The sequence below is a fragment of the Mastigoproctus giganteus genome, chromosome 3, assembly GCF_048544385.1.
Source record: "Mastigoproctus giganteus isolate SK-2022 chromosome 3, ASM4854438v1, whole genome shotgun sequence".
Taxonomy (NCBI): domain Eukaryota; kingdom Metazoa; phylum Arthropoda; class Arachnida; order Uropygi; family Thelyphonidae; genus Mastigoproctus; species Mastigoproctus giganteus.
In genome coordinates this window covers 10,373,944-10,518,122 of record NC_143577.1, presented here as the reverse complement: position 1 = coordinate 10,518,122, position 144,179 = coordinate 10,373,944, and the positions used below count along the sequence as shown (strand labels likewise).

General features: G+C 37.9%; 25 non-coding genes across 25 annotated transcripts; 14 read left to right on the top strand and 11 right to left on the bottom strand.

Moving 5' to 3' along the window:
• Positions 1 to 3,984: 3,984 nt before the first annotated feature.
• Positions 3,985 to 4,098, bottom strand: TRNAL-CAA (transfer RNA leucine (anticodon CAA)). Its single transcript has 2 exons — positions 4,061 to 4,098; positions 3,985 to 4,030 (listed from the first exon to the last, which is right to left on the bottom strand). It is a non-coding gene; the product is annotated as a tRNA-Leu (tRNA).
• Positions 4,099 to 28,805: 24,707 nt separating this feature from the next.
• Positions 28,806 to 28,920, bottom strand: TRNAL-CAA (transfer RNA leucine (anticodon CAA)). Its single transcript has 2 exons — positions 28,883 to 28,920; positions 28,806 to 28,851 (listed from the first exon to the last, which is right to left on the bottom strand). It is a non-coding gene; the product is annotated as a tRNA-Leu (tRNA).
• A 5,443-nt stretch (positions 28,921 to 34,363) lies between these two features.
• Positions 34,364 to 34,445, bottom strand: TRNAS-GCU (transfer RNA serine (anticodon GCU)). Its single transcript has one exon. It is a non-coding gene; the product is annotated as a tRNA-Ser (tRNA).
• Positions 34,446 to 41,312: 6,867 nt separating this feature from the next.
• Positions 41,313 to 41,427, bottom strand: TRNAL-CAA (transfer RNA leucine (anticodon CAA)). Its single transcript has 2 exons — positions 41,390 to 41,427; positions 41,313 to 41,358 (listed from the first exon to the last, which is right to left on the bottom strand). It is a non-coding gene; the product is annotated as a tRNA-Leu (tRNA).
• Positions 41,428 to 42,229: 802 nt separating this feature from the next.
• Positions 42,230 to 42,311, bottom strand: TRNAS-GCU (transfer RNA serine (anticodon GCU)). The gene has a single exon. It is a non-coding gene; the product is annotated as a tRNA-Ser (tRNA).
• A 10,277-nt stretch (positions 42,312 to 52,588) lies between these two features.
• Positions 52,589 to 52,670, bottom strand: TRNAS-GCU (transfer RNA serine (anticodon GCU)). Its single transcript has one exon. It is a non-coding gene; the product is annotated as a tRNA-Ser (tRNA).
• An 11,755-nt stretch (positions 52,671 to 64,425) lies between these two features.
• TRNAS-GCU (transfer RNA serine (anticodon GCU)) lies at positions 64,426 to 64,507 on the top strand. Its single transcript has one exon. It is a non-coding gene; the product is annotated as a tRNA-Ser (tRNA).
• A 4,932-nt stretch (positions 64,508 to 69,439) lies between these two features.
• Positions 69,440 to 69,521, top strand: TRNAS-GCU (transfer RNA serine (anticodon GCU)). The gene has a single exon. It is a non-coding gene; the product is annotated as a tRNA-Ser (tRNA).
• An 800-nt stretch (positions 69,522 to 70,321) lies between these two features.
• TRNAL-CAA (transfer RNA leucine (anticodon CAA)) lies at positions 70,322 to 70,436 on the top strand. Its single transcript has 2 exons — positions 70,322 to 70,359; positions 70,391 to 70,436. It is a non-coding gene; the product is annotated as a tRNA-Leu (tRNA).
• Positions 70,437 to 75,862: 5,426 nt separating this feature from the next.
• TRNAS-GCU (transfer RNA serine (anticodon GCU)) lies at positions 75,863 to 75,943 on the top strand. Its single transcript has one exon. It is a non-coding gene; the product is annotated as a tRNA-Ser (tRNA).
• A 4,305-nt stretch (positions 75,944 to 80,248) lies between these two features.
• Positions 80,249 to 80,321, bottom strand: TRNAT-UGU (transfer RNA threonine (anticodon UGU)). Its single transcript has one exon. It is a non-coding gene; the product is annotated as a tRNA-Thr (tRNA).
• Positions 80,322 to 86,313: 5,992 nt separating this feature from the next.
• TRNAS-GCU (transfer RNA serine (anticodon GCU)) lies at positions 86,314 to 86,395 on the top strand. The gene has a single exon. It is a non-coding gene; the product is annotated as a tRNA-Ser (tRNA).
• A 621-nt stretch (positions 86,396 to 87,016) lies between these two features.
• Positions 87,017 to 87,089, bottom strand: TRNAT-UGU (transfer RNA threonine (anticodon UGU)). The gene has a single exon. It is a non-coding gene; the product is annotated as a tRNA-Thr (tRNA).
• Positions 87,090 to 95,604: 8,515 nt separating this feature from the next.
• Positions 95,605 to 95,686, top strand: TRNAS-GCU (transfer RNA serine (anticodon GCU)). Its single transcript has one exon. It is a non-coding gene; the product is annotated as a tRNA-Ser (tRNA).
• A 625-nt stretch (positions 95,687 to 96,311) lies between these two features.
• TRNAT-UGU (transfer RNA threonine (anticodon UGU)) lies at positions 96,312 to 96,384 on the bottom strand. The gene has a single exon. It is a non-coding gene; the product is annotated as a tRNA-Thr (tRNA).
• Positions 96,385 to 101,596: 5,212 nt separating this feature from the next.
• TRNAS-GCU (transfer RNA serine (anticodon GCU)) lies at positions 101,597 to 101,678 on the top strand. The gene has a single exon. It is a non-coding gene; the product is annotated as a tRNA-Ser (tRNA).
• Positions 101,679 to 102,271: 593 nt separating this feature from the next.
• On the bottom strand, positions 102,272 to 102,344 carry TRNAT-UGU (transfer RNA threonine (anticodon UGU)). Its single transcript has one exon. It is a non-coding gene; the product is annotated as a tRNA-Thr (tRNA).
• A 4,669-nt stretch (positions 102,345 to 107,013) lies between these two features.
• On the bottom strand, positions 107,014 to 107,086 carry TRNAT-UGU (transfer RNA threonine (anticodon UGU)). The gene has a single exon. It is a non-coding gene; the product is annotated as a tRNA-Thr (tRNA).
• An 8,980-nt stretch (positions 107,087 to 116,066) lies between these two features.
• TRNAL-CAA (transfer RNA leucine (anticodon CAA)) lies at positions 116,067 to 116,181 on the top strand. Its single transcript has 2 exons — positions 116,067 to 116,104; positions 116,136 to 116,181. It is a non-coding gene; the product is annotated as a tRNA-Leu (tRNA).
• Positions 116,182 to 118,267: 2,086 nt separating this feature from the next.
• On the top strand, positions 118,268 to 118,349 carry TRNAS-GCU (transfer RNA serine (anticodon GCU)). Its single transcript has one exon. It is a non-coding gene; the product is annotated as a tRNA-Ser (tRNA).
• A 1,604-nt stretch (positions 118,350 to 119,953) lies between these two features.
• TRNAL-CAA (transfer RNA leucine (anticodon CAA)) lies at positions 119,954 to 120,068 on the top strand. Its single transcript has 2 exons — positions 119,954 to 119,991; positions 120,023 to 120,068. It is a non-coding gene; the product is annotated as a tRNA-Leu (tRNA).
• A 2,890-nt stretch (positions 120,069 to 122,958) lies between these two features.
• Positions 122,959 to 123,040, top strand: TRNAS-GCU (transfer RNA serine (anticodon GCU)). Its single transcript has one exon. It is a non-coding gene; the product is annotated as a tRNA-Ser (tRNA).
• Positions 123,041 to 124,673: 1,633 nt separating this feature from the next.
• TRNAL-CAA (transfer RNA leucine (anticodon CAA)) lies at positions 124,674 to 124,788 on the top strand. Its single transcript has 2 exons — positions 124,674 to 124,711; positions 124,743 to 124,788. It is a non-coding gene; the product is annotated as a tRNA-Leu (tRNA).
• Positions 124,789 to 127,758: 2,970 nt separating this feature from the next.
• Positions 127,759 to 127,840, top strand: TRNAS-GCU (transfer RNA serine (anticodon GCU)). Its single transcript has one exon. It is a non-coding gene; the product is annotated as a tRNA-Ser (tRNA).
• A 13,239-nt stretch (positions 127,841 to 141,079) lies between these two features.
• On the top strand, positions 141,080 to 141,161 carry TRNAS-GCU (transfer RNA serine (anticodon GCU)). Its single transcript has one exon. It is a non-coding gene; the product is annotated as a tRNA-Ser (tRNA).
• The last annotated feature ends 3,018 nt before the right edge of the window (positions 141,162 to 144,179 follow it).

The following is a 144,179-nucleotide window of genomic DNA, read 5'->3' as shown; positions in this document are numbered from 1 at the left end:
TTTCAGAACATAGATGAAAATAAAATACAGTAATGTTAAGATTTTCATAATTAAAATGCAAAACTATATAAAATAAAATAAAGTACTTAGCTTGTATTAATAAAATGCGTTATATAAAAATATTAGTTTAATTTATTCCTCACAACACAAGTACACCGCCTCCCTGTAAGTATTCTTTTCTCTGACGTTGGAGGAATGGTACCGCGTTCCTCTTTGTCTTCAGATGAAGTAACGTCTAGAATCTGTTTGTAGGATAAAACGGGACTCATCAAAAAACAGAACTGTACCCTATTTGTCAGGACTCTAAGTCACATATTCACTGCACCAATTTCGACGAGCCCTGAGGTGGTTGAGGTTAATAGGAATTTTGAATTCAAATCATTTGATTAGAATATAAATTTGTGGTTGTAGTTATGATTCCGCATTTTCTGTTTAACAGAACGAATTTCTAGTTGATCAATACTCTTAAATAACGGATTTACAAATAGATGAATGTATAAGATTTGCTAGCTTAGCACTCCACCTGGAAAATCATAAGGAAAATTAAAGTAAATTCACTTGTTATTATTAACGAGTGAATACTTGGTGAGACTGGGTCTGGGGAATTAGCTTTGGGATTTGGTTGCGATGAGATGGATTGAGGAGCATAAGCTTTCTAAAGAACACCTGCACTAATATTACCTGCTAGCTGTAAAATCTTTGACAATTGATCGGCCCACAGTTACTGCTATCGATTGGTTTCCAATAGTGCCCTTCACACACACCAAAGAAGGCCATCCCCCCATTCTTCAAACAAAAGGTTTCCTCCTCTTGTTTGAAGAAATAAAAGGCGAGGTACTGAGACGCAAAGAAGATAGCTTTGTTTCGATGTTATTTGTTCTGATAAGTTGCAAAGGATTTATCATGCGAAATATGAGCTGGTATGAAGTAGTAATTATCTACCTCTGTTTCTGTTTGTGTCGATAATTTCTGGGATTACTCCACGAAAAATTTATTGGCCATTTCCTTTTGTTGCTCAGAATTGTGTACCAGCATTTTGTACAACTGCTTTCATGAACCCAAAGGTTTCATTTCCTGGTAAGGCTGGCCAAAGAATAGTTTGTTAAATGAATTGAAAAAAATAATTAATATCAGATTCTGTCGATACCAATTTTGCGCAAAAGAAAATAATTTAATATTCCCCAACAGTCCAAGTCACGCTCATTAAATGCAGGAGTCCTGCAATTAATGAAGGCTAGAAGACATCCAATCAAAGTTTTAACAAATAATCTTTGAAATGTATGCAGGACTAAAGCAAAAGTTTAATTCCACCCAGGGCCGATTGGATGCAATTAAACTTTTGCTTTAGTCCATGTGCGAATTATTTCAATTTATCATGTAGTGAACATCGGCGTCTTTCATTAATTCTGGTTTTTGTGCGTTCGAAGACAATAGTCTGACCAATCTTCCAAGGAATTTGCTGATAAACTAGGCTGGAATTATAAAGAAAAATCTATTCCTCTCTTTAGTTATAAAATAACTATGAAAAATGTAATGTCTAGCAGAGCGTGGTTTCGATCCACGGACCTCTGGGTTATGGGCCCAGCACGCTTCCACTGCGCCACTCTGCTGTTCTTTCTGTTTGTGCTTGCATGACTTTGTGTGATTATTTTAATGCAATAAAAAAAAGTCCACTGGTTAGCGTGCGCGCTCACAAAAAAAAAAAAAAAATGCATGGCCCCTTGTGACTGTGGCTCTCTGAAAATCCTGCTGACAATAAATCATTATGTAGGCAGTCACGGTTTGTAAACTCCTCTGGACTCAACCGTCTAAAAAATAAATGGAAATTTATTATTAAATGTTATGTTTTTGTTTGAAAAAGAATATATCCAAATATCATTATTCACTCACAAATACGAATAAATAAATACTGTATATGAATAAATAAAAATATAAATAAGAAATTCTTTCTTAAAATTCCAGCAGTATGTTGAATGGTAGTTGAATAACCAATATGGATGTCACCTTTAGTTCAATGGCTGGCTTCTGCAAATATTAATTGTATTAACAATTAATGAATTAATTAATGAGGCAATAATAACTGCTTTAGGCCAAAGTGGATGGATGTCACGCACATTTCAATGTCTGGCTGCTATAAATATAAATTCATTATTTATTAGTGATTAATGAATTAATTATTGAGATCAAAACTGAGCAAACACACACCCAGACAAATGGATAGGAATTTCTTGAACTCTTTTCATACGATAGCTGTGTTAGTCAGTATTGAGTGAGGGTTACACGAATCCCTCCGTGAGCTTTGATTTATCCAGTAAAACAGGAAACGGACTATACGTAATATAAAGGCAGAGTACTTTGAGTGGACAGAAATCATGGGATACCTACCTAGTAACGGGTAGGCCCACCTTACTCCCGGATAAGGGCAGTCACACGGCGAGGCATTGAGCCCACTAGTTCACGAAAGCGTTCCACGGGTATTTCCATCCATCCATGCTGGCTGCACCGCTGTCCATAATTCCGTCGCATTCCTAGGTGGAGGATCCAAAACTTGAATTGATCTTACCACAGCATCCTAAAGATGCTCCACAGAGTTCATGTCCGGTGAACGGGAAAGCTGTTCCATTGTGGTAAAATCTGTGGAATTCTCTTCGAACCATGTTCTAGTCACCACGGCTCTGTGGGAGGCACATTCTCCTGCTGGAAGAGTCCATTGCCCTGTGGATGCACGATGACCATGAAAGGATGCAGATGGTCAGCACGTAACCTAGACCTTTTAGAGATGCGTCTAGACATACCAGAAGTCCCAACGTGTGCCAGTTGAACACGTCCCAGACAATTACAGACCGTCCACCTGCCTGAACAGTTCCTTGTTGACATGGTGGCTGCATAGCTTCGTGCGGTTTCCTTCAGATACGCACCCTCTCAGATACGTCCGCTTGAAATAACTGTAAACGGGACTCATCGGACCAGGAGACCCGTCTCCAATCTTCCAAGGTCCAGCGCCGATGTTCTTTCGCCCAGTTGAGGCGTAGAGTCCTGTGTCATGGTGTTAGCAATGGCAATCTGGTGGGTCCCATAACCTATTGTGGCTAATGATTTCCTAATGGTCTTGGTGGAGACGTTTCTGGCACCTCCCTCGTTGAAGTCGGCGGTGATTTGTGCTACTGTCGCTCTCCGCTTGGCTGAAACAATGCGAGACAGACGTCGACGGCCACGTTCATCCACCACCTTTCTCCGCCCACAGCGCTGTCTACGAGGAGATGTTATTACAGAAATAGCGTATTCCCGATATACTGTTGATACTGTCGAACGGAGATAGTGTAATTTCTGTACCACTTCCGCGATAGAGTGACCTATGTATGCGTCTGGCACCCACTATCGTCTCTCTTTCAAAGTCGGTTAACTCACGACGTTTATCCATACTGGCGTCGAATTACCGTCTACGTAAACCCGCAGTATACCTGTATACCTGCCAAGCGGTGGGTTCGTCCACTGACGAGAGGGATGGCAGCGTCGCGTTACCGAGGAACAAGGTATCCCATGAATTCTGCATTGACTCCTCACTGTCTTCGTTGCTTTTGTTTAAAAAATAAACAAAAAACAACAGAGCGCGCTTTAAAAAGTTCATTATGATGACAAGTGAAAATTTTGGAAAATGCACATTAGAATAGATTATTGTATAGTCAAATTAAAATAAATACCAGTTTATTGTAATTGCAAGTAAAACAGTTTTTTAAGTTTTTTTTTTACTGAAAATTTAGACATTTAATATCACTTACACACATTTTGTTTATTCAGGGAAGACTTCGTTGATATATTTTTTTTTCTATTTCACAATAATATAAATTATAAACGAATATGGAGTGTTTATTCCGAAACAGGCCCTTTTACGTGTTTATTTACAAACAAGAAAACAAAAATTAGTAAATAACACAGGAGGAAAAAGTAGGTATTTCACGTAAATATACGCTAAGTAAAAGTATCTGTCAGGAGTGGGATTCGAACCCACGCTCACATAAGTGGACCAGAAATCACAGCCGCAATACACGGAAATAAACCCCTTGAGTCTGGCGCCTTAGACCGCTCGGCCACCCTGACAGCGAATAAAGCACTTTTAAAAATAAATTTGGATGAGACTTTGAACGTCATGTCTATATTGACAAATTTAGTTTTAAATCCTAATCATCTATTACCAGGACAGCCTAAGTTAAATCCTGATAATTACCGGGACTCTAAATAGTTCTATGAAAAACGAAATATGTTTTTTATGAAAATCCATTTACTAGGAGTGGCGTTATTTCATGCGGACGGACGGGCAAAGAAATAGCAATTATCGGATTTCTATTAGTTCGATTTTAATGCAATTTAAGGGGCTCTAGAAATCCTTCTAAGAGGCATCTACTGGAATCGAGTCATTACATAAGTACGGTACAAAAAAATAAAAAAGAAATAATAATTTCCAGATTTCTATTGTTCCTGGAATTGCCCTACAAATCTTTTCAAAGGCCAAAATATAAAATATCGTGAAAATCTGTCCACTCGGAGTCGTATTATTCCATGCGGACGGACTGACGGATGGTGCAGACAACAGGCGTCAGTCCGTCCGCATGGACTGACACTTTAAATTATGCTTTATTCCAACTTTATGGTATACAAAATCAGTTTATTACCAACACCAGGGTAAAGTTTTGTCACATGCACTGCAGAAATTGTACCCATATTTACCAGTAAAGAAAACGCAGAAGTTTTTCGAAATACAAGGAACAGTCTTTAAATTTGGCACGTTTTCTTATTAAGCAAAATTATATCACCAGTTGCACTCTGTACATGTATGGAAGAACTGGGTTCATATGCCTAAGTCCAACTATTTTATGCAGTCTAAGAGTGTAGACCACAATAAAGATAATTTTGTAGAATTTACTGGCCATGAACTAAACCGAGGGCCGGAGTAAGGTATTTCGGCACCCATACAGAAAGATTTTTTGACACCACGCTACTAAGGATATTTTTTAAAAAAATTTATGATTTCTAAAATTTGGCGTCCCTTAAACAAAGGGGCAAGGGCTCTTTTATCCAGTTTGGTTTAGGATTTAATCAAAAATTTATCAATATAAGCCTGCCAGTTTTGTGTGTACCGCTCAGTCATATCAAGAACTTCTGTAAAAGCAGTTGTCAAATATTTTCTTTAAAAAATCCGAATTTTATACAGTATAAGTATCATAATTCTACAAGTACTTATGACTTTTTGAGTTAGTTCGAATTGATTTTCAAAAGATGGCTGTGATTTCTGATCCACCTATGTGGGCGTAGGTTCGAATCCCACCCTTGACAACCACTATCTTGGTAATGGTACGCCATCGTTTTTCTGTTATTTATAAATCCAGCCGATTATTTTATTTATTTATTCGAAAATAAAATTACACAAGCAGACCACTCGGAAATAAAAATATAGCATTTAATTTTTTAAAAAAATGGAGGATGAATATATGATATAACGTTATACGTATAAGTACAGTCAACGCCAAGTAAATAGTATTGAATTTTATTATTATATTTTATTTTTATTTTTTAAAAATTCTTTACAATTGAACTTATTTTTTTTTCGTCTTTGGCTAGTATGTTTTGCTAGTGAAAGATGGCGTTGCTGACATAAACTGCATGACTACTGGAGGTTTGACATTCGAACAACACAGCTGTTCTTGTTGTTGTTGCTGTTGTTATAGGAGTTTAGGAGCATTAGCAACTAAGGCCATATTTTGCCGTATATACTGCCTATAAATTGTGTGTATTCTGTGGTCGATTTTCTATTTTATGGACGAAAAACCGGAGTTTCCGGTTGAAAAAACCATGCCACCCTCGCCTGAGACCCACTAATTCGGCCACGTTGTGAAGAAGGTTGTTATTGTTGTTGGGTTTTAGGAGCAACGAAGGCCATCTTGTTCCTTGTATGTTGTCTGTAAATTATTATTATTATTATTATTATTATTGCTCTTTATATTATTTCTCCCTGATTGGGGGTTCCACCTCGTGACGGGTATTGCTACCAAGTACACAGGGTGGTTGTTGTTATGTCTGGTGTTACTGTTGATTGAGGAACTCTCTGACTATCCTACAGGTGTTCAGGATTGCAACTTTCTGGAGTTCCTTGTGGGTGTTTGCTGGGAGACCTATTGCTGCTAGGCTGTTATGCAGGGTCTTAGGCACCATACCTGCGGTTGACACGATGATTGGGATGGTCGTTAGTTGTTGCATATGCCCCATATGCAATGAGATAGGCAGCCTTTTCCTTCTTGTTCACAAGGGTTATGTTCGGTTTGTTGTGCGGGATTGTCCTATCCGTTATTATGGCGTGGTCCCAGTACAGCTTGTGGGTTGGGGTCTCTAGTACTGCCTGGAGTTCGTACTTATAGTACGGTACACTTTCTTCGACCAACTGGTATTTCCTTGCTAGCTTCTGATATATTATCGTGTCTACTCAGTCTGGGTGATCACCTTGCATCCCACAGTGATATGTTGGATTTTTTCTGAGGCCAGGTGGCATCGTCCACATGTGTCATCGAAAAATCTGGGCTCGTAGGCGATGTATTTTCTGTAGTTCCTGGTGTTGATTACCTGGTCTTGGATGGCGAGCATGAATGCTTCAGTCTCGGCGAAGAGCGTCCCGCTCGTGAGCCATAGATAAAATTGCTATGGAAGCAATTTTATCTATGTGCTCTTGATAGAAATCATTGTAGTGTCTGCCATGGAATGTCTTCTCTGCCCATCTGTCTAGCTTCGTTTGTACCTCCTGGTTATGGGGGGGGAGACCTCCTCGCTTAGGTTGAGTGGGGTATACCGCTTGTCTATCTTCCTTACGGCCTAGTGGAGTGCTGCTGTGTGTTTCTGGAAGTAATTCTTCAGGTTATCTATCGCTGTCTTATGTTGCTCAATGAAGTCTATCAGGCCCCTTCCTCCTTCTTCCCGGGCAATTGTCAGTCTCTCCAAGGCAGATTTCGGGTGGTGTTGGCGGCTCTTGGTCATCATTGTCCTTGTCTTTCTCATGATATCCTCCACCTCGGTGTTAATCTAATCTATGACCCCGAAGGAGTATGTTAGCACTGGGACTGCATAGGTGTTTATGGCTTTAACTGTGTTCCCTCCGTTCAGCTTTGCTTTCAGCAGGCTTCTGAGTCTCTGATGGTATTTTTCGGTCAGGCAGGCCTTAATTTCCTTGTGCTGTAACTGCTGAGCCTGCATTATCCCCAAGTATTTGTAGGCCCCTACCTCTGCCATGGCTTCGATCTCTTTACCACTCTGCAGCCAATAGTTTCGGTTGCCGCATAGAGCTGTATGTCATCCTTATACATCAGGCGGGTGAGGGTGTACAGGTTCTTCCTTTCTTCTTTGAGGTTATATCCGTACTTGCTACTGTTGAGCATGGTAGATAGCGGGTTAAGTGATATACAGAACTACAATGGGCTCAGGGCATCTCCCTAAAAGATTCCTCTCCTGATGGAGATTGGCCTGGTTGTGATGTGTTCGACCTTAATAATGGTACTCCATTTTGCCATCGTTTCTCCTAGGAAGTTTGTCACTATCGGATTGACTTTGTAGATGTTCAGCGCCTATATTAGCCAGCTATGAGCCTTGCGGTAATCGATGTAGGCTGTGTATGTTGCGGCGCTTCTTGTAGGCCTGCCCCATAACCGCGGCATCTATAGTTAATTGCTCCTTGCATCCTTTGCTCAGCCGCTTGCATCCTTTCTGCTGTTCGGCCATTATATTCTGGCTCTCAGTGGTCTGATGTCTTTCTGGTTATGCAGCTGGCCAGGATCTCGTACATTGTTGGGAGGTTGGCCAGGTGATTGGCCTATATTTCGCCGGGTTTCTTGTATCTTCGTCTTTAGGCTTCAGATATGTGATTCCTTGAGTGAGAAACTTCGGGATTGTCTTTGAGTGCCTTATCATTCGGGTGAACTGCTCTGCCAGATCTTGTTTGTGCAAGTGAGCTTCTTGTACCAGTAGTTGTGGACGTTATCTATTCCTGGAGTTCGCCAGTTGTGAGAGTTTTTGATCATCTGTTTTACTTCTTCTTCCCGAATCTCCCCCACCCTCTCATTTCTTGTACGTCCTTGGTTTTCTTGCGTTCTAGTTCTACCCAGGTGGCTCGGCTGTTATGTCTTGCTTCCCTGCTCCATATGTTTCCCCAGAACTCCTCAATCGTCTTCTTCACGGGTGGTCCGTTTTCTTCTTTCCCGTCTTCGAGATTCCTGTAGAAGCCTCTTTGGTCCTCATCGACGATTCGGTTGTTTATTTTCCTCTTGGAGCTCTCTTTGTATCGGCGTAGTCTCTTGCTGAGTGCAAGGAGGTTCTGCTTCAATGTGTCCAAGTACTCTCCTATTCTCTGATTTTTTGTCTGATGTTTCCTGTGGACGCTGTCTCCCTTGAGGATGATCTTCACTTTTCACATTAATTTCTTACTCCTGTTGCACCGTTGGTATTGGGTCAGTTGACCTATCTTGACTCTTAATTCTTCTATCTTCTGCTGAAGTCTTTTTTCCTAAGCTGGTAGTTCCTTCTGTTTTCGATTCTTCTGCTGCTAGCCCCTCGCTTCTCTTCCATTAATCCTCGTTGCTGCTACCGCAGCACAATACACGGCTGTGTGGATGGCCTTCAGTGTTGCACCATTTCTGTCGAGGTAATGGGGTAATATGTGCCGATCCAAGCGGTCTGTAACTCTCCACAAGGTTCTATTCGGCCTCTGCTTCGGTATCACGTGAGTCTTTGTGGGGTTCATTCCTTCGAATTCTGTTAGGGGCTTGTTCCACTCGTCCTCTATTCTGGTTATCATGAACTCATCTGTTTCCACTTCAGCTGCTCTGGGTTGTATTTCTTCTTGCTCTTCCTCCTCTAGTTCGCTCGTGGTATGTTCTCCCTACTCTGGTTCCATATTCTTTATCCTTTGTAGTTGATCGCTCACGTCCTGCTTAATTTTTTCCAAGATTGCAGGAGCTATCAGGTTCTTCGTGATGATGGTCCTTCTGTGGTCCACTATTCCCTGTTCGGTGACCTCAGTATCCGGGAATCGTTCCAGCCACTTGGTATGTAATCTTGCCCTTTAAGTTGTCATATCTGTCTCTAGCTTCGTAATTTCGTAGTATGCTTGCATGAAGTACTTGTTCATTTCGATGCTCCACTTCATGTGGCGCCTCCGTAGCCAGGTGAGCAGGAGCTGCAGTGCGTAGCACACGCTTCTTGATTAGACCGGGGTTCGAGCCCGTGACCACCAGATGCAGAAAGGTCAGAGAATAACCACTGCATATCCCCGGAGCAATATGGCCTTAGTTCCTAATGTTCCTAAAAAACCAAATAATAAACAAACACACATGCACGTCATGCATTGGCGTTTTCTCCCTTCCTGGGTGGTCACTAGCGCAGTTGCGCAGGAAGCACTTCCAGTTGGTGGGGCTGGATGTCCTTGCCCTTTTCTTGTGGTAACCAAACGGGTTACCACAAGAAAAGCTTGTCCCCCGTAACCATACGAGGGCAGCGCCACTCCGTCTCTGATTTTTCGAACTATCCCCTCTGCCTGAACGCGAGTCACTTTATCCTGCGCCACACTCAATTCTGTATGATTAATATTTCTCTGCGACATCATCCATCCTCGGAGGTGGACCTGTTTAGCTTCGACTTATGTCCAGTGGTAGTTCTCGCGAGTGACGCCAGATGGCGCCACAATCCGACTTAGCCGCCACTCCGACCTTGGGGTAGGTCGGAGTGGAGTGGTTTTTATTACTATTAATTTATTTATTATTATTATTCTATATTTATTACTATTATTATACCGGTCTCCCAGCGTGATAGAACCGCGGTACTCGAACCCAGGTCCATCAGGCTGGTAGTTCAATGTTGTAATCACTGGGCCATCGCGCCCATTATTATTATTATTATTATTATTATTATTATTAGTAGTAGTAGTAGTATTAGTATTAAACTTCATTAACCAGAAGAAACCGTGGTTCATCCGGGGATGGCAATTTGCCAAGAAGGTGTTGAAATTATACTAAGGTGCGAGGAATCACATGTACAATGTATAAGAGTATATGCATGCTCCACTTGAGATACAAAGGGTACTAGGAAAGTTTTGCAATACAGCTTTGTTTATTTAATTTTTTCAAAGTAATTTCCTCTACATTCAATACACCTCTCCATCCTCCGAAACCAATCTTTAAACCAGTTCTGCCAAGTTTCACTAGGGAGTAAAACACACTCGTTGTCCCAAGCCCGTAGAAGGTCCTCATCACTGGAAAACCGTCTCCCTTTTAGCTTCATTTTCACATGCGGGAACAGTGCAAAGTCGCAGGGAGCAAGGTCTGGACTGTAGGGAGGGTGCTCGAGAAGTTTCAGTCCTGTCGTGGTCAAATATTCGGTGCAGGCTTTGGCGCGGTGAGCTGGAGCATTTTCGTGATGGAGGTACCAGGTGTCCATTCTTGACTTTGGCCGCAGGTTCTTCATAGATCCAATGACTTTAGGCAGGCATTGTTCAGTATACCACTTAGCTGTGACTGTCTTCTGCGTGTCCAAAACGACACGTTCCACAATTCCACTCGATTTGAAAAATACAGCTATCATTTTCTTCTTTACAGATCGGGATTTTCTGACAATTACGGGTGTGTCGTCGTCATCAAAGACCCCAACTTTGTTTTGAGCCTTGGTCGGCAGATCGTAATAGTACAGCCAAGTCTCGTCACCTGTCACGATGTTGTTCACATACCGAGATTGTCCCTTATCAAACTTTTTTAACATCTCCCGGCACCAAGTCACACGTCGTGTCATCTGCTCTTCAGTCAGTTGATGCGGCACCCAGAGAGAACAAAGTTTCTTCACGTGCAAATGATCTTGCAGAATCGAACGAATTGCTGGTGCATTTAGGCCCAAAGTATCCTCTATCTGTTGGTAGGTCACTCGCCTGTTTTCGTCAAGCATTTTCCTCACAGCAGTAACGTTTTCCTCCGTAACTGACGTTCGTGGCCTTCCCGGCCTCTCAGAATCCTCCAGAGTGAAATTTCCCCTTTGGAATTCTCTATACCACCTGAATATCGTTGTACGATGTGGACAATCATCATCTAGTGCAAGAGTCATTTCTTCTAAGCACTGGTCTATGGTTAAACCACGCACAAAATTATACCGCAAAACTGTCCTTATCTCATTTCGTGACCACGATGCCATCGCAAGCACTTTACACTCTCACTACTAATGAATAACTGAGCCCATCGACTTGGCGTGGCGGCTACTATGCACGTATGAACATGTCTCAACATGCAGCAACAAGCAGCTTCCTGTGATTCATTGTTGCGTCATATTGCAAAACTTTCCTAATACCCTTTGTATTTACAGAATTAAACTTACATAAACTTGAAATGAAATCAAAGTTTGTAATAATAATCAGCAAGGCAAAAGTAAAAGAACCATAAAAGCAACAGGCAGAAAAGTCCAGGTGCAGATGATCCTCACAGATTCAATAGCTGGTAACAGTTCTTAAGGATTTTCTTTCTTTAGAGCTTGTCCTCACAGAACTTACCTGAGTGGGCGCCAAATTTATTAAAAATGTGGAGGCAATTGGCCGGAAAGATGTCCCTCAGGGAATCGATGTTTGTAAGCGTAAGCCGCAGAGGGAGGCGAGAGTCAGGGTATTCTCCTTTTTCCTTCTTTGGGCCAAAGATTAATGGGGTTTCAGTTGGAGCATGTTCTGAGGTCGATTTTTTGTTTGCTGGCCAAAGTCTGCACATGTAGAACAGTGGTATCGTCACCCTCCTCCCCACACAGGGTGGAAAAGGCCCAGGTTCGAATTCCGTCAATGACGCAAAGAACTTTAATAGGCTTTTTTCACTCCGTGGCCCAGTTAGTCGGTCTCAGGCGTAGATACCAAGGTTCTTTCCCCAGAAAACTGGGGTTTTTTTGTCCAGTAAACAGACAAATCGACCATAGAACACACGCAATTAACAGATAAGACACAGCACGGCAGATGAATTTAATTATTCGGGTGGCCTAAATATAATAGTTTGGTTTTAGTTTTGTTTGCTGGACAAAAACCTCGAGATTCCGGAGAAAAAAAACATGCTATCCCCGCCTGAGACCGACTAACTCAGCCACGTTGTGAAAAAGACCCATACAAATTCCTCCCGTCATCGACGGGACTCGAACTGAGGTGTCTTCTACCCGGTATGGTACCTACGAGATCCAGTACAAAGCAATTTTAAGGTGCTGCAGGAGATCTTAAGATGAGTTTACTATTTACCTTCGGCAGTGTTTTGTAGTCAGTTTGTCTGATATTTCCACACTTATAAAATGTTTTAATTTTGTGTATTGTGTAACCCATGACTGTCGACCATATTGTGCAACTACAAACATTAAGCAGCATTCCGAACATTGTGCTGTAACTGCAATTAATAATCGCAGAAGAGAACCATGGAAATGTATTGATGGTTACGAAACGCGCAAACCTATATTTCATTATAGTCCTCAAAAAAATGAAGTGAAGTTAACGTTGATTTTTGAAATGCGGGCTGTTGTTCATGTGCAATGTAAATAAACAAATATTCATCCAATACAGGAAAAGCCTCTCAACTGGGGAATCACAAAAAAATGAAAGTAATCCAAAGCTACAAAGTAAGTAGTAATACGTTAACTTACTAAATTGCTTGTGACTGAAATAGAGTGATGAAAAATACAATTCAGTGATATAAAAACTGTGTTGTTGGGTTTCCAAGTGGATTATTTACTCCACTCGACAAAATTAACAGAACAAAATGTTTTTCATGAATATTTTATTGCGAACAGTGTTTGCTGAAGGCGAATATTTGTTTTAATAGGCATCCTGACATGCAAATTCCGAGTATCTGTTGTCGGTACCGACAACAGATCCTCGAACCCTATCTGCGAATTTTTTTTCCCACAGATTTTCTTTTCATGCATAACTACGCCACCGCATATAGAGCTGAAGTGGTGGAGGAATATCTTGAAACGGAAGATATCCAACGACTGCCAAGGCCAGCACGATCACTACACTTAAATCCTATCGAACATGTGTGGGCGTTTCATTGAACGCCGAAAGCCAACTCCTCGGTCCCTTGGTGAGCTGAGGCCAACTCCGCTGGTGTAAGAATAGGATTTGTTGTCAATTGATTTGTTGGGAATCTTGAAAACACCCTTATATGGAGCATAGTTCACTGTCAGGCCTGTTTAGCCATTGGAGAGGGATCATGTGCGGTATTGATATAAAAAAAAAAAAAAAAAAAACTATTATATTTAGGCCACACGAATAATTAAATTCATCTGCCGTGCTGTTCAATTGCGTGTGTTCTATGGTCGATTTGTCTGTTTTCTGGACGAAAAACCCCAGTTTCTGGGTTAAAAACCTTGCTATCTACGCTTGAGACCGACTAACTCAGCCATGGAGTGAAAAAAGCGCATTAAAGTTCCTTGCGTCATCGACGGGATTCGAACCCGGGCCTTTTCCACCAGGTGTGGGGAGGACGGTGACGATACCACTGTGCTACTCGCGCAGATCAATGTGTGTGTGTGTGTTTTTTTTTTTTTTTTTTTTTTTTTTTATGAGACCCCAAACACGAGAGGTATTAGAACCTATAGTACTTAGTACCGTGCTTGGGTTGGAGGTTGAGAAGACGAAAGAAGATATTTGTTGATATTGGACTTGAACTTCTGTAGATTGTAATTTTCAGGAAATACGTATGAAGGAAGGTTGTTCCAGAAAACGGCAGTTGAATGAATAAATGAGGAAGATGAAAAGTTGGTTCTGTGGGTTTGAAGTTTGACAGTAAATGGATGTTGGCTGGTGGCGGCACGTGTTCGGACTGTTTTGAAAGAGAGAGCGGGAATTATAGAAGCCAAATCAGAAGAACAGTGCCCATGGAAGTATCTGTAGAAGAGGCATGCAGCAGAAACAGTGCGTCTATGAGAAAGCGAGTGGAGAGACTCTGTTAGAGATGAATCATTAATTAACCTAACTGCCCTCTTCTGAATGGAATCAAGAAGCCTGAGAGAGGTTGTGGGGGCACCACCCCAGATGTGGGAACAATATTCCATGGCAGGGCGGATTTGCGATTTATACAGAGTGAGCAGCTGTTTGGAAGAAAAGTAAGGCCGAGAGCGAAAGAGAAAACAAAGTTTTTTAGTTGCAGAGGAAGCAATATTTGTAATGTGCTTGTGCCAAGAGAGATTAGAAGTCAGGGTAATCCCCAAAAGAGATATATCATTTTGCCTAGAAATCGGAGTGTCACTAAAGATAAGCATAGGAGCAGAAGAATCCTTTTTGCGAGATATAAGACAAGATTGAGTTTTAGAAGGGTTGAAATCAACTAAGTTGTCTTTGCCCCACTGGAGAATTACCTGAAGATCGGCATTTAAGGAATTGGCAGCAGATTTTCGAGAACTTGAAGCTGATTGAGTTGGACAAGGTTTCTCAAAATGGAAAGTTGAATGCAATGTACTATCATCGGCAAAACTATGGATAAGATTTCCAGTCAATGGAAGAAGGTCATTGATATTCAAGCGGAAAAGAGTGGGGGAAAGAACTGAACCTTGGGGGACACCGGCATTAGTGGAGAAGTTAGAAGACAGAGAGCCATCTACCATCACCCTCAGTGAGCGATCAGAGAGAAAACTGGATAACCAATTACCAAAAACAGTTGGCAAACCATAAGATGGAAGCTTGTTTAGAAGACCTTTATGCCAAACTCGATCAAAAGCCTTTGAGATGTCAAGAGCAACTACTTGTGTTTCACCGAACCTTTCCATTGAATTAGTCCATAAATGGGTAACATATGCCAGAATATCACCAGTGGATCGATACTGACGGAATCCATACTGGCGATCGTTGATCAGACGGAAGGTTTCTAGGTAGTTTAAGAGTTGGCGGTTAATTGATTTCTCCATTACTTTAGAAAGAGTAGAAGTAATTGAAATGGGACGATAATTGGATGGGAGGGATTTGCCACCCTTTTTAGGAACTGGCTGGATATGAGCAAATTTCCAAGCAGAAGGAAAAACACCTTTGGAATAAGAAAGTGAAAAAAGGCGGCAAAGAATAGGAGTAAGTTCATGAGCACAGGTTTTAAGAACAAGTGGAGAAATACCATCAGGACCTGGAGCTTTCTTAGCTTCAAGATTCTTCAAAATTCTTCTGATATCCTTTTAACGGAAGACCACAGGAGGCATTGAATGGAGCGTGTTAGGAATGGTGGGAGGTGTTTTACCAAGATCATTAATACATGAGCTCGAAGAAAAATGGGATGCTAGCAGGTCAGCTTTATCCTTGGCTGAAGTGACAACAGAACCATCTGGTTTGGACAGAGGTGGGAGCAGAGATGGGCAAAAGTTGCGGCCAATAGCTTTGGCAAGAGACCAGAATGCTCGGCTACCATTAGGGCAAGAAGCAAGTTTTCTACTCTTAGCCTGTTCAAACTCTAGTTTGGACTGATTAATAACTGCTATCTTTACAATTGTTGCGAGTTTTGGTGTAGGCAGAAAATGAAACTGAAGAATTAGAAACAAGCCAATTACGATATGCAACATTCTTCTCTTGGACAGCCTTAACACATTTATTGGAAAACCAAGGTTTAGATAAAGGACGAGATTTTAAAGTGGAGTGTGGGATAAAGGATTCCATTCCTGCAAGAATAATTTCACTGACACGATCTGAGCAAACGTTGACATCAGAAGTTTTGAAACAGTAATCAGACCAAGGAAAAGAAGTCTCGCAGGTCATCCCATTTTGCATTCTTGTAATGCCAAACAATACGAGGTTGGGAATAGCCATGAGATAAAGGTTCCATTGGAAAAGACACAATCACTAAGTTGTGATTTGAAGTGCCTAAAGGACCTCTCACTTCAACCTTGTACTTCGAAGGGTTGTTTGTGAGAAAAAGATCAAGTGTATTGGCTGTGTGATTAGGATTGTCCGGTATTCTTGTAGGTAAATGAACAATCTGTGCTAGGTCATTAGTAATTGCAAAAGCCTCAGCATCTCGACCTGCTGGGTCGGTGTGACTAGAAAACGGAAGCCAGCTGGAGTTGTGAACGTTAAAATCACAAAGGAAAATTACCTCACTGTTAGGAAAGCTGGACTGGAGAAAGTCAAGTTGCAAAGAGGGGAAGTCAAAGAGCTCCAAGTGATTAGTCGAGTTGGGAGAACGGTAGAGACAACAGATGAATTTGACAGAATGAGGTAGAGAGATTTTAAGCCAGAGAAGATCAAAGAGAGGAGATTCCAAATTGCCAAGTCTCTGACAGGGAATATCAGAACGGACATGTGCACAAGTACCACCTTTGAGGCGAAAGGAATCATACAGCAAATAATTTGGACATCTGAGATGAGCAGTAGTTGAATCAACTGATAACTGAGATTCAGTCAGAAAAAGTACATGGGGTTTGGAAGACTGCAAGTGGAAATGAACATCGTTGAGATTGGAATTGAGACAACGTATATTTGTGAAATGAATTAGGAAGTCCTTGGGAGGTTTAGATCTTTTCGCAGATAAGCTTGCTCTATTATTTTGACAATTCATGGTGTATTCAATAGTAAGAAAAAGTGGGTGGGACATGCTATATGAAATAATGAAATTTTTGGATATGGCGTACATGTGGTAAAAATATACCCAGATCCTTGACATAACGTGGCCTCGACAATGCTCCCCGCATACAGACTACTCGGACTCCCTCCAGTCACTATCTGGCAGAGTAGAGGTAGAAAGATTATACACTAGCTGATCCGGAAGCCTCCTAGAGAGTTACCAATAGGTTTGGTCCGGTGTACTATCTAGCGGCCGGCCTGCGAACACCGTTTTAGAGCTGTACCCTCGAAATGTAAGGAATATTGGATCTCGCCACGACATTCATCAATGTATCGATATCATATGACTATACAAACCTTGGCATGAACTCCTGGAAAATCATCATTAAAGACAGGAATCTGCACATGTTGACACAACTCCTATGCCGCCAAATGGAAGTTTTTACAAACCTTCGGACTTCAGAACGAACCCAGTGTAGTGCAACACCTTGTCCGCGATCTTCCTTGCAAAATGTGCAGTGTCTTAGATCAGTGTTTCCGGCTGATATGTTCAGAACGTATAACTTTCTGGGAATTGATTCCTCACCTTTCTGCAGCTCAAAACGCTATACACAGGACAACCTGAAAGAAACCTATAAACATAAACAATAACCATTATGTGGAAGGATTACCCTGCCAAGCCTTTGTGCGATTCACCGTTTTTTTTTTTTTTTTAATTTCAGTCTGTTTTGATTTCTTGAAATTTCAATCAATCAACCCGAATTTGCGTAATGTACAGCCTTCTAGCCGAACCAGGTCCGGGCGTGCCCACTGATGGATGTTAATAATAATAATAATTTTTGAGCATCTTGTGTTGACTTCTATAATGTGACCTTTTTTGGTAATTCTTATACAGTCCCTATAAATGTTCCATATACCTGTCCTTAGTTTCTCGCTGTCTCCTCATTTCATCGTTATTCTTCCTATGGTGCACCACCACACTTGATTTTTCTTAGGGGTGCGGTTGTTTTCTTATCTACGTGGCTGTTCTTTTCTATGTTTCTCTTATGATACTGTCATTTTATAGCCAAGGTAATTGAACTTGATTGCATTTCATTGCGAAAACAGTTCCCCTTTCTCCACATTTCAACAGGTGTCTGCAACTGAAACAGTGCCCGATAACTTAATGTTTTCTCTATCACGAGCTACGTGCTAATACAAATAACTTTTTCTTTAAAATAAAAATTAGTTCCAGAAAGCCACCAGCCCTGAAATCCGGCCCGACTTCCAATCCCTCCATAGCCTTAAGTGAAGTCTCGCCTGTTTAAAGGTAAATTTGATTCCTAAATCTTCAAATTGAAATGCATATTCTGCGGGCCCTCGTGAGTAGAACAGTAGACATAATCAATGATAGGGTGAAAAAGAACTGAGTACGAATGTCGTACATGACAGTAAAAAATTTTATGGATCTTTATCACGACGTGGCTGAGTTAGTCGGTCTTAGGCAAGAGTAGCATGGTTTCTGCTCTCTGAAACTCGGATTTTTCATCCAGAAAACAGAAAATCAACCACGGAACACACGCATTTCATAGATATATTACATATATGGCGACTAAAACCCACAAGAACCATGTCTACAGGCCTAATCTGGTGGCCTTTCGTGTTGTGCACTGATAACAGAAATTCTTGCAATCGAAAGGATTAAGGAGATAGCAGAGTGGCACGTCGAAGCGTGCTTATCTTATCTTATTCATTATTCGCATCGCAGGCCGAATGTATGCTTTCTTTGTTATGGTAATAATCATTAATTCATTAACAAATAATAAACGGTCATTAATAAATAATAACCGTTGTTTAGTATGCAGATATTGACTTCTGCGTGACGTCCGTCTACCTTTGGCTCCAAAAAGTTATCTTGTATCTCTGAACATACAACTGTGATTAAATTTTAACAGTCGTGTTCTTTTTTTTTTCTTGTGTGTAACCCGTGAGATGAATAGTAATATCTGGAATTCTTTGTTATTCTACGCACTGGATCAAATCAACAAGAAATATCTCTGAAATTATAATAATACGTTCAGTAAGACAATTTCTTGGTTTTTATGAATTCTGTTTACTGTGTGAAATGAATTCATCTCGCCAAGTAAACAGAGGAACCATCATCAGCTTAGTTTCGTGACATCAGGAAAATCTATGTCACTGCGAATAGTGCCACAAACTTCGATTTTACAATACTATTCCCCTGGAAGCTGTATTTAATTAATTCTTGTTTCACTGTATATGCAACGTCGATGATTGTTTTCTAGAAATCATATGAAAACTTTAATATAAATGTACAATAAAAATACGATGTATATATACCCTCTAAAAACTTGAGATCGGAGATGTTAAAGAAAATTTGGTACTGGACTGAAACTGAAAAGTATTGCAGGCCAGAACAGAGTTTTGAAACGTCTATGCTTCTGTGATCGTCGTGCAAAAAGTTCCACAGACCTAAAAATCGTTTGGAAAGAACATACTGGGGTAAATGCAAGCGATAGAACTCTGTGACGAAGGCATATGATGAGTGGTATGAAAGTAGTTCGATCTCGTAAGAAACCTTATTGACAAAATACGTAAGATTAAAAAACAACTTCTGCTAAAGAGCATACTAATTGGACAACTGAGCAATAGGAATGTGCAATATTCTCTGATGAATCCTAATTTAATCTGCACGGATCGGATGGTGAATGCCACATGCAACGTTATATCTAAAGAAGCTTGTCATCCTGATGGTATTCAACCAACAATAAAGAGTCAGATGACAGATGGTTTGGGGGTGCATAACGAGCAAAGTATTTGGGAGAATACATTTGTAAATAGTACTGTTAATGATGACTCCTACACAAAAATTTCAAAGGAGACTCTTCTGCCACCACGAACTCAGCAGCGATTACATCAAGAATCTGATACACTCCATGTCAGGTAGGTGCAATGCGGTAATTAGCGCTTGTGGTTTGCCATGAAATACCAATATCTGTTTTAGAAGATCTAATGGTATCACAACCATACGTGGTATATCAGGGTTATGGCAAATATCCTGATTTATAATATCAGATAGTCATTTGCGCAAACGCATCAGTTACATAATTTCGTTCTTAAAGATTAACTCATTAAATTCTGGTAATATCCTAAACTCGATTTCTGGTTTAGACCTTTGTCTTTGTAGATGCAAATCTACGAAGACAAATTTTGCATCTTCAGAAACAAAGATTTGTTTTTGTAGATGCAAAAGCTAGAGGTCAGTATTGTGAACAAATATGTATTTCAAGAACGGTTGTTCTTATTTATTTATTTATTTACAAACTTTCTCACCCACAGGGCATGCAGATCCCAGATGATGGTGAGAACTTTGAGAATTACAGAGAATCAATACAAAACAGTCACTAGTATTAAAATATACAGGAAATTTGGATTAACAGAACAGAGTAAAGAGCAGTTTCTTATACATAAACGGTTTAAGTATAAAATCAATATTGTGATTATCCACTACCTGAAGGAAACGGAACAGAGGACTTCCAAGTTTGTTTGTTATTTGGTTTTTAGAAACATTAGCAACTAAGGCCATATTGCTCCGGGATATGTTGTGGTCATTCCCTGACCTTTCCGCATCCTCCGTATTTGGTGGTGACTGGCTCGAACCCCGGTCTAATCAAGAAGCGTGTGCTACGCACTGCTGCTCTTTCCCACTTGGCTACGGAGGTGCCGACTTCCAATTAAGCGATGAGTATGAGGGAGGGCAGGCAGTGAGAAATTAGTTTCATAACGAGAATTCAAACGGGGTATAATGAAAGGTATTTGTTCAAGAAGGGATGGAGATTCGATAATAGAGTTTATGATCTTGTAGACAAAAAGAGACCCAAGTTGTCTGAAGTGAAGAGGAACGATTTGAAGCGACCACAAAGAGCTCCATATTTTCGACGGTGAAAGGCAAGGCGATTTCGAAATCATAAGAATTTAATTAATTTGATTTGAATTCGCTCAAGTGTGTGAGAAAGATATTCTGTTGTGGGGACCAGATAATATCACAATAATCAAAAATGGGAAGTATAAACTGCTTTAGAGAAGTATTATAACATTGTCACTCTTGAAAATTGAGGAAGAACGTTTAATTAATTCAAGAAGTTTGGAAGTCTAAGATATTACGTGATCAACATGGAAAGAGGGATGAAGGTCGGATCGAAATTGGACGCCTAAGTCCTTGAATATATCAGTACTTGCAATTAGAGAGTTTCCAATATAATAATTGGTAAAAATGGAGGGTCTGACTGCACGATTCGAGGGAAAGCGAAATAATTTACATTTTAATGGGTTTAGAAACAAGTTATTTTTATTGGGCAAGAGTGAGAGGGAATCAAGAAAGGACTGGAGCTAATCGCAATCAGTTAAAGAAAAAAATAACTTTCTAAAGTTTAATATCATCTGCATAGAGTTGCCACTCAACATTAATGGACTGAAATACAGTTGACAGATCATTAATGTAAATAATAAAGAATAGCGGACCCAAGGGTGAACCTTGAGGAACACCTTGCTAGACAGTAAACGGAGTTGATGAAGTACCATCAATTATTACAGACAGTTTACGATTTCTAAGCAGTGAATCAAGCAAATCCAGTAAAGAGGATCGTGGACCATAAGATGAAAACTTTAAGAGCAGAAGTTCGATGTGGACAGAGTCAAATGCATGTGAAATATCAAGGAAAAGCGAATCCATTTGATTTCCTTTGTCCAAATTAGTTTATAGGAATTGAGAGAACAAGGCAGATATGAAACAGTTGATTTCCTGAGAAGAAAAGCTTACTGATGATTATTGATAAAAGAGTGAAGGAAAGAACAAAGATATTTATAAAGTAGGAGTTCAAAAATTGTATTCAGTATAGTAATAAGTCGTTAGTTATTAGGCATAGCTTTCCCACCCTATTTTTTTATATATCGGAATGATATAGGCCTCTGTGAACCCAGAATGGTAAATACCATTAAGAAGAAGTAATTAAAGAGATTTGTAAGAATTAGAGCCAAATATTGTGAACAAATAAATACAAGTACTGTTTTTATATCGATTATTCATCTTTTTATCCGGGAGAATTACCTCATTTATCAGAAATAAATACAGAAGAGAAAATAACAGTTGCAAAATTTAAATATTGTCGGGATTCAAATTTTCTCACCTTCTGTGTCGTATCATTTGACAATAGAATTATGAATGCACAAAATCATGCCAACAGAAAACTTAGTCAAGTAGCAGAGCGGCGTAGTGGAAGCGTGCTGGGCCCATAACCCAGAGGTCCGTGGATCGAAACCACGCTCTGCTAGATGTTTTTAATTTTATTGATTTATTTTTTTAGGCGCGTTAGTATATCTGCATAATCCCTAATTACCTCATTTATCCATCAATCACATCAGCAGATGAGTTAATTCTCGGATGACCCTAATATGATAGGTTTTTCTTCTTTCATTTTTAACTCAAATCTAAAAACTTCCGTTATGACAGTCTGTTTGGTGAAGAGGAGAGTGACTATGCTGCCCAGTGAAGTTTGGAGTGGGCTGTGTGATAGGTTTCTATTAACTCGATAATGCTCTTAGTCTACAAAAATTCTAAATTGCTGAAATGAGAACTGAAATGAAATATTTATGTAAATATCTTAAACATTGAATATTATAACTTACGGCCACAAACAGGAAACGGTTTTCGTGGAAGGAATTAACCTTGATTCTGGCTTCTTAGATATCTCGACTATCATTATTATCTTTCTCTATACTTAGTGATATTTATTCGAGCCAATTGGAGAAGATGGTGGGGCAATTACGTCTCTACAAATGCGAAGGTAAATAATTGCATTGTCTTCCATTGAAAGGAAACTGCCTCCATAACGTTCACCAGACTTGTGCACGTGCTTCACTCAGTAATACATGACCACGCACGGCATCATTTGATGTTCCATTGTAATGTCAGCTGATGAAGGGACACAATATAATTCGTATATTTGTAACTACTGTAGTTTAGTATTTTGTAAATATTTTAAATATTTGTATAGTTTGTAAATATTTTAGTCCTGCTCTTTCGGATGCAGCAATATTCCTCATGCATTATGGAACCCGAAGCAAAAGGCCTTTTCCTAAGTGATCTATGTAAATGCAGGTAAATAATTACATAAGGTATAAGGTATAAGGTATGTTCGTGGCTGACGGCACCTGGGATTTCTTCCATCTCCGCGTGTGTTTCGCTGTATCGAGGACAGTACACTGTCAAGCCAGAGACCTGAAAGTGTGTGGGCCATGTCTGTGCAGTGTGATATGTTATGCCCATTGTTTATCCGGCTTATTGGCCGCCAGGCCCCTAGTGGGGCCCAACGTTGCCCATACCCTGCCACGTGGAGGCTAGCCGGGTGTATCCAGTATCACAACAAATTGCTCTGGCAGGTCCTGCCACCTAGTTTCCTGGGATTTCAGTGGCTAGGACCTATTAAAAAAAAATAAAAAAAAAATAATTACATAGTGATATTTATTCCACCTTGAGAATGCCGCGTGGTGGAGGTAGCCAATGAAAGAAGAGGGATGCGGATCACGTGGTACATGGAGGCGAGGCAATTACGTCACTACAAATGCACAGGTAAATAATTACGTAGGTCATTTCTTGATTAGATATCGATCATAGTGGCATAGTGTTTGGGTAAGGCGACACTTGTGTTTTCCCGCATCTGCACCATCAGTACTCTTGTGATGAATACAGAACCTCTGTAAAAGCGAAAAAAGTGTTGTGTTGCATGTGTAGTTTAGTGTAGGGTTTCTGTTGTTTGTGCTGGCTTCTTGGCCGCAGGCCCCCTAGTGGGACTCCACGTTGACGCCAGCACCACCACTAGGAGGTGAATCAGGATGTCCACAGTACTCTGGCTGCTCTCCATCAGAGGTCACCTGAGCTTCTCCTGATGGAGAACAAAAGAAAAAAAAAAACATGAGTGAGGGAGACAGCTGAAGGATGGGAATAGAAAGGGTGGAAGAAGAACTTCAGTACGTTTCGACAGGTGTCATTTACGTAGAAAAGATTTGACTCCGTCATACATCTATATTTTACGTGAAAAGCGTGCTCGGGGATTGATGAGCAAAGTGAGCAGGGGGCAAAGCCCCCTAGTATCTCATTAATTTTATATCTTATTGGGTTCTGTTGGTTCTTGGGAAAATTTATTAAAGTCCAGTTACTATTTCACAGCTCACTTCCCCCCCCCCAAACCTACAAAAATCGCGATAATGAAAGTATGCGATTGCAACCAAATTTTCAATATTCTGTTGGCCTCTGGACAGTTCTAAGCTCGATTCCGATTTCATAGCATTCCCTCCCCACTTTCTTCCTACAGAAATATTACTATAAATGTTGAACAGGGGCTGTGATCAATCCAAAATTTTAATGCTTGCTTAGAATATTTTATGAATCTTTGTAATAAATTTTCATTTCGATGGATTCACTTATTTTGTTATAAATCAGGAATTATTATTCTTGCTAACGTGCCTGAAATGTAACATAACTGCATACATTACTAACTTATTTTTTATCCTCTTCAATCTTTCATACAATGATCTCTTCCATCAATAATGATCAAATCTTGAACCAGCGGGTAAAACTAAACATCTAGTGACTGAGTGAACTCTAGCTTTGACATATATAAAAACATAAAATGTAAAAAAGGTAAACTGCAGCCATTATCAATCCACTACAAGCCTCCTCAACCGTTAATGCTGAGGGAAATAGACCATAATCTGCCACGCTGGTCCAGTGCGAGTTGGCAGATTGACAGTATTAGCAGTCAGGGGTTTGAACCCCTGTCTGCTCAGCGCGTGTGCTACTGCACTCGCGCTGACCACTCGACAACGGAGGCCGTTTGTAACGGCACATCTTGTCAGTTGCTCACGGCCCGATGTGGTTATGGTGTACAAAGAATGGTGTTGAACAGGTCAAACTACCTCCGGCCGACAGAACTGTAAAGGATTACGCAAGGTGGCTGTTCATCGTGAGCGAAAGGTGCAGCGCGTTGTACGGGCTCAACGGCAGGTCACTGTGCGACAGATGACATCTCAATACAATATGGGGAATGCAAGAACAATGTCCCAAATAACAAGGCACCATAAACTTAGACGTATGGGGGTTCCACAGCAGACGACAAAGAAACATCCTCTCCTCACCGCTGATCTTCGTCGACGGCGAATGCCGTTGTTCGCATGTTGTTCGTCGCAAAACTTCACCGTCAGGTTGACGCTGAAGCTTTGTGACGAACAACATTCTGGTTGGACACTGGAGGACTGGAAACGAGTGTGCTGGTCGGCGAATGCCTTCGTGTGTGGCGCAATTAACCCAAGTCCATGTACCCATCGTGCATGGTATCTACTATCCAGGCAGGTGGCAGTGGTTGCTTAATATTGGGCATCTTTTCCTGGTAAGAACTAGGACCCATGTGTCGTATGAACCAATGTTTGACTGGTGAAGTCAACCGGCAGTCCTTAAGGACTTGCATATCTGTGTGGATGTGGGATTTTCTATTTAAATTTACTTTACTTTTTTTTTTTACTCGCCTTTTCACTCCTGTAAATGGGCAGAATCGTTTGCTGTTACCATCGACTATGCGTCAATGGTGTGGGAATACAGGCACTTTCACTACTGTCTGTGGGTGCTGGATTTAGTCTATAAAGGACAGTACGTGCACAGTTTTGGTATGCCTCCTCGTGGATTGGACAGGTTAAAAGTGTAAAGTGTTTATTGTGTAACGGCCCCAGGGAGGTCCCCATCTTCGCGTTGTGTACTCTGTTTGTGTAGCACAGAACTCTTTGAAGGCCAGAGATTTTAAAAACTGAATGTGTATATTAATGTCATGTTATGTTGTTCCTCTGAACTTTTAGCCGTTGGGCTCGTAGTGGGACCTCCCGTTGCCCACACTTTGCCCTGCCACCTAGTTTCCGAAGATTTCAGTGGCAAGGGCCTTAGACTTGGACGGCTACTTGGAAGCAGCATTCCTTGTTATCGCTGCTTACCAGTAGCATAGTGGCCAGAAACAAATAAACAAAATACACTGCACAAACGTAGCACTACCCTCATTTTTGGTCTTTTTTACAGAGTTTTTTATATATCATCACAGAGTAACAAGGCGGATTTGAACTAACGTCTAGGGGCTGTCCTACATAAGACAAAACACATGTCCGTATGTCCACACCGCCAGTTCTCAGGAGACCATGTGCACCCTGCTATGTTACATTTTTTTTGGGATAGAAACGGGATCTTGCAAGACGATAATCCAACGTGTCATCGGGCCCGCACTGTACACGAGTCGTTCAAGGAACACAGTGAAGATATCACCCATCTTGATTGGCTTCCAACTTCTCCTGACCTTAATCCAATTGAGGAATGAACTTTTCCACATTATGTTAGAATATTGTAATTCATTACAATATTCCTTCTAACATACTTTTTAGAATTTAATAAAATATTATAGTATCTGCGTTTGTCTCTACCTAAATAAATAGAAATTAATGCAGCAATTTAAAGTATACTGAGTTGAGAAGGTTGCAATATAAAGTACAAACTGCCGGTTTAAGAGAGGAAAGGCGAATTCGGTTGCTGTAACGTATACGAATTTACAGAAAGGAATTGGAGCTAGTGAATGAAATTGAAGTGCTAGTTGAATTTTTCAATTTAAAAGGAAAAAACCCTAATTATATGCTTCCCTCCTGACACAGGTAACTATCCAGTTGACCTTTGAATTCATTCAAACTTTTAGCCTCAACTACTTGCGAGGGCGACTTGTTCCAGCAATCAGCGACTCGCTTGCTGAAAGAAAACTTGTAGTCAAATTTACACAGAAACAAATTTTCAGTTCATAAGTTTATACGCTGTATGAAATATGAAGACGGAGAAAAATCATACAAATAAATTCAAAAATAATTTAGCAGAGCGTGGTTTCGATCCACGGACCTCTGGGTTATGGGCCCAGCACGCTTCCACTGCGCCACTCTGCTACATGTCGGAGCAAAGAACACCTCATGTATATCATATAGTGCCATAACGATCTTCTCAATTCGGCGGTACCACACCCAAGGTAGTGGACAATGTAAAAGATTGCGGTTAATTGTATAATCCGACATGAAGTTCTGTGAGCAGTGTGTAGACAGGTTTCTAGGAGAGTTCATGGGAGTTTGATCAACGACATAAAGGAATTTTGTCACCAGGAACAAAAAGGTAACTATATCTATAAAGTAATGGTTACTGTGCATCTCAAGTACAGATAATATATCTCTAGAAAAGTAAGTCAAAGAAGGATGTCGATCTGCTGCACACAGAAGAGTGTTAGGAAGAATGTGGATCGGGTGAAGAGAAGAGCAACAAGAAGAAACACGAAATGAGATATTTAAGAAATAAGACAGAAGCGTAGCAAATTTCGGCGTCTAGAAGGTGTGCACCTGCGAGGAGACTTGATTAAAGTTTTGAAAATCTTGAGTGGATTGAGTAAATTAAATTCTGATGGCATCCTAACTTTAGGTTGGACGACACACACGTAACTGGATATAAATTGAAACTGGCGAAGGATGGATGCAGCATACATGTGAGAAAATTTGTTTAAATCAAGAAAAAACTGAATATTCGAGCAAACATCGATTTGTGTTGTGAGCGAACGGGTAGTTTGATTGAATAAATGCAAGGGCTAGACGGATTATTATTGGAGGATGGGAGAAGCACAGATGATATGAGTTTGCTTCCATGCACCATTTTCTACTACTAATGCTAACAATACTGCTATTAATGCAAGATTTCTATCTTGGGGTGGATAAAAATTGGAACAGGGTTTCTTATATACTTTCGGGATCGCGATTTTCGAAGTCAGAAATGAAATTTCCACATACACGATTATTGACACTGTCCCCAATTAACATCTCTAACTGCCTTACCTTTTTTCCCGCTAAATCTCACAAATAAACTATTAATAAAAATTCGTTCGACGTCCATACGTCGCATAAGTGAACTGTACAATAATCATTTTCAAAAAAGCATGGCACCATTAAGAGTGCACAATCAAATCGTGTAGGTCCATTATTCAGAAATCCGTAGGTCTCTGTCAATAAGATTTATTTTTATATTCGTTTATTGATTTATTTTTAGGAAACTTCGTATGCGTAAAGTGCCTTTAATGTGTACTTCCTTCCACCGACAGTACCATAAACTCTGTAAAATCCTGCACTTTAAATTTCAGCACATTTTACCAACAATAAATAAATAAAAAAACATTTTTTAATACGAATTATTAAAAAAAGCGACCCAGCTCTCATATTTTAATCTGTTTTGAGACCAAAAGTATTTAAATTGCACAGATAATGCAATGGTCTGAATTCTCACAGTAGAACAACTTGACGTTTGCAACGAGTTACCACACATTGCACTATTTTCAAATAGATAGACTCTCCAAATTTTTAATTGGCCATTGTTTAAAAGATGACCCTGCTATGAAAGCCTGTTTCAGTAATAACTGGTCGCTTATTAGATAGTAGGTGATCTCTAGTGAAAACACGCAGACAAAAACAGTTCATAAGTTTTTAGATGTGAGCTTTCGCGTTGCAGCTCACATCTGAAATCAGTTTTCAGCTTCTCTGCCAGATATTCGAGTTCTTCGTGGAGCAGACAGCAAATGATGCGCTAAAATCCCTAGTACAACAACACTGTTGAATTAGTGCAATATCAGCGCAACTCGTTACAAGGGCAAAATTGTTCAGCTGTAAGAATTAAACCCATATCTTTATTCATGCATTTTATATCTGGCTGCATTTTATATTCGTAAAGATCAAAGTTGAATTGGATAGCCACTTTTTTAATGACAGGGGAAGGCACGAATGGTAAAGACTTCATTTTTATTTTTTTTTTGGCCGATGCAGAGTTCTTGCCCTAACATCATTTAGCGATTATAATATTAATTCTAACACTAATGTACAAACTCTGAAATATAAATTATTAAGAGGGTAATATTAGCTTTAATCTATTCCAGTATGTACATTATTTAGCTGTAATTTCTTCTTTAAGAAAAGTAATTGTTCTCATCACATGTACCCCTTTCCGGGCAATCAGATATTATTTATTCTTTAGAAGAAATAGGCTGACTAGTAATAAAAAAAGAGAATGAAGATCAGAAACATTACAGAAATCAAATTGAACATTTTGTATTACTAATCGAGAAAAGAAGAAAAAAATTGTCAGGAGTGGGATTCGAACCCACGCCCACATACGTGGACCAGAAATCACAACCACATTTGGTGGAAGGAATAACCCTTGAGTCTGGCGCCTTAGACCGCTCGGCCATCCTGACAGCACGACAACAAACTTTATGTTCTATTAATGAATGAATGTCTGAAAAAAACAATGTGGCACCAAGTAGGATTACGTGCTCAACTCCTTTGAGTTCAAATTAGTTTTTCGCAATCTTTTTCTTTTAGCCAAACTCTTGAATGATTGTAGAGATTTCAGGTAACCCCCTGTTAACAGTTAATAACAGTTAATTACCAATCATTCCAAATAAATGGATTCATAAAAATAAGTAAGAACCAAACCAGTACCTCCCGGGATCCACAGCACTTGTGAACACCAAAATAATTGTATTTCAGTCATTTCAATAGTTTAAGTATAGTTAATTAATATGAATATGGTCGATTTGCCTCTTTCCTGGACGTAAAAGACGAGTTCTGAGCAGGAAAAAAAATAAATAAATAAAATAACATGCAACTATTGTTTGAGACTAATAAAACAATGTTTTGAAAAAGGCCCTTAAAAATTCCTCGCGTTATTGATGGAATTCGAATCCCGACCTTTTCCACCTGTAATGGGGAGGACAGTGATTATATCCATTGTGCTTCCATGTAGCACAATGGATATAATCCATTATGCTCAGTGATGGGAGAAAAATGTTTCCGTTGCAGAGGAAATTCAGGAATGATACTTCCTAAAGAGGGAATACGAAAATGTCAACAGAACGAGTTGAAGTGTAATTTTTTGGAAAACATATCACGTTCTATTTTCTAATTCTGTAAATTAACATCGTATTTTTTTTTGAATTCATTACAATATTCTAACATAATTTTTAGAATTTAATAAAGGATTATAATATTTGTGTTTGTTTTTACCTAAATAAACAGAATTAATGCTGCAGTTTAATGCGAAGTTGTGATCTGAAGTTCTAACAAACTGTTGGCTTAAGAAAGACACGAACTGGGTTGGCGAAATGTATATGGAATTAGAGAAAAGAACTGGAGGTAGTGAGTCTCCTTGAACTGCTAGCTGAATTTCTCCCCACTGTAGTCAAAATTATCATGGATTCAATTTTATCAGCATCTAATATGAGTAACAAAACATCAATAATAAAGTTACCTCTATAGTTCAGTGGTCATGAAAACCAGGGGTCGTGAGTTCAATCATCACTAGAGGCTCGTTTGAATTTTAAACATTTCCTTTTAGTATTAGTACAAGTATTAGCAATGGCCACATGGTACAGGAAGCCTATGGCTTATGCTACCAGCTAACAAAAAATTAAAAATAAAATAATAAGAATAAAAATAACAAAATAAAATAATAAGAATAAAAATAAAATGATAATAAGAAGAAAATTTTAAAAAACAATAATTAATAAGGGAAAAGGAAATGGACAACCTATGCGTTTCCTTCCTCCCGTAGATCCAGCTGACCCTTGAATTTCCCCAAACTGTCAGCCTCTACCGCCCATGTAACTTACTTCAGTAATTTATAACTCGCTGGCAAAAATAAAATTTCCTGCAATCCAATCTAAATATCTCCCCCCGTAACTTGAAATGATGGCCACTTGTTCTAGAATCATTTATAACAGTGAAAATTTCTTCCTCATCCATTTTATGCGTTTCTGGGAGGCATTTATCTTATGCCTTCCAGAGCCTTAAACTCCTCAATCAAGTCTCCTCTGAAGTGTCTAGTTTCCAAGCTCTGCAACCGACATATTCGAAGTCTTTCCTCATATGGACGCCCTTTTGCCGACTTCACCAGGCGAGTTACCCGTTTTTGTATCCTTTAAAGAGGCACAATGTCTTTCTTTAGGTGCGGTCTCCATACTTGAACACAGTATTCCAAGTGTGGTCTAACAATAGCCTTATACAATGGGATTAAGAACGTCCTTATCTCTACTAGCAATTTTTCGATAAACCATCGATGGGACACCATGGGCCTTCCTTGCAACCAGTCTACAATGCCCGGAGAACTTCATATCTGACTGTATCGTAATACCCAGGTCCCTTTCCTCCACTACCGGCTTTAGTTCAACACTGTCAAGTGTATAAGTTAATTTTGGGGTTGCTGTTTCCCAGGTGCAATACCTTACACTTTGCTGGATTAAGAGATCTAGCATCACTTGGTATGTTACTAGAGTCTTGAATCCTTGACGAGCTCCCAGTTACATTATTTTCGAGGGCAAGCACCCGTTTTTTCAGTGACTCAAATTGTTCTAGCAATGCACCAAATTGTAACAAGATCGGTGCACTCCTTACAACGGTGACAAAGAAAAGAATCTTGAAGTGAGCTAGGATTGTCCACTAGGGCGACCTTACAATACATGTCACAGGTTCTTCAGAGGATAAAATCATAACTCATCCGGAAATCGCCATTGGCTATTTCCGTATGAGTCATGGCCCTCTCTGATGAAATGTTCAAAGCAGATCTTGTAATAACCGTAATAAAATTTACTAATTGTTAATAAAATAAACTTTCAAAAAATTTATATATTTATAATATTAAAAAAATCAAACTATTACAGGGAAAAAACTTTTTAAAATAAAATTTACAATGTACTAAATAATAACCTTTGAAATCCTGCTCTAATCCTGTGTTATCTATACTTCTTTACTGCCAATATGAAGAGCTCTAATAGGCACGTCTTCTCGCCACGAATGCAAAAACAATTTTATTATTAATATCAAAAATTATTGTGCCACAGAGCAAAAATGGAAAGAAAATGACAGGTTGGAGTTAAAAATACGTTTAATGTTACGTAAAATTACGTTGATGTTCACACGAACAAAAACAAAGCACAAGTAAAAATAATACAGGAAAGTAATACATAGCTTTCGGACTGGAAGGCGTCCTTCATCAGTTGTGACCGTTAATCTAAAATATAGAAATATAGAACTCTATGTGCGTGCCATGGCAGCCATGTATGGTGAACTTCGTATACAATTAGCTGTTAGAAGGGAATACTTGCAGTTGTAGGTGTAATGCCTGGGAACGTTGTAAATGCCAACGTTTGTCAGCCAAGAGGATGGTCGTCTCAGTAATGGGATGGACACGACATCCCCTGTCTCGGTTAAACGAATCGCTACAGCATGAGATGTGCAGTGACTCCAACCAGGCACGGCGACAGTAATGGCAGGACCGATCAATAATCATGACATCGCGGTGTGGGTCAATGTCGTGCTGTGTCTACCAGATGTGCTCAGCAATGGCTGAGTGCTCCACGTCAGATAAACGGATAGCTTTTTCGTGCTCAGAAACACGACTGCTCAGCCATTACTGTTAATGTTGTTGTTAATGTAAGAAGCAGGGTTCCCCAAGGATCAGTATTGGGACCACTGTTATTTTTAATTAACTACTCTAAGTTCAGTAGAGTAGTTAATGATAGCCGCCAAGCAGAGCTTCTTCAGAGTGACCAAGACAGACTTCCGGGATGGTTAGAAAAGTGGCAGCTATATGCTTTAATTCAGCAAAATGCAAGGTCTTACACCTGGGGAACAGCAACCCCATAATAAATTATACACTTGGTGGAGTTGAACTAAAGTCAGTAGTGGAGGAATGGGACTTGGGAGTTATGATACGGTCAGACATGAAGTTGTCAGAGAATTGTGGACAGGTTGAAATGTTGCATGGTGTCCTATCGATGATTTATCGAACATTTGCTAGTAGAGGTAAGGACGTCATAATCACATAAAGATGATTTTATAACTTTTATGTGATTAAATAATAAACATCTTTTTTTTTTTTTAATTAGTACCGAAAAACCCGTATTTTTCTATCAATACCGGTATTTGAATACCGGAATAAAATGACCGGTATCCCGTTATTCGGGATCCCGGGATACCGGTATTGTAAGCCCTACTGATGAGGTTTGGTGTACAAAGGTATCAACATGAATGTGTTTTAATTTTCGCAACCCGATATGTCTCTAAAATCTTCTCTTAATAAATAGTTTTCCTTAAATTTAAAGTTTGCTATACACCTGGCAATTGTAACAAAAAATATTTTAAAACTATAAATAGATTTATTACAACGTAACAGAAACAAAATTTGAGCATTTTGAGATCGATTTTTTTTTTTTATCAATTGAAAATAGTCACCGCGATAGTAGGCAGGACATTGGAGGTAAACTGATTCCTAGTTTTCGTTATTAATATAAATTTTCTTTGTATTTCATAAAGTTAGCATTCTTTAAATTCCTTTAACTTGTTGATTCTAATTCTTTAAGTTCGTTATAGACTTAAATAATTATTGTAAGAATTAATATCAAATATATATTGTAACAATTAATACGCATTTTATAGGCTGAGGATCTCACTTCCTTTCAACCATTCCACATCTTTCCGCAATAAAAATGTATATATAAAGGATAATTCATAATCCCCAACTCCTATTAATATTAGACCTATTGTTCCGAAAGTGTAAAAACTCAAGCTAGCGGTGCTTTGCTGATCTTCCATTTGGAAGATCAGCAAAGCACCGCTGAAATAATATACACAGGCTTGAAACAGTATATATTCGCACTAGTAGGAGGTTGAACAGTGGGATGGTAGAAGAGACCTTTAGCGTTGCAAGTGATATTCGTGATCCAAAGAACGTAATATCAACGAGAAATAATAATAATATTTAACTTGCGCAGATAATATCACGTGTTTTCATCATGTATCCCATGTACGCCTTTCTGGGCAATCAGAATACAAGTTGATTCTTTGGAAGAAATAAGCGGACTTAGTAATAAAAATAAGAGAATGAAGATGAGAAAGTAAATGTCTTTTTTTTATTAATAAATGGAAAAAATGAAAACAATGTAAGGAACATCAGAGAAACCAAACCGAACATTTTGTATACTAATCGAAAAAAGCGTTTTGTGATTTCTGGTATACATATGTGGGCGTGGGTTCATTCGAACCCACGCATGTATAACAGAAATAACAACCACATTCGAAGAAAACTTAAGTGTGGCGCCTTAGACCGCTCGGCCATCCTGACAACAGACAAATGGCTTTATGGTATCTTAATGAATTCATAAAAATAAGTAAGAAACAAAGTTTTTGGTGTTTACAAGTGTAGTTTTTTTTTTTTTTTTTGGTGGCGCATAGGCTTCTGTGGCCATAATGCACCTTCCAAAGTTTTTGCAGTACTTTTATCCAAGCCCGAGGCGGGAATCGAACCCACGACCTTTGGGTTGCCAGGCAGGCACTTTACCCACCCGGCTAGCCTAGCCGGTACAAGTGTAGTGGTTTCTTCCTCGGGAACAACAGCACTTTTTTTTTGCTGCAGGTTACGGCTATTGAATTAGCACTTTTTTGTTGGTCTCAGGCTCTAATAATTTTGAACCTGAGTAACCCTTGGGACAAGCAGGTACAGACGACGAGAAAACAGTTTGCTTATAAGATCACACAATCGTTGCACCTGTTTACAGTGGGAACAAAAATAAATTACACGAAAGAAGGGAGATTAAGAACAATGATAGATTTTTTTAAGAAAGTAAATGCTAAAAAAAAAACCGACGAGGGTGGGATTCGAACCCACGCGGGGAAACCCCAATGGATTAGCAGTCCACCGCCTTAACCACTCGGCCACCTCGTCTGCTTTCATTAGCCTTCGTTACTTCTAAGCACACCTGTTGTAAACATCCCAAAAGTTTGGTGCATTAAGATGAAATATTTAAATTTTAGAGACAGGATGAAACAAGCATATGTGGAGTATCTTCGGAGCCTAGTAAGATTCTATTCTCTGATTCTTGTAATTCTCATACTGTTGTATGAGATATGTATTTTACTACCAACATACTGTCTCATGTTGGTAGTAAAATATAAATATTTAACAGAAGCAGAGTGTTCATTAGCATTCAGAATTATTCTATTCTGCCAAAAACTGATCGCAGTAGCCTGAGATGTTGCAAATTTCAAAGCAGGAATAGTTGAAATAATTATTTTATCTCCATTTAAGTTAAAAATAATAGAAAAACAGATCAATTGCATAAGAATCTGCATAATTAAAACAAAGTACTGTAAGAGTAATAGTATTAGCCATATAGTGTAAGGAGGCCACAGGCTTTTATATTTTATTTTATTTTCTGTTTATACTCCGGCACGACAACCAAGTCAGTAGAGTTTACAATAAATCGTTAATACAAATATTTATCGTATTTAGTAGTCGCGGGCTTGAATCCCGGTCCACTCAAGGAACGGGTGCTATGCACTCTCGCTCCTGACCACTCGACTACGTCAGTTTTGCTGCACTGGCAAGAAAAAGGGGAAAAAAAAACACCAATTAGGTAAGAAAACAAATTATATGATTCCCTCCTAACACAGATAACTGTCCAGTTCAGCTTTGAATTCATTCAAACTTTCAGCCTCAACTACCTGCGAGGACAACTTGTTCCCTCGCAGGCATTTTCAATCAGCAACTCGCTTGCTGAAAGAAAGCTTGTAGTTAAATTTACACAGTAACAAATTTTCAGTTAATAGACACGTTGTATGAAAGATGAAGACGGAGAAAAATCATACAAATAAATTCAAAAATAATTTAGCAGAGCGTGGTTTCGATCCACGGACCTCTGGGTTATGGGCCCAGCACGCTTCCACTGCGCCACTCTGCTACATGCAATGCATGGAACACCTGATGTATATAATATAGGCCCATGACGATTTTCCTTTTCAATGTTTCGGTACCTCACTTAAGGTAGTGAAGAAAGAAAAAGTCTTCGGGGTAATTGTATAATCCGACATAAAGTTTTGTGAGTAGTGTGTAGACAGGTTGCTAGGCCAATTCATGGTTAGCGCGAATTTCGATCACTGTATACAGCTCCGAAAACCTAATTTAGGAAAGATATGGATGTGCTGAAACGGGTGCAAAGAGGAGCAGACAGAGACATAAAATTAGACAGAGACATAAAAGGATATATATCCTTACTAAAAAAAAAGACTAGTTCTCTAAATTGCTCCGCCAAGAAACCAGGCATCTGCGAGGAGACTTGATTGAAGTGTTTACGGCCTTAAATTAATTGCAAATTAAATGCTGATGGCATCCTAACTCCAGGTCGGATGACACATACACACGCACATAAACTGAAAATGGTGAAGGATGGATGTAGCATACATGTGAGAAAATTTGCTTGCTCTGCTTGAATCAAGAGAATAACTATTTCTTGGAGCAAACATCGATTGGTGTTGTGAGTGGGTATTTTGAGTGAATAAATTTAGGGGCTGCAAGAATTAAGAGATGGGAAAAGCACTGATGATGTTGGTTGTTCATTTGTTTTTGGCCATAATAACTCAGAGATCCGTAGACTGACATTACGCACCTGAGGTAATGAGATTTATTTTTGTAATTTTTTTATTCATTTAAAAAAAATAACTAAATAAAATAGAAATAAATAAAATAAACATTTTATAATACCGAAATATTAAAAAGGGCGATCTGGCGGTCATATTTTAATCTGTTTTGAGACCAAAAGGATTTAAACTGCACAGATAATGTAATGGTCTGAATTCACACAGCATAACAAACTGGCTTATGCAACGAGTTACCATTCCATTGCACTATTTCCAAATAGCTTGCCTCTCCAAAATTTTAAATGGCCATTTGTTTAAAAGATAAGGCTGCTATGAGAACCTGTTTCAGGACTAACTGGACGCTCATTAGATAATAGGTGATCTCTAGTGACAACACGCAGACAGAAACGGTTGTTCAGAAGTTTTTAGAAGGGAGCTTGGGCATTGCAGGTCATATCTGAAATCAGTTTTCAAAACTGTAATATAGCTGAAGCTATCCCCTGAGTTCTAGCCTCGTTTTTCTTTCGAGGTATTTTTCTTTTTCACAATGTTGTTGGGGTTATCTGTCTAAAGAGAGGTTAGGATGGTTTTTCTCTGGCGGATATTCCAGTTCTTCGTGCAGCAGACAGAAAATGACGCGCTAAAATACCTACAACAACATTAACTGTCGAAAGTAGTGCAATAGCAGCGCAACGCTTTACCAAGGCAAGTTCAGCTGTAACCATTAAAACCATAGCATTATCGACGCATTTCAAATCTGACTGTTCACAAAAACAGACTAAAGCACGAGATAATCATTATGAATGGTTACAGATGTAAATAAATTCAGTTGTTTGTGATTAATCTAGGCCTGACGTAACCGAGTGGTCAGGAGCGCGAGTGCAGCAGCACACGCTCTTTGAGTGGACCAGGGTTCAAGCCCTTGACTGCTAATTACGATTAACGTTTGTATTTGTATTTGTGATTAATCTTTATTGATATGTGCTCCTCGGAAACTGCCTACACTAAGTATACCTCTCTAAAACACGAACAATTTGAAAATCCGGTGTCTCTCAATCCCCGAGCATGCCGAATTTGAAAGAGTTTAGGGAACGCATCCTGTAGCTATTCACCACATTTAAAAGAAAATTATAAGTGTCTTGTCTAAGGGGAACTTGTCTAACTTTGCTGAATTATTTAAAGGTAGGAACGGTGATTAACAACCGGAACCAGGCAATTCAGTTGCACAAATGGCCTGAAAAACAGCGATTATAGCTTAATGCTTCTAAAGGTAAGAATCTGTACCTAGGCAATAGAAATCTAGAGGCTTCAAGCTGAATAGATATAAAATGATTCGGATCGATTGAAAATGACTTACAAGTTACGTTTCAGAGGTTCATGAAATTTTCCATACAGCGTAAACTGGTAATTAGAAAAGCACATGGTATCCTGTCTTCATATAGACTATCAAAATGACCTGTCTATCATATAGACTGGATACCATAGACCTTTACGAATTGAGAAAAGGAAGTAAGTTATTATTCCTGTGTATATGAAGAGCGCAACCTTAATAACAACCGCCGACAGTATAATTATCAGTTGTGGACGTAGACTGAGGACAGCTAATCTTTTAATCCGATACCACGTACACTCTTCTCCGTTTACGGATAGCTAAATGAAACGTCTAGCTATAAAAAAAAAAAAGAAATGTTTAATATCGGAAAATTTTATAGCAGCGGAGAAAAAAATAAAAAAAGAAATCTTTTTAAAAAGAATCAGCAGAGCATGGTTTCGACCCACGGACCTCTGGGTTATAGCCTAGCACGCTTCCGCTGCGCCACGTTGACAGAGGCATGATTTATACAAATTATTTAATACAAATTACCTGAAACGTTCTCGAAAGTTATAGAAAGCTCCCGAAGGCTGTGGAAATCTCCCGAATGTTCTAGGGAAAAAATAATAGACACATAATATAACATTAGCATTGGCAGAGCCATATGATGCAAGAAGCAAGCTTATACAGCATTAGCCAAAAAAATAAAAATAAAAATTCCCATTTCACACATCCATTCGCTTTAAACGTTTGTCCAGCTCATCCTTGAATTTGTTTAAGCTATCAACTTCCAAACGACAGATGGAAGTTTGTTCTAGCAATCAACTACCCGCTGGCTAAAGGCAAATTTCAGTACATCTATTCGGCAACTGTCTTTCCTCGATTTAAATTTATGCCTCCTCAGATACGTAATTTGGGCAAGAGGGAGAATCCCATCAGAATTGAACCTGCTCAAACCATTTAAGGCCTTATACACCTCAATCAGATCACCTCACAGGTGCCTAGTCTCTAGATGCCGCAATAAGAGGACCTCTTCGTTCCCCTCACCAATTTCGTTGCCCTTCTCTGTATTCGTTCCAGCAGATCTACGTCCTTCCTAAAATGAGGCCTCCGGACCCGTACGCCGTATTCAAGGTGTGGCCTGATCATTGACTTATAAAAGGAGTTAATCACCTCCTTATCCCTGCTAGCAAAGTTCCGGTATATCCTTAACATACCCCATGAGCTGCTCTGGCAGCGTGCATGCACTGTTCAGAAAAATTCATATCTGACTGCACAATTACCTCCCAGGTCTCTTTCATTCTCCACTATCATGAGTGTAACACACCCTGTGGTTACTGATACCCATATGCAGTACTTTGCATTTGTCAATGTTAAACTTCAGTTGCCTCTTCTCAGCCCACCTGTCAGTTACCAGTTATCAGTTAAAACGTTGTCTCTTTTATATAAATGGAGTTAAAAGAGACAACGTTTTAAACTTGGACGAGACAGTGTTCAAGATGCGCCCCGCAGTGAGAAGCTTGTATTGATACCTGCAAATGTGGATTCTACTCATGACATGATATTGACAGACCGCAGAATAACAGGTGATGCCATCTGTTTGAAAGTAGTGCAGTACCAGCGCAAGTCTTTGTGAAGACAAAGTTTGTTCTGCTGTTTGCAACACCTTTGCGTTGACTAGACAGTTTAAACCGCGCTCTGATAAAAATTTTTTATTTGTTTACATTATGCTTTTTTAAGTTTTTTTTTATATTTTCTTTCTTTCACATAATCAATGGGGCAAGTATGGAACAGCAGACGAACACAAAGCACAGCATACCATCTAATATTTTATAGATGGTAAAAACAGCAGCATTAACTGAAGATATCGCATCAACTTTAAGCAAATAACCAACAGAACAAACACCAACAACATTTTACATGTTCTACTTTTAATCTCGTTGCACGAACGAGACACGTTGCACATCAGTTCATGTGTGACATCCTCCCTTCCCTCGGCAACAAGTCATATACGGTACACTGCAAAAAACGCACACATAAACAGTATCAAAAATTCAGCATTCCATTTCAGCTCAATTGCAAAGAATCTTCACTATTCTTTACATTTTTTACCAACAAAGAAGAGTAGGATCGCCGTCCACCGGGTGGAAAAGACCCGAGTTCGAGTCTGAGTTAGTCGGTCGGGATTAGTCGGTGTCAAGAGAGGGGTAGCATGGTTTTTGTTCCTGAAAAATCGGGTTTTTCGTCCATCAAAAAGAAAATCGACCTCAGAACACATGCAATTTACTGACAATATACACGGAATAATATGGCCTTAGTTGCTGATACTCCTAAAATCCTATTGCAACAAAAACAACAAACAAAAAAATAAGAAGACATTCCCACCAACGAAAACTCCAATAATACTAAAGCCGAAGGGTAGGAGGGGTTCAAAGTTTTTAGCCCAATATATATCGCAAAGGTTTTCACGAAACACAATATGTCCAATCTGTGCTGTGACTCTTTTTGTGCGTTCATAGAAAATTTCTGGTTTGTAACTATACTGTTCTCCTTTACAAATGGCGTTGAAGTGGAAGGTGAATAAAGATGGCGACTTCTGAGAGAATCAAGTACCATGCAGTCATTGAGTACCTTCATTTAAAGGGAGTGTCGCCGAAATAAAATCACGATCATATGCATAATCATTAGAGGAATCTTGTCATTCATAAGGCAGCAAAGTCGAAACCTAGGTTAAGGAATTTAAACTTGGACGAGACAGTGTTCAAGATGCGCCCCGCAGTGAGAAGCTTGTATTGATACCTGCAAATGTGGATTCTACTCATGACATGATATTGACAGATCGCAGAATAACAATGAAGAGAATTAAGACAATATTCAACGTGTCCAATGAGCTAGCTCACGATATTGCGGTAAATGTTTTAGGAATGAAGAGGGTTCCTTCGAGGAGGATCCCTACAGCACTAAATGCAGATCAGTCGCGGAAAAGAATAGTTGTCATGATATTATGAATCATTTTGAAGTTAATGAAGCTCAGTTTTCGAGCCGGGATATCACTCGTATATAAGAGAGGTGAGGTGAGTTGAATAAGAATGTCGGACATCGGTCTCTCATTCCTTTTTTTTAATATGAGTTTATTGTCCCATTCAAAAAACATTTAGAATTTAAGAGAAATATGTTCAGTAAATGGCCATTTTATTAGGTATATCTACTAATAGCGAGTGGCTCCCCTTTAGCAGTCAGAAGAGCCTGAATTAATTGTACAGCGTGATTCAAAAGTCTCCATACATAGGGAATAATGTTTCTTTTTTTTCTGTTTTTTGGGTATCTCTCTAAAATGCCTTTGTAATATAAAGGATGATTCCTAACCCCTAAACTCCTATTAATATTAAACATATTATTGCGAAAGTGTAATATCTCAACCAGCGGTGCTTTGCTGATCGTCCATTTGACCGGGAATAGACATAGGCTTGAAATAGTTTACAGTATATTCGCACTAGTAAGAGGTTCAACAGTGGGACGGGCGAAGAAACCTTTAGCGTCGCAAGTGATATTCGTGATCCAAAGAACGTAACATCAACGAGAATTATTTCTCGTTGATATTATAATAATATTTAACTTGCGCAGGCAAGATCACGTGTCTCCGTTATGTATCCCTTGTACGCCTTTCTGGACAATCAGATTGCATACAAGTTGATTCTTTGGAAGAAATAGGGGGACTTAGTAACAAAAATAAGAGAACGAAGATCAGAAAGTGAAATGTATTTTTTATGTTAATAAATGGAAAAAGTGAAAAGAAAGTAAAGAACATTAGAGAAATCAAATTGAACATTTTGTATACTAATCGAAAAGAAGAAAAAAACAATCTGTCAGGAGTGGGATTCGAACCCACGCCCACATACGTGGACCAGAAATCACAGCCACATACGGTGGAAGGAAGAAACCTTGAGTCTGGCGCCTTAGACCGCTCGGCCATCCTGACAACACAAGTTGCTTTCTGTTCTCTTAACAGATAAATGTCTGAAAAGAAAAGTGGTAAGCAAATAGGATTACATGCTCAACCCCATTGAGTTAAGGTTAGTTGTTCTCAACCTTTTTTTCTTTTTGCCAAACCCTAGAATAATTGTAGAGAATACAGCAAACCTTTTAATAGTTAATTTAGTTTTAAAATTAACCAACTGCTTCAACGCACTGAATTTATTAAAATTAGACCTTATGTAAGACATAAGATGTTTAAAATTACAATGTGTAATTGTAGTAATATTAAAATGTAATTCTTTAAACATAATACAGTACTATCAAAAACCTTTACTATAAAAGAAAAACCAGTCCTATACTAAAACGACGCACGTGGTTATGTTTAAAAGCAAATATTTTATCACGAAAATAAAACGGCAAATGAATGTTACAATTAAGGAGTTATACTTGATAAGATGAGATTCTACAAATTACAAGGATGGCCAATCATTTCAAATAAATGAATTCATAAAAATAAGTAAGAAACAAAGTTTCTGGTGTGCTGTGGCATTTGCTGTAGTTCGCACCTCGAGAAACACAGAACTTTTTTTGCTGCAGGTTTTTTTTGTAGGTCTGAGGTTCTAATAATTTTGTACTTTGGGTTAAAGAGGTACAGACGAGAAGAAAGCAGTTTGCTTATAAGATCACACAATCAGTTCATCTGTTTACAGTGATTTTTGGTGGGAACAAAAATAAATTTCAAGAAAGAAAGAGATTAAGAACAATGATAGATTTTTAAAAAAAAAGTTAAGGATTTAAAAATGATACGACGAGGATGGGATTCGAACCCACGCGGGGAAACCCCAATGGATTAGCAGTCCACCGCCTTAACCACTCGGCCACCTCGTCTGCTACGCTGATCTTTCGTTCGTTCTCAGCACACCTTCTGACAACTTCCCAAAAGTTTGGTGCCTGAACTACATGAACGAACAACAAGGTGCAATATTTCGTTAAACTTTAAGAAGACAGGATGAGACAAGCTTATGTGGAGTATCTTCAGAGCCTAGTAAGATTATATTCTCTGATTCTCGAAATTCTCATAATGTTGATAATAAAATGTAAACATTTAACAACAGCAGAGTATACATTATAAACATATATTATATACATAGAAGACCTCTGAAAACCAGGAGAAAACCAGTTGTAATCATCCTTCTAAACTAAGCGGGGCTCTGCTGTAGTCACCTTTCCTCTTCAAAAGCATCTCGAGGGATGCGTGATTACTCTTCCTATGATTAAAGCCGGCCCCTTTCAAAATCGGCCATGTGGTAGGCAATGGCATTCCACCACATTACCTGATGCCACATAGACCATAATAAAACCACCTCCAAAAACTGCTGTTAAAGGAAAACAAGCAACTAGGTGGAAGTATGGGATCAGTGAACTTTTGGGCGTGACATTTTGCGATGCCACTCGTATAGCACATGATCAATGCAGTCTGGGGAATTTTTTGGTGGCCACAACAGCTCCTCAAGGAACTATGTCACTGGAAGAAGAAGAAGAAGAAGAAGAAGAAGAGAGTGTTCATTAGCATTCAGGATTACTCTATTTTTCCAAAAACTGATCGCAGTAGCCCGAGATGTTGCAAATTGCCAAGAAGGAATAGTTGAAATAATTATTTTATCTCAATTTAAGTTAAAAGTAACAACAACAACAAAAAAAAAATCAATTACATAAGAATCTGCATAATTAAAATAAAGTACTATAAGAGTAATAGTAACAGCATTAGCCATATAGTGAAAGGAGGCCACAGGCTTTTCCTGGACTCGCAAGAAAAAAAAAAAAAAAAAAAAAACCCACCAAGTAGGTAAGAAACCACAAATCATATGCTTTCCTCCTTACACAGGTAACGATCCAGTTGAGCTTTGAATTCATTCACACGTTCAGCCTCAGATACCTGCGAGGGCAACTTCTTCCAGCAATCAACAACTCGTTTGCTGAAAGAAAACGTGTAGTCAAATTGACACAGTAATAAATTTTCAATTCATAAGTTGTACGAAAGATGAAGACGGAGAAAAATCATACAAATAAATTCAAAAATAATTTAGCAGAGCGTGGTTTCGATCCACGGACCTCTGGGTCCGTGGATCGAAACCACGGTTATGGGCCCAGCACACTTCCACTGCGCCACTCTGCTACATGCAATGCATGGAACACCTGATGTATATAATATAGGCCCATGACGATTTTCCTTTTCAATGTTTCGGTACCTGACTTAAGGTAGTGAAGAAAGAAAAAGGCTTCGGGGTAATTGTAAAATCTGACATAAAGTTTTGTGAGCAGTGTGTAGACAGGTTGCTAGAAGAGTTCATGGGAGTTCTTTCAACGACGTACAGGAATTTTGCCAGGAGGAACAGAAAGGTAATTATTTTTATAAGGCAATGGTTAGCGAGCATCTCGAGTATTGCGCCCAACTCCGAAAACCTAATTTAGGAAACAAGCGGAAGGGCTGAAACGGGTGCAGATAGGTGCGACAAATTAGTGAAAGATACAAAAGGATATCCTTACCAAAAAGGCTGCAGTTCTGCAAGTTATGCCGCCAAGAAACTAGCCATCTGCAAGGAGACTCGATTTAAGTATTTACGGCCTTAAATTAATTGAGTAAATTAAATGCTGATGGCATCCTAACTCCAGGTCGATGACACACACACGTAAAGGTACATAAACTGAAAATAGTGAAGGACAAATGCATCATAGATGTGAGAAAATATGCTTGTATCAAGAGAATAGCTGATCGTTGGAGCAAACATCGATTGGTGTTGTGAGAGGCTAGTTTGAGTGAATCAATTGAAGGACTACATGCATTATTCTTAGAGGATGGGAAAAGCACGGATGATGCGGGGTCTTTCTTCTTTTTTTCTGACGATATATATGTTTGCTTCCTTTTATCATTTTCCACGAGTATTGTTGACAATACTAGACGAGTTATGAGTTACCACACCATTGCACTATTTTCAAGTAGCTAGCGTCTCCAAAATTTTAATACTATTGACAGTCAATGCCAGATTTCTTCCTGGGGGAGGATAATGATTGGAATGTGGTGCCTTACACATTCGGCATTGCGATTTTCCAAGTTAGATATTAAATTTGCACATACTCGATGAGAGACACTGTCCCCAATTACCATATAAAGATGATCATAAAAAGTAATAATGAATACATAACCGCCTGATGGAAACAGAAAAGATTAAAGAACACCCTGTAACTGCCTCTTCTTCTCTCATTTAAGCCAATCATTTTTCGGCTAAACCTCATTAATATATTATTTAAAAGAAAATTCGTGTCGAAATGGCTTTCTTATATCGCATGAGTGAACTGCACAATGATCATTTGTAAAATAGCACACCACCAGTAAAGAGTAGCGAAGTGGAAGCTCATTATTCTCAGATCTGTAGATTGATTTCACTCTCTCTGGTAATAAGATTTATTTATTCATTTTCAGACACTTTCATATCCGTAAAGTGACTTTAAAGTGCACGTACGTCCGCCGATAGAATAATAAACTGTGTAAAATCCTGCACTTTAAATTTCAGCAGTTTTAGCAAAAATAAAATAATAAAATAAGAATAAATAAATAAAATAAACATTTTGCAACAGCGAAAAGGTGACCCAGTGGTCATATTTTAATCTGTTTGGAGAACAGAAGGAGGAGAGTAACCTGCTCTTCAGTTGTACGGCTGTGTGTCTTTGTTGCTCCGGTTAATCAGTTAAATTAACAGAATTATGCTTAGGTTTATATGATGATTTTGATGTTGGTGTATTCCTAATTTGACGCTGAACAAGAGGATATCCATTGTGTGGCGACCTGGACATCCAGGTATTTATTATTTATAGTTTTCTCATACTGCAAAATTTGCAAAAATGTACTTTCTGTCTCAAGACATACTGAAGTGAATGTTTCGCGTTGGACCTAAAGAGGCTCGGGAAGCAGCGACGGAAAGTATGGCAGTTTCCCCTCTGTAAGGAAGAAAATCATATGCATTCACTAGGAACAACTGGTGAAATTTTTAACAACGACGTTAACCAAATTTTGGATTCACCTGAGCACAGGACCCAACTCGAACCTGAGGTAGACACGGAAAACAGCTGCACATGTGGAATTGACCCCTGACTCATTACTGGCAGAACAAAATGGCCTTTCGGATCTCATCATGCAAAAATCTAGTAGCTCCCAACAGGATAACATCCTATCAACAGAGATCTCCGCAATAGTTAATCAAACATCACTCGGACACAGTCCACTCTTTGTCTCACTCCTCACAAATACCGACACAACTCTATGTATGAAGCTATCCCCAATTCATAATATCCTCGGACACCTACTGCTTGAAAACAAGCGACTACGAGAAATCAATGAATGCATACACAAAACATTGGAGGTGTTGGGGAAAAAACTTTGATGACCTGAAGCAATCTGTTTGTGGTCTTGCTGTTCAAACTAACCATCATGAGCAGCATCCTCCGGACGGACACTTTCACGCGAAACCGAGAGCTCCTACCCAAACCACCCCATCTTTATTACCACATGACCCCTCTCCATCCCCCATTCTTACAATATGTGAGTCTGAAGTTGTGTGCCCTGAACGCAGCACTAGACCAGTATATGCTGAAATCACAGCAGATGCCAACGGATTCTCAGGAAATATTGCCTCCCAGAAGATCCAAAGAAGTCATCGGGAGCAGAACCTGCAAAATTGCACCTATTCGCGACACAAAACTCACATATGGGGTCCTCGCGCTCGAAACCGGATAATGCTTTGGTCCTGAAGTACATCGCAATTGTGGCTCCACCTCAAACAACGTGAGAGGTAACCATTATACAGGGACTACGATTGTATCTAATGTAAAGACCCATAGAGACACTACAACGTATGCAATGATTGCAAGCCAACGACCAAAAGAACAAAGAACACTGACCGTAATCCAACTCTTAAGGAACTGAGCCCCAATCTTAAAGTTATTGGAACCAATTTGCACTTCAGCAAGATGCAAATTGCGAACACTGGAACGATGGACAAGCGGATGCGTAATGTCTTCATTAGTAGGCTCTCCCCTGCTACCACAGCTGATGATGTGGAACACCTTCTCGCTGCATTCAAAATGAATGGTGGAGTCTCCAAGCTATCCACGAAATATCCAACCTACTACGGCTCCTTTAAGATCGATGTAGCTGATGCAGATTTGGGAGCACTCTTCAATCCTGAAATCTGGCCTGTTGGAGCTCTTGTTATGCCATATCTTGGGCATAAAGGGCAGCGATATAGAAGTAATGGAAAGGACTCCCACCAATGTTACCCTGATTCATAGCAATCCTAGATCTCGTTACAGCAACAAGAACAACAGACACAGAACACCAATATGCTAATCCCTGTGCTCGTCAGTCCTAGACACCTCCCACTGAATCGAGTAGTAGTGCCATGTCAGAGACCACCAGTCCGCATCAAAGTACCTAGAGTACCTGCCTGCACCATCTTTTATCAGAATGTGCGTAGTCTTAGGAACAAGCTTGACACTGGAGAAAATTCTGCTCCCTGGTTATTTTGACCTGCTCGCCATCACCGAAACCTGACTCAATTATGATCAAGAATTCCTAGCGGCAGCTGCCACAGCTGACTATGGGGTCATATTCACATCTCGGATTGCATGCAAGGGTGGAGGCATCCCAATATTCTACAAGAAATCCCCTTTCAAGCTATTGGATAATAAATCCAGTAACTCCCCTAATTATAAAGCAATCCTCGTTACGTTAGGATACAACTTCGTGACGTTTGACGTCTGTTTGGTGTATATACCCCCAACGCCTTCCCAGCAAATAATCCTTGAAGTTTCCAACTGGTTAATCAATCAGCTGCATCCCACAGCTTCTCACTTAGTTTGTGGTGATTTCAATTTACCTCCTCAGCTATCTAATCTGAAAAAGGATCTTCTGGCACACTTGAGATGTGCTGACCTACAACTTATTAATGAAGCTCCAACCAGGGGGAATAACCTCTTAGATCTAGTTCTAACCTACATCCCTTGCACCCTTGATTACATTGCAGAAACGTCGTTTGATTCTGATCATGTCCCAATACATGTGACTGCATATCTGCCAGCCCCAAATCAGAACCCACAAGGACAACAAAAAAGGTTTACATCACTAGCCCCAACTTACTTGATGTAGATAAGTGCATCAGAGCCGCCTCTTTAATTCCCTGGGTGGCCTTAGAGATTTGTGACCCAAACTAGCTGTGAACATTCCCACAAACTGGATCAACACGGTTGCCAAATATGCTGCCTCTAAAAAAATCACAATCAGTCCATATACAAGACTTTGGTGGAATTCTGACCTCAAAATGAGTTTCCAGCTGAAGCAACAGCTCCATCGTACATGGAAACAGTCGCAAAATATCAATGATCGCATCGTTTATTCAAGGGCACGGGCTCAATTTAATCGCCTGAAATCTGAGGCAATCAAATTATACGTTAACCGTGATCTGGCTAAAGGAAAAATTCCATACAAGAAAGTGAACCTTCATTTTCCTTTGCAACTTGATCCTGAATTGTGGCTCGATTTCGTCACAAGATTTAACCGTAATCCTATGCCAAACTCAGATCTGGCTCTACTTACAGAGCCCACCCAGCAAGAAGTGTTGAGCACCATTCAGATCACAAAACAACAGCTGTTCGTAGCCATCAATTTACCTGCCTCGGTGATGATGGAGTTTCCCAGTTCATGCTCAGATGCCTAAGTCCGTACATTATTCAGCCACTTTTAATTATCTTCAACCAGTTACTCTCGAACCAGATTTTCCCACAGCAATGGAAAAACTATCTCATCAAACCTTTAGCCAAAGTTCAGTCGCCATCGAAACCTAAACTCTTCCGACCCATCTCCAACTCTTCCAGCCTGCTGAAGCTCCTGTAGAAGACCTTACTCCCCATCCTCACCAAGCAGATCTTGCCCAGTAACCCAGCCCAAATTCACTCCCTTCCAAACAGATCAACGATCACCAATCTGCTAGCGACCACGAATACTATCTTGTCAGCATTCGAGAAAAGGCACGAACTAGCTGTTACTTATTTAGACATTGAGGCTGCATTTGATGCCGTCCAAGTAAACCAACTACTCACTCTCCTGGAATGCCACTTCCAGATCACAGGGAACATATTATGCTTTCTCTCCTCTCTTCTACATAACCGAGTTATAAAGCTTCATACAGGAGATCGCACCCTTACTAGATCCGTCATCGCAGGAGTCCCACAAGGAGGGGTCCTTTCGGGCCTTCTGTTTTCATCTATTATCTTCCCACTGGCTGCACATTGTCGATGTCTACTGAGCTATGCGGATGATATCAAGATACTCATTCCCATCATCCCTGGTCAAGACCTTGATCTGGTAAAAGTGGAAATAAACAACACTCACTGCAGTCACATCTTACCTCTGCCAGTTTGGGCTCAAGATCAATCCTGCTAAGTCCGAATTCATGGTATATTCATTGAAGCAAACTCCTTCTTTCCAGCCTTCTGCCGGCAACACCCTCATCCCAATTGTATCCAGCCATCATGATCTGGGCGTTGTACTCGACTCCAAACTTCGATTCAACGCCCACATAGACATGCTCTTCGCACGTGCTTCAAGACTCCGGTGGATAGCAAAACAGCATCTTCTTTATATCACAGATAAAAAGACAACCGTGAGGTACATAAGAACCGTTATCTTTCAACCTTTACTCTATGCTGCTTAAAATTTGGGCGTCAGCGGCATCGCCAATAAAGAAACCACTCTTTTCCACAGAATTCTGGCTCTTAAAGTGGGCCAACAGGAAGCACAACCTTCCAGCTCCGATTCGCACCACGCAGCTTGCCGACTCTCTCGGGATTCCACGGATTCCCACCTTAGTCGACGACCAACGCCTCCTAGCAACAGTCAAGATGATAACAGGCATAACTGCAACACCTTCATCCTGGGATACCTGTGGCTGGAGGATTCCCCCTGCTGCCCTTAGGGCCAATCCCGAGCTCTACTCGCATTCAGCACGACTCCATCTCTCGGACAGGTTCCTCTCTCAGTAGATGCTCAAGCAAACCCAGGCACTTGACGCCGACATGAACAAATCGCTGTTGACCGGACTTACCGGAAAAAAATTGACTAGTAGGACTAATCAACAATGACTGATGTGTACCTTGCATCTGTTCCTGTCTGATTGAGGTGGTGATCTTATCTCGATGTTAAGCCAGCTCAATCAGACTTAACTCTCGTAAGGAGTTCTCTCCTTTGTATTAAAATATGTTTTCGTTTGTAAAATTACCTTTTTTATAAATAATTGTTCGATTTTCCCAGAAGTTTCGGGAGGCTATAAACCCCTGGCTTTTTGGCCGTGAAGGACAATAAAGATTATCTCTCTCTCTCTCTCTCTCTCTCTCTCTCTCTCTCTCTCTCTCTCTCTCTCTCTCTCTCTCTCTCTCTCTCTCTCTCTCTCTCTCTCTCTCTCTCTCTCTCTATTTAAACTGAACATGTAATGCAATGGTCTGAATTCACTTAGTAGAACAAACTGGCGAGTTACCATGCCATTGCACTATTTTCAAATAGCTAGCCTCTCCAAAAGCTGAGCCTCTCCAAAGATGAGCCTTTTTCAGGAACAACCGGTCCCTCATTTGACAGAAAGTGATCTTCAGGGCAACACGCAGACAAAAACAGTTGTTCACAGGTTTTTAGGTGTGAGCTTGCTCACATCTGAAATCAGTTTTCAAAGCTGTAACAGAGCTGAAGCTATCCGCTGAGTTCTAATCTCATCTTTAATGATACGAGGAATTTTTATTTATCTTTTCACAACGTGGCGGGTTTGTCGGTCTAAGCGAGGTTAACACGATTTTTCTCTGTCAGCCAGGTATTCGATTTTTTCGACCAGCAGAGCAAATAATGTGACAAAATCCCAACAACAACTTACGATGCTTCCTTTCATCATTTTCCAGTAGTAATCGTTTTCGAGCTTGCTTCCTTTCATCATTTTCGACATGTAATAGTGACAATACTAGACGAAACGAAGTTGACAATACTGTTGAAAGTAGTGCAATAGCAGCACAACTCTTTACAAAGACAAGTTTGTTTATCTGCAAGAATTAAAACCATTGCATTCTCCAGAGAGATAGAGATATATCTAAAACAGCAGCAAGATTAATGGAATTCCCAGAAGTAAAAGGGCTATACATAATGAACGGCTTGATTTTGTAAAAACAAAAAGAGAACAACGTAAATGGAATAAAAAAAAAAAACATGGAGAAGCCTCAATGGTCTAGTCTTCAATGAAATACAGAAGTTGCAATAAAAAACACTGCTTTCAAAATAAGGGATACAGGAAATTTATTGGAGGACCCTCTGCAAACTGATTGTGTCAATGACTGCTATGTATGTGTTTAGCTTCAAAGGGACGAAGGTCTCTATTTTGTTAATTGAGTGTATTCTATATGGTCGATTTGTCTCTTTATTGGACGTAAAACCAGAGATAACAATAGAGGAAAAACATGCAACTATTGTCTGAGATAAATTAAACGTTTTGAAAAAAGGTGTCTAAAATTTCCTCGGGTCATTGATGGAATTCGAATTCGAACCTTTTCCACCTGGAATCGGAAGGACGGTGATTATCTCCATCGTTGTTGTTGTTGTTGTTATTTGGTTTATAGGAGCATTAGCAACTAAGTCCATATTGCTCCGGGGATATGCGGCGGTCATTCCCTGACCTTTCCGCATCCTCCGTATTTGGTGGCCTCGGGCTCGAACCCCGGTCTAATCAAGAAGCTTGAAGTTACACTGCTGCTCCTTCCCACCTGACTACGGAGGCGCCATCTCCATCGTTGTACCGTGAGGGCTGTGTGACTGGAGAAAAGTATTTTCCTTGCAGAGGAAATTCAGGAATAAGACTTCCTAAAGCGGGAATACAAACAAGTCAATAGAACGAATTATTTTCAATTTAAAGATGACAAATATGATATTTTTCAGTGATTTTTCAAATGATGATGAAGTGCAATTTTTTGGAATCTACGTCACGATCTATACATATATATAGTTTCTAATTCTGCAATTTAACATCGCAATTTTTCTAATTTAGGACAATATTCTAACATAATTTTACAATATAATAAAGGATTATAATATTTCTGTTTGTTTCTATTTATTAAACAGAAATTAATGCCGCAGTTTAAAGTATACGCAGTTTTAGAAGTTGCCATCTACACTACAAACTCTTGGTTTAAGAAAGACAAGGTTGTTGGCACCAATAGTTGGGCTGGTGAAACTTATACGAAGTTAGAGAAAAAAGTTGGAGACAGTGGGTGACCTTGAACTACTAGTTGAATTTCTCCTCACTGTAACCAAAGGTCTGCTGGAATCAATTTTATCAGCATCTAATATGAATAACAAAACATTACTAACAGCGTTATCTCTATAGTTCAGTGGTAAGAGCACTGATCTTGTAAACCAGGAATCATGAATTCAATTTTTACTAGTACGTCGTTTCTCTTTTATTTTCTAAAAATTATCTTTGGTTGACGTTCACTCTACAGATATCGTTATGTAGAAAATGAATCCCAGTTGAAAATTAAATCAACTGAAAACTATTTTCATTTTAGCAGTCAGAAATTATTTTAAATATCTTCAACACCATTATTTCGGAAACAATCGAACCTAGAATATAGGAGATAATTTTCTTGCAGAAAGTAATTCAGTCATCGTAATAATAAGAGAAGGCTTCCACGTTTCTTCTTCACAGTAGAATGAAATTATATAGGACTCACCTGTTGCAATAGAGAAATCAAACTGAACAAGAAATATAACAGAAAAATGAAAAACAGAAAGTGAGAATTAAATTTCGCTTATCGGGTGATTTCAACGAGCGATTTACTTTCGACAAACAGCTAACTTGTTCTGCCGCACGTTAGCTATTTATTTGGCTCTTTTTGTTGGTCTGAGGCTCTAATAATTTTTACCTGCTTAATACTTCGTTTAAACAGGTACACACCACAAGGAAGCAGTATGCTTATACAAGACATCACACAGTCGATGCACCTGTGTACAGCGACTTTTCTGGGACCAGAAGTAAATTACAAAGCAAGGAGATTCAAAACAATGATAGATTTTTAAAAATAACCGACGAGGATGGGATTCGAACCCACGCGGGGAAACCCCAATGGATTAGCAGTCCATCGCCTTAACCACTCGGCCACCTCATCTGCTTTTTCATACCTTTGTTTCTTCTAAGCACGTCTTCTGTAAACATCTCAAGATGGAATATTTCGTTGAACTTTATGGAGACAGGATGAAACAAGCCTATGTGGACTATCTGCTGAGACTAATAAGATTATCTCTTCTAATTCTTGCAATACTCATACGGTTGGTAATAAAATATAAAATATAATTAGTTTTCAATAGTAAAGTATTCGTTACGTTCTGGATTGCTCTGTTCTGCTAAAAACTAATTGGAGTAGCCCCAGACGTTGCAAATTGCAAAGCAGAAATGGTTGAAATCATTATTTCCATTTCCATTTAAAGCCAATAGAAAAACAGAACATTATAGAAGCATCTGCATCATTAAAACAAAATGTATTAGTTTAAAGGAACACAAAAATTAAAATTTTCAAAAAAATAAAGAGACATAAAATTGCAGAAACACAAGTCATTCTAAGAATCTTTTACGATGAGAACCACGAAGAGCCATTTATGGAGTACTGGATTATGCGTTTACTCTGCTAGAATGGCGGCATGAAAATCGAGCTAAAAGATAAGGAGTGAAACTTATGTTTGTGACTTTTTTTTGTAAAAATACAATGAAACGTTTTCTTTATAAAGTTTTGGAAATGTATACATAACATGATAATGCCCACAGAAATTTGAGAATTATCATATTTAATGGCATAAAATAGTACGTCGGTTTTTCCTCCATGTTCTCATTTGGAACGTTACTGCAGTTCGCTTCTTCACAACAGAATAAAACGAAAGTTATTATCCCATTCTGCCTCTCCTCTCCATATACGGTATTTGTATAAAAACAATTCTTATTCCGTTTTTTATAGTTCTCTATCTCAGGGGAGTATTCATGGGGGGAGGAATATGCCCCCCTTAACCATGCGTATAAGTGTTCCTAGGTGTCTAACAAAAACACTCAAAAACCTGGTCGTCAAGTCCCACCACCTTTCGATGATATGATAGTGCTCTGTTTTGAAAACGTACTCAACACTACTTACAAATGTAGGCTGAAATAAAACGTTGAGTTTGACTAGTTAATAAACGACACTAGCCAATGTAATGTTTAACTCCCCTAATCGACTATCTCTCATGACCCGCTCAAATAAAATTCAGAAATATTTAACTCAAACCAGTTGTAGACTGCATCCATCACAGCATTTTCACTGTCGAATTTCGCAGTTTCAAGACCTTTTTCAGATTTGGAAATAGAAAGTAGTCCAATGGAGCCAAATCCGATAAGTATGGCGGTTGTTGTAATACTGCTTCAAATTCACAGTCACGTGATGTACACCAGCATTGTCTTCATTCAAGATGACTCTTTTGGACAATTTCCCGTGCTTTTTGAGCTTCAACAGCTCGTGCAAACGTCTCAGTAGGTTAAAATAATACTCGGCATTGATATTGTCACCTCGTTCCTGAAAATCAACCATTATCATTCCTTCTGTAGCTCAGAAGACGGATGCCATGACTTTCCCAGCAGATTCCTGCCTTCGGAACTCCCTTGCGGGGGGGGGTGTAGAAGAGAGTGATGGCATCCACATCTGCAGGTGAAGACAAAGTAACACAGCCTCCCACTACGGTGTGCATTTGTCTTGTCCACGTTCAATTTCTTCAACTCTGTTCAATGTTCCTCCTAAATTTTTTTGTTTTTCCTTTTAAATATATATAAAAAATTTCCATTCCGACTTAGAAAAATCTACGCATGCTACCAACGTATAATGAACGTAAACTCGTCTAGTACACGTGTGTTCCAGCATAAAGAGAATGTTAGAGTATAAACAAAATTACAAGCGCTTAGCAGAGCGTGGTTTCGATCCACGGACCTCTGGGTTATGGGCCCAGCACGCTTCCACTGCGCCACTCTGCTGCCTGTTACGGTCTTTCCCTTTTCATTTTTTTTTCTTAAATCTTAAGTTTTAAATTTTATAGATTAAGCTAAATTTTAAATTATTAGGCTGAAATTTATTTATATACAAAGAAAAATATTCCTTTAAGGGGAGGAGTAGAATGTGTATAATTCCGCTTCCCTCTGTTTCGATCAATCTGTGCGATAGTTTGTTTTTAATGATTTTTTTGGCAATGGAATATTATTTGGCAATTTTTTTTGCCAAGTGAAAGTTACAGTGGGTTGAGAAACATTCTCAATCTACTGTGCAGCTTTGGATAAAAGTTGCCTGGTTTCACTAACCCCCCCCCCCCCCCTTCACGCTGAATTCTGTATTCCCGTTTTTTGGGGATGATCATAACACCTCAAAAAGAAAATGAGTTCAGGGATTCACCTACCAGGTACCAACAACCTCATCACGAATGTGTAATGGTGTGGGGAGTATTTTCATAATGCACATTATGCCCCTTTACCAGTGGCGCAAAATTTCATGCCGGATGTTATCTGAAAATTGCTTCCGACAATCGCATCCCTTCATGGTTGCACTGTCACAATTCCAGAATTCTGCAGAAATTAGTCCAGTAATATGAGAGGAAATTCAGCCTACTGTGGCAGCCAATTGCTATATCTTAATCCAATTAAACACTTATCGTATGAGGTGGAACAAGCTCTTCAGTGATATCCGAAACCATGTACTAGGGTGATAAGTACACCCTAGTGCGTGGTTTACGTATGTTATTGAAAATATGTATGAGTTACGCGTGGTCAAGCCCGTGGCTAAGGTGATTAAGGAAATAGGTTATAAAACTCAGATATGTGCTTAAAAATTTCTCATCACCCTCAGTTTTCAAACATCGTAGATTAATTACCAAAATTCAAGACCTGTAGTTGGTTTAATCGTCCTTTCCATCTACTGCAACCGGATCTAGTATAGTTGGGCAGATGGGCAACTGAAGTTTAATATTGGCATATGCAAGGTACTCCTTTGCGTAAAAGTAACCCCAGAAAAAAGTATCAACTGTGTTGTACTACACTCAGTTTTGTAGAGAATGAAAAAAGACCTGGGGGTAATTGTGCAGTAAGATATGAAGTTCTCTGAGCAGTGCAGACGGGCTGCCAGACCGTCATGGGGTCTTGTCAATGATATACAGGAATTTTGCTAGTAGGGAAAAAATGAGGTGTAATCCCTTTGTATAAGGCAATGGTCAGACCAGGCTTTGAATACTGCGTACCTCATTTTAGAAAGGATGTATAGGTGTTAGAACCAGTATAGAGAAGAGCAACAAGATTGGCGAGGGAACGAAGGGAGCCCCTTACCAAGAAAGGCTTAAGTTATGCAAAATTTGAACATCTGGAAATTAAACATCTGCGAGGTGATCGGACCTTAGGAATAACCATTTATCTGAGGAATAACCATTCATCAAAATCCCCTGCCTGGTGCCTTCAAGCCATCGTGCTATCAATCTAAGGATTTTCCCTATGATGCTAGCCTGCTCCAATTTATAAAGAAACCGCTCATGTGGGACTGAGTCAAATGCTTTGCTGATATCTAAATAAATAATGTCGAAATTATTTTCTATATCCAGCTCACGAGTGACCATCAAAATGGCTAACCATATTTGTTAAACATTATTTTCCCTTTACAAAACCATACCGTGTATACTACAGAATTTAATTTCCATCTGAATGATCCTGAATTCTACCCTTGATCATTGCCTTCATGGTTTTCCCTATTGCTGAAGTTAGACTGGCCGGTCTGTAATTCCCCATTACACTCCTAGAACCGCCTTTATGTTCCAATTTACACCAATCTAACGGAATCTCTCTCATGAGTCCATCTCATAACTATGTTAGTTATAAGAGCATAGTTATGAGAAAGGCTAGTTATGAGAGCATAATGGTCCAGTGCACTCACTTGCCGCCTCCCTTAAGATTAAAGGGTATATGCCATCAATCACAGGAGCCTTACTCGCCTATGGGCGCGAAAGTTTTCTCATTAAATCAACATGTGAAATTTAAACATCATTAATTACATTTTCTTCAACTTCACTCCCATAATTAATTTCTCATTGAAGTAAAAGGTTTTTCTTTTGTAAATATCGACGCAAAGTAACTGTCGAGTTCATGTGCAACATCAGTTGGGGGCATCTAATACTATCCCACGCAATTACATATGCGTCCGATCTGATTTGTCTTTCTCTTCTTTGCATTTATATATGTGAAGAATTCCTTAACTGTACTCTTTGCTCTCTTTATTCCTTATCCACACGCTTTGCTCTCTCTCCCAGACTCAGTAACGATATTACAGTGAAAATTATACTTTGCTGAATAAAACGTCTTTCTCCTTCAAAAAATGATGAACATAATTCAACCATGGGAGACCAACATGGAACATGCCGGGATACCGGTATTAATACCGGTATCCCGGTTTCATAAACCAAAAATACCGAAATACCGGTATTAAGATTTTGACCGGTCTTGTAAGCCCTACTAATCAGAGAAAGAAATAAAATTCAAAATTCAAAACAAATATTTGATTGATTGAAGTGAATAATGCAAATTGGAGAATAGAAAGTGAAATTTCAAACTTTTAAGGACAAAACCTGAGTTTTAATAATAATAATAATAATAATAATAATAATAATAATAATGCAGGCTCAACAGTTACAGCACAAGGAAATTAAGGTGTGCTTGACCGAAAAATACCATCAGAGACTCAGAAGCCTGCTGAAAGCAAAGCTGAACGGAAGGAACATAGTTAAAGCCATAAATACCTATGCAGTCCCAGTGCTAACATACTCCTTCGGAGCCATAGATTGGACTAACATCGAGCAGGAAGATATCATCAGAAAGACAAGGCTAACATACTCCTTCGAGGTCTAGTTGGACTAACATCGAGCGAGAAGATATCATCAGAAAGACAAGGACAATGACGTCTAAGAGTCGCCAACACCACCCGAAGTCAGCCGTGGAGAGACTGACAATTGCTCGGAAAGAAGGAAGGAGGAGGGGCCGATAGATCTCATTGAGCAACAGAAAACAGAGATTGTTAACCTGAACGATTACTTCCAGAGACACACAGCAGCACTCCATGAGGCCATAAGGAAGGTAGACAAGCGGTATACCCCACTCAACCTAAGCGAGGAGTCTCCTCCCAACCAGGAGGCACAAACGAAGCTAGAAATATGGGCAGAGAAGAGACACTCCATGGCAGGCACTACAATGATCTCCATCAAGATCACATAGATAAAATTGCTTCCAATGCATGACTCACGAGCGGGTTGCTCTTCGCTGAGGCTGAAGGATTCATGCTCGCCATCCAAGACCAGGTAATCAACACAAGAAACTATAGAAAATACATCGCCAAAGAGCCCGGAGTGTCCGATGATACACGTCGACGATGCCACCTGGCTTCAAAAACGATCCAACACATTGTGGGGAGGATGTTTTTTTTTTTTTATATTATTTTAATCTTATTTGCAATTCTCTGAACACGCTGCTGACGTCTGTATCACCCCTCACATACGCAAATCTGACTACCAATTTCAGAAAATTCCAATTTCTAGGGTGTGTAAAGCGGTTGTTAGCAGAACATTAAAGCCACACATTTATTTACAAAAATTTACAAACCTTTAATGAGCATACAACAACATTTACATAAATACAGAATTTACATAAAAGAAACAAATAATTATATACAAGCATCACAATTCCCATATACATATGTAAACCATGCTACAATGCACTACTCTCTCTCTCTCTCTCTCTCCCCCCTCAATTATTCTCAATATACGAATTATTAACATCAGTTTGCATCTGTTGTATTTACATAAACTTGACTCCACAATGATTACTCAATCATTTTCCTACCTTACAAATTTTTCTTGTCTTTCTCTTATATCAATAATATTTACTTCAGCTCTTATTACTCCTTTAGAATCTTTGATTCTAGCCTTTAATACATGAAGCGTATTACATCTGGTACCCTCTTATCTCAATAACATTCCCTATAGGTCACCCATTCTACCTTAATTAACATCTTAGTCACCCAAGTTATCATATTAGTCATCCCTCTTTACTCATGAAGTTTATCTATTAATAAAATTTATTTCTCTTTACACCTCAACTGATATGTTACCTTGTTTGGCACTTGGCCTAATTTCATGACATAGGTTAACCTGTCCTTACAGTACTACCCTTATAAATATAATTTCTTTGCTAATTCCTTTATATTATTACTTTGATTTTACTACTCGTGAACCAACCTTACACTTATTCAATAATCATTAACAACAGGAATGTTCCTTTCTTTTAAAAGGACTATCACTCAATTGCTTACAGAGCTAGGTTATGAGTCCTTGAGTTCAGGATGCAATAAAGAAACAAGGAACAGACTTACATTCCGACATCGCCGCTACTTCCAATGTCCTTGTGTTCAGGTTTCCTACGTAACTGACAGGCTTACTTCAGTTTCTTGGGCACTCCGGTTTTCCTTCGAGACTGACAGGCTTATTTCAGATCCTTGGGCACTCCGATTTTGCTTCGAGACTGACAGGCTTACTTCAGATCCTTGGGCACTCCGGTTTCCTTCGTGACTGACAGGCATTCTTTCACTTCTTGGGCACTCTTGACATGACGCACCTTCTTGTGTAGATGATATAATCACAGGAGTACATACTTGGCTCATTCTCTGCGGTCGGCACTAGAACCCATGAGCAGTTCCTTTGCGAGGTTTCCTTCAGACTCTTCACAAGAGCCTACATTACCAAACTCGCTACCTCTATTTCAACCGCAATTCACGACCCTCTCCCCTTAGACCACACCACACAGAAGTCAGACACAGAATGCTCCTCTCTCAATTTTTCTCTCCCCGAACTTTTTTTCTTCCCCTCAAGTTTGGCACGCCTCCCCCAAGGACTGCAACCAATCCTCTTTTTCTGTGTAATTTTTCATTCTTTTCTATTTGCTAACACAATTCTCCCAAGCTGTTTCCCTAGCGCGCAAACCAACCCTTTTCTCGAACTTTCTTATTTTTTTTTCACAGGCAGTATGACCCTTTCATGTCCACCGGTAACCTCCAAAAACACTCATTTTCGTTTCATACCTTTCTCTCTAAATGTACCCAAACACCCAAATATCAGTCAGCCTGACGCCATTTTATTTTGACGCGAACACTGGACGTCCACTCATTTCCTGTTTTGGTTCTAACGGTGCCATAGATCAAAGGAGGCGCTTCGTAAAATCCCGTTTCACGTCCTGTTGTTCTTCCTTAAGCAACCCCTTCATGCCTGTTCTCAAATGGCACCCCTTTACCTGGTACTTTTTTACCCCTTTGCTACTATTCTTAATTCTCACGCTTAAAACTGTCCATTACTGAATCTAGCATTCTTCAAACTTTAATCTTACTTTTAGCAAAAACAAATATTCTTATTTAAATTTGTGAGATCTATATCTTACAACATTACCGCGGGATGTCCTTGCATCCCGCGGTGATGTTGTAAAATAGGGTAGCCAGGATCATTCATCAGAAGCTAGCAAGGAAATACCAGTTGATCGAAGAAAGTGTACTGTACTACAAGTACGAACCGCAGGCAGTACTAGATACCACAACCCGCAAGCTGTACTGGGGGCCGCGCCATAATAACGTATAAGACAATCCCCCACAACAGACCGGACATAACCCTTGTGGACAAGAAGGAAATGGCTACCTATCTGATTGACATAGCGGTACCCAACATTGGCAACCTGCAGAAAATCCATGGGGGAAAAATCAGGAAGTACAGGAACCTAAAACAGGAGATCAAAGAGATGTGGCATATGCAACAAGTAACGACCATCCCGATCATCGTATCAGGTATGGTTCCAAGGACCCTACATAACAGCCTAGCAGCAATAGGTTTCTCAGCGAACACCTACAAGGAACTCCAGAAAGTCGCAGACATATTTCATGTACGGTTGAGGTACGCGCACATAAGAACTCAATTAAGAAATTGTAGATTTTTATTTGTAATTTAAACACAGTTCACGTTTTATACTTATGCACACAACACTTGTTTGCAAACGCTAATTCACTAACACACTTGTTCATTTTGTTCACCACTCACTCTCTAAAACTCATACACTTTTTGAAATAAGAAAATGCTTGCGTGGTGCTGAAGCCACTCGTATATATACTGGTAGAGAAGTTTCTAGAAGGCTCACAAAATTCCTAGAGATATCTGTCGAAAGTTTTAGAAACTTCCAGAGACATCCCGATCTTTCTTCTGCACGTGACGATATTCTGGTACGTTCTATAACAATCTCGAAAGTTAAAGCTTTCGAATGTTCTAGAAAAAAAAATGAAATAAATAGATAATGCAGCATTTTCACTAGTAGAGATATATGATGCAAGAAAGCAAGCTTATACAGCATCAACCAAAACAAATTCCCATTTCACCCATCCATTCGCTCTAAAAATATTTCTAGTTCTTCCTTAAATTTATTTAAACTATTAACTTCCACAGGTTCCTAATCTGAGAAAGAAGAAGAAACCAATCAGCATTGAATTTGCTCAAATCAATCAAGGCCTTACACAACTCAGTCCGATCACCTCGCCTATGCTTAATTTCCAGATGCTCAAATTTTGCAGAACTTAAGCCTTTCTTGGTAAGGGGCTCCCTTCTTTCCCTCGCCAATCTTGTTGCTCTTCTCTATACTGGTTCTAACACCTATACATCCTTTCTAAAATGAGGTACGGAGTACTCAAAGCCTGGTCTGACCATTGCCTTATACAAAGGGATAACACCTCGTTTTCCCTACTAGCAAAATTCCTGTATATCATTGACAAGACCCCCATGACCTGGTTTGGCAGCCCGTCGGCACTGCTCAGAGAACTTCATATCTGACTGCACAATTACCCCAGGTCTTTTTTCATTCTCTACCAAACTGAGTGTAGTACAACACAGTTGATACTTTTCTCTGAGGTTACTTCTACGCAAAGTAGTACTTTGCATATGCCAGTGTTAAACTTCAGTTGCCCCACTTCTCAGCCCATCTGCCCAACTATACTAGATCCGGTTGCAGTAGACGGAAGGGATGATTAAACCAACTACAGGTCTTGGGTTTCGGTCATTAATCTACAATGTTTGAAAACTGAGGGTGATGAGAAATTTTTAAGCACATATCTGAGTTTTAGAACCTATTTCCTTAATCACCTTAGTCACGGGCTTGACCATGCGTATCCAAAACTCATACACATTTTCAATAACATACGTAAACCACCCACTAGGGTGTACTTATCATCCTAGTGCATGGTTTCGGATATCACTGAAGAGCTTGTTACACCTCATACCATAAGTGTTTAATTGGATTAAGATCTAGTAATTGGCTGCCACAGTAGGCTGAATTTCCTCTCATATTACTGGACTAATTTCTGCACAATTCTGGAATTGTGACAGTGCAACCATGAAGGGATGCGATTGGTCGGAAGCAATTTTCAGATAACATCCGGCATGAAATTTTGTGCCACTGGTGAAGGAACATAATGTGCATTATGAAAATACTCCCCACACCATTACACATTCGCCATGAGATTGTTGATACCTGGCAGGATGAATCCTTGAACTCATTTTCTTTTTGAGGTGTTATGATCATCCCTTCAGCGTGAAGGGGATGATCATAACATTCTCAATCCAAAGCTGCACAGTGGATTGAGAATGTTTCTCAATCCACTGTAACTTTTACTTGGCAAAAAAAAATTGCCAAATAATATTCCATTGCCAAAAAAATCATTTAAAACAAAAACTATCGCACAAATTGATCGAAACAGAGGGAAGGGGAATTATACACATTCTATTCCTCCCCTTAAAGGGAATATTTTTCTCTGTATATAAATAAATTTCAGCCTAATAATTTAAAATTTAGCTTAATCTATAAAATTTAAAACTTAAGATTTCAAAAAAAAAGAAAAGAAATGAAAAGGGAGTAAACGTAACAGGTAGCAGAGTGGCGCAGTGGAAGCGTGCTGGGCCCATAACCCAGAGGTCCGTGGATCGAAACCACGCTCTGCTAGCCGCTTGTAATTTTGTTTATACTCTGACATTCTCTTTATGCTAGAACATACGTATACTAGACGAGTTTACATTCAGGATACGTTGGTAGCATGAGTAGATTTTTCTAAGTCGGAATGGAAATTTTTTAAATATATTTAAAAGGAACAACAAAAAAAAATTAGGAGAAACATTGAACACGGTTGAAGAAATTAAACGTGGACAAGACAAATGCACACCGCAGTGGGAGGCTGTGTTACTTTGTCTTCACATGCAGATGTGGATGCCATCTCTCTCTCTCTTCTACCCCCCCCCCCCCAAAGGGAGTTTCGAAGGCAGGAATCTGCTGGGAAAGTCATGGCATTCGTCTTCTGAGCTACAGAAGGAATGATAATGGTTGATTTTCAGAAACGAGATGCCAATATCAATGCCAAGTATTATTTTAACCTACTGAGACGTTTGCACGAGGAGTTGAAGCTCAAAAAGCACGGGAAATTGTCCAAAAGAGTCATCTTGAATCAAGACAGTGCTGGTGCACATCATGTGACTGTGAATTTAAACCATTACAACAACCGCCCTACTTACCGGATTTGGCTCCATTGGACTACTTTCTATTTCCAAATCTGAAAAAAGTCTTGAAACTGTGATGGATGCAGTCTACAACTGGTTTGAGTTAAAATTTTCTGAATTTTATTTGAGCGGGTAATGAGAGATAGTCGATTAGGGGAGTTAAACATTACATTGGCTAGTGTCGTTTATTAACTAGTCAAACTCAACGTTTTATTTCAGCCTACATTTGTAAGTAGTGTTGAGTACGTTTTAAAAACAGAACACTATCATATCATCGAAAGGTGGTGGGACTTGACGACCAGGTTTTTGAACGTTTTTGTTAGACACCTAGGAACACTTATACGCATGGTTAAGGAGGGCATATCCCCCTCCCCCTCCCCCACATGAATACTCCCCTGAGATAGAAAACTATAAAAAACGGGAATAAAAATTGTTTTTATACCTATATACAGTATATGGAGAGGAGAGGCAGAATGAGATAATAACTTTCGTTTTATTCTGTTGTGAAGAAGCGAACTGCAGTAACGTTCCAAATGAGAACGTGGAGGAAAAACCGATGTACTATTTTATGCCATTAAATGTGATAATTCTCAACTTTCTTTGAGCATTATCATATTATGTATACATTTCCAAAACTTTATAAAGAAAACGTTTCATTGAATTTTTACAAAAAAAGTCACAAACATAAGTTTCACTCCTTATCTTTTAGCTCAATTTTCATGCCACCATTCTAACAGAGTAAACGCATAATCCAGTATTCCATAAATGTGTCTTCGTGGTTCTTACCGTAAAATACGCAAAAAGATTCTTAGAATGACTTGTGTTTCTGCAATTTTATATCTCTTTATTTTTTTGAAAATTTTAATTTTTGTGTTCCTTTAAACTAATACATTTTGTTTTAATGATGCAGATGCTTCTATAATGTTCTGTTTTCTATTGGCTTTAAATGGAAATGGAAATAATGATTTCAACCATTTCTGCTTTGCAATTTGCAACGTCTGGGGCTACTCCAATCAGTTTTTAGCAGAACAGAGCAATCCAGAACGCTAACGAATACTTTACTATTGAAAACTAATTATATTTTATATTTTATTACCAACCGTATGAGTATTGCAAGAATTAGAAGAGATAATCTTATTAGGCTCAGCAAATAGTCCACATAGGCTTGTCTCATCCTGTCTCCATGAAGTTCAACAAAATATTCCATCTTGAGATGTTTACAGAAGGCGTGCTTAGAAGAAACAAAGGCATGAAAAAGCAGATGAGGTGGCCGAGTGGTTAAGGCGATGGACTGCTAATCCATTGGGGTTTCCCCGCGTGGATTCGAATCCCACCCTCGTCGGTTATCTTTAAAATCTTTCATTGTTTTGAATCTCCTTGCTTTGTAATTTACTTCTGGTCCCAGAAAAATCGCTGTACACAGGTGCATCGACTGTGTGATCTCTTTTATAAGCAAACTGCTTCCTTGTGGCGTGTACCTGTTTAATCGAAGTATTAAGCAGGTACAAAATTATTAGAGCCTCAGACCAACAAAAAGAGCCAAATCAATAGCTAACGTGCAGCAGAACAAGTTAGCTGTTTGTCGAAAGTAAATCGCTCGTTGAAATCACCCGATAAGCGAAATTTAATTCTCACTTTCTGTTTTTCATTTTTCTGTTATATTTCTTGTTCAGTTTGATTTCTCTATTGCAACAGGTGAGTCCTATATAATTTCATTCTACTGTGAGGAAGAAACTGGAAGCCTTCTCTTATTATTACGATGACTGGATTACTTTCTGCAAGAATATCTCCTATATTCTAGGTTCGATTGTTTCCGAAATAATGGTGTTGAAGATATTTAAAATAATTTCTGACTGCTAAAATGAAAATAGTTTTCAGTTGATTTTCAATTGGGATTCAGTTTCTACATAACGATATCTGGAGAGTGAACACCAACCAAAAATGATTTATAGAAAATAAAAGAGAAACGGCCCACTAGTAAGGATTGAATTCACGATTCCTGGTTTAAGATCAGTTCTCTTACCACTGAACTATAGAGATAACGCTGTTAGTAATGTTTTGTTATTCATATTAGATGCTGATAAAATTGATTCCAGCAGACCTCTGGTTACAGTGAGGAGAAATTCAACTAGCAGTTCAAGGTCACCCACTATCTCCAACTCCTTTCTCTAACTTCGTATACGTTTCACCAGCCCAATTATTGGTGCCAACAACACCTTGTCTTTCTTAAACCAAGAGTTTGTAGTGTAGATGGCAAGCTCTAAAACTGCGTATACTTGAAACTGTGGCATTAATTTCTGTTTAATAAATAGAAACAAACAGAAATATTATAATCCTTTATATATTGTAAAATTATGTTAGAATATTGTCCTAAATTAGAAAAATTGCGATGTTAAATTACAGAATTAAAAACTATATATATGTATAGATCGTGACATAGATTCCAAAAAATTGCACTTCATCATCACTTGAAAAATCACTGAAAAATTTCATATTTGTCATCTTTAAATTGAAAATAATTCGTTCTATTGACTGGTTCGTATTCCTGCTTTAGGAAGTCTTATTCCTGAATTTCCTCTGCAAGGGAAATACTTTTCTCCAGTCACAGAACCTTCACGGTAGAACGATGGAGATAATCACCGTTCTTCCGATTCCGGGTGGTAAAGGTCCGAATTCGAATTCCATCAATGACCCGAGGAAATTTTAGGGGCCTTTTTCAAAAAGTTTAATTTATCTCAGACAATAGTTGCATGTTTTTTCCCCTATTGTTATCTCGGGTTTTACGTCCAAGGAAGAGACAAATCGACCATATAGAATACACCCAATTAACAAAATAGAGACCTTCGTCACTTTGAAGCTAAACACATACATAGTAATCATTGACACAATGAGTTTGCAGAGGATCCTCCAATAAATTTCCCGTATCCCTTATTTTGAAAGCAGGGTTTTTTATTGCAACTTCTGTATTTCACTGAAGATTAGACCGTTCAGGCTTCTCTTTTGTTTTTTTATTCCATTTTTGTTCTCTTTTTTTGTTTTTACAAATACAAGCCGTTCATTATGTATAGCCCTTTTACTTCTAGGAATTCTATTAATCTTGCTGCTCTTTTATATCTCTCTCTCTCTCTCTCTCTCTCTGGATAATGTAATGGTTTTAATTCTTGCATCTGAACAAACTTGCCTTTGTAAAGAGTTGTGCTGCTATTGCACTACTTTCAACAGTATTGTCAACCAGTTTCGTCTAATATTGGCAAAATTACTTGTCGAAAATGATGAAAGGAAGAAAGCTTGAAAACGATTACTACTGGAAAATGATGAAAGGAAGCATCTAAAAACTTCGGAACAACTGTTTTTGTCTGGGTGTTGCCCTAAAGATCACCTTCTATCAAATGAGCGACCAGTTGTTCCTGAAAAAGGCTCTCATAACAGGCTCATCTTTGGAGAGGCTCAGCTTTTGGAGATGGCTAGCTATTTGAAAATAGTTCAATGGCATGGTAACTCGCCAGTTTGGTCTACTAAGTGAATTCAGACCATTGCATTACATGTTCAGTTTAAATCCTTCTGTTCTCCAAACAGATAAAAATATGACCACTGGATCACCTTTTCGCTGTTGCAAAATGTTTATTTTATTTATTTATTCTTATTTTATTATTTTATTTTTGCTAAAACTGCTGAAATTTAAAGTGCAGGATTTTACACAGTTTATTATTCTATCGGCAGACCTACATGAACTTTAAAGGCACTTTACGGATATGAAAGTGTCTGAAAATGAATAAATAAATCTTATTACCAGAGAGTGAAATAAATCTACGGATCTGAGAATGATGGGGTCCATTCGTTTCCACTGCGCCACTCTTTACTGGTGGTGTGCTATTTTACAAATGATCATTGTGCAGTTCACTCATGCAATATAAGAAAGCCATTTCGACACGAATTTTCTTTTTAATAATATATTAATGAGGTTTAGCCGAAAAATGATTGGCTTAAATGAGAGAAGAAGAAGAGGCAGTTACAGGGTGTTCTTTAATCTGTTCTGTTTCCATCAGGCGGTTATGTATTTATTATTACTTTTTATGATCATCTTTATATGGTAATTGGGAATAGTGTCTCTCATCGAGTATGTGCAAATGTAATATCTAACTTGGAAAGTCGCGATGTCGAATGTGTAAGGCACCACATTCCAATTATTATCCTCCCCCAGGAAGAACTCTGGCATTGACTGTCAATAGTATTAAAATTTTGGAGACGCTAGCTACTTGAAAATAGTGCAATGGTGTGATAACTCGTCTAGTATTGTCAACAATACTCGTGGAAAATATCGTCAGACAAAAAGAAGAAAGACCCCACATCATCGGTGCTTCTCCCATCCTCTAGTAATAATGCATGTAGTCCTTCAATTGATTCACTCAAACTAGCCTCTCACAACACCAATCGATGTTTGCTCCAACGATCAGCTATTCTCTTGATACAAGCATATTTTCTCACATCTATGATGTATTCGTCCTTCACTATTTTCAGTTTATGTACCTTTACGTGTGTGTGTGTGTCGTCGACCTGGAGTTAGGATTCCATCAGCATTTAATTTACTCAATTAATTTAAGGCCGTAAATTCTTAAATCGAGTCTCCTAGCAGATGGCTAGTTTCTTGGCAGCACAACTTGCAGTACTGCAGCCTTTTTGGTAAGGATATCCTTTTGTATCTTTAACTAATTTGTCGCTCCTATCTGCACCCGTTTCAGCCCTTCCGCTTCCTTCCTAAATTAGGTTTTCGGAGTTGGGCGCAATACTCGAGATACTCGCTAACCATTGCCTTATAAAAATAATTACCTTTCTGTTCCTCCTGCAAAATTCCTGTACGTCGTTGAAAGAACTCCCATGAACTCTTCTAGCAACCTGTCTACACACTGCTCACAGAACTTCATGTCGGACTGTCGCACAATTACCCTCAAGCCTTTTTCTTTCTTCACGAACTTGACTGTGGTATCGTCAAATTGAGAAAGAAAATCGTTATAGCACAATATTATATATAGGAGATGTTGGTTGTATTGACATATAGCAGAGTGGCGCAGTGGAAGCGTGCTGGGCCCATAACCACAGAGGTCTGTGGATCGAAACCACGGTCTGCTAAATTATTTTTGAATTTATTTGTATGATTTTTCTCCGTCTTCATCTTTCATACAACTTATGAACTGAAAATTTGTTACTGTGTAAATTTGACTACAAGGTTTCTTTCAGCAAGCCAGTCGTTGATTTCTGGAAGAAGTTGCCCTCGCAGGTATTCGAGGCTGAACGTGTGAATGAATTCAAAGCTCAACCTGTGTAAGGAGGGAAGCATATGATTTGTGGTTTCTTACCTACTTGGTGGGTTTTTTTTTTCTTGCCAGGCCAGTAAAAGCCTGTGGCCTCCTTTCATTATATGGCTAATACTATTACTCTTACTGTTATAGTACTTTGTTTTAATTATGCAGATTCTTATGTAATTGATTTTTTTTTGTTACTTTTAACTTAAATGGAGATAAAATAATTATTTCAACTATTCCTGCTTTGCAATTTGCAACATCTCGGGCTACTGCGATCAGTTTTTGGCAAAATAGAGTAATCCTGAATGCTAATGAACACTCTCTTCTTCTTCTTCCAGTGACATAGTTCCCTGAGGAGCTGTTGTAGCCACCAACAAATTCCTCAGACTCCATTGATCATGTGCTATACGAGTGGCATCGCAAAATGTCACGCCCAAAAGTTCACTGATCCCATCCTTCCACCTAGTTGCTTGTTTTCCTTTAACAGCAGTTTTTGGAGGTGGTTTTATTATGGTCTCTGTGGCATCAGATAATGTCGTGGTATGCCATTGCCTACCACATGGCCGATTTTGAAAGGGGCTGGCTTTAATCATAGGAAGAGTCATCACGCATCCCTCGAGATGCTCTTGAAGAGGAAAGGTGACTACAGCAGAACCCCGCTTAGTTTAGAAGGGTGATTACAACTGGTTTTCGCCTGGTTTTCAGAGGTCTTCTATGTATATAATATATGTTTATAATGAATACTCTGTTGCTGTTAAATGTTTACATTTTATTACCAACATTATGAGAATTTCGAGAGAGAATATAATCTTACTAGGCTCTGAAGATACTCCACATAAGCTTGTCTCATCCTGTCTTCTTAAAGTTTAACGAAATATTGCACCTTGATGATGTTCGTTCATGTAGTTCAGGCACCAAACTTTTGGGAAGTTTTCAGAAGGTGTGCTGAGAACTAACGAAGGAACAGCGTAGCAGACGAGGTGGCCGAGTGGTTAAGGCGGTGGACTGCTAATCCATTGGGGTTTCCCCGCGTGGGTTCGAATCCCATTTTCGTCGGATTATTTTTAAATCCTTAACTTTTTTTAAAAAAATCTATCATTGTTCTTAATCTCTTTCTTTCTTGAAATTTATTTTTGTTCCCACAAAAAATCACTGTAAACAGATGAACCGATTTTGTGTGATCTCCTTATAAGCAAACTGCTTTCTTCTCGTCTGTACCTCCTTAACCCAAAGTACAAAATTATTAGAACCTCAGACCAACAAAAAAACCTGTAGCAAAAAAAGTTCTGTGTTTCTCGAGGTGCGAACCACAGCAAATATAAACACCAGAAACTTTGTTTCTTACTTATTTTTATGAATTCATTTATTTGAAATGATTGGCCATCCTTGTAATTTGTAGAATCTCATCTTATCAAGTATAACGCCTTAACTGTAACATTCATTTCCCTTTTTATTTTCGTGATAAAATATTTGCTTTTTAACATAACCACGTGCGTCTTTTTAGTATAGGACTAGTTTTTCTTTTACAGTAACGGTTTTTGATAGTACTGTATTATGTTTAAAGAATTACATTTTAATATTACTACAATTACACATTGTAATTTTAAACATCTTATGTCTTACATAAAGTCTAATTTTAATAAATTTAGTGCGTTGAAGTAGGTGGCTAATTTTAAAACTAAATTAACTATTAAAAGGTTTGCTGTATTCTCTACAATTATTCTAGGGTTTGGCAAAAAGAAAAAGGTTGAGAACAACTAACCTGAACTCAATGGGGTTGAGAATGTAATCCTATTTGCTTACCACTTTTCTTTTCAGCCATTTATCCATTAAGAGAACATAAAGGAACTCGTGTTGTCAGGATGGCCGAGCGGTCTAAGGCGCCAGACTCAAGCTTTCTTCCTCCCAACGCATGTGGCTGTGATTTCTGGTCCACGTATGTGGGCGTGGGTTCGAATCTCACTCCTGACAGAATGTATTTTTCGATTAGTATACAGAATGTTCAATTTGATTTCTCTAATGTTGTCTACTTTCTTTGCACTTTTTCCATTTATTAACATAAAAAGTACATTTCACTTTCTGATCTTCGTTCTCTTATTTTTGTTACTAAGTCCGCCTATTTCTTCCAAAGAATCAACTTGTATGCAATCTGATTGTCCAGAAAGGCGTACAAGGGATACATAACGGAGACACGTGATCTTGCCTGCGCAAGTTAAATATTATTATAATATCAACGAGAAATAATTCTCGTTGATATTACGTTCTTTGGATCACGAATATCACTTGCGACGCTAAAGGTTTCTTCTCCCATCCCACTGTTGAACCTCTTACTAGTGCGAATATTCTGTAAACTGTTTCAAGCCTATGTCTATTCCAGGTCAAATGGACGATCAGCAAAGCACCGCTGGTTGAGGTATTACACTTTCGCAATAATATGTTTAATATAAATAGGAGTTGAGGGGTTAGGAATCATCCTTTATATACATGAGGCCTCTTTTTATTGCGAAAAGATGCGGAATGGTGAAAAGGGGTGACATTCTCAACCTTGAGGTCCTTGAGGTCCTTGAGGTTGTCACAGACATTCTCTCAGATATGCCAGACAAGCTGTACTTGCTACCTGGGAGACTAAACCGCTGATGGAACTGATATTCGAGTGACACTCAAGTCAAGTGGACCCAATTTCGGCGAATTCCGGACGGTCTGTGACAGCCAAACCCTGTGCCTTCACCACCTTCACGATGGTGTGACTGTTAGTAATCTGGGTATAACCTCCATGCACAAGTACATGGTGGGTGACTACCCAGGTGTGAACCAACGTAAGCAGAGGTCGAAGTGTGGCGCCCGCACCACATGGAAGAATGCCGTCCCTCTATGTTACCAGGCAGTACTAGGTGGTAGATAACTCTCATCATCCGGCGCAATACCACCACTTTGCTTATTGGAGGCTTGAAGTGGTGGAACTCATGTTTAGTCTCTAGAGCTAAGTTCCGGTCAACCCTTCCCTATCTCTTCCATCATTCAGTATGATTGATGACTTTTGAGGTTATGATGAACATCGTGGCGAGATCCAATATTCCTTACATTTCGAGGGTTCAGCTCTAAAACGGTATTCGCAGGCCGGCCGCTAGTTAATACACCGGACCGAACCTATTGGTAACTCTTTAAGGGGCTTCCGGATCAGCTAGTGTATAATCTTGCTACCTCTACTCTGCCAGATAGTGACTGGAGGGAGTCCGAGTAGTGGGCACGCGGGGAACATTGTCGAGGCCATGTTATGTCAAGGATCTGGGCATGTTCTTACCATGTGTACGCCATATCCAAAAATTTCATTACTTAATACAGCATGTCCCACCCACTTTTTCTTATTATTGAATACACCATGAATTGTCAATAAACTTACGAAAAGATCTAAATCTCCGAAGCACTTCTTTATTCATTTCAGAAATATACGTGGTCTCAATTCTAATCTCAACGATGTCCATTTCCACTTGCAGTCTGCCAAACCCCATCTACTTTTTCTGACAGAATCTCAGTTATCGGTTGATTCAACTACTGCTCATCTCAGATGCCCTAATTATTCGCTGTATGATTCCTTTCGCCTCAAATGTGGTACTTGTGCATATGTCTGTTCTGATATTCCCTGTCAGAGACTTGGCAATTTGAAATCTCCTCTCTTTGATCTTCTCTGGCTTAAAATCTCTACCTCATTCTGTCAAATTCATCTGTTGTCTCTACCGTTCTCCCAACTCCACTAATCACTTGGAGCTCTTTGACTTCCTCTCTTTGCAACTTGACTTTCTCCAGTCCAACTTTCCTAACAGTGAGGTAATTTTTCTTGGTGATTTTAACGTTCATAACTCCAGCTGGCTCCCGTTTTCTAGTCACCCATGTGACTTTCTTTTCTTTCTCCCATGTATTAATGATCTTGGTAAAACACCTCCCACTATTCCCAACACGCTCCATTCAATGACTCCTGTGGTCTTCCGTCGAAAGGATGTCAGAAGGATTTTGACGATTCTTGATGCTAAGAAAGCTCCAGGTCCTGATGGTATTTCTTCACTTGTTCTCAAAACCTGTGCTCCTGAACTTACTCCTATTCTTTGCCGCCTTTTTTCACTTTCTTATTCCAAAGGTGTTTTTCCTTCTGCTTGGAAATTTGCTCATATCCAGCTAGTTCCAAAAAAGGGTGACAAATCCCTGCCATCCAATTATCGTCCCATTGCAATTACTTCTACTCTTTCTAAAGTAATGGAGAAATCAATTAACCGGCAACTCTTAAACTACCTAGAAACCTTCTGTCTGATCAACGTCAGTGGATTCCGTTAGTATCGATCCACTGGTGATATTCTGGCTTATGTTACCCATTTATGGACTAATTCAATGGAAAGGTTCGGTGAAACACAAGTAGTTGCTCTTGACATCTGAAAGGCTTTCGATCGTGTTTGGCATAAAGGTCTTCAAAACAAGCTTCCATCTTATGGTTTCCAACTGTTTTTAGTAATTGGTTACCTAGTTTTCTCTCTGATCGCTCACTGAGGGTGATGGTAGATGGCTCTCTGTCTTCTAACTTCTCCATCAATGCCGGTGTCCCCCCAAGGTTCAGTTCTTTCCCCCACGCTTTTCCTCTTGTATATTAATGACCTTCTTCCATTGACTGGAAATCCTATCCATAGTTTTGCCGATGATAGCACATTGCATTCCACTTTCCATTTTGAGAAACCTTGTCTTGCCCAATCAGCTTCAACTTCTCGAAAATCTGCAACCAATTCCTTAAATGCCCATCTCCAGATAATTCTCCAGTGGGGCAAAGACAACTTAGTTGATTTCGACCCTTCTAAAACTCAGTCTTGTCTTATATCTCGCAAAAAGGATTCTTCTGCTCCTATGCTTATCTTTAGTGACACTCCGATTTCTAAGCAAAATGATATATATCTTTTGGGGATTACCCTGACTTCTAAGCTCTGTTGGCACAAGCACATTACAAATATTGCTTCCTCTGCATCTAAAAAAACTTGGTTTTCTCTTTCGCTCTCGCCGTTACTTTTCTTCCCAACTGCTGCTTACTCTGTATAAATCGCAAATCCGCCCTGCCATGGAATATTGTTCCCACATTTAGGGGGCATCACCCCAGATGAAACCTCTCTCAGGCTTCTTGATTCCATTCAGAAGAGGGCAGTTAGGTTAATTAATGATTCATCTCTAACAGAGTCTCTCCACTTGCTGTCTCATAGACGTACTGTTTCTGCTGCATGCGTCTTCTGCAGATACTTCCAAGGACACTGTTCTTCTGAATTGGCTTCTATAATTCCCGCTCTCTCTTTCAAAACAGTCCGAACACGTGCCGCCACCAGCCAACATCCAATTGCTGTCCAACTTCAAACTCCCAGAACCAACTTTTCATCTTCTTCTTCGTTTATTCATTCAACTGCCAGTTTCTGGAGCCACATTCCTTCATACTCTTGATATTTAAGGAGTCCTTATGTGCTGTAATGTAATAACTAGATAATATGTTTAACTTAGCTTAATTTTCAGCACTCACCTCCTTCCTTCATACGTATTTCCTGAAAATTCCAGTCTACAGAAGTTCAAGTCCAATGTCAACAAATATCTTCTTTCGTCTTCTCAACATCCAACCCAAGCATAAACCTCCAACCCAAGCATAAACTTCTTTAACCTCTTCTGTTTCCATCAAGCGGTTATTTATTTATCGATATTTTTTTATGATAACGCTTATATGTTAATAGGGGACAGTGTCTATAATCGGGTATGCGTAAATTTAATAACTGATTTTGAAAATCGCGATCACGAAAGTGTGTGAAGCACCCCATTTCAATTCTTGTCCATTCATCCACATATCTTGCATTAATTACATATCGTTAGAATTAGTAGTGGAAAATGGTGCAAAGAAGTAAACTTATACATCGTCAGCCAAAAAGAAAAAAAGAATCCACATCATCTATGCTTCTCCCACCCTCTAGTGATAATTCTTTTAGCCCTTGCATTTGTTCAATCAAACTACCCGCCCTCTCACAACACGAATCGCTGTTTACTCGAATATTCAGTTATTCTCTTGATTCAAGCAAATTTTCTCACATGTGTGCTGCATCCATCCTTTTCCAGTTTCATTTTTTTCCTGTTGTGCGTCTTCCGGCGTAGAGTCAAAATTTAATTTACTCAATCAATTTAAGATGTTTAGCACTTTAATCAAGTCTCCTCGTAGGCGCCTAGTTTCTAGGCGCTGCAATTTGCTGAACTGCAATCTTCCTTGTTAAATATCTAATTTTGTATCATAGACTGGTATTGTTGTTCTCTGCACCCGATTCACATTCTTCCTAAATCGAGGTTACAAAGAACTTTATGCAGTAACTGCATAAATACGTAGTAACCATTGCCTTATAGAAATAATTATCTTTTTGTTTCTGCTGGAAAAATTCCTGTATGTTATTGACAGAACTCCCAGCAACCTATCTACACACTGCTCACAGAACATCATGTCGGACTGTACAATTACCCCAAGCCTTTTTTCCTCCACTACTTTGAGTGTGATACTGCCAAATTGAGAATGAAAATCATTAGGGCACTATATTATATTGTGAGGTGGTTGTTACCTTTTCAAGTAGCAGAGTGGCGCAGTGGAAGCGTGCTGGGCCCATAACCCAGAGGTCCGTGGATCGAAACCACGCTCTGCTAAATTATTTTTGAATTTATTTGTCTGATGTTTCTCCGTCTTCACATTTCATACAACCTGTAAACTTATTAACTGTATTTTTGTAAATTTAGCTGCAAGATTTCTTTCCTCCAGTGAGTCGATGATTGCTAGAAAAAATTGCATTGGTAGGTAGTTGGGGCTAACAGTGAATGAATTCAAAGGTGAACTGGATAGTTACTGGTGTCAGTAAGGAAGCATATAATTTGTTTTCTTACCTACGTGGTGTTGTTTTTATTTCTTCCCAGTGAAGCAAAAGCATGTGGCTTCCTTGCACTATATGGCTGATACTATTATATGATACTAATGATGAAGGTTCTTAAGTAATTGATCTTTTTTTTCTGTTACCTTTAACTTAAATGAAGATGAGATAATTATTTGAACAGTTACTACTTTGCAACATCTGGAGCTACCCCGATCAGCTTTTGTCAGAATAGAGTAATTCTGATTGCTAATGAATACTCTGCTACTGTTGAATGTTTATATTTTATTACCAACATTGTGAGAATAAGAAGAATCAGCGAATTAAAACTGAACACTAGACTCTAAAGATACTCCACATAAGCTTGTCTCATCCTGTCTCCTTAAAAATTTAAGAAAATATTTCATCATCGTTCATGTACTTCATGCACCAACCTGTTGGAATATTTACAAAAGGTGTGCTTAGAAGAAAGGAAGGACTACAGAAGCGGACGAGGTGGCCGAGTGGTTAAGGCGATGGACTGCTAATCCATTGGGGTTTCCCGCGTGGGTTCGAATCCCATCCTCGTCGGTTATTTTATAAAACCTATACTTTAAAATATATCATTGTTCTGAATCTCCTTTTTTTTTCTTGTAATTTACTTCGGATCCCAGAAAAAATCGTTGTAAACAGGTGGCAAAACCGTGTGATCTCTTTTATAAGCAAATTGTTTCCTTGTCCTCTGTACCTGCACTTGGGTTAAGGAGGTACAAAATTATTAGAGCCTCAGACCAACAAAAAGAGCCCAATCAATAGCTAACGTGCAGCAGAACAAGTTAGCTCTCTGTCGAAAATAAATCTCCGGTTGGAATCACCCAATAAGTGAAATTTAATTCTCACTTTCTGTTTTTCATTTTTCTAATATATTTTTTGTTCAGTTTGATTTCTGCATTGTAACATGTGAGTCCTATATAAGTTCATTCTACTGTCAGGAAGAAATGTGGAAGTCTGCTCTTATTATTACGATGATTGAATTACTTTCTGCCAGAAAATTATCTCCTATTTTCGAAGTTCGATTGTTTCCGAAATAATGGAGCTGAAGAAGATATCAAATAATTTCTGACTGCTAAAATGAAAATAGTTTGAGTTGATTTTCGATTGAGATTCAGTTTCACAAAGATATCTAGAGTGAATGCTGACCAAAAATGATTTATTAAATAATAATAAAAGAGAATTTTTAAATCTTAAACGAGCCAATATATAAGGATTGAATTCAGGAATACTGGTTTACAAGATCAGTGCTCTAACCACTGAACTATAGAAGTAACCCTGTTAGTAATGTTTTGTTATTCATGTTAGATGCTGTTAAAATTGAATCCAACAGACCTTTGATTACAGAGAGGAGAAATTCAATTAGCAATTCAAGGTCACTCACTAGCTCCAAATCCTTTCTCTAACTTCGTATACGTTTCACCAATCGAATTATTGGTGCCAACAACCTTGTCTTTCTTAATTAAACCAACTGTCTGTAGATGGCAACCTCCCGAACTGCTTATACTTTAAACTGCGGCATTAATTTCTGTTTAATAAATAGAAACAAATTTCTAATAATTATGTTAGAATATTGTCATAAATTACAAAAATTTTGATGATAAATTACAGAATTGAAAAAAAACAAAAAAAAAAAAACAAGATTGTGACATATATTCCAAAATATTACACTTCGTTATCATTTGAAAAATTACTGAAAAATACAAAATTTGTCATCTTTAAATTGAAAATAATTCGTTCTATTGACTGTTTCGTATTCTCTCTTTAGAAAGGCTTATTCTTGAATTCCCTCTGCAATGGAAACACTTTTCTATAGTCACAGAGCCCTCACGGTAGAACGATAGAGATAATCACTGCCCTTCCCATTTGCGGTGGAAAAGGTCCGGATTCGAATTACATCAATGACGCGAGGAATTTTTTGGGCTTTATTCAAAACGTTGTTTATTTCGTCTCAGACAACAGTTGCATGTTTTTTTTCCCTACTGAGAACTCTGGTTTTACGTCCAGGAAAGAGGCAATTAACGAAATTTGCCTTGTCGATTTTAATATAATAGCTGACTTTCCTCACTTTGAAGCTAAACATTCTGCAACCTCTCTGTTTCACTGAAGACTAGAACTCCATGGTTTTTTATTCCATTTACATTGTTTTCTTTTGTTTTTACAAAAACAACCCGTTCGTTATGTATAGCCTTTTTACTTCTGGGGATTCCATTAATTTTGCCGCTCTTTTATCTCTCTCTCTCTCTCTCTCTTTCTCTGAAACCACATGAAAACATGAAACCACACGTGACATACACACGGGAACCTAACAAAATGTGCAATGGTCCTTTACACGCATTATCGAGTTTTAAATAATCATTTGTAGACTGCGCTGTTAGACGAACTTGCGAGGGCCTTGATTGACTTAATTCGATGACCACGGAATCGCCATTTTGGGGTATGGACCAACAGAAAAATTCTGCTGATCTCGCTTAGACCGATAAACACGGCCACGTTGTTAAAAATAGCATACAATTTTGCCAAAGCTTGTGATCTAATGTGAGCTGCAATGCGGAAGGTTACATATAAAAAATTCTGAACAGCTGTTTTTGTCTGCGTGTTGCACTAAAGATCACCTTCTATCTAATGAGCAACCAGTTATTCCTGAAACAGGCTGATCTTTTAAACAATGTCCATTTAAAATTTTGGAGAGGCTACCTATTTGGAAATACAGCAACTTCCGACATACGTTATGGTTGTGTTCCGCGGAACTCTACTTAACTCGGAATTTCCCTAAATGCTTATGCACTCGCAACTATGTGCGCTGAATTTGATTGAAGCAAAAAAGAAATGTTTGATGAACATGTAAATAGAATTATTTATTCAATTTTGTTATCTCATGCGCAGGAAAAATTACAAATTACAAAATTATCAAATTACAAAAAGAGAGAAGAGACTGGCATAACGTCAGCAAGTTTTACCTTTCGAGCATCGTTGCCAGAATTAACTGTCCACGCTACTGCGGAAGTTGAGGGCTGTGGAGATTTAGAAGGGGTTTTTTCCAACACATCACAAAATTTCTCTGCAGCTGCAGAATCGGCACTGGCGACTTCACCACATACTATAATGTTTTGGAAACCAGCGCGATGCTTGAACCTATTAAACCACCCATTGTTTGCCACGAACTTGGTTTGGGGTTCGCCGTACTTATCCTTAATATCTGCTCACAGAACATCATGTTGAAGTATACAATTATTGCCTTGGTTTTTCTCCACTACCTTGAGTGATACTGCCAAATTGAGAATGAAAATCATTATGGCACTATATTATATATGTGAGGTGTTCATTGCCTTTGCATGTAGCAGAGTGGCGCAGTGGAAGCGTGCTGGGCCCATAACCCAGAGGTCAGTGGATCGTAACCACGCTCTGCTAAGTTACTTTTGAATTTATTTGTCTCATGTATCTCCGTCTTCACATTTCCTATAACGTGTAAACTTATGAACTGTAAATTTATTATTATGCAAGTTTAGCTACAAGATTTCTTTCATTCAGCGAGTCGATGATTGCTGGAAAAAATTGCCTTGGCAGGTAGTTGAGGCAGACAGTTTGAATGAATTCAAAGGTGAACCGGAAGGAAGCATATAATTTGTGTTTTCTTACCTACTTGGTTGTTTTTTTTTTATCTTCCCAGTACAGTAAAAGCCTGTGGCTTCCTTGCACTATATGGCTGATACTATTACTATTGCGGTATTTTGTTTTAATGATGAAGGTTCTTATGTAATTGGCCTTTTTCTGTTACCTTTAACTTAAATCAAGATAAAATAATTATTTCAACCGTTACTACTTTGCAATTTGCAACATCTGGGGCTACTCCCATCAGCTTTTGGCAGAATAGAGATAATTCTGAATGTTAATCTCTGCTACTGTTAAATGTTTATATTTTATTACCAATTATAAGAGCCCGTCACCACCAAATACGGAGGATGCGGAAAGGTCAGTGAATGACCACCGCATATTCCCGGAGCAATATGGCCTTAGTTGCTAATGCTCCTAAAAACCAAATAACAAACAAACAAACAAACCAATTATAAGAATTACAAGAATCAGAGAATATAATCTTACTAGGCTCTGAAGATACTCCACATAAGCTTGATTCATCCTGTCTCCTTCAAATTTAACAAAATATTTAATCTTCGTTCATATAGTTCATGCACCAACCTGTTTGGATCTTTACAGAAAGTGTACTTAAAAGAAAAATTTCGACACAAGCAGATGAAGTGCCGAGTGGTTAAGATGATAGATTGCTAATCCATTGGGGTTTCCCCTCGTGGGAAAATCCCATCCTCGTCGGTTGTTTTTAAAGCCTTCACTTTTTTTAAAAAAATCTATTATTGTTCTTAATCTTCTTCTTTCCTGTATTTTATTTCTGCTCCCACAAAAAATCGTTCTAAGCAGGTGCAACGATTGTGTGATCTCATTGTCGAAAGAAAATCGCTCGCTGAGATCAGGCAATAAGTAAAAATTCTCAATTTTCTGGTTTTCATTTTTCTAATATATTTTACATTTATCTCGACTTCTCTATTGCAAAAGGTGATTGCTATGTAAGATCATCATCCTACTGTGACGAAGAAACGTGGAAATCTTCTCTTATTATTACGATGACTGAATTACTATTTGCCAGAAAATTATCTTTTTCCTTCGTGGTTGGTTTCCGAAATAATGGCATTGAAGAGATTTAAAATATTCTCTAACTGCAAAAATTAAACTACTCTTGAGTTGATTTTCGATTGGGATTCAGTTTCTGAGCAAAGATATCTAGACAGCGAACGGCCGACTAAAAATGATTTCAATAATAAAACTTAAACTAGCCTCTAGTGAGGATTGAACTCACGACCCCTGGTTTACAAGACCAGTGCTCTAACCACTGAGCTATAGAGGCGCTGTTACTACCATTCTATAGAGGCGCTCTTACCACCGACCTTTTATTAGTCATATTAGATGCTGATAAAGTTGAATTCGAGAGACATTTAATTACACCGAGGAGAAATTCAGATAGCAGTTCAAGGTCACTCACTAACTGCAATTCCTTTCTCTATCTTTGTATACGTCTCAGCAACCCAATTTGTGGCGCCAACAACAACCCAATTTGTGGCGCCTTTCCTCTCTCAAACTGACAGTTTGTACTTTATATTGCCACCTTCCCAACTCCGTATACTCTAAACTGCTGCACTAATTTCTATTTATTTAGGTAGAAACAAACACAAATATTATAAGCCTTTATTAAATTCTAAAAATTATGTTAGGATATTGCAATAAATTACCAAAATTACGATGTTAAATTAGGCAATTAGATTGTGACATATATTCCAAAAAAATTACTTTTCATCTTCATTTTAAAAATCGCTGAGAAATATTAGATTTATCATCGTTTAAATTGAAAATACTGTAATTCGTTCCGTTGACTGGTTCGTATTTCCTATTTAGAAAGTCTTATTGCTGATCTTCCTCTGCTGAAGTTTTAGGGTTTTTTTCCTTTGAAAACGTATCTTAATTAGTCTCAGGCAATAGCTGCATGTTTTTTTTTCTCCTACCGAGAACTCCGATTTTTCACCCACCGAAGATTGACCACACAGAATATACGAAATTAATATAATAGCTGACCCCCCTCATAGTCTTGTACTTAGTAGAGTCGTATCTTATCAAGTATAACTCCCTCATTGTAACATTAATTTGCCTTATTATTTTTGTGTCAAAGATTTTTGAGAGGTATACCTAGTGGTTGAGCAGTTTTAGAGCACATTTCAATAAATATTAATAACAAATAACTGAACTTATTTATATTCATAATGATTATTTTGTGTTTAAATCTGTTTTTGCGAGCAATCAGATTTAAAATGCATGGATAATGCAATGGTCTTAATTCTTACAGCTGAAAAAACTTGGCCTTGTAACGAGTTGCGTTGCTATTGCACTATTTTGAACAGTTGTTTTAGGATTTTTGGCACATCAGCAACTGACGCCATATTGCACCGCATGTACATGTATTTGTCTCCAGATTGCGTTTGTTCTGTGGTCGATTTGTTGTGTACTGGATGAAAAACTCGAATATCCGGCAACAAAAAACCATGCTACCCGCGCTTGAGACCGACTAACCCAACCACGTTGTGAAAAAGACAAATAAAAATTCATCGTATCACTGACGAAATTAGAACTCAATACAGCTTTAGCTATATTAGAAATCTGAAAACTGATCTAAAAATTTCTGAATAATTATTTTTGTCTGCGTTGTCAGGCCCGGTCTTAGGCCGATTGGACCCAATCGGGCCCAGCGCTCTTGTAGCCCCGTACATGGCAGAAAAATTAAAATTAAACGAACAAAGGAAAAAATAATGGATGAAAAAATGAGATAAATGAAACGAAAAGCAGAAGGAAAAAAGTTTTTTTTAAAGTTTAGTTAAAGAATCTATATATTTAATATGGAAGCCGTTTTCTTTACTCCGTCAGTGTGAACGATAGGCTTAACCGATGGGACTGGAAGTGGTCTCAAATTGAAGATATTTCTTCCTAGGTGTGCATAAAGTTGTTAAAATTTAAAATTTCCAATTAGTTTTAATTTACGGAACGGGCCACTTTTGTACTACAAACAAGCATAGTTCAACATTCACTTCATAGATGGAGCCACAGGATGATGTTAACTGTTAAACAAACAATTGTCTTAAGTTATTATTATTATTGTTATTAGCCATATGGTGCAGGGAAGCCTGAAGCTTATGCTGCACCAGCCAAAAAAAATTTCTGAACTACCCTGAGAGAGAGATAAAAGGGAATCACCAATTAAGAGAAGAATGATGTGAGCCATTGGGGTTTGATAAGGCATTTTTTTTTCTGATTTGCTGTTTAACTGATTAACAATTTGCACGTTCGCACAATCGTGTGCTTTGTTCTGAAAAAAAAAAAATAATAATAAATAATAATAATAATAATAAAATAATAATAATAAACTCTGCTACCAGCTGCGAAATTCTCTACTATCGCTGTCTACCTTAAAATAAGAACTAATCGTTAGGATTCCATTACAGCTCACTATATAAATAAATAAATATTCATTTATTGCAAATACCGCAAGCCCATCACAGCACATGGCTAAAGGTAGATAATAATACAAAGGAAATAACATAAAATAATCGAATACGTATCAGGTTTCATATAAACATTAATAACTAGGAATTATTCATTGAAAAGGCCTCTGGAGTCAGAAACTCTGTATGTAATTCATCAGTAATGCTACTAAATAACACTGACTCGAATCTGTAAAACGTCTTTATTATGATAAAATAAAATAAAATACATGCGTACTGATTGTATAACTATATGTTAAAATATTAAAACAAAATAAAATAAATGTTGTATAACAAGAATAAAATTCAATAGAATATATAAAATTAAAAGCTGTTTAAAACCATTAATACGGGAGCTTTTGGCATCAGTGGCTGCCTTCATCAGCTATAGTGGTTGCAGGATGACCGACAATCTATATGTACCCCACATCTCACGCATGTATTTTATTTTATTTTATCATAATAAAGACGTTTTACAGATTCGAGTCAGTGTTATTTAGCAGCATTACAGATGAACTAGGAATTATAATTATGATTTAAAAAAGAATTTGCAGAACATGACATTTGGCTTTCAGTTGCAGTTACTGGGTTGGAGACATGCTCCTGTTTTTATTTCTCTTCATTTTATCGGATATCTGACTCCTGTAGGCTTCAGAGTTGAATAACCTGTTGCATTCAATGTTGTGATGATTTATGAGGTGAAGGGATGCATTGGGGAACATTCTGTCCATTTGTTTGAGTCTGAAGAGGTTGGATTTGAATTGCTGGTTTCTTGAATTTTCCCTGTTTGGAGCAGCTATTATATTGGCTAAGTTTAGTGAATCGCATGCAGAAGTGATTAACTTTGCAAGAAACATGACTCCAGACTCGTTGATCATCTGTTGCAGAGGTTTTGTTTTTAAGTTTTCATAAAGCTGTTGCCTGGATATTGTATGGGGAAAACGAAGCTTAATATTGAGCCATTTAAGAACCCAATATTCTAGGCCAAGGAATTTCTTGATGGTTACTCGAGGAGCACCAGACCAGATTTCGGAAGCATAGGACAGAATGGAAAAGATGCATCTTTGAACATGCTTAATGACTGTTTTTCTATCTTGAATCGTTGCTGTTTATTGTTTGATTAACCATTTTGCTTTTTGAATTATATTGAGCAACATATGCATTAAAAGTGGGTATTAAAGGAGAGATTTTTATCCAAAACAACTGGAATGTCTTTGTCAGCATAATCATTTGGGATTGGGACATCTGCAATTTTTATTTCTATGTGGTTGGGTTGTTTCTGAAGGGAATAAGTAATTTGAGCAGATTTGCTCGCATTTATAGTCAGATTGAGATCTTTCAGATACTTGATGATTTCACAAATCTGTGAATTCGCATCATTGATAACTTTGCGAATATCATCACTGGCTTTGGAGATTATCAATAACTTTAAATCATCGGCATATGCCAATAGATTTGGATTTTCTTGAAGAAGTGGTTGAAGAGATGCTGAAAATATAATTCTGGAGAGAACGGCTCCTTGAGGAATGCCTGTTGAGGTTGTGACGAGAATATTGTCAGTACTAGTGGGGAAGAGGAGAAATCTGCGATTTAGGCTGCACTGAAGTTAGTAAATAATCATTGTGTCAACGAGAAAACGATTTTTTAGTATTTTAAAAGCTTTTTTGTGACCTATGTTGTCGAAAGCACCTTTGATGTCAAAGTAAAATACAGGTACATCTCATTGTGCCTTATCTTGAAACGCAGTTTGGATGCGCAAATGGTGTCAGCTAGGCTTGTTGTTGTTATTGTTGTGGAGCGCCCTCTAGGACCAAAATGCATATTGACAGGTGCATTAGCCAAGATTGCGTGTTGAAGATATGGGAGCATGATTTTTTTCAATAATTTTAGTAATAATTGACGAAACAGCAATTGGTCGATGGCCGGGATGGTTATTACTTTAAGTTATTGCCGGGATGGTTATTACTTTAAGTTATTGCCGGGATGATTATTGCTTTAAGTTTTCCATTGTCTTGGAAGGAATGGCTGGGATGTCCCCACGTTGCGCCCATGAGCTCAAAAACTCATTGCCGTTCGTTATGTTTAATACGTTCAGAACTCATCATTTTATTGTTATCGTTGTCAACTTCCAGTTTATTTGTTTTTAGGTTATTTAAGGTAACTAATTTAATGATTTAGAAGTATGTCACAGTCAAAATGCTAGTCTGACTAGTCGTGTTGAACGTACCTTGCGGCAAAGAGAAACACGCCTTTTCGTGTTTCTGCAAATGTATTCAGGATCGTTTTGAAAGACCGATACTGAATACATTTACACGTATATATTGATACTATATGGATACTACATTTCTTTAGGACATGTAGAGGTAAACTCTGCTACCAATTGCGAAATTTTCGCAAAGAGTACAGCTAGCTATAGCCATTGCATACGATAGGCTTAACTGATTTGATCTCAAATTGAAGATATTTCTTCCTAGGCGTGCAGAAACATGGGAAAACGTAAAAATTTCGAATAGTTTTATTTTACAGAGCGGGCAAATTTTATCTACTAGCGCTGCCTACCTTAATAGAAAGAATAGTTTTATTCTACAGAAATAAGAAATGAGAAAGGATTCGACGCGTACTGGCTTACCTTCTTGCGACAAAACACGGACTATATTTCTGTAGGACAGCTAGAGGAAAAACTACGCTACCAATTGCGAAATTTTCCGGATGGGTACTGCTAGTTGATTTTAAAACGTTTTGAAATCGCATGAGGCTCCTGTGACACCTGAAACAATGACCTTTTTAGATATGTTTAGAAAATATGATTAACATTTTATCAATGAGTACAAAGGACGCAGAGTAAAATAGTGTTTTTATTGACAGACCTCCCATGAATTGTCCTAGCAGTCTGTCTGCACACTGCTCACAGAATTTCATATCGTACTATACAGTACCCCCCCCCCCCCACCCAAGAGTTTTTCTTTCTGCATTACGTTGAGTGTGGTACCGCCAAATTGAGAAAGAAAATGGTTATGGCAAAATATTATACACATGAGGTGTTCGGTGAATTGGCATATAGCAGAGTGGCGCAGTGGAAGCGTGCTGGGCCCATAACCCAGAGGTCCGTGGATCGAAACCACGCTCTGCTAATTTATTTTTCTGATTTTTGTCTATCTTCATCGTTCATGCAATGTGTAGGCTTATAAATTGTAAATTTGTTATTTGGTAAATATAACTATAAGTTTCCCTCGCATGTAGTTGAGGTTGGCAGTTTCTATGTATTCGAAGTTCCCTGGATACTTAACTGTGTGAGGAAGGATGCATATAATTGTGTTTTCTTATGTACTTTTTTTTTTTTTTTTTTGCCAGTGCAGCAAAAGCCTGTGGCTTCCTTGCACTATACGGCGAATACTATTCCAATATTTTATTTTGATGACTCAGGTTCTAATGAACATGTTCTGCTTTTCTGTTGAATTTAATTTAAATGAAGAAAAAATAATTACTTCAACCATTCCTGCTTTGTAATTTACACCATTTGAGGCTACATAATCAGGTGTTTTGCAGAATAGAGTAATTCTGAATGCTAATGAATATGCTGCTACCGTTAAATGTTTGTATTTTATTACTAACATTATGAGAATTACAAGAATCAGAGAATATAATCTTACTAGGCTCTGAACACACTACACATAAGCCTGTCTCATCCTGTCTCGTTAAAGTTTAACGAATAATTTCATCATGATCACTCAATACACTCATTTAGTTCATGAACCAACGTTTTGGGATGTTTACAAAAGGTGTGCTTAGAAGAAACGAATGTGCATGAAAGCAGACGAGGTGGCCGAGTGGTTAAGGCGATGGACTGCTAATTCATTGGGGTTTCCCCGCGTGGGTTCGAATCCCATCCTCGTCGTTTATTTTTCAAGCAAGGCTTCTTTTTTGAAAAAAATCTATCGATCGTAATCTCCTTTCGTGTAATTTATTTCTGCTCCCAGAAAGAAATCGTTGTAAACAGGTGCAAAGATTGTGTGATCATTTATTAGCAAACTGCTTTCTTATGCTCTGTACATGCTGAACCTAAGGGTTACACAGATAGAAAATTATTAGGGCCTGGTACCACGAAAAAAGTACTACTTAGATAATCCTGATCTGCAGCAAAATAGGTTAGCTCGTTATCGAAAGAAAATCGCTCGTTGAAATCACCCAAAAAGTGAAAATTCTCACTTTTCTGTTTTGCATTTTTCCTAATACATTTTGCGTTCACTGGGTTCCTAATACAATTTGGTTTCTAACGTGGAAGTCTTCCCTTATTATTATAACGAATGAATTTATGCCAAAAATATAGCTCCCTCTCTTCGTGGTTGATTTTTCCCCGAAATAATGGAGTTGAAGAGATTTAAAATATTTTCTAACTGCTAAAATGAAACGAGTTTTGAGTTGATTTTCGATTGGGATTCAGTTTCTGAGAAAAGTTATCTAGAGAGTGAATGACCGACTAAAATGATTTATTAAATAATAATAAAAAAATAAATAAAGCCCCTAGAGAGAATTGAACTCACGACCCCTGGTTTACAAGACCAGTGCTCTAACCACTGAGCTATAGAGGCTCTGTTATCGTCATCATATTGGTAGTCATGTTAGAGGCTGATAAAATTGAATTCAAGAGATTTGGTTTGATTTGGTTTGGTTTTTAATGGCGCATTGGCAGCTAAGGCCATAATGCGCCAAGTCAATGAATTCAAGAGAGATTTAATTACAGTGAGGAGAAATTCAAGTAGCAGTTCAAGGTCACTCACTATCTATAATTCCTTTCTTTAACTTCGTATACGTTTCAGCAACCCAATCCGTGGTACCATCAGCCTTCCCTTTCTTAAACCGACAGTTTGAACTTTATATTGCCACCTTCCCAACTACTCCGTATACTTTAAACTGCTGCATTAATTTTTGTGTATTTAGGTAGAGACAAACACAACTATTATAATCCTTTATTGATTTCTAAAAATTATATTAGAATATTGTAATAAATTTGAAAAATTACGATGTTTAATTAAAGAATTAGAAAATTGATCGTTACATACATTACAAAAGGAAGACTTATTTCTGATCTTCCTCTACTCCTCTGCTGAATAGTTAGGGGCTTTTTTCAAAATCGTGTCTGAATTAGTCTCAGTTGTTGCAATTAGTCTGAAAAACTTTTCAGACTAATTGCAACAATTGCAACAATTAGACTAATTGACTAATTGCATTCCCCCCTACCAAAAACTCTGGTTTTTCGTCCAGAATATTGGCAAATTGGCACAGAATACACGAAATTAACATGATAGCTGACCCCTTATCGCCCTAGTCGCTTTGAAGCTTAACACGTCCATAGTGTTCATTGACACAATGTTTTGCAGAACATTTTCCAATAAATTTGGTGTATCACTAATTTGGAAAGAACCGTTTATTTTTGCAACTTCTCTATTTCACAGATGACCAGGCATCCAAGCATCTCCGTGGTTTTTTATTCCATTTACCGTGTTCTCTCTTTTTTTTTTTTTTTATTATTTACAAAAACAAGCCGTTCATTATGTTTCGCTCTTTTACTTCTGGGAATTCCATGAAACTTGTTGCTCTTTTATTTCTCTCTCTCTCTCTGTCTGTCTCTCTGAAACAACATGTGACATACAGGTGTAACAACTGAATGTGCAAAGTCTAATATGTGCAGTGGCTATTTTAAAACCCTTTTAAGTCGATGACTACAGGGTCCCCGTTTTACCATACCGGCCGACTGTCTCGAGATGAATTGGTGGCTTCTTTTGATCTGTCAATCATATTTGAACTATATTTAAACTATTCTTCACATCGTATGTTACATTACTGGGGTTAGTGTTTTCGCTATTTTTCATTTTATATTCGAATCGTAATGAATCGTAAGTCATATTCATCCGGAACCATTTTAACTCTATTCAACTTGCAACCGCTTGTTTTTTATTCTCTAGTTGCAAATTCTTACGTTTAGAAGTATTAAACTATAATAGCCATTCAGTTGCACAAATGGCCTGGTTAACCATCCTTCCTACTTTTAAATAATTGTGCATAATCAAGACAACTTCCCTTACACAAGACACGTATAATTTTTCTAGTTACCTTTTCTTCTTCTTCTTCTTTCTCTTCCTCTTCCCGTTCCGTGTTCAATTTGAACTTTGGATTCCAACCTTTTCCAGCCATCCCTCTAGTTTTCTTTTAAATGTGCAGAATAGGCACAGAAATGGATGCCTGCCCTAAGCTCTTTAAATATACATAGTAGTTGAGCAGTTTTAGAGCAGCACATTTCAATAAATATTAATCACAAACAACGGAACTTATTTACATCAGTAAACATTCATAATGATCCAGATTTAAAATGCATGGATAATGGAATGGTCTTAATTCTCAGAGCTGAACAAATTTGCGTTGTAAGAGTTGCGCTGCTATTGCACCATTTACAAAAGTTGTTTTATTTTTCTCCAGATTGTGTGTTCTGTGGTCGATTTGCTGTGTGCTCGATGAAAATTTCGTATATCCGGCAACAAAAAAACCATGCTACCCTCTCTTGAGACCGACTAAGCCAGCCACGTTGCGAAAAAGGCTCAATACAAACTCAACACATAGCTTTAGCTATATTAGAAATTTGAAAACTGATCTAAAAACTTGTGAACAACTGTTTTTGTCTGCGTGTTGTTACTAGAGATCACCTGCTTTGTAATGAGCAACCAGTTAGTCCTGAAACAAGCTCTCATAGCAGTCTCATCTTTTAAACAAAAAGCTAGTTAAAATTTTGGAGAGGCTAGCTATTTGAAAATAGTGCAGTGGCATGGTAACTCGTTGTATATACCAGTTTGTTCTGTTGTGTGAGTTCAGAACAAAATTTAGTAAAAAATTGGTAAAATATTTGGTAAAAATTTTAGTAGCAAAACAAATTAAAATACGACTGCCAGATCGCATTTTAAATAATTCGGTATTGTAAAATGTTTGTTTATTTTATTTATTTTTTTTAAATTATTATTATTATTATTATTACTATTATTATTATTTTTTTTTTGTAAAATGCTCTGAAATTTAAAATGCTGTATTTAACAGAGTTTATTTTTGTCGCATTGTTCAGTTCACTAATACGACGTAATTTGGACACGAATTTAATACTTAATAATTTTATTATTGAGATTTGGCCGAAAAAAAAGATTCGCTTAAACGAGAGAAATCAGGTCTCTCTTCTATTGGAAATCTCATGGAAACCTCTTCTATTTCCGTTACACGGTGATTTATTATTATTTTTTTTTTATGATGACCGGTGTAATTGGGGACAGTGTCTGTAATCGAGTATGTGCAAATTTAATATATGACTTTTCAAATCGCGATGCCAAAATCGTGTGAGGCACCCCACTCCAATTCTTATTCATCTCCAGAGAGAAATGTAGCATTTACAATAATATTGTCAGCATTACTAGTGGCAAATGATGAAAAGAAGCAAACTTATACATCGTCAACCAAAAAGAAAAAAGAACACACGTCATCCATGCTTCTCCCATCCTCTAATAATAATTCTAGCCTTTGACTTTATTCACTCATAGTGTGCATAGTGTTAGGGTCGGGCGCCACCTGTGGTTTCCCACATCTGCGCCATATGTACACTGTGAAGAAATACAGAACACTGTAAATGCCAGAAAAATGTAGTGTGTTGAATGTGTAGTTTTGTGTTGGGTTCTGTTGTGTGTCCTGGCATTTGGCCGCAGGGCCCCTGGTGGAACCCCACGTTGCCCGCACACACCACTAGGAGGTAGCCAGGCTGACCATTATTCTCTGGCAGGTCTCCGTCAGAGTCGCCTGAGCTTCCTGAACGGAGACCAATTAAAAAAAAAATAAATAAATAAATAAAAAAATAATAATAATAATAAAAAATAATAAATAAAAAAAATAAATAAAAAAATAATAATAATAAAATAAAAATAATAATAATAATAAAATAAAAATAATAATAATAAAATAAAAATAAATAAAAATAATAAATAAATAAAAAAAAAAATAAATAAATAAAATAAATAATAAAATAAATAAAAAATAAGGTAGAGTGCGGCAGTACAGGGTGTACGGAAGAAGATGGGGGATGAAAGTAAGAGTAAGGGGATGTAGGTAAGGGCATCCCATAAATTGACAGTGGAGCATATGCCCCACCAGGAGAAAAGGGGGAGGGGATAACTCCAGAAGGGTAGAAAAACCACTCAGCGAGAGTGCTGAGTGTGACTTATATTTTGCGGTGGAGTGGTCAAGACCACTGGAGCCTACCAAACCATATGGAAAGTTAGCAGGTAATCCTACTTTGGATGTTCCAGGGTTAGCAAGTCGATGCTGGTAAAACAGTCAAGTACAGATTTTTTTTTTTTTTTATTTCGAGTTTGAGTAAGTCCTTTACAGGTTTCTATCCCTGGCTTGAGTTGGTTGTAGAGTCCTGCGCCTAGAAAAGAGGTTCTGTGCGTACTCCGTTAATGATTTATAATATTGTTCTTCAGAAATTAGCAGGTGCTCCTGTCCTTGAGGTATGTGTTGTAGCCTGGTGTACAGTGTTCCTCGAAGATCGTTATAAATTGGGCAGTTATAAAGAAGATGGTCCCAATCTTCAATTTCTCCACATGTACAGTAGGGGTTATTGATGATTCCCAAGGTAGTCAACTTATGATTTATAGAGCCGTGTCCAGTTATAATATATGTACAGTAGAGGCCAGGAGAGAACCAAGGCGGCGACTTTGGATAAACTAGTTTGACATCCGGGATGAATTTCTTAGTTATCAGGCCCTTGTCCGTCTCCTCCCATCTTGTCTGCCAGATTTGTAGTAGCATGGCAGCTAGTTTTTTCTTTTCTTGCTTGCAGTCAGTGCGGGTGTCGATGGTATGTCCAAAGATGGTAGCTGGGAATCCCCGCGACAGGCAGTAGTGCAATCCTCGACGGATAACCTCCAAGTCAAGGGGGAGGACACCAGCAAGAACCTGTAGGGCGGGAGAACTTACTGTGCAACAGGCCCTGGTAATGGCAAGCAGTATACTTCGCTGAATTGTTTCCAGTTTGCATTTATTGCGAACAATTATTGCTCTATGGTACCAAATCCCAGATCCGTATGTAATAACAGGGAGGAATATAGCGTTATACAGGAGTTTGAGTGTTCTCCGGTTCAGACCCCAGTCACACCTGCTTACTCGGACGATTAAGGCTGCATAATTTCTGATTTTTACTTGAAGGTATGAGAGGTGCGGGAAGAAGGAGAGCTTTGAATCCAGGATGATACCCAGGTGTTTTAGGGAAGTTACCAGCTTGATGGTTTTTCCTTGTACCTTGATATTTGTAGGGTGCCTTTGAGAAGTATGGATTGTGTCTTCTGTGGAGAAATCCGGAGCTTGTGTAGAGTTGCCCAGTCCTGTAAGATCTGTAGTGCCTGATTTCCAGCGGCCTCGAGAGCTGCTCTGGTGTCCGCTGCGATGGAGATGGTAATATCATCTGCGAATGCTTGGATAGTAACAGGGCCCAGATCCAGATCAAGTAACTCATCAAGGACGATGTTCCAGAGGAACGGGCCGAGGACCGAACCCTGTGGGCAGCCTCTGTAGATAGATTTGGTGAGCTTCTGGTGTGGTGAGGAGATGGTGATCTTCCTGTTGGAAAGGTAACTTTCTATACACCTGTATAAGTTGGCTGGTATGCGTGCCAATCTTAGCCTGCGAAGAATGCTTGGCCACCAGAGCATGTCAAAGGCCCCGGCAAAGTCAATGGTTATGAGGAGAAAGTACTTGTAATTAGTGTTGGCTGCAGCTTGGGTTATTTGGTAGAGAGCATCCTCTGTGCAGCGTCCTGGGCGAAATCCATACTGTGAATTGGATTGTAGGCCAGCTTCTGTGTAGTGTGTTAGGAGTCTGGTATGGAGGAGGCGTTCAAGTAGTTTGCTCAATGTGGACAAGAGGGCAATGGGTCGGTATGAGTTAGGCTGTTCTGGAGGCTTCGATGGATTTTCAGTATTAACTTTAATTCAGCTATTTTCCAGCTTTCTGGGAAGGATCCCTGGGTTAGGCATTTATTGAACAGGTTAAGCAGAAATTGGGGATTTACCTGGGCGACCTTTTTTAGTATTTCTGGTTCAATGCGATCTAGTCCTGGGGATTTTTTATCCTTCATTTTGCCAAGGGCTTGCTGCAGTTCTTCAGTGTTAAATTCTTCCTCCACAGAGTCAATGTGGTAATTGTCATTATCTAGACAAATTTGCTGCTGTTGTGTTGTGAGATGATCGGCGTCGCTGATAAAGAGAGTATCCAAGATATTCATCATGGATTGCTCCCATGACGTTGTCATGATTCCTTGTGGTGTTATTGTGGAATGGACTACTTCTCCTCTTGGCAATTTGTTGGTAGTAACTCGGTACACCACTCCCCAAGGGTCCGAATTACCAGTGGTGGTAACCAGCCGCTCCCATGTAGTTCTTTTTCGCTGCCTGATCATGGAAGTGTATTGGTTCCTGGTCCTCTTGTATCTTCACGAAGGGCTTCCACATCAGTAGCTGGCCAAGAGGTGCGAGCTCTCTGAAAAGCTTTCCTCTTGTTATGAACAGACCAGCGTAGACGTTCGAGTTCCTGAGACCACCATGGTACAGCACTTGGAAGAGGTTTTTTCTTGGGCATAGATTGATTGCAGGAGAGGGTGATGATGTTAGTTACAAGCTTTTGATGCTGCTCGGGATTCAGGGAGAGGATATCAGAAGGGTGATCCATGATTGTTGACTGGAGAGAAGTGGTGAACAGCTCCCAATTGGCTTTGCTGATGGCATAGCGGTTGATATCGTAGTGCGGAGTAGGAGTTGATTCTATATTTCTTGTGAGGCTGTATGTAATTGCTCTATGGTCGGAGGTAGTCCAGGCTTCATTTACCTGCCACCCCGACACCTTACTTGAGATTGATCTTGTAGCAATTGTTATGTCTATTGTAGACTCCCACATAGTACTGGAGAATGTTGGGAGGTTATTGGGCCTGTTTATTATATTAAATGGTGAGGTGGCTAGAAAGTCTTCCAAAAGCCGTCCATTATGGCAACCAGGTCGGTCAGCTGTGAGGCTGTGCCAAGCAGGAGAACGGCAGTTAACATCTGCCCCCAGGATGATTTTAGCGTTAGGTAGAGTAGTGGTAACAGTTCTTAGGTAGTCAATAGCTGGGCCGATGTTTTGACTGGGTCTACAATAGAGTGATATTAAATAGAAGGCACCCAAGGGGCCAATTACATGGGCACACACTCCCCAACCTGTGCAGAGAGAAGAGATTTTGGTGACCATTATGTTCGGGTTCCGGATGACTATGGCAGCCCAGGGAGTATCTTCATCTGCTTGAATTATTTTATATGTGAGAGGATAGCCTCTAACTTTCTTGGAGTGGGTGTATGGTTCTTGCAGTAGTAATATATCAATGTTTTCTTCATCTGCCTTTTTTCTTATTTCCGCTGCTACTGCACGTGCTCGCTGAGCATTAAGTTGTATAAATTTAATAACATTGTTATTGAATGGCTTAGGCCTCACTACCATAGTCGGTCTTCAGTTGTTGGTTTCGCTTTGCCTTGATGTAAATAGGACATTTGTTGTCCCTGATTGAATGGGATGCATCCAGTTTTACTGCTTTGCAGTTTGCGCACGTTGGAGCAGATGATTTGTTTGGGCAACTGCTATAATGATTGACTTTATTCACTCACTACATCAATCAATGTTTGCTCGAACAATCAGTTATTCTCTTGATTCAAGGAAATTATCTCACATTTATGTTGCATCCATCCTTCGCCAGTTTCAATTTATCTCCCGTTACGTGTGTATCGTCCAACACAGAGTTAGCATGCCATCAGCATTTAATTTACTCAATTAATTTAAGTCATTAAACAATCCAATCAAGTCTCTTCGCGGCTGCCTATTTTTTTTTTTTTATAGACGCTGCAATTTCCTAAATTGCAATATTACTTTTGTAAGGATATCGTGTCTCTGACTCGTCTTGTTGCTCTTCACTGCACCCATTCCAGCAGTTCCATATCCTTTCTTGAATGAAGGTTCCTGAGATGTATGCAGTATTCGAGATGTACACTAACCATTGCCTTATAGAAATAATGTTCCTGCTACCAAAATTCCTGTATGTAATTGACAGACCTCCCATGAATTGTCCTAGCAGTCTTTCTGCACACTGGTTACAGAATTTCATATCGTACTATACAATTAACCCCCCCCCCAAGAGTTTTGCTTTCTGCATTACGTTGAGTGTAGTACCGCCAAATTGAGAAAGAAAATGGTTATGGCTCTATTTTATTTACAGGAATAAAAACATGATTTGGCATGTAGCAGAGTGGCGCAGTGGAAGCGTGCTGGGCCCATAACCCAGAGGTCCGTGGATCGAAACCACGCTCTGCTAATTTATTTTTCTGATTTTTGTCTGTCTTCATCGTTCATGCAATGTGTAGGCTTATAAATTGTAAATTTGTTACTTGGTAAATATAACTATAAGTTTCGCTCGCATGTAGTTGAGATTGGCAGTTTCTATGTATTCGAACTTCACTGGATACTTAACTGTGTGAGGAAGGATGCATATAATTGTGTTTTCTTATGTACTTTTTTTTTTTTTTTTTTTTTTGCCAGTGCAGCAAAAGCCTGTGGCTTCCTTGCACTATACGGCGAATACTATTCCAATATTTTATTTTGATGACTCAGGTTCTAATGAACATGTTCTGCTTTTCTGTTGAATTTAATTTAAATGAAGAAAAAATAATTACTTCAACCATTCCTGCTTTGTAATTTACACCATTTGAGGCTACATAATCAGGTGTTTTGCAGAATAGAGTAATTCTGAATGCTAATGAATATGCTGCTACCGTTAAATGTTTGTATTTTATTACTAACATTATGAGAATTACAAGAATCAGAGAATATAATCTTACTAGGCTCTGAACATATTACACAAAACCCTGTCTCATCCTGTCTCGTTAAAGTTTAACGAATAATTTCATCATGATCACTCAATGCACTCATTTAGTTCATGAACCAACGTTTTGGGATGTTTACAAAAGGTGTGCTTAGAAGAAACGAATGTGCATGAAAGCAGACGAGGTGGCCGAGTGGTTAAGGCGATGGACTGCTAATTCATTGGGTTTTCCCCGCGTGGGTTCGAATCCAATCCTCGTCGTTTATTTTTCAAGCAAGGCTTCTTTTTTGAAAAAAATCTATCGATCGTAATCTCCTTTCGTGTAATTTATTTCTGCTCCCAGAAAGAAATCGTTGTAAACAGGTGCAAAGATTGTGAGTTCATTTATTAGCAAACTGCTTTCTTATGCTCTGTACATGCTGAACCTAAGGGTTACACAGATAGAAAATTATTAGAGCCTGGTACCACGAAAAAAGTACTACTTAGATAATCCTGATCTGCAGCAAAATAGGTTAGCTCGTTGTCGAAAGAAAATCGCTCGTTGAAATCACCCAAAAAGTGAAAATTCTCACTTTTCTGTTTTTCATTTTTCCTAATACATTTTGCGTTCACTGGGTTCCTAATACAATTTGGTTTCTAACGTGGTTTCAAGTCTTCTCTTATTATTATAACGAATGAATTTATGCCAAAAATATAGCCCCCTCTCTTCGTGGTTGATTTTTCCCCGAAATAATGGAGTTGAAGAGATTTAAAATATTTTCTGACTGCTAAAATGAAACGAGGTTTGAGTTGATTTTCGATTGGGATTCAGTTTCTGAGAAAAGATATCTAGAGAGTGAATGACCGACTAAAATGATTTATTAAATAATAATAAAAAAATAAATAAAGCCCCTAGAGAGAATTGAACTCACGACCCCTGGTTTACAAGACCAGTGCTCTAACCACTGAGCTATAGAGGCCCTATTATCGTCCTCATATTGGTAGTCATGTTAGAGGCTGATAAAATTGAATTCAAGAGATTTGGTTTGATTTGGTTTGGTTTTCAATGGCGCATTGGCAGCTAAGGCCATAATGCGCCAAGTCAATGAATTCAAGAGAGATTTAATTATAGTGAGGAGAAATTCAAGTAGCAGTTCAAGGTCACTCACTATCTCTAATTCCTTTCATTAACTTCGTATACGTTTCAGCAACCCAATTCGTGGTACCAACAGCCTTCCCTTTCTTAAACCGACAGTTTGAACTTTATATTGCCACCTTCCCAACTACTCCGTATACTTTAAACTGCTGCATTAATTTTTGTGTATTTAGGTAGAGACAAACACAACTATTATAATCCTTTATTGATTTCTAAAAATTATGTTAGAATATTGTAATAAATTTGAAAAATTACGATGTTAAATTAAAGAATTAGAAAATTGAACGTTACATACATTACAAAAGGAAGACTTATTTCTGATCTTCCTCTACTCCTCTGCTCAATATTTAGGGGCTTTTTTCAAAATCGTGTCTGAATTAGTCTCAGTTGTTGCAATTAGTCTGAAAAGTTGCATTCCCCCCCTACCAAAAACTCTGGTTTTTCGTCCAGAATATTGGCAAATTGGCACAGAATTCACGAAATTAACATGATAGCTGACCCCTTACCGCCCTAGTCGCTTTGAAGCTTAACACGTCCATAGTGTTCATTGACACAATGTTTTGCAGAACATTTTCCAATAAATTTGGTGTATCACTAATTTGGAAAGAACCGTTTATTTTTGCAACTTCTCTATTTCACAGATGACCAGGCATCCAAGCATCTCCGTGGTTTTTTATTCAATTTACCGTGTTCTCTCTCTCTTTTTTTTGTTTATTATTTACAAAAACAAGCCGTTCATTATGTTTCGCTCTTTTACTTCTGGGAATTCCATGAAACTTGTTGCTCTTTTATTTCTCTCTCTCTCTCTCTGTCTGTCTCTCTGAAACAACATGTGACATACAGGTGTAACAACTGAATGTGCAAAGTCTAATATGTGCAGTGGCTATTTTAAAACCCTTTTAAGTCGATGACTACAGGGTCCCCGTTTTACCATACTGGCCGACTGTCTCGAGATGAATTGGTGGCTTCTTTTGATCTGTCAATCATATTTGAACTATATTTAAACTATTCTTCATATCGTATGTTACATTACTGGGGTTAGTGTTTTCGCTATTTTTCATTTTATATTCGAATCGTAAGTCATATTCATCCGGAACCATTTTAAGTCTATTCAACTTGCAACCGCATGTTTTTTATTCCCTAGTTGCAAATTCTTACGTTTAGAAGTATTAAAGTATAATAGCCATTCAGTTGCACAAATGGCCTGGTTCAGATCGTTAACCATCCTTCCTACTTTTAAATAATTGATCATAATCAAGACAACTTCCCTTAGACAAGTCACGTATAATTTTTCTAGTTACCTTTTCTTCTTCTTCCTCTTCCTCTTCCCGTTCCGTGTTCAATTTGAACGTTGGATTCCAACCTTTTCCAGCCATCCCTCTAGTTTTCTTTTAAATGTGCAGAATAGGCGCAGAAATGGATGCCTGCCCTAAGCTCTTTAAAATCCGGCACGCTCGGGGATTAAGAGATACCGGATTTTCAAATTTTCCGTGGTTTAGAAAGGTATAATAAATTACATAGTGGTTGAGCAGTTTTAGAGCAGCACATTTCAATAAATATTAATCACAAACAACGGAACTTATTTACATCAGTAAACATTCATAATGATCCAGATTTAAAATGCATGGATAATGGAATGGTCTTAATTCTGAGAGCTGAAGAAATTTGCGTTGTAACGAGTTGCGCTGCTATTGCCCCATTTTCAAAAGTTGTTTTATTTTCTCCAGATTGTGTGTTCTGTGGTCGATTTGCTGTGTGCTCTATGAAAAATTCGTATATCCGGCAACAAAAAAAAACCATGCTACCCGCTATTGAGAACTTTTTCGCAACCCAGCCACGTTGCGAAAAAGACTCAATACAAACTCAACACATAGCTTTAGCTATATTAGAAATTTGAAAACTGATCTAAAAACTTCTGAACAACTGTTTTTGTCTGCATGTTGTTACTAGAGATCACCTGCTTTGTAATGAGCAACCAGTTAGTCCTGAAACAAGCTCTCATAGCAGTCTCATCTTTTAAACAAAAAGCTAGTTAAAATTTTGGAGAGGCTAGCTATTTGAAAATAGTGCAGTGGCATGGTAACTCGTTGTATATACCAGTTTGTTCTGTTGTGTGAGTTCAGAACAAAATTTAGTAAAAAATTGGTAAAATATTTTGTAAAACTTTTAGTAGCAAAACAAATTAAAACACGACTGCCAGATCGCATTTTAAATAATTCGGTATGGTAAAATGTTTGTTTATTTTATTTATTTTTTTAAAATTATTATTGTTATTATTACTATTATTATTATTTTTTTTTTTGTAAAATGCTCTGAAATTTAAAATGCTGTATTTAACAGAGTTTATTTTTGTTGCATTGTACAGTTCACTAATGCGACGTAATAAAGTCATTTGGACACGAATTTAATACTTAATAATTTTATTATTGAGATTTGGCCGAAAAAAAAGATTCGCTTAAACGAGAGAAATCAGGTCTCTCTTCTATTGGAAATCTCTAATGGAAACCTCTTCTATTTCCATTGCAAGGTTATTTATTATTATTTTTTTTTTTATGATGACCGGTGTAATTGGGGACAGTGTCTGTAATCGAGTATGTGCAAATTTAATATATGACTTTTCAAATCGCGATGCCAAAATCGTGTGAGGCACCCCACTCCAATTCTTATTCATCCCCAGAGAGAAATGTAGCATTTACAATAATATTGTCAGCATTACTAGTGGCAAATGATGAAAAGAAGCAAACTTATACATCGTCAACCAAAAAGAAAAAAGAACACACGTCATCCATGCTTCTCCCATCCTCTAATAATAATTCTACCCTTTCACTTTATTCACTCACCACACCAATCAATGTTTGCACGAACAATCAGTTATTCTCTTGATTCAAGCAAATTATCTCACATTTAGGCTGCATCCATTCTTCACCAGTTTCAATTCTCTTGATTCAAGCAAATTATCTCACATTTATGTTGCATCCATCCTTCACCAGTTTCAATTTATCTCCCGTTACGTGTGCATCTTCCGACACAGAATTAGCATGCCATCAGCTTTAGAAGAACTCTTTATTGCATACAGTTTATTTTTAATTTACTCAATTAATTTAAGTCATTAAACACTTCAATAAAGTCTCCTCGCGGCTGCCTATTTTTTTATAGACGCTGCAATTTGCTGAACTGCAATGTTACTTGTTAAGGATATCATTTTGTGTCTCTGACTCGTCTTGCTGACGAGTCAGAAATCAACTGAAGCGATTCCTGGTGGTTGAATATTGGTTCCTGAGATCGCTAAACAGGGAGATGGGCTACCCTTTCACCGTCTTTACAAGTGTGCTCTATACAAACCTGGGCATGAAACAAACCCTGGGAAACCATAGTCAAAGAGAGGAATGTACACACCTTCGCATAACTTATATGCGGCCAAATGGATTCGCTGATATCTGGGATGTTTCTGCAAACCCTCGGACCTCACAAAGAACGCGATGCAGTTCAACACTTTGTCTACAATCTTGTCTGCAAAATGTGCAATACCTTAGGTCAGTGTTCCCGGCAAATTCGTTTGGATTGTATAACTCCCTGAGAATCGATGCCTCATCTTTCTGCAGCTCGAAGCGCTTTGGAAAGGACATAGTGAAAGAACTCTATAAACACGAACAATAAGCGCTTTATGAAAAGAATTCACTGTAAAGGCTTTCCTCGATTTACCACTGTGTTTTTATTGTTTGGTATTTATTTATTTTATTGTTTATTATTTTACATATTGATTTTTATCTTGTTATGTATTTGCAATCTGTTTTGATCTCTTGCAATTCCAATGAATGCATTCAAATGGAATTTGCATAATGTACACACTTCTAGCCGAACCAGGCTGTTCCAGGGGTACCCATTGATGTGGAAATAAAATGATATAGAATAATAATAATAATTAAATGACGGTTCCAGAGATGTATGGAGTATTCGAGATGCGCACTAACCATTGCCTTATAAAAATAATAGAAATGCAATAAAGAGTTCTTCTTCTTCTTCTTCTTCATAATTACCTTTATGTTCCTGCTGCCAAAATTCCTATATGTGGTTGACAGTCCTCCCATGAATTGTCCTAGCAGTCTGTCTGGACACTGGTCACAGAACTTCATGTCGGATTATACAAATACCCCCCCCCTCCAAGGGTTTTTTTCCCCGCATTACTTTGAGTGTGGTACCGCCAAATTGAGAAAGAAAATGGTTATGGCTCTATATTATGTATGCTAGGTGTTGAATATACTCATATGTAGCAGAGTGGCGCAGTGGAAGCGTGCTGGGCCCATAACCCAGAGGTCCGTGGATCGAAACCACGCTCTGCTAAATTATATTTGTGATTTTTGTCTGTCTTCATCGTCCATGCAATGTGTAGGCTTATAAATTGTCAATTTGTTACTTGGCAAATATAACAATAAGTTTCCCTCGCATGTAGTTAAGGTTGGCAGTTTCTATTTATTCGAAGTTCACTGGATACTTAACTGTGTGAGGAAAGATGCATATAATTGTGTTTTCTTATGTACTTTTTTTTCCTTTTTTTTTTTTTTTTGCCAGTGCAGCAAAAGCCTGTGGCTTCCTTGCACTATACGGCGAATACTATTACTATTCCAATATTTTATTTTGATGACGCAGGTTCTAATGAACATGTTCTGCTTTTCTGTTGAATTTAATTTAAATGAAGATAAAATAATTACTTCAACCATTCCTGCTTTGTAATTTACACCATTTGGGGCTACCAATCAGGGGTTTTGCAGAATACAGTAAATCTGAATGCTAATGAATATGCTGCTACCGTTAAATGTTTGTATTTTATTACTAACATTATGAGAATTACAAGAATCAGAGAATATAATCTTACTAGGCTCTGAACATACTACACATAAGCCTGTCTCATCCTGTCTCGTTAAAGTTTAATGAATAATTTCATCATGATCACTCAATACACTCATTTAGTTCATGAACCAACGTTTTGGGATGTTTACAAAAGGTGTGCTTAGAAGAAACGAATGTGCATGAAAGCAGACGAGGTGGCCGAGTGGTTAAGGCGATGGACTGCTAATTCATTGGGGTTTCCCCGCGTGGGTTCGAATCCCATCCTCGTCGTTTATTTTTCAAGCAAGGCTTCTTTTTTGAAAAAAATCTATCGATCGTATTCTCCTTTCTTGTAATTTATTTCTGCTCCCAGAAAAAAATCGTTGTAAACAGGTGCAAAGATTGTGTGATCATTTATTAGCAAACTGCTTTCTTATCCTCTGTACATGCTGAACCTAAGGGTTACACAGATAGAAAATTATTAGATCCTGGGACCACGAAAAAGTACTACTTAGATAATGCTGATCTGCAGTAAAATAGGTTAGCTCGTTGTCGAAAGAAAATCGCTCGTTGAAATCACCCAAAAAGTGAAAATTCTCACTTTTTTGTTTTTCATTTTTCCTAATACAATTTGGGTTCAAACGTGGAAGTCTTCTGTTATTATTATAACGAATGAATTTATGCCAAAAATATAGCCCCATCTCTTCGTGGTTGATTTTTCCCCGAAATAATGGAGTTGAAGAGATTTAAAATATTTTCTAACTGCTAAAATGAAACGAGTTTTGAGTTGATTTTCGATTGGGATTCAGTTTCTGAGAAAAGTTATCTAGAGAGTGAATGACCGACTAAAATGATTTATTAAATAATAATAAAAAAATAAATAAAGCCCCTAGAGAGAATTGAACTCACGACCCCTGGTTTACAAGACCAGTGCTCTAACCACTGAGCTATAGAGGCGCTGTTATTTTCGTCATTTTGATAGTCGTGTTAGAGGCTGATAAAGTTGAATTCAAGGGATATTTAATTATAGTGAGGAGAAATTCAAGTAGCAGTTTAAGGTCACTCACTATCTCCAATTCCTTTCTTTAACTTCGTATACGTTTCAGAAACCCAATTCGTGGTACCAACAGCCTTCCCTTTCTTAAACCGACAGTTTGAACTTTATATTGCCACCTTCCCAACTACTCCGTATACTTTAAACTGCTGCATTAATTTCTGTGTATTTAGGTAGAGACAAACACAACTACTATAATCCTTTATTGATTTCTAAAAATTATGTTAGAATATTGTAATAAATTACAAAAATTACGATATTAAATTTAAGAATTAGAAAATTGAGGAACGCTTATTTCTGATCTTCCTGTACTCCTCTGCTGAATATTTAGGGGCTTTTTTTAAAATCGTGTCTGAATTAAAGGTAAAGTGCAGCCATTATCAACCCACTGCAGGATGGAAGCCTCCTCAACAATTCATGCTGAGGGAAATGGACCATAATCTGCCACGCTGGTCCAGTGCGGGTTGGCAGATCGACCGTATTCAGCAGTCAGGGTCTTGAACCCCGGTCTACTCAAAGAGCGTGTGCTACTGCACCCCCGCTCCTGACCACTCGGCTACGGAGGCCGTATTAGTCTCAGGCAAAAGTTGCATTCCGCCCCCTACCAAAAACTCCGGTTTTTCGTCCAGAATATTGGCACAGAATACACGAAATTAACATAATAGCTGACCCCTTAGGGCCCTAGTCGTGTTAAAGTTTAACACGTACATTGTGTTCATTGACACAATGTTTTGCAGATTTAAATTTCGTGTATCCCTAATTTTGAAAGAACCGTTTATTTTTGCAACTTCTCTATTTCACAGATGACCAGGCATCCAAGCATCTACGTGGTTTTTTATTCCATTTACGGTGGTCTCGATTTTTTTTTTATTATTTACAAAAACAAGCCGTTCATTATGTTTAGCTCTATTACTTCTGGGAATTCCATGAAAATTGTTGCTCTTTTAGTTCTCTCTCCCTCTCTATCTCTCTGAAACCACATGTGACATACAGGTGTAACATGTGAACCCAACTGAATGTGCAAAGTCTAATATGTGCAGTGACTATTTTAAAACCCTTTAAGTCGATAACTACAGGGTCCAAATTTTACCATACGGGCCGACTGTCTCGAGATAAATTGGTGGTCTGTCAATCATATTTGAACTATATTTAAACTATTCTTCACATCGTATGTTACATTACTGGGGTTAGTGTTTTCACTATTTTTCATTTTATATTCGAATCGTAAGTCATATTCATCCGGAACCATTTTAACTCTATTCAACTTGCAACCGCATGTTTTTTATTCCCTAGTTGCAAATTCTTACGTTTAGAAGTATTAAAGTATAATAGCCATTCAGTTGCACAAATGGCCTGGTTCAGATCGTTAACCATCCTTCCTACTTTTCAATAATTGATCATAATCAAGACAACTTCCCTTAGACAAGTCACGTATAATTTTTCTAGTTACCTATTCTTCTTCTTTTTCTTTCTCTTCCTCTTCCCGTTCCGTGTTCAATTTGAACGTTGGATTCCAACCTTTTCCAGCCATCCCTCTAGATTTCTTTTAAATGTGCAGAATAGGCACAGAAATGGATGCCTGCCCTAAGCTCTTTAAAATCCGGCACGCTCGGGGATTAAGAGATACCGGATTTTCAAATTTTCCGTGGTTTAGAAAGGTATAATAAATTACATAGTGGTTGAGCAGTTTTAGAACAGCACATTTCAATAAATATTAATCACAAACAACAGAACTTATTTACATCAGTAAACATTCATAATGATCCAGATTTAAAATGCATGGATAATGGAATGGTCTTAATTCTGAGAGCTGAAGAAATTTGCGTTGTAACGAGTTGCGCTGCTATTGCACCATTTACAAAAGTTGTTTTATTTTCTCCAGATTGTGTGTTCTGTGGTCGATTTGCTGTGTGCTCGATGAAAAATTCGTATATCCGGCAACAAAAAAAAAACCATGCTACCCGCTATTGAGAACGACTAACCCAACCACGTTGCGAAAAAGACTCAATACAAACTCAACACATAGCTTTAGCTATATTAGAAATTTGAAAACTGATCTAAAAACTTCTGAACAACTGTTTTTGTCTGCGTGTTGTTACTAGAGATCACCTGCTATGTAATGAGCAACCAGTTAGTCGTAAGCTGTCATAGCCGTCTCATCTTTTAAACAAAAAGCTAGTTAAAATTTTGGATAGGCTAGCTATTTGAAAATAGTGCAGTGGAATGGTAACTCTTTGTATATACCAGTTTGTTCTGCTGTGTGAGTTCAGACCAAAATTTAGTAAAAAATTGGTAAAATATTTGGTAAAAATTTTAGTAGCAAAACAAATTAAAATACTACGACTGCCAGATCGCATTTTAAATAATTCGGTATTGTGAAATGTTTGTTTATTTTATTTATTTTTTTTAAATTATTATTATTATTATTTATTTATTTTTTTTTTTGTAAAATGCGCTGAAATTTAAAGTGCTGTATTTAACAGAGTTTATTTTTCTTGCATTGTACAGTTCACTAATGCGACGTAATAAAGTCATTTGGACACGAATTTAATACTTAATAATTTTATTATTGAGATTTGGCCAAAAAAAAAGATTCGCTTAAAGGAGAGAAATCAAGTCTCTCTTTTATTGGAAATCTCTAATGGACACCTCTTCTATTTCCATTACACGGTTATTTATTATTATTTTTTTTTTATGATAACCGGTGTAACTGGGGACAGTGTCTGTAATCGAGTATGTGCAAATTTAATATATGACTTCTCAAATCGCGATGCCAAAATCGTGTGAGGCACCCCATTCCAATTTTTATTCATCCCAAGAGAGAAATGTAGCATTAATAATAGTATTGTCAGCATTACTAGTGGCAAATGATGAAAAGAAGCAAACTTATACATCTTGAAAAGAAAAAAGAATACACGTCATCCATGCTTCTCCCATCCTCTAATAATAATTCTAGCGTTTCACTTTATTCACTCAAGCTACTCACTCACCACACCAATCAATGTTTGCTCGAACAATCAGTTATTCTCTTGATTCAAGCAAATTATCTCACATTTATGCTCCATCCATCCTTCGCCAGTTTCAATTTATCTCCCGTTACGTGTGTATCGTCCAACACAGAGTTAGCATGCCATCAGCATTTAATTTACTCAATTAATTTAAGGCATTAAACACTTCAATCAAGTCTCTTCGCGGCTGCCTATTTTTTTTTTTTATAGACTCTGCAATTTGCTGAATTGCAATGTTACTTTTTAAGGATATCTTGTCTCTGACTCGTCTTGTTGCTCTCCTTTGCACCCATTCCAGCAGTTCCACATCCTTCCTTGAATGAAGGTTTCTGAGATGTGTGCAGTATTCGAGATGCACACTAACCATTGCCTTATAGAAATAATTACCTTTATGTTCCTGCTGCCAAAAATCCTGTATGTGGTTGACAGACCTCCCATGAATTGTCCTAGCAGTCTGTCTGCACACTGGTCACAGAATTTCATATCGCACTATACAATACCCCCCCCCCCAAGTGGAAGCGTGCTGGGCCCATAACCCAGAGGTCCGTGGATCGAAACCACGCTCTGCTAATTTATTTTTCTGATTTATTATTCATCAGCCATTTCTGCTTTGTAATTTGCAACGTCTGGGGCTACTCCATTCAGGTTTTTTTGCAGAATAGAGTAATTCTGAATGCTACCAAATACTCTGCTGCTGTTAAATGTTTTTATTTTATTACCAACCGTATGAGTATTACAAGACTCGGAAGAGAGGCTCAGAAGATAATCCACATAACGTCTCTCCTTAAAGAAACATTTCGATTTCATGATCTTTCAAGTAGTTCACGCATCAATCGTGTGTTATGTTTACAGAAGGCGGGCTTCGGAGATTGGAGGGCCCCATGAAGCAGATGAGATGGCCGAGTGGTTAAAGCGATGGACTGCTAATCCTTTGGGTTTCACCGCATGAGTTCGAATCTCCTCCTCGTCGGTTATTTTACAAACCGTCTCTTTTCTTTTTTAATGTGTCATTGTTCTGACTCTCCTTCTTTCGTATAATTTATTTCTTCTACCACAATGGATGTAAACAGTTGCATTGATTGTGTGATCTTCATTGAGCACACTGCTTTGTTATCGTTTGTACCTGCTTAACTCAAGTGTTAAGCAGGTACAATATTATTAGTAAAATGATAACGTAGAGCCTCAATCTAACAAAAAACTGCTAATGAGATAGCCATTACTTACAGAAAAATAAGTTAGGCTCATTGTCGAAAGTAAATCGCTCGTTGAAATCACCCAATAAGTGAAAATTCTTACTTTTCTGTTTTTCATTTTTCCTAATACATTTTGTGTTTATTTCGCAATGGATGGATCCTATGTAAGTTCATTCTACAGTGAGAAATAAACGTGGAAGTCTCTTTTTTTTTTAAGTTCGTTTGTTTGAGAAATAATGGTGTTGAAGAGTTTTAAATATTTTCTGATTGCTAAAACGAAACTATTTTTGAGTTGATTTTCGATTTGGTTCCTTAACAAAGATATCTAGATTGAACGCAGACTAAAATGATTTATTAAATACGTAATAATAAGCCTCTAGTGAGAATTGAACTCACGACCCCTGGTTTACAAGACCAGTGCTCTAACCACTGAGCTACAGAGGCACTCCTGTTTCAGATGTCTCTCAATGACACTTGATGCTGATAAAGTTGAATCCAGTAGACCTTTGATTACAACGAGGAAAAATTCAACTAGCAGTTCAAGGTTCACTGGCTCCAATTTCTTTCTCACTCAATTCGTGGTGCCAGCAGCCTTCTCTTTCTTAAACCAACAGTTTCTTAGAACTGTAAATTGCAATCTCCCCAACTCCTCCGAGTTATAGGCCCAGCACGCTTCCACTCTTCTACGTACTGATTTCTATTTATTTAGGTAGAAACAAACGCTAACATTTTAATCCTTTATTAAATTCAAATAATTATGTTAGAATATTGCAATAATTACAAAAATTACGGTATTAAATTACAGAATTAGAAAATTGATCTTAATTTATATTGGAAAAAAATTACAAGTCATCATCATTGGAAAAATCACTGAAAAATATCAGATTTATCATCGTTTAAATTAAAAATAACTCGCTCTATTAACTGTTTAGTATTTCCTCTTTAAGAAATCTAATTCTTGAACTTCCTGAATTTATTTTCCCTTTGAATTGATTCAATCCATCCACTTCCACAATAACAGATGAAAGCCTGTTCCAACAATAGCCCACCCCCTGTCTGAAGGCAAACATACCTTAGCTTGAATTTTTGACCCCTCGTACTCTGAGCATTATTTACACACTGCTCAGAGACCTTAATGTCGGACTGTACAATTACCCCAGCCTTTTTTCTTTCTCCGCTACCTTGAACTGTGGTACTGGCAAATTGAGAGGGAAAATCTTTATATGAACTGTTCAATATATTTATATGCAGCAGAGTGGCGCAGTGGAAGCGTGCTGGGCCCATAACCCAGAGGTCCGTGGATCGAAACCACGCTCTGCTAAATTGTTTTTGAATTCATTTTTGAATTTTCTGCATTCGTGTCTCCATCTTTCATCCAAAGGTCTGTTCCATCAAAAATGATCAACGCATACCGTAGCGGGGTGCATTAAAACAACAGATGTACCAACGTAATTTCTAGGGTTTTTTTTTTTTGTTTTGTTTCATATATATAAAACACCAAATGAAACAATAATATGAGTTTTTTGCAGGAATTTAATGCCTTTAATGTTTCAAAGTTTTGCCTTTTAATGCTGTTATAAAACGCATACTGCATCGCTCCTTCGCTCGATTGCAGCCAAGATAAAAGGATACTTTCAAAAATTCAGCACCTCATTACCCCTTCAATTGCAAATAATCTTCACTATTCTTTGCATTTTATACCAACATATAAATAAGAAGGCATTCCTACAACTGAAAACTTCAGTGATACTGAAGGATTGCATATTCAAGGGCAGATTGGGCGGTGAAAGATAATTTTATCCAATATATATCGTACAGATTTTCATGAAACACAATATTTACAATCTGTGTTGTGACTCTTCTTGTGCGTTTAGAGAAAATTTTGAGTTCGTAACTATATTGTCCTTCTTTACAGAGGACGTTAAAGAGTGGAAGGTAAATGAAGATGGCGACTGTAGAGAGAATCAAGCACAGTGCAGTCAGTGAGTACCTTCATTAAAGGGGAATGTCACCGAAAGAAATTCATAAAGACGTGCAATAAACATTAGGCAAAACTTGTCCTTCATATGCCAAGGTTCAAAAAACCGGTTGCAGAATATAAACATGGAACAGACAGTGTTGAAGACGACATTCCACAGTGAGAGGAGGGCCTGTTATCGTCTCGATACTTGCAAAAGTCGATTCCATTCATGATCTGATCATGCAAGACCTCATATTAACATTGAAGTACATTAAGACAACGTTTAACATCTCTCATAAGCTCATGAAATTGATTTGAATGTTTTAGGAATGAGGAAGGCTGTAGATCAAAAGAAGCAGATCAGAAGCGGGAAAAAGTTAGGTGTTTTCAAGAGCTTGCGCAGCATTTTGAAGCTAATGAAGCTTAGTTTTTTGAGGACGGTGTCAGTCGTGTAAAAGAGAGGCACGATGATTTGAATAAATATGTCAGACACTAGAATATCGTCCCTGTGTTTTTAAATGTGAGCATATTATCCCATTCAAAAAAACATTTATAACTTAAAAGAATTACGTGCAGTTAGTTAGTACATTAGATATACTAATAGCGAGTGGATCTTCCTTTAACCGTCAGAAGTGTCTGGATTCGTTGTATGATGGACACAACAAAGTGTCGAATGCTACCAAAGGGATAAATAAAATTTTCTGTTTTTACTCCTGAACGACCACAAGGTCAGATTTTAAAAATTGGAGAGAGTGAGGATAGAAAAACAAAACCATAGAACCGTATTTAGTGGTCATGGCTGGAACCCGGGTCACTCATAGCACGTGTACTTATTCACCTTCGTGCCTAATCACTTGGCTGCAGGATACTGGTCCGTTTTACTCAAGTGCTTTCTCACGGTTGTCGTGAATTGGATGGTTGCGGATCGCTATTCCGAAGAGTTCGTTTCACCCCATACCACAGATGTTCAACTGGATTAAGATCTGGTGATTGACTTCCGCATTAGGCTGAACCCACCCTCGTTTTCCTAGATCCAGTTGTGCACAATTCTGGCATTGTGATAGTGCAGCGATAAAGGGATAGTGCAGCGATAAATGATTGATCAGAAGCAATTTACAGATAACTTTTGGCATCAAATGTTGCTCACTGATATCAAGGAGCCTAATGTGCACTATGAAAATAGTGACCATTACACCCCACCATCAGTCATTGTTGATGTCTTCTTCCACCTTGCAGGAAGATGTAATCAACTCTTGTTGTTTCCTCCCTCCCCCACTACTGTAGTCAACCCTCAGCGTGATGAGTGCATGTGAGACCATTTTTCCAAAGCTGCACAGCCCTACTTTGCTATTTGTGAGCCCACTGTGTCAGTACTGTGACTCTTGCAGTATCGTCTTCTCTGTGGAAAAGTGGGAAGAAACAAACATTTGAACAACAAAAGAAAACAACACACACACACACTGCACAAAAATAGCATTACACACATTCCTGGCATCCTACAGAGTTCTGTATTCATTACAGTGTACCAAGGCGGAGTTGAACTAACGTTGTCACCTCCAGTCGCATCATTTACGTTACAATAATAGAATAGAATCTTTAATTGCAGCATGATATACATACATTTAGTCCCGTCACGGCATGGTGGTGCCAGGGGTTTACAAAACATATTTACAAAAGAGATACACATGAGAAAAACATATAAGTTACATCAGATTATTGGAAGGCAACAAAGCACAGTTTTTCATTTTCAGTTCGACGAGGATTCCCTTCCTGTATTTTTTATTGTTGACCACTTCTTTGATGTCCCCGTCGATGGCTTGCAGTGAGGACAGCATTTGCTTTGGCAGGAATCTGCCGGTTAGTACTAGCCAGCTATGGTTTGCTAGCAGCTGTGCTGAAGACCGGAGATAAGGGGGAGGAATGCGCCAAGAGCAGCGATCCCAGAAGTTCGGCTCTGTAATTTTACCGGTGGCCATCTTGATGGTGAACAGCAGCCTTCTTTTTCCGATGTAGGATCGGAGCCTGCGCAGTTGAAGGGCTTCTGCTAACTGCGTTGATCTGAGAGCTGGGGGAAGGTGGAGTTTGCTGTTGGCCCATTTTAGAAGCCAGAATTCGGCAGAGAATATTCTTTAAATGTTGGATTCGGCAGCCGAGGCCCATATCTCTGAAGCATGCAGTATTGTCGGGTAAAGGATTGATACGATGTATCTTTTTACCAGTTGTGGGTCGGTGGTGTGGAGCAGCTGTTGTTTGGCGACCCAGCGTAGTGAATTCAGACTCGACTGTATGAGGTTTACTGATCGTTGAAAAATAGTTTGGAGTCGAAAATGACCCCCAGATCTTTGTGCGTTTGAACATTTGGTACTGAGGAGCCGTTAAGCACAGGCTCCAACGTTGTTGGGCTGCCCTTTAGTGAATAAATTATTTGTGCCGATTTTAGGGGGTTGATTTGGAGGTTGAAAGTATTGAGGTAGTCAGCCATATCCTGCAGTTTGCTAGTGATTTGCAGAGTGGTTTCGGCTGCCGAGTTGGATGGCGATATCCTAGTAAGGAACTTGACATTGTAAGCATATGTGATCCAATTGCACTTGTTGGTCACAAACGGCACCATGATTGCTGAGAAGAGAACGTCAGACAGGACCCCACCCCTTGAGGCACACCGGCAGTTATGTGACGCGTGAACGTCTTTGTTCCGATCTTTAGAACAAGGGTCCTCTTGGATAGGAGAGATTCTAGGAACCAGAGAACATCGCCGCGAAAATTTAAGTAGTTTTCTAAGAAACATAGGAGATTAGGTATATAGATGGCATCAAATGCGGAATGAATGTCAAGATTTATAACTGACAATTCCTGTCTTTGTTCAAATGCTTCTAAGATGTGTAGTGTGGTTGTTGCAAGGTTAGTTATAGTTGACCTTCCTGATATCCCATAGTGTATTTGCTGAGGACTGTCACAGAGAATTTGATGGGTGACAGACGGTAGCAGTGCTTTCTCCAGAATTCTTAGCAATACAGAGGCGCAAGCGATGGGCGTATATTGGCTTGGGAGCCTCGATTGTTGGTGCTCAGGAAGGGGCCGGACAGATTACCTGTTCCACTTGGCTGGAAAGAAATGAACTTCGAGTGACTATAATGATTGTAACTATAATGATTGACTATAAAGTATTTAAGGACAAAGGCCTCATGCTACGAGGTAGAATGACTAATATGTAGGTTAGTGCAAATGCATCATTTTAACATAGCTATCTACCAAAGTATTTAAACTGGGTTGTCACTATTGCAACACCAGGGTACCTGGCCACCCACCGAAGAGCAGCCAACAAGCTTTGAAACGGTGCCGTCTGGGTGGTGGTATCCGCTGAGAATAAATAACAATAGTCTTCTCCACTGGTGAAGTGTTATTTATTCCAAGTAGTACAATACCATGGCAAATCGTTGTGAAGGCAGTCACAATATGAGATATAACCAAAACGATGCCAATTTAATTAATTAATTTAACTACTTTGGTAGATAGCTATGTTAAACTGATGCATTTGCACTAACCTACATATTAATAACGATTGATTAAAAGCATGCCAACAAGAAACACTTGGCAGGTAGCAGAGTGGGCAGTGGAAGCGTGCTGGGCCAAAAATACAGAGTTCCGTAATTTGAAATTACGATCTGCCAAATACTTTTAATCAATTCATGTTTTTATACCCACGGAGAGTAGATGGGAAAGCGGGATACCATGGGATACTAAATTTCATTTTAATCTCTTGCCAAGAAGTTAACTGCAATAATTTTCAAGCAAGAAATTCGAGGAGTAGCCGACATCTTTTACTTCACAGAAACAATTTTCTACAGTAATAGAAAACTAAAAATTCCAAATATAGGAAATACGCTTTGTCCCATTAGTCGCTTAAACTAGGAGCAACATGAGACATCCTTGATCTATGTTGCTCCTGGTGTACATGGGACTAGGTTGATAGGTCTTTCTTCAAGTAAAAATAATTTAAGTAGGCATTTTAAAAACTTATGCTGCATTTTTACAAATAAGTTACAAACATAAGTATCATTACTCCCCCTCCATCTCAATTTTCATGGCACCATTATAAAATAGTGAAAACATAATCCAGTACTCCATACATGAGTCTTCGTGGTTTTCACCACATAATATGCAATAAGATTCTTAGAATGGTTTGCGTGTTTCTGCAAATTTATGTCTCTGTATTTTTCTGAAAATAATAATTTTTGTGTTTCTTTAAACTGAATCATTTTGTTTTAATGATGTAGCTTTGTATAGTAATTTGTTCTGCTTTTCAATTGGCTTTAATTTAAACGAAGACACTAATTATTTCAGAGAACATTATCTTATTGTGATCTGAAAATATTCTACGTAAGCTTGACCCATCCTGTCTCCGAAGTGTGCTTAAGAGAAACGAAGGCTCAACGATTCCGAGTGGTTAAGGCGATGGACTGCTAATCCATTGGGGTTTCCCCGCGTGGGTTCGAATCCCATCCTCGTCGTGTCTTTCAAATATTTTTTATTCCCTTTGAAATTCATAATGCGAGCCTGATCGTTGTATAGTCGTCTGTACATGATTGTACACAAGTACGGATTCTTTTATAAACACAATTCTTCTGGAGACAGTATTTATCTCGAAAAGGATTCATTGTGTAGCTCTTCATACTTCTCTGTGTCCACACCTTTCAGACAGGGCTCTGTGCCTCTAACTATCTGTAGAAAATGTATTGTGCACCTCGCTTATAAACAGGAGTTCCAAGTGCCTTAAAAAGTACACAGAACACCGAATTATGAGAAAGATAAATTCTTTCAATCCTCATTTGCAGTAGGACAAGCTATTTCACTCTCATAATCGATCCCTGAAATCATCAAATCACTGCAAAATAATTGCCATTTTGCTGTTTTTCATTTCTCGTGAGGAAGTTTTTTTTACTATTATGACTGATTTATTTGCTGATAGAAATTTAACTCATATTTTATGTTTGAGAAAATATTCGAGGTTCGTTTGTTTGCAAAATCATGAAGTTCAAAAAAACTGAAATACTCTCTCACAAAAGTAAAATTCATTCCAGGTTTCATTTAAATTTGGATTTAGTAATGATATCAATAATGTGAACAGAAACCGAACAAACATTTAATAAATATGTATAAAAAATAGACAGGAGAAGGGAAAATAAACATAAATCCATAGCGTGGATTGAACTCCAACCTTAGCTTCCAAGACCAGTAACGTGGGTTGAATTCCAACCTTAGTTTCCAAGACTAGTGCTCTGTTAGCTATACAAGTACTTCCCTTACTTGGGTTATTTTTATGCCTATTAGATGCTAATGAAGTTCAGTGCAAGAAACCTTTGCTTTAAAAAACAAGAAATTTTATCCAGTTCTGATGTTAAATCTGATGTTCTCATGTTAAATAAGAAAAAATGTATTTCTCTCGGTTAATTACATAATTGATCCAGATACGCGCAAGCAGCCCTCTTCATCCTTTCATTCCTTCTAATGATTTAAAGGATCAAAGGCCTCAAGAGTTGGGAACGTTCTACCTCCCCTTAGAGCTTTAAGCAATATGAAGATACGCATCGATGCCTAATTTCGGATCTTTTTAGCTGCCGATTTCGCATATTTTTACCACGTTCCTAATGAGATACAAAAAGAAACATTAAAAATATATAAAAACGAAGTGTTGGCTGCAGGTCTTCCGTGAAAGTTCATGGCGTACTCTCTGGGTGTCGTTGAAATACATTGGTTTACCTGTGGCCGCTATCAGCTGTAACTTTTTCCTAGGGTGTTCTCATTGTGAGTTCAGGTGATTACTATCCATTAATGTTTCCAATTAATTATAACTATATATTAATATTGCCAAGAACGTTGCCAATTGTCTATAGAGAATGTTTAATTCCTAAGCAATAGCTTCATAGACATTTTCCTCATATGACATGCAACTATCGTTCTCCTCTGAAACTGTTTTCTCTTTCATTTTGCATATCACTACATGCACACTTCACAAATGAACTCTAGAATATCTGCTGACAACCTTTATAGGAAAATATATAATTCAACACAATTTAGGAAAATCAGAAGGCTGTCTTATGGCTTTCAATATGATAGCCTATATATCATTAGCTAAATTTATACAAAGAGCTTATGTTGATACTTTCAGAAACTGAACCTGTCAACGGATAAACAAAATATCTAGAGAGCATGTCAAGGAGTTTAAACCAAAGTAAAAGATGCAAACTGTGATTCAGACAGTTGGATGTAATGTCTGCTTAATCCGTAGTAACCACCTTAATATATTTTAAAACTTATTTGGGGTAAGAATAACAACAGAAACGCATTGAATTTAATTTAGAAAAATAAGCATGGCAACTTGAAATTCCTCTCCAGATCGAATTGTGATTATAAAGATTAGCTTTCCGCCATACAAACCGTTTGGGTGAGTAGCTATGAAATTTGTGCTTCAGCGAAGCCATAGGGAAATAGCAGTTCATGAAATGGGCGAGGGGTTGATTAAGGGAATGGAATGCTAATTTATTAGGGTTTCACCGCATTGGTTCGAATCCGATTATCATTTCTCTGAATCTCCTTCTTTAGTGTAATTTACTTATTACACTGCAATACGTGTAATAATTCACTGTATAGTTCATAAATAATTTTTTTATTAAACACCTCGTTCTGACTCCCATTGCGGCCTGAACAAACACATCCCAAGACTCGTGTGCCCCTTATGAGTGAGTGTTTAATTATTCAAGTCATACAGAAAGCAAACATGAAACTAAACCTAACATACAACTACTCAAGTGAATCCAAAAAATGGGTAATGGTCCTTGCACGTAATATGGGATTTTAAATAACCATTTGCAGAAGGTATTCCCTGATGTCTTTCTTATTTTTTAAGAATTCACTTATTTTGAATGTTAAAGTAACCTTGTATTTAGTTAGTAGAACTTAAACGCCCTTCCAAGTATTTGTAACATTCATTTTCCATATTATTTTCCTGATAAAATGATTTTTGATACAAGTCTCAGCGACATAATACCATGTGTCAATTTTTTATAGTATTATGTTACAAGAATTACATTTTAATATGATTCTGAATATTTCTCTTAAGATCTTAAAATCTAATTCAGATTATTTAATTCGGATTTTATTTTAAACGTGTTACATGCACGTGTTGTTGAAAGCATCTTATATGTTACAAATTTTAATTTTAATAAATTTTTATTTTAATTTTACTAATTTCATTACGTTTAAGAAGTTATTATTTTTTAAAAAAAATTAACATCCTTTAAAAGAGGTCTTGCTGTAAACTCTACAATTATTGTTCAAGGGATGCCCTAAGAGAAAAAGATTGAGAATAACTAATCTTAAATTAATGGAGATGTGCACGTAATCGTGTTTGGTTAAATGTTTGCAAGCATTCATTCAGTAAGGGAATGTGATTTTAGTCGCTGAGTTGTCAGGATGGCCGAGCGGTCTAAGGCGCCAGACTCAAGGATTACTCCTTCCACAGAATATGGTTGTGACTTCTGGTCCACATATGTGGGCGTGGGTTCGAATCCCACTCCTGACATGTTTTATTTCTTTTCGATTAATGTACAAAACGTTCAATTTGATTTAATCAATGTTCATTACTTTATCTGTTTATTGATTTATTTTAGATATTCGATTTCTGATCTTCGTTTTCTTATTTTTATTACTAAGTCTGCCTATTTCTTCCAAAGAAACAACTTGTATACAGTCTGATTGCCCAGAAAGGCCTATATGGGATGAGAACAATTACTTTTCATAGAGAATAAGTTAAAGATAGATAAAGTACATAACTGGAATAAAAAAAAAAAGTTAAAGCTAATATAACCCTTTTAATAATTTATATTTATTTTATGCATTAGTGTTAATTTAGTATTATAATGGTTGAATAATGCAAGGAAACGGACCTTTCATTCAACAATAAAAAAATAATAACAAATTAACGAAGGACAATGTCCTTCATTAACTTCAATTTCTATAATCCAGTATGTACATATTCAATATCCCACTTAGAAAATCGCAATGCAAAAGAATGTAAGGCACCCTATTCTAAAACTCATCCTATCCACTCCCAGATGGAACTCTACATTAGTAGTGGAAGGCGATGCAAGGAAGCAAGAATGTGATTCATCAGCAAAAATATAAAAACATCATCTGTACTTCTCCCACCCTCTAATAATTCGTCTGCCCTTCCATTGCTCGTCTGCCCTTAATTATTCGTCTGCACTTCCTCTAATAATTCGTCTGCTCATTCACACCAATCGATGTTTGTTCGAACAATCAAATACACTCTTGCTTCATGAAAATTTTCTCTCATGTATGCTCCCATCAACCAGTTTACTTCAGTTCATGTCCTGTTACGTGTGTATCCTTCGACCAAGTGTTGAGATGCCATCAGCATTTAAATCAATCCACTTATTGTCTTTAACACTTCAATAAAAAAAACAGTTTGACTTTGTTCAACTCATCCACTTCCACCACAACAGACCGAAGCTTGTTCCAACAATCACTGGCTGAAGGTAAACTTCCGCGCTCCTATCCTGCAACCATCCTTCGTCAACTTGAATTTTTGCTCTCTCGTTCTCTGAGCAGTATCTACACACTGCTCAGAGAATTTCATGTCTGATTCTACAGGCCGTTTTTTTCTTTCTCAATACCTTGACTGCGGTACTGTCAAGTTGAGGAGGAAAATCTTTATGTGAACTGTTCAATATTTATATGTAGCAGAGTGGCGCAATGGAAGCGTGCTGGGCCCATAACCCAGAGGTCCGTGGATCGAAACCACGCCCTGCTAAATTGTTCTTGTATTTATTTTTCTCCATCTTTCATACAATGTTCTTTTCCATCAAAAATGATGAAACCGTGCAGTAACGGACATACATTAAATTAGCAGGAGTAACCTCCTCATTTCTATGTTTGTTGTTTTATAACACACCAAATGAAGCAATAATATGAGTTTTATGCAGTCATTTAATGCCTTTAATGTTTCAAAAATTTGTCTTTAATGCTCATTAGCTGCAAAGAATCTTCACAATTATTTACATTTTATACCAACATATAACTTAAAGGGCATTCCCACAAATGAAAACTCCAATGATACTGAAAGATTATATATATCAGGGGGGATGGGGGTTGTAGAGTTTTTAGCGCATACACATCGCAAAGGTTTTCATGAAGGACAACATTTACAATCTGTGCTGTGACTCTTGTGCATTCAACAAATTTTCCAGTTCATAACTATATTCTTTTGCTTTCCAGATACGTCAAAGAGTCGAAGGTGAATGAAGGTAGCAACTATTGAGAGAATCAAGCACAGTGCAATCAGTGAATACCTTCATTTAGGTATTCAATTAAGTATTCGTAAGCATGCAGAAAGGATTCTGCATGCTTACGAATACTCTTATATTGTTAACTATTTATATTTTACTACCTACCGCATGAATATTATAAGAGTTAGAAGAGATAATCGTATTATAGACTGAAGATTCTCCACATCAGTTGTCCCATCCTCTCTCCTTAAAGCTTAAAGAAACATTTAAAATTTCATGTCCTTCCATGTAGTTCAAGCAGAAATCTTTTGGGATGTTTCCTGAAGGTATGCTTAGGAGAAACGAAAATCCAGCGAAGCAGACGAGGTGGCCGAGCGGTTAAGGCGGTGGACTGCTAATCCATTGGGGTTTCCCCGCGTGGGTTCGAATCCCATCCTCGTCGCCTTTTGAATATTTTTATTCCCTTCGAAATTCATAATGCGAACCAGATCGTTGTTTAATCTTCTCTACCTGATGGTACACAAATGCGCATATCATATACGGGTTCTTTCACAAACTCAGTTCTCTGTAATCAGTATTTATCTCGAAAAGGATTCATTGTTTAGCTCAGAGGTTTTTACACTTGGAAAGCCAAATTTTATTTAATCAAGATACTAGACTGCATGCTGAGAATTAAATATATACAAAAAAATTTATATTTTTGTAAGTATATTTACAATTTTAATTAAAGCCGGTTATTGTATGAGGAATTTAAACACAACATTTTCCTCATATGACATGCAACTATCATTATCCTCTGAAACTGTTTTCTTTTTCATTTTGAACTTCACTACATGCACACTTCTCAAATGAATTCCACATTAGCTGCAGACAGCCTTTATTCTGCACAATTTCGGAAGATCAGAGGGCTATCCTATGGCTTTCAATATGACAGTGTACATCTAGTGGCTAAACTTATACAACAAACTTATGGTGATACCTTCGTCCCAAGACTGGTGTGCTACTTATGTGTGATTGTTTAATTATTCAAGTCATACAGAAAGCAAACATGTAAATAAACCTAACATACAACTATTACAAGTGTTACAAGAATTACGTTTTATATTAATCTGAATATTATTCTTAATTAAAATCTAATTTAGATTTTCTTAAATTTAGATTGTATTTTAAACGTTACATGCACGTGTTGTACACATTTTATGTGTTACAAATTTTAATTTTAATTAATTTTTATTTTTATTTTACTGATTTCATTACAAGAAGTTATTAATTTTTTTAAAAATTATCACCCTTTAAAAGGGGTTTTGCTATAAACTACAATTATTGTTCAAGAGATTCCCTAAGAGAAAAAGATTGAGAATAACTAACCTTAAATTAATGGGGATGTGCACGTAATACTGTTTGGTTACATGTTTGCAAGCATTCATTCAGTAAGGGAACATGATGTTAACCATCGGTCTGTCAGGATGGCCGAGCTGTCTAAGGCGCCACATTCGAGGATTCCACAGAATATGGATGCGATTTGCGGTCATGCTTTCTCCATTGCCAAAAAAGAAGCTATCCAATTTCGCTCCAAAAGCTCAGTTCTTCCTTGAATTTAATTTTCGACAACGACAGATGGAATTTTGTTCGAGCAATCAACCTCCCGCTGGATATTTCCGCCAGTCTATTCTGCAATTATCTTTCGTCAATCTGAATTTATGCCCCTCAAGTGCATAATCTGAGAAAGAAGAATGATCCCATCAGCATTGAGTCTGCTCAAACCATTCAAGGCCTTATACACCTCAATCCTAATGAATGACAGAAGCTCCAATTTTAATAAATTCAGTACATTCAAGCAGTTATTTAATTTTTTAAGCTTAATTAACTATTAAAAGCTAATTAATAGCTGAAACTCTAAAATTATTGTTCAAGAGATTCACTAAGAGAAAAGTGTTGGGAATAAACAATCTGAACTTAACGGGTCTGAGCACAAAATCCTATTTGGTTACATTTCAGCATACATTCATTCATTCATTAAGAGAACATAAAATTAGTTGTCGTTCAGTCAGGATGGCCGAGCGGTCTAAGGCGCCAGACTCAAGGATTATTCCTTCCGCAGATTATGGTTGTGATTTCTGGTCCACATATGTGGGCGTGGGTTCGAATCCCACTCCTGACATGAGTGTGTTTTATTTCTTTTCGATTAATGTACAAAACATTCAATTTGATTTCATCAATGTTCATTACTTTATCTGTTTATGATTTAAATCTGATATTTCGATTTCTGATCTTCGTTTTCTTATTTTTATTACTAAGTCCGCCTATTTCTTCCAAAGAAACAACTTGTATACAATATACACTTAAGTTAGTTATAATCCAGTTTAATACAAAACTGGACTATGGATCCAGTAGTCCAGGCCCATTCGTTACTAACTTGTATACAGTCTGATTGCCCAGAAAAGCCTATATGGGATGAGAACAATTACTTTTCATAGAGAATAAGTTAAAGATAAATAAAGTACATAACTGGAATAAAAAAAAAGTTAAAGCTAATATTACCCTTTTAATAATTTATATTTATTAGTGTTAGTTTAGTGTTATAATGGTTAAATAATGCAAGGAAACGGGCCTTTCATTCAACCATAAAAAAATAATAATAAATTAACGAAGGGCAATGTCCTTCATTCACTTCAATTTCTATAATCCAGTATGTACATATTCAATATGACACTTAAGAAAATCGCGATGCAAAAGAATGTAAGGCACCCTATTCGAAAACTCATCTTATCCACTCCCAGATGGAACTCTACATTAGTAGTGGAAGGCGATGGAAGGAAGCAAGAATGTCATTCATCAGCAAAAAAATAAAAACATCATCTCTACTTCTCCCACCCTCTAATGATTCGTCTACCCTTCCATTGCTCGTCTGCCCTTAATTATTGAAGTTAATAATTCGTCTGCCCTTCCATTCGTCTGCTCATTCACACCAATCTATGTTTGTTCGAACAATCAAATACACTGTTGCTTCACGCAAATTTTCTCTCATGTATGCTCCCATCAACCAATTTACTTCAATTCATGTCCTGTTACGTGTGTGTCCTTCGACCAAGAGTTGAGATGCCATCAGCATTTAACTGAATCCACTTATTGTCTTTAACACTTCAATAAAAAAAACAGTTTGACTTTGTTCAACTCATCCACTTCCACCACAACAGATCGAAGCTTGTTCCAACTATCTACCACCTCACTGGCTGAAGGTAAACTTCCGCGCTCCTATCCTGCAACCACCCTTCGTCAACTTGAATTTTTGCTCTCTTGTTCTCTGAGCAGTATCTACACAGTGCTCAGAGAATTTCATGTCTGATTCTACAGGCCTTTTTTTCTTTCTCAACTGTCAAGTTGAGGAGGAAAATCTTTATACGAGATGTTCACATACATTCATGTAGCAGAGTGGCGCAGTGGAAGCGTGCTGGGCCCATAACCCAGAGATCCGTGGATCGAAACCACGCTCTGCTAAATTGTTTTTGTATTTATTTTTCTCCATCTTTCATACAATGTTCTTTTGCATTAAAAATGATGAAACCGTGCAATAACGGATATACATTAAATTAGCAGGAGTAACCTCCTCATTTCTATGCTTGTTTTTTATAAAACACCAATCGAGGCAATAATATGAGTTTTATGCAGTCATTTAATTCCTTTAATGTTTCAAAAATTTGTCTTTAATGCTCATCAGCTGCAAAGAATCTTCACAATTATTTACATTTTATACCAACATATAACTTAAAGGGCATTCCCACAAATGAAAACTCCAATGATACTGAAAGATTATATATACTATCAGGGGGGATGGGGTTGTAGAGTTTGTAGCGCATACACATCACAAAGGTTTTCATGAAGGACAACATTTACAATCTGTGCTGTGATTCTTGTTGTGCATTCAACAAATTTTCGAGTCGAAGGTGAATGAAGGTCGCGACTATTGAGAGAATCAAGCACAGTGCAATCAGTGAATACATTCATTTAGGTATTCACTGGAATTGAACTGACGTTGTGACCTCCAGTTGCATCCTTTACCGTACCAATAATGATTGCATAAAAGCATGCCAACAGGAAACACTTTGCAGATAGCAAAGCGGGCAATGGAAGCATGCTGGGCCCAAAATCCAGAGGTCCGCAAATCTAAACTATGCTCTACCAAGTACTTTTAATTAATTCATTTCTTTTTTAAACCCATGAAGGCGGGACAGCACTGGATATTAAACTTCATTTTAATCTGTTGCGAAGAATAACTGCAATAATTTTCAAGCAAGAAATTCGAGGAGTGGCGGACATCCTCCATTTCGCTGAAGAATTTTCTACAGTATTGGAAAATTAAAAAATGCCAAATATAGGAATAACGCATTGTCCCATTACGCATTGTCCCATTAGTCGCTTAAACTAGGAGCAGTATGAGATGTCGTTGACCCATATTTCCCCTTGTGTACATGGGGGGACTAGGTTGATAGGTCTTTCTTCAAGCAAAAAATTATGCTCTATTTTTACAAATAACCACGAAGATCCATGCGTGGCTCTTCGTGGTTTTCGCCATATAATGTGCGATAAGATTCTTAGAATGTTTTGCGTGTTTCTGCAAATTTATATCTCTTTATTTTTCTTAAAATTATAAGTTTTGTGTTTTTTTAAACTGAAACATTTTGTTTTAATGGTGTAGGTTCTTATGTAACTTGTTCTGCTTTTCTATTGGCTTTAATTTAAATGGAGGCACCATAATTATTTCAACGGTTCCTGCTTTGCAGTTTACGATACCTGAGGCTATTTTGCTTAGCATTTGGCTGAGAAAGGATTCTGCATGCTTACGAATACTCTTATATTGTTAACTATTTATATTTTACTACCAACCGCATGAATATTATAAGAGTTAGAAGAGATACTCCACATCAGCTTGTCCCATCCTCTCTCCTTAAAGCTTAAAGAAACATTTAAAATTTCATGTCCTTTCATGTAGTTCAATCTTTTGGGATGTTTCCTGAAGGTGTGCTTAGGAGAAACGAGAACTCAGCGAAGCAGACGAGGTGGCCGAGTGGTTAAGGCGATGGACTGCTAATTCATTGGGGTTTCCCCGCGTGGGTTCGAATCCCATCCTCGTCGTGTCCTTTTGAATATTTTTTATTCCCTTTGAAATTCATAATGCGAACCAGATCGTTGTTTAGTCTTCTCTACCTGATGGCACACAAATGCGCATGTCATGTACGGGTTCTTTCACAAACTCAGTTCTGGAATCAGTATTTATCTCGAAAAGGATTCATTGTTTAGCTCAGAGGTTTTACCTCAGGGTTTTACAGTTGGAAGGCCAAATTTTATTTAATCAAGATACTATTAGACTGCATGCTGAGAATTAAATATATACAAAAAAATTTATATTTTTGTAAGTATATTTACAATTTTAATTAAAGCCGGTTATTGTATGAGGAATTTAAACACAACATTTTCCTCATATGACATGCAACTATCATTATCCTCTGAAACTTTCTCTTTCATTTTGCACATCATTACATGCACACTTCTCAAATAAATTCCACATTAGCTGCTGACAACCTTTATAGGAAAATATATAGTTCTTCACAATTTCGGAAGATTAGAGGGCTATCTTATGGCTTTCAATATGACAGCGTACATCTAGTGGCTAAACTTATACAACAAACTTATGTTGATACCTTCGTCCCAAGACTGGTGTGCTACTTATGTGTGAGTGTTTAATTATTCAAGTCATACAGAAAGCAAACAAGAAAATAAACCTAACATACAACTATTACAAGTGTTACAAGAATTACCTTTTATATTAATCTGAATATTATTCTTAATTAAAATCTAATTCAGATTTTCTTAAATTCAGATTTTATTTTAAACGTTACATGCACGTGTTGTACACATCTTATATGTTACAAATTTTAATTTTAATAAATTTTTATTTTTATTTTACTGATTTCATTACAAGAAGTTATTAATTTTTTAAAAATTATCACCCTTTAAAAGGGGTTTTGCTATAAACTACAATTATTGTTCAAGACATTCCCTAAGAGAAAAATATTGAGAATAACTAAGCTTAAATTAATGGGGATGTGCACGTAATACTGTTTGGTTACATGTTTGCAAGCATTCATTCAGTAAGGGAACATGATGTTAACCATCGGTCTGTCAGGATGGCCGAGCTGTCTTGGGCGCCACATTCCAGGATTCCACAGAATATGGATGCAATTTGCGGTATGCCTTCTCCATTGCCAGAAAAGAAGCTATCCAATTTCTCTCCAAAAGCTGAGTTCTTCCTTGAATTTATTTTTCGACAACGACAGATGGAATTTTGTTCGAGCAATCGACCTCACGCTCTTGCTATTTCCGCCAGTCTATTCTGCAATTGTCTTTCCTCAATCTGAATTTATGCCCCTCAAGTGCATAATCTGAGAAAGAAGAATGATCCCATCAGCATTGAGTCTGCTCAAACCATTCAAGGCCTTATACACCTCAATCCTAATGAATGACAGAAGCTCCCATTTTAATAAATTCGGTACATTCAAGCAGTTATTTAATTTTTTAAGCTTAATTAACTATTAAAAGCTAATTAATAGCTGAAACTCCAAAATTATTGTTCAAGAGATTCACTAAGAGAAAAGTGTTGGGAATAAACAATCTGAACTTAACGGGTCTGAGCACAAAATCCTATTTGGTTACATTTCAGCATACATTCATTCATTCATTAAGAGAACATAAAATTAGTTGTCGTTCAGTCAGGATGGCCGAGCGGTCTAAGGCGCCAGACTCAAGGATTATTCCTTCCACAGAATATGGTTGTGACTTCTGGTCCACGTATGTGGGCGTGGGTTCGAATCCCACTCCTGACATGAATGTGTTTTATTTCTTTTCGATTAATGTACAAAACATTCAATTTGATTTCATCAATGTTCATTACTTTATCTGTTTATTGATTTAAATCAGATATTTCGATCTTCGTTTTCTTATTTTTATTACTAAGTCCGCCTATTTCTTCCAAAGAAACAACTTGTATACAATATACACTTAAGTTAGTTATAATCCAGTTTAATACAAAACTGGACTATGGACCCCAGTACTCCAGGTCCATTCGTTAATAACTTGTATACAGTCTGATTGCCCAGAAAGGCCTATATGGGATGAGAACAATTACTTTTCATAGAGAATAAATTAAAGATAAATAAAGTACATAACTGGAATAAAAAAAAAGTTAAAGCTAATATTACCCTTTTAATAATTTATATTTATTAGTGTTAGTTTAGTGTTATAATGGCTAAATAATGCAAGGAAACGGGCCTTTCATTCAACCATAAAAAAATAATAATAAATAAACGAAGGACAATGTCCTTCATTCACTTCAATTTCTATAATCCAGTATGTACATATTCAATATCCCACTTAGAAAATCGCGATGCAAAAGAATGTAAGGCACCCTATTCGAAAACTCATCTTATCCACTCCCAGATGGAACTCTACATTAGTAGTGGAAGGCGATGCAAGGAAGCAAGAATGTCATTCATCAGCAAAAAAATAAAAACATCATCTGTACTTCTCCCACCCTCTAATAATTCGTCTACCCTTCCATTGCTCGTCTGCCCTTAATTATTGAAGTTAATTAAGTTAATTAATTCGTCTGCCCTTCCTCTAATAATTCGTCTGCCCTTCCATTCGTCTGCTCATTCACACCAATCGATATTTGTTCGAACAATCAAATATACTCTTGCTTCACGCAAATTTTCTCTCATGTATGCTCCCATCAACCAATTTCACTTCAATTCATGTCCTGTTACGTGTGTGTGTCTTTCGACGAAGAGTTGAGATGCCATCAGCATTTCATTCAATCCACTTATAGTCTTTAACACTTCAATAAAAAAAAACAGTTTGACTTTGTTCAACTCATCCACTTCCACCACAACAGATCGAAGCTTGTTCCAACAATCTACCACCTCACTGGCTGAAGGTAAACTTCCGCGCTTCTATCCTGCAACCATCCTTCATCAACTTGAATTTTTCTCTCTCGTTCTCTGAGCATTATCTACACACTGCTCAGAGAATTTCATGTTTGATTCTACAGGCCTTTTTTTCTTTCTCAATACCTTGACTGCGGTACTGTCAAATTGAGGAGGAAAATCTTTATACGAGATGTTCACATGCATTTGTATGTAGCAGAGTGGCGCAGTGGAAGCGTGCTGGGCCCATAACCCAGAGGTCCGTGGATCGAAACCACGCTCTGCTAAATTGTTTTTATTTTTCTCCATCTTTCATACAATGTTCTTTTCCATCAAAAATGATGAAACCGTGCAGTAACGGACATACATTAAAATAGCAAGAGTAACCTCCTCATTTCTATGCTTGTTGTCTTATAAAACACCAAATGAAGCAATTATATGAGTTTTATGCAGTCATTTAATGCCTTTAATGTTTCAAAAATTTGTCTTTAATGCTCATCAGCTGCAAAGAATCTTCACAATTATTTACATTTTATACCAACATATAACTTAAAGGGCATTCCCACAAATGAAAACTCCAATGATACTGAAAATTTATATATATCAGAGTGTGTGTGTGGGGGGGGGGGGGGTTGTACAGTTTGTAGCGCATACACATCGCAAAGGTTTTCATGAAGGACAACATTTACAATCTGTGCTGTGATTCTTGTTGTGCATTCAACAAATTTTCGAGTCGAAGGTGAATGAAGGTCGCGACTATTGAGAGAATCAAGCACAGTGCAATCAGTGAATACATTCATTTAGGTATTCACTGGAATTGAACTGACGTTGTGACCTCCAGTTGCATCCTTTACCGTACCAATAATGATTGCGTAAAAGCATGCCAACAGGAAACATTTGGGAGATAGCAGAGCGGGCAATGGAAACGTGCTGAGCCCAAAATCCAGAGGTCCGTAAATCGAAACTATGCTCTGCCAAGTACTTTTAATTAATTCATTTCTTTTTTAAACCCATGAAGGCGGGACAGCATGGGATATTAAACTTCATTTTAATCTGTTGCGAAGAATAACTGCAATAATTTTTAAGCAAGAAATTCGAGGAGTGGCCGACATCCTTTATTTTCGCTGAAGAATTTTCTACAGTATTGGAAAATTAAAAAATGCCAAATATAGGAGTTACTCATTGTCCCATTAGTCGCTTAAACTAGGAGCATTATGAGACGTCGTTCACCCATAGTGCCCCTAGTGTACATGGGTGGAACTAGGTTGATAGGTCTTTCTTCAAGCAAAAAATAATGTTCAGTATGCTGTATTTTTACAAATAACCACGAAGATTCATGCATGGCTCTTCGTGGTTTTCACCATATAATATGCGATAAGATTCTTAGAATGTTTTGCGTGTTTCTACAAATTTATGTCTCTTTATTTTTCTGAAAATTATAATTTTTTGTTTCTTTAAACTGAAACATTTTGTTTTAATGGTGTAGGTTCCTATGTAACTTGTTCTGATTTTCTATTGGCTTTAATTTAAATGGAGGCACCATAATTATTTCAACGGTTCCTGCTTTGCAGTTTACGATATCCGAGGCTATTTTGCATGGCATTTGGCTGAGAAAGGATTCTGCATGCTTACGAATACTCTTATATTGTTAACTATTTATATTTTACTACCAACCGCATGAATATTATAAGAGTTAGAAGAGATAATCGTATTATAGACTGAAGATACTCCACATCAGCTTTTCCCATCCTCTCTCTCCTTAAAGCTTAAAGAAACATTTGAAATTTCATGTCCTTCCATGTAGTTCAAGCAACAATCTTTTGGGATGTTTCCTGAAGGTGTTCTTCGGAGAAACGAGAACTCAGCGAAGCAGACGAGGTGGCCGAGTGGTTAAGGCGATGGACTGCTAATTCATTGGGGTTTCCCCGCGTGGGTTCGAATCCCATCCTCGTCGTGTCATTTTGAATATTTTTTATTCCCTTTGAAATTCATAATGCGAACCAGATCGTTGTTTAGTCTTCTCTACCTGATGGCACACAAATGCGCATGTCATATACGGGTTCTTTCACAAACTCAGTTCTTCTGGAATCAGTATTTATCTCGAAAAGTATTCATTGTTTAGCTCAGAGGTTTTACCTCGGGGTTTTACACTTGGAAGGCCAAATTTTATTTAATCAAGATACTATTAGACTGCATGCTGAGAATTAAATATATACAAAAAAATTTATATTTTTGTAAGTATATTTACAATTTTAATTAAAGCCGGTTATTGTATGAGGAATTTAAACACAACGTTTTCCTCATATGACATGCAACTATCATTATCCTCTGAAACTGTTTTCTCTTTCATTTTGCACATCACTCCATGCACACTTCTCAAATGAATTCCACATTAGCTGCTGACAACCTTTATAGGAAAATATATAGTTCTTCACAATTTCGGAAGATTAGAGGGCTATCTTATGGCTTTCAATATGACAGTGTACATCTAGTGGCTAAACTTATACAACAAACTTATGTTGATACCTTCGTCCCAAGACTGGTGTGCTACTTATGTTTGAGTGTTTAATTATTCAAGTCATACAGAAAGCAAACAAGAAAATAAACCTAACATACAACTATTACAAGTGTTACAAGAATTACCTTTTATATTAATCTGAATATTATTCTTAATTAAAATCTAATTCAAATTTTCTTAAATTCAGATTTTATTTTAAACGTTACATGTAGTTGTTGTACACATCTTATATGTTACAAATTTTAATTTTAATTAATTTTTATTTTTATTTTACTGATTTCATTACAAGAAGTTATTAATTTTTTAAAAAATTATCACCCTTTAAAAGCGGTTTTGGTATAAACTACAATTATTGTTCAAGAGATTCCCTAAGAGAAAAAGATTGAGAATAACTAACCTTAAATTAATGGGGATGTGCACGTAATGCTGTTTGGTTATGTTTGCAAGCATTCATTCAGTAAGGGAACATGATGTTAACCTTCGGGCTGTCAGGATGGCCGAGCTGTCTAGGGCGCCACATTCGAGGATTCTACAGAATATGGATGCGATTTGCGGTCATGCCTTCTCCATTGCCAAAAAAGAACCTATCCAATTTCGCTCCAAAAGCTCAGTTCTTCCTTGAATTTATTTTTCGACAACGACAGATGGAATTTTGTTCGAGCAATCAACCTCCTGCTGGCTATTTCCGCCAGTCTATTCTGCAATTGTCTTTCCTCAATCTGAATTTATGCCCCTCAAGTGCATAATCTGAGAAAGAAGAATGATCCCATCAGCATTGAGTCTGCTCAAACCATTCAAGGTCTTATACACCTCAATCCTAATGAAGAACAGAAGCTCCAATTTTAATAAATTCAGTACATTCAAGCAGTTATTTAATTTTTAAGCTTAATTAACTATTAAAAGCTAATTAATAGCTGTAAATTCTAAAATTATTGTTCAAGAGATTCACTAAGAGAAAAGTGTTGGGAATAAACAATCTGAACTTAACGGGTCTGAGCACAAAATCCTATTTGGTTACATTTCAGCATTTATTCATTAAGAGAACATAAAATTAGTTGTCGTTCTGTCAGAATGGGCGAGCGGTCTAAGGCGCCAGACTCAAGGATTAATATTTCCACCGAATATGGTTGTGATTTCTGGTCCACATATGTGGGCGTGGGTTCGAATCCCTCTCCTGACAAAATGTTTTGTTTTATCTATTAGTATACAAAATGTTCAATTTAATTTCTCTAATGCTCCATACTGTGTTTTCACTTTTCCATTTTTTTAATAAAAATCTTTTATTTTTAATACATTGTCCGCCTATTTCTTCCAAAGAATCAGCTTGTATACAATATGATTGCCCAGAAAAGCATATATGGGATAGGAGCAATTACTTTTCTTAGAGAAGAAGTAAAAACTAAATAATGTACATACTGAAATAGATTAAAGCTAATATTACCCTTTTAATAATTTATATTTCCATTTTTTGCCTTGCTATTAGTATTATAATGGCAGAATAATGCCAGGATAGGGACCGTTACATTCAACTAAAAGAAATAATAATAATAATAAATAAATAGATAAATAAAAAATAAAATAAAATAAATCTTTACCATTCATGCCTTCTCCGTTGCCAAAAAAGAGGACATCTAATTTCCCATTGATCTTTACTGCACTCTCTGCCTCGACCATCAAGCCAGCGAATTCATTTCAATGATTTAGAACACAATGCTCGAAGGTAAACTTCATGTATTCGTCTATTAGTCCACAAATTTTAGTACTTGTGCCCCTAGTTCTTCTCCGTTTATTCAGCGAAAATTTAGCTCTTTCAATTCATGTGTTTGCCCTCTTTTGATCCCCATATTAGAAGCGCTAAATCCTTCTACAAGTATAGCTTCCAGACATGAACACAATATGCAATATTCATTATATCTCTTTAGTAAATTAATAAGAGGAGTTTACCTCAATATAGTACGTGGAACACTTCCGTATGATACCCTCCAGAAATTAAAACGGAAAAAACGAAAAAATCGACAACTTACCGGTCCATTAAAGTAAAATATAAATAATTAAAGTAAAATATAAATAATTAAATAATCAATTTAACACAATTCAAAATCAATTCAAAACAATTAAAATTAAAATTAACGCAATTAAAAGAATAAAGAAAATATTCAAAACGATCTTCCTTCCTGAAGCTGACAATGCTTTTCGACCGACTGTCGTGATCACAGGAATGAAAATCACCGAATCAGGCTAAACCTGCAACTTAAATAGTGATTATGTGTCTTCGCGCATGCGCGTAAAGGTCCACGCATCGGAGATCAAATATGGCCGCCGAACATTAACAGAATTCTCGTGTAATTTAATTTCAATGGTTTCTGCAATTAATAGTCGCGTATAATTACGTTGAACGTTAAGTATTTTGGCCTCGTTAAATAAAAAAGTATGTTTTTCGTTAATGGCATGAAAGGCTAATTCTGACGCTGCTGAACGAGAAGCACGAACTGAGGCTTCGTGTTGATTTACACGAATATTAAGAGAAAACCGCGTCGAACCCTGATAAGACGAGTCGCAATCACCGCAAGAAATGTTGTATACTAGATCATTAATTTGTGTTGCGAACGCGGAAAGAACCGAGCGATTGTTCAGTATAGTGTGTAACTTCCGTATAGGCCTAGCTATAATTTTAAATTCGGTATCTTTAAAGAATCTGTTAAGCTGTTTGTGCCACTGTTCAACGTATGGGACAGAAATAAAGTATTTTTTGATATTACTATTGTTGATTGGTGCAGTATTTTGTATCCTATCCTTAGCTTGTACCCTAATTCGATTTATTGTGTTAATGGGATAACCCCTGTTCAAGAATCTGCTAGTTAATATTTGTATTTCTGAGTCCAAAGCAGAATCCGTCGTTGAATATTTATAGGCATTTAGAAATTGATTAAAGATAATCGATCTTTTGTAGGTGAACGGGTGGTAGCTATTATAATGTAGAAGCATACCGGTGTTTGTGGGTTTTCGATAGATGCTAAATTGTATTTTGTTCGAGTCCCGGGTAAGCGTGAAATTTAGAAAGTTTAATGATTTTGTATCCGTATCTTCCCTTTCCAATGTAAATTTGAGTCTAGAATGAATATTATTAAACGAATGTAAAATGTCTTGGATAGTACTACTATCGGTAATAACTAGAACATCGTCTAAATACCTCCCATAGTATGTGATACGGGGACGAAAAGGTGTCAAATGTATCTGCTCAATCGTTGAGAGATAGATCTCTGACATTAAGCCACTCAGGCTCAAACCCATTGGTAATCCAAAAATTTGTTTGTACACCTTGTCTCGAAAGGTGATGTAGTTAGCCTCAACTAATAGTTTAATTAAGTGAAAAATTTCCTTAATAGGCAGCTTCGTATAATTAATCGGTGTCGAGTTTTTATTTAACATATCCCAAATAATATCTAATGTGTATTCAACGTTTACATTCGTATATAATGAGGTAACATCTAATGAGAATAAATTGTCATTGTCGCCGAGTCTACAGTCTTTAAGATTATTAAATAATGTATCGTAATTCTTAATCCCAAATTGTATAACCTGTCTAAAAGGTTTTATAATGTTATATACATATGTGGCTAAGGCTGAAAATGCCGAGTTCCTGTAGGAAACAATAGGTCGAATCGGAAATCCAGGCTTGTGTAATTTTACCTGACCAAAAAGTGCAGGAATATTGTATGTTCTGGACTTCAATTCCTTCAACTGAACCATAGTAATGTAGTCGTTTTTACGATATGTGGTTAACGTTTTATTGTATTGATTTACCAAATTGGTAAACAGTGTCGGGTCCACTTCACGATAAGTGGAGGTATCAGACACAACTGAATCTAACTTATTAATATAATCATGTTTATCTAGTATTACCACTGTGTCTCCTTTATCTGCCCTCTGTATAATAATGTCCTTATTTTCTCGAAGTTCTCGTAAAGCTGAACTGTCATGTGTATTCAATTTAGGAAGTCGCGTTTCTTTTATGTTATTCACTACTTGGTTAACTTGTTGAATAAATACATCTTTTTGTGGAACACTACGAAGTCCAAATTCAATATCAATTACGCATTGTTTTTTTGGCAGCTTTCGAGGTGGTAAATTATAATTTAATCCTTTGGATAAAAGTGAAATCTGGTCCCGCGATAGTGTACACGAGGAAAGATTTGTAACCTGTTGATGTGTCGGTTCGTTGGATACTGGGTGAGGGGGTGTTCGTGAACTAGCCGACATATTCTGTGGTAGTGCGTTATGTGTCTGTGGGGGGGATGTCACCCAACTCGTGTGAACTTGGTCGCAAGCTCGCGACAATGTGTTAGAATTCGCATGAACGTGTCTTGAACTATTCGATAATGTTTGCAACTTATTAACGTGTCTGTTTTTTATCTCTGAGGCTTGTGCTTCCCGTCGCAAATCTATGGAGGTCTTCAATACAGACCAATCGTTCGGATGTACATAATTTTTTAATTTATCGCGAAGCTTCCTAACCTGGGAAAGGTATTTTTGTTTATCCGAATATCGAGATTTTAAGGCAAGCTTAACAATATTACGTGATGTCGCCAGTGATAGTTGTTTTATGCCTGAAATTTTTTGATTTAAATTCACCCTGGCAAACTTCGGAACGATGTTGTTTTGAAGGCAATATTTTAGGAAAGAAATATGGTAACTTTGGGCCGAGTACCTTAGTGTAGATTTAATGTAATTTTGTACCAAGCCATTCAAAAAATCTCCCATAATTGTGTGTATCGATTGTATACTACTGGAGAGACAGGAAGTGAATGAAATAGTCAATAAGAGTTTGGAAATTAATTAGATAGTATGAATCAGAGCTGTAATACTCAATATGTTCTACGTTGATAATAATATTAGTAAATTAATAAGAGGAGTTTACCTCAATATAGTACGTGGAACACTTCCGTATGATACCCTCCAGAAATTAAAACGGAAAAAACGAAAAAATCGACAACTTACCGGTCCATTAAAGTAAAATATAAATATTTAAAGTAAAATATAAATAATTAAATAATCAATTTAACACAATTCAAAATCAATTCAAAACAATTAAAATTAAAATTAACGCAATTAAAAGAATAACGAAAATATTCAAAACGATCTTCCTTCCTGAAGCTGACAATGCTTTTCGACCGACTGTCGTGATCACAGGAATGAAAATCACCGAATCAGGCTAAACCTGCAACTTAAATAGTGATTATGTGTCTTCGCGCATGCGCGTAAAGGTCCACGCATCGGAGATCAAATATGGCCGCCGAACATTAACAGAATTCTCGTGTAATTTAATTTCAATGGTTTCTGCAATTAATAGTCGCGTATAATTACGTTGAACGTTAAGTATTTTGGCCTCGTTAAATAAAAAAGTATGTTTTTCGTTAATGGCATGAAAGGCTAATTCTGACGCTGCTGAACGAGAAGCACGAACTGAGGCTTCGTGTTGATTTACACGAATATTAAGAGAAAACCGCGTCGAACCCTGATAAGACGAGTCGCAATCACCGCAAGAAATGTTGTATACTAGATCATTAATTTGTGTTGCGAACGCGGAAAGAACCGAGCGATTGTTCAGTATAGTGTGTAACTTCCGTATAGGCCTAGCTATAATTTTAAATTCGGTATCTTTAAAGAATCTGTTAAGCTGTTTGTGCCACTGTTCAACGTATGGGACAGAAATAAAGTATTTTTTGATATTACTATTGTTGATTGGTGCAGTATTTTGTATCCTATCCTTAGCTTGTACCCTAATTCGATTTATTGTGTTAATGGGATAACCCCTGTTCAAGAATCTGCTAGTTAATATTTGTATTTCTGAGTCCAAAGCAGAATCCGTCGTTGAATATTTATAGGCATTTAGAAATTGATTAAAGATAATCGATCTTTTGTAGGTGAACGGGTGGTAGCTATTATAATGTAGAAGCATACCGGTGTTTGTGGGTTTTCGATAGATGCTAAATTGTATTTTGTTCGAGTCCCGGGTAAGCGTGAAATTTAGAAAGTTTAATGATTTTGTATCCGTATCTTCCCTTTCCAATGTAAATTTGAGTCTAGAATGAATATTATTAAACGAATGTAAAATGTCTTGGATAGTACTACTATCGGTAATAACTAGAACATCGTCTAAATACCTCCCATAGTATGTGATACGGGGACGAAAAGGTGTCAAATGTATCTGCTCAATTGAAGTCCAGAACATACAATATTCCTGCACTTTTTGGTCAGGTAAAATTACACAAGCCTGGATTTCCGATTCGACCTATTGTTTCCTACAGGAACTCGGCATTTTCAGCCTTAGCCACATATGTATATAACATTATAAAACCTTTTAGACAGGTTATACAATTTGGGATTAAGAATTACGATACATTATTTAATAATCTTAAAGACTGTAGACTCGGCGACAATGACAATTTATTCTCATTAGATGTTACCTCATTATATACGAATGTAAACGTTGAATACACATTAGATATTATTTGGGATATGTTAAATAAAAACTCGACACCGATTAATTATACGAAGCTGCCTATTAAGGAAATTTTTCACTTAATTAAACTATTAGTTGAGGCTAACTACATCACCTTTCGAGACAAGGTGTACAAACAAATTTTTGGATTACCAATGGGTTTGAGCCTGAGTGGCTTAATGTCAGAGATCTATCTCTCAACGATTGAGCAGATACATTTGACACCTTTTCGTCCCCGTATCACATACTATGGGAGGTATTTAGACGATGTTCTAGTTATTACCGATAGTAGTACTATCCAAGACATTTTACATTCGTTTAATAATATTCATTCTAGACTCAAATTTACATTGGAAAGGGAAGATACGGATACAAAATCATTAAACTTTCTAAATTTCACGCTTACCCGGGACTCGAACAAAATACAATTTAGCATCTATCGAAAACCCACAAACACCGGTATGCTTCTACATTATAATAGCTACCACCCGTTCACCTACAAAAGATCGATTATCTTTAATCAATTTCTAAATGCCTATAAATATTCAACGACGGATTCTGCTTTGGACTCAGAAATACAAATATTAACTAGCAGATTCTTGAACAGGGGTTATCCCATTAACACAATAAATCGAATTAGGGTACAAGCTAAGGATAGGATACAAAATACTGCACCAATCAACAATAGTAATATCAAAAAATACTTTATTTCTGTCCCATACGTTGAACAGTGGCACAAACAGCTTAACAGATTCTTTAAAGATACCGAATTTAAAATTATAGCTAGGCCTATACGGAAGTTACACACTATACTGAACAATCGCTCGGTTCTTTCCGCGTTCGCAACACAAATTAATGATCTAGTATACAACATTTCTTGCGGTGATTGCGACTCGTCTTATCAGGGTTCGACGCGGTTTTCTCTTAATATTCGTGTAAATCAACACGAAGCCTCAGTTCGTGCTTCTCGTTCAGCAGCGTCAGAATTAGCCTTTCATGCCATTAACGAAAAACATACTTTTTTATTTAACGAGGCCAAAATACTTAACGTTCAACGTAATTATACGCGACTATTAATTGCAGAAACCATTGAAATTAAATTACACGAGAATTCTGTTAATGTTCGGCGGCCATATTTGATCTCCGATGCGTGGACCTTTACGCGCATGCGCGAAGACACATAATCACTATTTAAGTTGCAGGTTTAGCCTGATTCGGTGATTTTCATTCCTGTGATCACGACAGTCGGTCGAAAAGCATTGTCAGCTTCAGGAAGGAAGATCGTTTTGAATATTTTCTTTATTCTTTTAATTGCGTTAATTTTAATTTTAATTGTTTTGAATTGATTTTGAATTGTGTTAAATTGATTATTTAATTATTTATATTTTACTTTAATTATTTATATTTTACTTTAATGGACCGGTAAGTTGTCGATTTTTTCGTTTTTTCCGTTTTAATTTCTGGAGGGTATCATACGGAAGTGTTCCACGTACTATATTGAGGTAAACTCCTCTTATTAATTTACTAATATTATTATCAACGTAGAACATATTGAGTATTACAGCTCTGATTCATACTATCTCATTATATCTCTGTATAAGACCTATGACTTATACTATTCATAATATGAGATAAACACTTCCTTTCCTCTATTCGTAAACGTCCTGTATATATGACTTACAGGATACAATGTGCTTTCTTCGCCACCTGTTTGTGCTGCTGTAAAATTGCATCACCGATTGAATCGTAATCCGTAAGGCTTTTTTATCTCGAACCATTTTATCTTGTAACCGCTAGATTTCTATTCCCTAGGTGCAAATTTTTACATTTGGAAAGATTAAACTATAGTCGAAGTTTTTCAGACCATTAATTAACTAAATGGCCTGTTTCTGGTCGTTAACCATCCATCCTAACTTTAAATTATTCGGAAAACTTAAGACAACTTCCCCGTAGACAAGAAACTTAAAAGGTTTTCGTAATTTTCTGAAACAGCCCTTATGCAGTCTCATATTTTAAACAAATGGCTAGTTAATATTTTGGAAAGGCTAGCTTGTTGAAAATAGTGCAATGAATTGGCAACTCATTGAAAGGCCAGTTCGTGCTGCTCTGAGAATCTGATCAGACCATTGTATTCTCTGTGCAATCTAAATTCTTCTGGTCACAAAAAACCGATTACAATACGAGCCCCAGGTCACTTTTTTAATATTTAATATATTGTAAAATGTTTAATTCATTTATTTGTTTATTTATTTATTATTTTTATTTTTTATTTATTATTATTGTTTTTTTAAATTTGCCCGATGTTAAAATTGCAGGAATATACAGACCTGTAATTTACATAGAATTATCATGAATTGTAGTAGTAGTAGTAGTAGTGGCATGTGATGCAAGAAAGCAAGTGTATGAACCTATGCAGCATCAGCCAAAAAAAAAAAAAATAAAAAATAAAAATAAAAAAATCACACCATTCCCTCCAAATGCCTGTCCAGTTCCTCCATAAATTTATTTAACCTATCAACTTCCACAAATGGAAGTTTGTTCCAGCAATTAACCACCCGCTGGCTAAAGGCAAATTTCCGCACATCTATTCTACATCTGTCTTTTCTTAATTTGAATTTATGCCCCCTTAGGTTCGTAATCTGAAAAAGTGGAAGGATCCCATCAGATTTCAGAGTGCTCAACCCATTCAAGGCCTTATACACCTCAATCAGATCACAGCGCAGGTGCCTAGTCTCCAGCCACTGCAATTTGCAGAACTTAAGCCTCTTGGTAAGAGGATCTCTTCATTCCCCTCACCAATCTTGTTGCCCTTGTCTGTACACGCTCAAGCAAATCTACATCCTTCCTAAAATGAGGCCTCTAGACCTGTACGCAGTACTCAAGGCGTGGCCTGACCATTGCCTTATACAGAGGGACAATCACCTCATTTTCCCTGCTAGCAAAATTTCTATATATCATTGACAAAACCCCATGACCTTCCCCGGCAGCCTGTCTGCATTGCTCAGAAAACTTCGTATCTGACTGCACAATTACTCCCAGGTCTTTTTCATTTTCTACCACCTTAAGTGTAGTACCACACAGTTGGTATGTTTCTCTGGGGTTACTTCTATCCATATGCAGTACTTTGCATTTGTCAAAGTTAAACTTCAGTTGCCACTTCTTAGCCCATCTGCCCAAATTATCTAGATCCTGTTGCAGTAGCACACTGCCATTACTGTAATTAACAACCCTGCCAACCTTTGTATCATCTGCAAACTTCGACACTAAGCTTGATATACCTTCATCAATATCGTTGATAAATATACAAAACAACAGAGGACCCAACACCGAACCCTCTGGGACTCCACTAATAACATTAGTCCACGAAGAGCAGCACCCATTAATTACCACCCTCTGTCTTCTCCCACTCAACAATCCTTTTATCCATTGTAGCAACTTACCCTTAATAACATTCTGCTCCGATTATGTCCTAGCAGCCTATCTACACACTGCTCACAGAACTTTATGCCTAACTATAAAATTACCCCTGGCCTTTTTTTTTTCTTCTTCACTACCTTGACTGTAGTACTGGCAAATTGAGTAGGAAAACCTTTATTGCACTATATTATATACACTATGTGTTGAATATAATCATATGTAGCAGAGTGGCGCAGTGGAAGCGTGCTGGGTCCATAACCCAGAGGTCCGTGGATCGAAACCACGCTCTGCTAAATTAATTTTTTTTTTCTCTGTTTGGGTATATAACACCAAATGAAGCAATAATAATAAGAATTTTAGGCGGTTCAACTAAATATTTTTCTAATATTTAGTTGAACCGCCTCAGGCCCTGATGACAGCAGAACACCGTCGAGGCATTGACAAGATCAAATTTTGAAGATAATTAACTAATAGTTCATGATTCCAAACACGAATTATGGCTCCCTGAAGTTCACGAAGGATCTTTGGTTTATTTCTGGAAACTGAAAATTCCACACGATGCCAACAGTTCTCTATAGGATTCAGGTCCGGGCTGTTTCCTGGCCAGCTAACAATTGTAATGGACCATTCTTCCATCCATTTTTTCACCTGTAACAAATGTTAACACATTACTGTCGAATCTCTAATGCAGAAATCAAGTAACTACAGAAGTGCCTACTTACACTTTTCGCCTCCAATGACAAGTAGCAGATTCATCCTGAAAGATGCAGTTATTTGGCAGGTTGAAATGGTCACTAATGGTTGGCAGCAATTTGCCTTCCAATATAGCCAGTTATCCATTGGCATTTACGGAACCTTTTATAAACTGCAGGTGATACGAAATGTACCCCCATATCATTTGGCTGGTAGGGAATTTCACTGTAGACACCATACAGTCTGGATGGTATTCTTCACCACGTATACGGCGAATCGTTTGTCTCCCATCAGAGCCATGCAGGTTGAATTTCTTCTCATCCTAGAAAATAACTGACTTCTGCTGCTCGTGGGTCCATTTGACATGCTCCTTACACCAAATTAATCGGGCCTTTTACATTTTTTGTGTGAGCAGGGGCTTCTTCTTTAGGACGACGGGCTACAAGTCCATTTTTGAAAAGGCGTCTTCTGACTGTTACTGCACTTGCTACCACTCCCGTATGTTCTTCCCATTCTCTTTTCACCTCAGACGAAGAAGCTTTACGGTTTTTAAGGCATAAGAACTCCAAAACGCAGTTCTGTTTTGGCGTAAAAACTGGATTGGGTCCGGTTATTTTTTCCTATCAGCAGAACTAGTATTCTTGAGTTTGGAAAGAAATCTACTTACCGTCGACTGATCACAAGACACTCTATAAGCAATATAACGGGAAGAACAAGCAAGGAATGACTGAAACTCTTGCAGAATGTGCTTATTCAGCTGAAAATAACATGATGCAATATTACGTCATCACCTGCCGTGTAAATCTTATCTGATGCAATCTGTAATAAATATTGCCATATAATTACGTTATTCGGAAGGCAATTACAGTTTTTAGAGGTGATGCATTTTCTTTGAACACAAGTGTATGTGAGGGATGAGGAAGGACAAGAATTTCTAGCCCAATATTGATCGCAAACGTTTTCATGAAAGACAATACTTACAATCTGTGCTGTGAATCTTCCGCACTATATTATAGTTCGCAGAAAATTTCGGATGTCCTCTTTCCCAGAGGACGTTTAAGAGTGGAAAGTGAATTAAGATGGCGACTGTCGAGAGATTCAAGCACAGAGCACTCAGTGAGTACCTTTTTAAGGGGAAATAACGCCGAAAGAAATGCAAACATTAGGGAAATCTTGTCCTTCATACATATGAAGATCATAAACTTGCTTTCAGAACTTAAGTGTGTAAGAGACGGTGTTGAAGAAGCACTCTGCAGTGGGAGGCCTGTTATCGTGCCGATACTTGCAAATGTGGATGTCATTCTTGACCTGATCATAGAAGACCGCAGAATAAAATTGAGTGAGAGAACATTTATCATCTCTCAAAAGCGAGTTCATGAATTGTTTTGAATTTTTTAGGAATGAAGAAGGTTGAATATCAAAAGAATACATATCAGAAGCGGGAAAGGTTTAGGTGTTGTCAAAAGATTGTGCAGCATTTTGAACCGAATGAAGCTCAGTTTTGAGGACGGAATGTTAGTCGTCCATAAGAGATGTGCGGTAATTTGAATAAGGATGTCCCACACCAGTATATCGTCCCTGTGCTTTTAAATGTGAGCTTATTATCCCCTTCAAAAAAACATTTAGAACTTAAAAGGATTACGTGCAATTAGTCACTACTTCATTAGATATACTAATAGCGAGTGGCTCTCCTTTTAACTGTCAAAAGTGTCTGGATCCGTTGTATCATGGATCACACAAGGTGTCGAATGCTATCAAAGGGATAAATAAATTTTTTGCTTAAGTGTACTAAGCCCCATATTCCAGAGGTCCAGAAAACGAAACTACGCTTTGCAAAGTCTTTTTATTTCATTCATTATTTCGCCCGTGTTCATAATAGGATATACGTATTATGGATAAATATAGAAACCTGTACGTGTAGAAATTTTAAGAATTATTTTTACAAAAATATTTTTCCGTAATGGAGGAATTTGATTTGTACTGGAACATGGACATGTACCACATAAGCTTGTCCCATCCTGTCTCCAAAGTGTGCTTAAGAGATACGAAGGCTCAAGAAATCAGACGAGGTGGCCGAGTGGTTAAGGCGATGGACTGCTAATCCATTGGGGTATCCCCGCGTGGGTTCGAATCCCACCCTCGTCGTCCCATGTGCATATTCTTTTTGAAATTCATAATGAGAACCAGATCGTTGTATAGCCTTCGGTACCTGATTGCACACACGTGCGCATGTCTCGTACGACTTTTTTCACAAACATAATCCTTCTGGAGTCAGTATTTATCTCGAAAAGGATTCATTGTTAACTCATCATACTTCTGTGTGTCCACACTTTTCAGACAGCGCTCTATTCCTCCAAGTATCTGTAGAAAATTTATTGCGCACCTCGCTTATAAACAGGAATTCCAAAAGCATTAAAATATACAAGGAACATCGAATTATGGAAGAGATCAATTCTTTCAACCTCCATCTGCAGTAGAACAAGCAAGTTCACTCATATAATCGAAATAAATTGCTCCCTGAAACAAACCATCAAATCTGTAAAATATAATCGTTTTTTTTGTTTCAATTTCTCGTAATATATATTTTTTTTATTTTGATTTCTCTGTTTTAAGAGGTGGTTGTTCGTAAGTTCATTCTAATGAGGAAGAAACATGGAAGTTTTTTCTTACTGTTATGACTGATTTATTTGTTGATAGAAATTTAACTCGTATTTTATGTTTGGGAAAATATTCTAGGTTCGTTTGTTTGCAAAATAATGATGTTGAAAAAATTGAAATACTTTCTCACAGAAGTCAAATTCATCCCAAATTTGTTTTCGATTTGGATTTAGTAATGACATCAACAATGTGAACAGAAACCGAACAAACATTTAATAAATAAATATGTATTAAAAATAGAGAAGAGAACGGAACATTAACATAAATCCATAGACTGGATTGAACTCCAACCTTATTCCAAGACCAATACTCTCTTAACTGTACAAGTACTTCCCTTACTTGTGTTATTTTTATGCATATTAGATGCTAATTAAGTTTAGTGAAAGAAATCTTTGCTCTAAAAACAAATAAATTTAGCCCAATTGTGAAGTTAATCCGAAAAATTATTTTTTCTCGGTTAATTACATAATTGATCCAGATACGCGCAAGCAACTCACTTCATCCTTTGAATCCTTCTAAGGATTTAAAGGATCAAAGTGCTCAAGCAGATGGGAACGTGCTCCTGTGGGGGGGGGGGTGATGAATGGATGAATTTTTTTTTTATTTACTGGGATGTATCAATTAATAAATCTCTTTAAACTTTCAGACCCACCTCTCTTAACTTTGTATTTCCCAGTTTATTTTCCCCCTAATTTACCCCCTTCCACATTAACACCTGACTTGTATACTGCACAGAAGATCACAGATTCTGGGGGAATAGTAGTTCGTGTATGTCTCCTCTGGACTGGCTGAGTATTCAGAATGACTCATACTACACTTGATAAACATATACAATATTGTTTATTCACAGTATATACATTAAAAGGATATATCATACATCATCAATTGGGTATTATGTTAATTACTAGCATTATATGTGTGCTAAGATGTAAAGATAATCACAACTCATATATCATGTCTCTTCATGTCTTTCTGCCTTTTCTCCTTCTGGTTTAGTTTACATCTCATAACATTCTCTTGCCTTCTAACAATTAAACTTCCCAACTAGGATTACAGCAGTGAGCATAACATGTATATGTTATATATAGGTGAGCATAACACCTATAGGAAACTGCTGCTCATCTACAGGAATTCTCCTTCGTTTAGGAACTCACTCTTCTCTCCATAAATGAGTTGCTCTGGCCCGCTTTGGGCGTCTGATCAGCTCGACGATACTGGGGTGCATAATATAATTATCAAGCCTCTCTTTACTGCTTTATCGAGAAGCCAGACTGTATAACTCTTCCTTATCTTTCTATACCGGGACTTTTCGATCCTTATCACTCAGCTCCAGCATATGTGTTTCCATCTTTCATTGGGTATCTCCTTCCTATTTCCACGTTGCGTCTGACCTCTCCCAGGACTTGCCTAACGAATTGTCTTTGCGACAAACTGCTTCAATTCCCACTACCACATTCCAGAAATTCACAAGAACTCCCACCTTCTTCAAAACTTCCTACAACTCCAGAAAACTCTAAAACTCTCTAACTGCCAAAAACTCCCCAAACTGTCCAAAAAACTCTCTGCCAAAAACTCATTTCTCTGTCCGCTACTCTCCAGCGATTCTCCCGGCACTTCTCGGGATTTCTTTCCAGCCCACATCACTCAGGCACACCCACAGGAACTCTCAAAAACTTCCAAAAAACCTGCCCAAACTGTCCAAAAAACTGTAACTGTAACTCTCCTTTTTGTTTCAGCCACCCCTTCTATACTGATCCAATCGTAGTTCGTTCTTCATCATCTCTTAATTTTCATTCGCTCTCTCCCACTTCTTCCGTTTTCTTGGCCCTTCCCTTTCCTGGGGAAACATCCAGCTTCTCGAAATTTCTAGAAGCTTCAATGAACTTCCGGACGTCTAGAAATTTCTAGATATCTCCTTGTGATCATTCCGATGCACTTACCCCTATTAGTCCACTCTGTTTTTTCTCTACCGCTCCTTGAAATTAGTAAGTGCTCAAGGAGTCGGTTTGTTTTATCCAGCTGCTAGCCATTTTCATACGGTGTATGTCGCATCCAGGGTCCCCTCCACCCTCTTAGTTTTTAAAATTCTTCCTCTCCACAAGGGGGAGTCGGTTCCCTTGTTCTTTTCTTCCAAAGAGCTGCCCACTTTCTGTTTATAGCGACTTGAACTGCCCTTTACGGTGCTCCCATTGTACTTTTGTGTCCTGTCCAGCTACCCCCCGTTGTTATTCTAATCCTTCCCTACTTAACTGTACGGTACAGAGCGATCGCAATCTAAGCTGTAAATCATCCTATGTAATTAATATTACTTAATATATATGTACATTTTTTCTTGTTATGTTATAATATTTATTTCCTTAGGATAAGTGTAAGAATTGGGTTCTTACACTCCCTCCCCTTAGAGCTTTAAGCAATATGAAGATAAGCATCTATGCTTACTTCATCATTAGTTACGCATCATTACTTAAATGAATATTCTTCTAGGCAGAGTCATTTTTTCATTAA